General features: G+C 44.4%; 2 protein-coding genes and 1 long non-coding RNA gene across 3 annotated transcripts; 2 read left to right on the top strand and 1 right to left on the bottom strand.

Moving 5' to 3' along the window:
• The first annotated feature begins 9,764 nt into the window (after positions 1-9,764).
• On the top strand, positions 9,765-11,365 carry LOC137422663 (uncharacterized). The gene is made up of 3 exons (XR_010983567.2): positions 9,765-9,900; positions 10,219-10,342; positions 10,504-11,365. It is a non-coding gene; the product is annotated as an uncharacterized LOC137422663 (long non-coding RNA).
• Positions 11,366-35,646: 24,281 nt separating this feature from the next.
• Positions 35,647-79,338, bottom strand: LOC137422006 (ubiquitin-conjugating enzyme E2 R1). The gene is made up of 5 exons (XM_068108665.2): positions 78,880-79,338; positions 49,587-49,673; positions 49,380-49,477; positions 36,981-37,115; positions 35,647-36,789 (listed from the first exon to the last, which is right to left on the bottom strand). Exons 1-5 carry the CDS (start codon positions 79,045-79,047, stop codon positions 36,480-36,482), a joined length of 798 nt encoding a protein of 265 aa, XP_067964766.1. The 5' UTR covers positions 79,048-79,338; the 3' UTR covers positions 35,647-36,479.
• Positions 79,339-80,082: 744 nt separating this feature from the next.
• On the top strand, positions 80,083-131,678 carry NOL6 (nucleolar protein 6). Its single transcript, XM_068108666.2, has 25 exons — positions 80,083-80,795; positions 80,896-81,012; positions 83,979-84,161; positions 84,349-84,517; positions 85,577-85,735; positions 86,132-86,292; positions 95,123-95,243; positions 95,341-95,399; positions 95,689-95,790; positions 95,938-96,053; positions 97,175-97,349; positions 102,264-102,386; positions 102,629-102,780; positions 104,433-104,508; positions 105,497-105,643; positions 105,853-105,970; positions 106,203-106,357; positions 107,035-107,174; positions 107,348-107,500; positions 109,615-109,712; positions 110,975-111,096; positions 111,242-111,331; positions 118,967-119,167; positions 121,757-121,858; positions 131,312-131,678. Exons 1-25 carry the CDS (start codon positions 80,172-80,174, stop codon positions 131,498-131,500), a joined length of 3,852 nt encoding a protein of 1,283 aa, XP_067964767.2. The 5' UTR covers positions 80,083-80,171; the 3' UTR covers positions 131,501-131,678.
• The last annotated feature ends 12,501 nt before the right edge of the window (positions 131,679-144,179 follow it).

Below are 144,179 nucleotides of genomic sequence, written 5' to 3'. Positions count from 1 at the left end.
TATAAACAAATATCCACCATTTTATTAACTCGCATAGCTTTGAGGCCTGTTTTGTAGGCCCGTGGTGTCTTGCTCTCTCTCCCAGTTTTATTTCAAATCAAATTCGATATATCATTTCATTTTTCACAGTCGCTAACATAGTTTTAGACTCGGTTGAAAAAAAACGGGAAGAAAATCCGATGAAAGTTGCCCTTTATAGAATGAAATGAATTCTCAAACGCCTGTAACTTCAAGGCCATTGAGTCTCTCTCACGCCTTTATCTCCAATCTAACTCACCATATGATTTCATTTTTATCGATGGTTTTAGACTCGGTGTCAGCAATAATTGAGAACATTCCACACACGTGGGAAAATGCAGATATATTTTTAAAAATCGCGTCATGGTGTATCATACACCGCCCAACATGACACCGACGGCAACGTGTCGATATATATTAAAAATTCGCTTTTGCTTTTCCGTTAAGATATATTACTTTTCCGTTTGATGACAGTCGTCACAAAAACGTCAACAATGATGCCGACATATATTTCTTCGTTTTTATTTCATTCAACATTATTATCCGGAAGTAAAATATGTTTCAGGAAATTACCGAGAGATATTTCTTCGTTTTTTAAAATTAGTTATGTGCGCATACACTTTAAATAGGTTTCTTTGAAATCTTTAATTTTCCACAATATAATTTACTTGCCATTTATCATTTGATGATTACGAGACAAATTCCTCTTGAGGATCGTGACAATTCATGCGCTGCGTGGAAACTACTATTTCCAAAATGAATGAGACGATCGATGAACGCAGACTTGAACAGGATGCAGCAAGAAAACGAATGAGACGGGCGAACGAGTCCATCGACGAACGTCAATGCAAACTTGCGGGGTCACCCGTGGGAATCCCACGGGCATGGATGTGTGTGACATTTCGACATATTGAGTTAGATGCTGCACATTCATTTTTACAAAATGGTTACTGGCAAGTCATCAGATCCAGAAATGGTGTAATGAACACAATTTATTTACGCGCAAGCACGAAAGCAAGACGGGCCGATTTCCGATTCCGACGGGCCAGACGGGCCGATTTGGAGCAAGAAAAAGAACGAGACGGGAGAAAAACGTGAGAAACGAGACGGGGAAAGCCGATTGGAGAGGCGAGTGAGGAGCGATTGGAGCGGCGAGTGAGGAGCAATTGGAGAGGAGAGTGAGGAGCGATTGGAGAGGAGAGTGAGGAGCGATTGGAGGGGAGTGTGAGGCGTGATTGGAGAGGAGTGTGAGGCGCGATTGGAGAGGAGTGTGAGGCACGATTGGAGAGGAGTGTGAGGCGCGATTGGAGATGTGTGTGAGGCACGATTGGAGAGGAGTGTGAGGCGCGATTGGAGAGGAGTGTGAGGCGCGATTGGAGAGGAGTGTGAGACGCGATTGGAGAGGAGTGTGAGGCGCGATTGGAGAGGCGTGTGAGGGATTGGAGAGGAGAGGAGTGTGACGGATTGGGGAGGTGAGGGATTGGAGAGGAGAGGAATGTGAGGGATTGGAGAGGAGAGGAGTGCTAGGTGGAGAGAGGAGAGTGTCAGGTGGAGAGAGGAGAGTGTCAGGTGGAGAGGAGTGAGGGGTCACATATTATGTGAAATAAATAAATTGTGTTCATTACACCATTTCTGGATCTGATGACTTGCCAGTAACCATTTTGTAAAAATGAATGTGCAGCATCTAACTCAATAGGTCGAAATGTCACACACATCCATGCCCGTGGGATTCCCACGGGTGACCCCGCTAGTATATATATATATATATATATCGACAAGTAGGGGTGTATACTTTATTGACAATATACCCTCTGACGCCGCTGTTAGCGGGGGATACATTCTTGGAAAATCCGCAAATAGCGTAACTGCGTATTTTATCACCCGCGAATATGCGAAAACCTCGGATAGTGGGGTCCGACAGTGTATATATATATATATATATATATATATATATATATATATATATATATATATATATATATATATATATATATACATATATATATATTGTTACGGTCCGCGGTTAAGGATGTTGTTTGCCGAGCGGAGGCGCCGTGGCCGAACAGTTTCCCCGATTCACCCGATTCACCCGCACGTTGGCCGTATCGCGCCACAGCTATTCAATATGGAAAAGACTAAAACGACGTGGATGTGAAGAAGAGGAAGACGGAGGCAAAAGGTTGAAAATACTCCTAAATTTATTTACTATGTACAGGCTCAAAATAACCAAGGAGAAGGAAAGATAAGAAAATAATATACAGAAGCTTTTTAGAGACACAGTGAAAATACTAGCTTATACAGACTTAATTGAATACCCAGGACAGAACAAACAGAACAAACTCACATACACGAATGGGGAACTTGTAGGCAGGAATGGCTGGAAGGAGAGGAAAGTCCAATGGGTCCGGCAGCATGATCGGCGCGTTGGGCAGCCGCTGTTCCTTCGCGGCCCTGCTCAAAACCGCCGTCCAGGCCCCAAGCGGCTGTCGAGTGTTGTTGCTGCTGTGGATGCTGCTGCTGGTGAGCAAGGCGACGAATAGCAGGCTTTGTGCTTCCCTGGATGATCTCTTCTCTTGGACCTCCCAACCCAGCTCTGCCTTGGACCCTTTCAACTCAGCTCTGCCTTGGACCCTTTCAACTCAGCTCTGCCTTGGACCCTTTCAACTCAGCTCTCCTCTGACGACCCAGCTCTTTTCTTTGCACCTCACCACGCAGCTCAGCCCTGGTCACTCTTGCGCGCGCGCTTTTATAACGCCTCCGGCGATTAAGCCGCCGGCCTTTAGGACACGCCCATCGGTGTGCTCACCTCGGCCCTGGTTGGTCGCGCGACCCTCTGGCTCCGCCCTTGATGATGACGGGCGGGCACGCCTTTCTTCCCCAACCCTGCCTCGTGGCCAATGGCGGCAAATGTTGGTTGGCAATGCGAATGGCAATTGACGAAAGGGGAAATGGAGGTTTTTGGGAATGGGAATGAAGGGAATCTATCTTTTTCACTTGGTGCAATGGAGTGTCATGTTAATGGAAGACAAGGCCTTACCCTAAAACACATAATAAAGATATAAACTACTGAACAAGGGTTTTATCGTGTCCTTCAATGTGTGCTTTTATGGAATTAACTACCGGGACGCCCTTTGACCTTTACACAACACTGGAGGCAGGAGGGGCCAGACTCAAGCAATAATTCATAATACACACAATCAAAAAAATACAGTCCTCATATCCGCAACACTGCACCCTCCTCCTCTTAGGCCCCGCCCGGGCCTACAACTTTAATTTAGTGTGACACGTAGGTGTAGTTCCCTCTACTTTTAACCTGACCCTGAGTGCGACAGTTTTAAAACATAGATAAATATGTCCCGCTGCTCCATTGCACCCTACCTAACAGACTCACGCCCACAGTTAACCGAATTGCGGAATGGTCTTCAAACTACACACTGACGGTGGGGAGCATTATTTACAGTGACGCTATTTTATTTACAAAACGCAACCCAGGACCTGTGATTGTTCTTTCTGGGGGGGAGACAGTCTGCTCTGCATCAATGCACCATGAAAGCACCCAAAACACACCAATACACCCTCAAGCACCAATCGGTGCACAGTCATCATTGTTCAATAATAAAAATAAATCAACAACCCCTAACCCTGCAGGTGGTCTCTTGCTCTTCGGCTCCCTCTGCTGGCTATTTGCTCTCTTCCAGATGTTGTCATCTTCCTTTGCTGGCGGCCTATTTGTAATAAAATGCACCTAACGTGTCCGTTTTTTATTTCTTTATTTATGGCCCACAGGGCCGACTACGTGTGGTTCACCTGTGGGGCATCGGTGCCCTGTGGCCAAGGTCCGCCAGCAAGATTTCGGGCCTTCATGGCCGGTTCCAGCAGAGGGGCCATGCCCCAACCCATGGGGTCCATAAGTGGTGCTCGGCCACAGACATGTGGTCCATAATGTGGTGCATCGATGCAGACAGCTGGTTCTGGGAGTTCCGGGCGCACAATGGCGGACTCACGCACGCTCCCCTCGGCACCCAGTGGCGCTCAGGTCCTCATGTGGGAGACAAAGGGGGGAAGACAGATGAGCGAGGGGTAAGGTCACAAGGGTACACATCAAACAAGGCAATGCAAGGCGAAGTGCGTACGGAGAGCGAAGTGAGAAAGCTCGTCCCTACCGTACGTCACCTCCCCTGTCACCTACACTACCCTTGCCCTTACCCCATATTTACAAAAATTTACACATTACAAATCCGTCGCTACCGTCACATCTTCCCCCTATACCAAATTCGTTCCCACAATCCCTCTATCCAAAATTTGCCATCACCCAATTCATCATCAATCCTCATAAGGAGGAAGAGATGGAACATCAAGCACAATGTCACACCCACGTCATGATGCGTCTCACAATCCAAAACATTTGCATCAAAAATAATGAAAAACAACCATGGCATGGTGCGGAGTACCATCGTTACCTCAGGTGAGTGGATGTAGATGGTGCGAGGAGATTTTCATCCTAACTATCCTCTAAATGACATTAACACACTTTACACTACCCGGGGTCTTTCCCTGCCAATCCATTGGCCAACTTACACTATGGGTTCTAAAAACCAATTCCCATTGACCAAACTGTGGTGCTTCTCAATTTGGGGTCTCACTCCCCCGATTCATCTCCCGGTGCCCTTGCACAATTTCAGGACTGGGCCGTGTAGCTCTCCCAGCAGGTCTACCCACCTGCACACCTCCACCACTGCAGTTGCCACCCGAGCTTACCTAGCTCCTCACCCTAACCTATCTACTGGGGAAGGCCCCTCCTGGCTCTGTCACCCCTCGGTGCCCTCTGGCACTGGGCTACCCGGGTCCGTCCTCCGGATCCTCGGGCCCCATCCACAACAACTACCGGCTCCCAGAGCCCACCTGCGGCCTCACCTGGCCGACATCCTCACAGTGGTGGAGTGCCCAAACCAACTACACACACTAACAGGCTACACGCCCAGCCATTTCCACAACACTAATGCACCCATTCACAACACCATTCTGCAACCGCACCACAGATGCCAATATCCAACCACAATTTACCTATACCCTCTACCTAACACTTACACTACCCTCCCCGGGTATTCGTGATGGGGGTCCACTCTTCCCCCATTCACACCTTCGCACCATCCACTCCACTCCATAGTTTCCACCATACTCACTCCACGACCATCCATTCCAATACTCCAGATATTCCACACTACCATTTATTCCACACAACCATTCTCCATACACCTGTTCTTCATACCTGTTGTTGCACACCTGTGCAATCATACCTGGTGCCACCTGCACCCTCCTTCCTTCCTGGACCATTTGGTCAATACAACACTCATCACTATCACTATCACTCTCACTCATACACTGCTCCATCCACCTGTTCAGTTGCACACCTGTGCAATCACACTTGTTCCTTACACACTTTTCACAATACACTTCCAATTCTCAAACACACGGCATCATCTCATCTAACTACTCCCCTCTGAAACTTGCGCTTCCCCGTCGCCCCTTACATTATTGCGCTCCCTCGTCATTATCATCCAAACTAATCTACCTGCGTCCCCACTACAGGTATCCTCGTCACTAACTAATCTTAACGTTACCTAAGGTCATCTTCTAGGTCCCTACACATTATATCCTAACCCTCCCTCGGCGAGCTTACACTGCCATAAACCCCATAAATCTAGTGCTCCTTTGCCCCCCTTTGTGAGGGATGACAGAGTTGCCATCCCACCACATGGGGCATCTCCCACTATCAATTTTGCACACCAAATTTCAACCAATCAAAAATTTGCCAATCACTCTGCCAATTCTATTCACTTTTCTAAATTTCGGATCAAAACCACTATCACTATTATCATCATCACAGTCCGCTATATCCTAGCCTCGGTGCGTCATGACATCATTAAACTTGGCTTCGTAAAGCCGAGCAATGAATTCGGGTGGTTTGGTCGCCTGCAGGTTGAATCCGTCCGACTTTCGGTTCAAGGGAGGTGGTTTGGTCGGGCCGAGATTCCACGCACCATCTCGGCGCGGTACCTTGCGGTCCCGGGCCCGATGACCGAGGCTCGCTCGTTCGGAACCCCGTCCCCGCGAGGGGGCACCGTTCCGCTTCCTCCCTCTCGCCCTTGAACCGGGCCGGTCGCCTCACCCGACAAAGCCCGGACTCGACCGTGCGGGGCGGGGCCAAGCCCGAATCGGCAACGACGCTTCGAAGAGAAGCGACGCAGCTTCGATCCGCGCCTGGCCTCGCATCCAACAAAGCACACCGCGCCCCGAGTGCTCGCATCGGCTATCCGTCGCCCTAAACGCTAACCCGTCCAACGTCGATGCTTTACTCGCATGCCCACACGCACACGCGACCCTTTTGACACTCATAAAACCCGGCGTTCCAACGCCGTCCGTCCATTCCACCAACACACTCCCTGTTACACACCACACCTCTTGCGCACACCTCGGTCCACATCTCTCCTCCGTTACGTCCTCCGTAACACTCAACATGGGCGTGCACCCTTGCATCCACCCGCTAACGCACTCACATGAGCTCTCCCACACCCGCGCCATGACCAACTCAGGTGTGCTTCCTCGCACACCCTCAACCATTCCAAGCGTGCATTCTCGCACCCGCTCCACCACCAACTCACTCCTCGTGTCACACTCCGTACACCCCGACGTGCATTCTCGCTCGCACTCGGTTTCACTCCCACACTTTATAACACACCCACTCGCCGACGCACACTTTTTTTCACACGCGTGCCATTTCCACTCACACAGGACCCTTCACCAATGCCCGGATGCTTCCTCGATCCTAAGGGCGCGAAAATTCTTTTGTCGCTAAACATCCTCTTACAAAATCTCCCCGCACAATACACAGCACGACTCACCTGGGGGATCCTTTTCTCCACGCGCACCTGCAAACTTCCATCCGGGTTAAGCACAGCATCGTGATTTGAGCAGGGACTTTGTACATATTCCATCTTTTCCTCCCGCCGCGAGTGGTTTTCTAAGTCCACGGTCTCTTCAATTTCAATGCCCACTTCCACTTTTTCTTTACTCACCTCGACGACCGTTGGCTTTAATAAAATTCCCTCTACCTCATCGGTCGCCGGCTTTTCCAAACCCCGTGTCGCGATTTCTACCCCCGTCATTGTACCCGCGTTTTTCTCCGCTTCGTTCAACCAGCGCTTCTCGACCCGCGTTACCTCCTCGTGCACCCTTGGGACCCTCTCGCCCACCATGCGATCCATGGTCTCCCCACATTTTTGCATGCGGTCACCCATTCTGTCCCCAATTTTGCCGATTCGCTCCATTTTGCTTTTTAACCCTGCAAATTTACTGTCTATCTTCCCAATTTGGGTACCCCTTGCTTCGTCCCTCATTACCCCCAATTGCTCACTCTGAGCCTTCATCTGGTTCCCCAATTGCTGACTAACAGCCCTCGCTTCGTCCCTTAATTGCTTACCCATTTTGTCCATAAGGGCCCCCATTTGCAGCATAAAAAGGTTCAAATCCACCGGTGGCGCTGCTACGGTCACGGGCGCGGTCGCCGTAGCCATGTGCGAGGCGCAATTTTGCACGCCCGTAACCTCGTGCGCGAGAGCGCCATTTTGCGCACCTGAAACCTCCTCAACCACCTCCTCCATATACATTTCCCCGAGGTCCTGGGTCGATTCTACCCCGTCTATCTCTCCCACCGGCATCCCGTCGCCTTGACCAGCCATGGCGCGATTTCAAAATTCGGGTTTTGTAAAACAAAAGCAATTTCGGTACTTTGTAATTTTGAGCGCGTTAAGCGCTTCAGGTCCGAATCCGACACTCCTGACACCAATTGTTACGGTCCGCGGTTAAGGATGTTGTTTGCCGAGCGGAGGCGCCGAGGCCAAATAGTTTCCCCGATTCACCCGTTGGCCGTATGGCGCCACAGCTATTTAATATGGAAAAGACTAAATCGACGCGGATGTGAAGAAGAGGAAGACGAAGGCAAAAGGTTGAAAATACTACTAAATTTATTTACTATGTACAGGCTCAAAATAACCAAGGAGAAGGAAAGATAAGAAAATAATATACAGAAGCTTTTTAGAGACACAGTGAAAATACTAGCTTATACAGACTTAATTGAATACCCAGGACAGAACAAACAGAACAAACTCACGTACACGAATGGGGAACTTGTAGGCAGGAATGGCTGGAAGGAGAGGAAAGTCCAATGGGTCCGGCAGCACGATCGGCGCGTTGGGCAGCCGCCGTTCCTTCGCGGCCCTGCTCAAAACCGCCGTCCAGGCCCCAAGCGGCTGTCGAGTATTGTTGCTGCTGTGGACGCTGCTGCTGGCGAGCAAGGCGACGAATAGCAGGCTTTGTGCTTCCCTGGATGATCTCTTCTCTTGGACCTCCCAACCCAGCTCTGCCTTGGACCCTTTCAACTCAGCTCTGCCTTGGACCCTTTCAACTCAGCTCTCCTCTGACGACCCAGCTCTTTTCTTTGTACCTCACCACGCAGCTCAGCCCTGGTCACTCTTGCGCGCGCGCTTTTATAGCGCCTCCGGCGATTAAGCCGCCGGCCTTTAGGACACGCCCATCGGTGTGCTCACCTCGGCCCTGGTTGGTCACGCGACCCTCTGGCTCTGCCCTTGATGACGACGGGCGGGCACGCCTTTCTTCCCCAACCCTGCCTCGTGGCCAATGGCGGCAATTGTTGGTTGGCAATGCGAATGGCAATTGACGAAAGGGGAAATGGAGGTTTTTGGGAATGGGAATGAAGGGAATCTATATTTTTCACTTGGTGCAATGGAGTGTCATGTTAATGGAAGACAAGGCCTTACCCTAAAACACATAATAAAGATATAAACTACTGAACAAGGGTTTTATCGTGTCCTTCAATGTGTGCTTTTATGGAATTAACTACCGGGACGCCCTTTGACCTTTACACAACACTGGAGGCAGGAGGGGCCAGACTCAAGCAATAATTCATAATACACACAATCAAAAAAATACAGTCCTCATATCCGCAACAATATATATATATATATATATATATATATATATATATATATATAAGTAGTGTATATATGTTGCTTCTGGGACACTCTCATTTTCACATTGACTTACATGTTAATTTTTCCCCTCCCTCATTGCCCCTAAACACCTCTATTTCTCTCACCCTGTTCTTTACGAACCTTCTAACCTTTTGACATGTTATCCTTATTCATTAGACCACTTAAACAATGGTCCATCTGTGTGAACCTGTGATCCTTCTGACCTTATGGACCTTTTACTCTTAATATCATCTGGTGAATCATCTTTGACCCACTCAAACAACGACCCTACAAATATTTGTTTATGTGTGGGAAATAATTTAATTCTCCTCCAACTTCCATCACCATACTCAAACCTTTAAAAAATTAATTCTTCGCTTTTGAGAAATGACGTTGTTTCACTGACTTGGATAACTTCCCAGAAAGTTTTCATTGTTTAGTTTCCTGTTTTCACACACGCCTTGAGATTCCTCGAAATGCTGTCAGCCAGTTCTCTTCCCTGAATACATTTTACATTATAAAAAGCCGTATTCAGTTCAATTTTAAACATTGTGAATCGACGAAGATGAACGACAACTTGTCTTATTCCAGTGATGAAGAATACTCACCAGGGTAAGTTTCATTCAGAATTGAACTGTTGGTGAGAGCTTTGTATGTGATTAATTTAAATTTATATGACATGATATATATTTTTTTATTACAGCAATTCAGGTTTTGAAAATGACCTGGTCTTGGCAGAAAATGAAGTTTTTCCGAAAGAGATTTACAACGAGGCGAATGAGCATTTAAACCATTTGCCTGTTTCACCGTTCTTGGAAGATTCATATGCAAGGTAAGATACTAAATATAATACATTTGTGTTAAACAACGCTGCCTTAGTGTGTGTGTGTGTGTGTGTGTGTGTGTGTTCGTGTGTGTATGTGTTTGTGTGTGTGTTCGTGTGTGTATGTGTGTGTGTGTGTATGTATCTGTGAATGTGTGTGTGTATGTGTGAATGTGTGTGTGTGTGTGTTCGTGTGAATGTGTTTGTGTGTGTGTTCGTGTGTGTATGTGTGTTTGTGTGTGTGTATGTGTGTGTGTGTGTGTGCGTGTGTGTGATGTTTTGTCAAGCTTACTTCAGCATAGTAATTTCTCCTTATTTTGTTTGCAGCCTCGAAGACCAAAGCTTGGAGTGGGACGATTTTGGACTCCATAGGAATGGTTATTTCCTGTCATCCTGTGATATCCTTAATTTTCATCTCAACGATCTGAACGCTAAGCTTGATTTTTTGGAGGTAAGCATGTGTGTATGTATTGTATTTTGGCCATGTGTGTGTCAATGTGTGGGTACACCGTTTCGAATAGGTACACCATATCCCTGCGCATTGTGGGAGGTGATTCAGGGTATATCATTCATTTATTTCTCTCCTTGTTTTACCCCTCTTGCCTTTGACAGAAAGAGATTCAAAACCTGAAGATATCTGCTGCTGTTGAAACTACCTTTGACTTATGTTGGGAAGAGATTGATGATTTGTGCTGGGAAGAAGTTAAATGTGTAATACCTCAAGAAAAATGTCTTAAAAATATAAAGATTTTGTTTAAAATATTATTTATATATATATGCTTTGTCCAGAATTATTTAATTATTAATTACAAGAAAAGAATAAAGGTTAGAAGGAAGGGAGGATGCGTTCCCCCACCCTTGATTCCCCCCATCCCACCCCTCCCCTTCCCTTGTGTGTGTGGGGAAGGTGGGGGTGGGATGAGGGGGGATCAAGGGCGGGGGAACGCACGGGGGGTGGGGGGTGATGGGTGTGGGCGGGGTCTGTGTGGGCGGGGTCTGTGTGGGCGGGGTCTGTGGGGTGGGGTCGGTGTGGGCGTGGCTTATGATTTTTAATTTATTTGATTTTTTTTTTTTATTACCACGAATTAAATTAGCTAATCTGGGTGGGGTGAATAGAAATGTTGTTTAATGAATTATTAGCTTTGTTTTTTGTAATTCTTGCGAGTAAAATGAACCCAAGATTTCTTCTCGATTTATATCATTTAATTTGTAAGTCCAAGGGTTTGTAGCCATTACATCAACGATTATAAATAATTCATTAGTCCATTTTTGTGTATAACCTTTCTCAAAATGGCTTTTCCATTTGTATATCCTTACAATATCACCAACTTTGAACTTGGGCTTTCTCAAATTAATCTCCTTTTCATATTCTAATTTTGTAAATGTTTCTGATGGTTTTGATTTTGTTGATGAATGAACTGTATTGTTGTAATCATCTACAATATCCTGAATTAAATACACCCATTTTTGAGAACCGAGTTGTGTGAATCTTTTATATAATTTCTCTTTTAAAGTACGATTAAAACGCTCAATAACAACTGCCTTTCCTTCATTAAAGGTGCTGTATAATTTAATACCCTTCCCCTTAAGATATTTCATGAATATTTTGTTATAGAACTCTGTTCCCTCATCAGTCCATAACTTCTTTGGTTTCCTTTTATCCCGATCAAATATTAGCTTAAAGGCTAACATTAAAGTATCACCCCTTTTATTTTTTAAAGGGACAACCCAGGCAAATCTACTCCTCAAATCAATAACGGTTAAAGCATACCTGTATTCCCTGTCATTATTCAATTCAATTAAATCAGCGGACCATATGTGGTCGGTGTATTTAGAATAAACCTTCCTTCTTTTAAACTTTGTGATTATAGGTTTGTGTAATTCTTCAGCCAAAAGCTCCTCAGTCTTGATGACATCATTAGAGCCTAATAGTTTTTTGAGGAATAACCAAGACCAAGTTTCAATTTAGCATTTATCAAATTTCTCACAATAAACCTATCAACTTTCTCTCTCAACGTTGGATTTTGTATCAAAGACAAATTATACAACATTTCGCTGTCGGCTTTATGTTTTTCAGTCAACGTAGTGGTTTTCCCATAAGCAATATCATGCTTCATACACACTTCGTCAACCCTATTTGTAGGTTTAGACCAAGGTTTAGGATTGTCAGCCTCATCTAATCTTTTATCCAGGTTTGTTCCTGGACCACAGAAAGAATACCCTGGAAGGTGTAATTCCCCTGGAATTCCAGTTGTTGTAAATTTACTTCCTGACAGAAACTTTTGTATATCTCCTCCTCTTTTAGGTGAGATGAATTGGCACTTTTTAGAGCCACACACTTGACATATTCCTTTTTGATAAACTCTATTATTTTTAGCTTTAACATAAGAGATATTTTTAGATTTAGTTTTCTTTTTACATTTGAGACAATAACTCATATTTATTTATCAGAAAAATTCCGACAGAGTATCAAAACCTTTTTGGTTTTTAACATATACATTTCTATCTTAATTTTTAAAACATAAAGAATCCTAAGGAATGCCTTCACTCTCTCCTCCATTTATTTACAAATAAAAACTAACTAAAGTCAATGACACCAACATCATCAATCACATAATATTTTCCTTCTTCTTCTTCTTCTTCACCACTTTCACATTTAAATCTCCTCCCTGAAATTGAAGACATTGACGTTGTTATTTTTGAAACCATTATCTTCATAAGAGTTGTTAATTCTTTAATTTCCTCTTCGGTGCGTTGAGATTGATTTATTTGCTGTAATACACTCAATCTTTTACGAATCTCACTGATTTCCATCTTTTTATATTTTTCCTCCCTCTCTCTTTGCTCCCTTTCCTCCCTCTCCTCCTTCTCCTTTTTCTCCCTCTCCTCCTTCTTCTTTTTCTCTCTTTCCTCCTTCTCCCTTTTCTCTCCTTCCTCCTTCTCCTTTTTCTCCCTCTCCTCCTCCTTTTTCTCCCTCTCCTCCCTCTCACTTTCCTTCTTCTCCTTTTTCTTTCTTTCCTCCTTCTCTTCTTCAACTCCTTCCTCATCCCTTGCTACCCTTGAGTTTGAACCCCAAATAATATTATTCATATACTCATCTGGATTTTGAGATATTCTTGTATCTATAATTATTTTTCTCATAATAGGATACCAATAAGATTTGTTGACGATTTCTAAAAGAGTTTTATATTTCATAACTTTGAGAAGTTCATTTTTATTTAATATTTTAAACAAGTCTCTATTTGTGGGTTTAACAATATCAGTATAAGGCCAGTTTTTAATGACAAAATTCCCATGTATATTCTCCAAATCATAAGGTATGTAATACCGAGCACCCTTTTCTTGTAGGTATCCTTGAATACAAAAATTATAATTCTCTTGTAGTCTTCTTCCTGCCATTTATGTATCAGAAATATATGTGAGATTAATATTACTAGGGCATGCCCGTACTATATATATATCTAAAATTATATCCCCCCCCTCTATTTACATGAAATGGTTTGGTCCATTCGCAAAGCCAAAGCGAACGGCTTGCGAGTACGGTGACAATCCCCCCCCTCTATTTACATGAAATGGTTTGGTCCAAAGCGAACGGCTTGTGAGTACGGTGACAATCCCCCCCCTCTATTTACATGAAATGGTTTGGTCCAAAGCGAACGGCTTGCGAGTACGGTGACAATCCCCCCCCCCCCCCCCCTATTTACATGAAATGGTTTGGTCCAAAGCGAACGGCTTGCGGAGTTTGGTAAAGAAATCGCCATAGCGTGCACAAACGCGCAGGAAAGCGAAAGAATCGCAAATTAGTTTTAATTAGTTTTAAAACATAGTTTAACGCCAACATAGTTTGCCAACGTGAAATAAATGAATACGCTCTCAAATGTGCCGTCCGAGGCAGAGTCTGTTCGCCACGTTCGGCACACGTGATAGCTCGCTGCTCTCTGATTGGTTGAATCGTTTTTTGGACATAGCTCGGTAACTACTTGTCCGATTAATATGAAACCTTGAAAAGGCACATCCTCAGGTCCCCAGCAATATACCTGGCAAGTTTCAAGTATATCGGACCCGTGGTTGTCGAGAAACAGCGGTCACAGACAAACACACAGACATACACACATACACACACACACACACACACACACACACAGAGATTACTGGAATTATAGATAGATGACAGGTAATACCACCCCATCTTCCCACTACCAAATTGGTTTGTATTCCTTGGCTTTCTATCCTTATCTCATGACCTTCCTTCTTTGTCATGCTAACCATCGCTATACTATCATATATTTTTCTTTTCTTAAAACCATGTATTTGTTGTTTATTAATTGTACTTCCACATAAATCCTTATCCTCACCAAGTGGATAATATTCTTCTTTACGAGACTGATTAAAATCATGTAGGTCTTCTATGTTTATTGAAAAAGACCAATTATACCCTAAATCAGGCATATCATACCCCCATTTATTAATTCGCATATTAACTATATGTCCTTCTTTATAAAATTCAATTGTAAGCAGGTAGTTAAATTCAATGAGGAAAGGTGTATTGTCAGTATAACCAGGTGTTGTGGTTGTAAATTTTACTTGTTTAACAAAACGTGCTGTTTTCTTTAAAAATATATATTGTGATAAATCACTTAATCTAATTAAGTCATTCGCATCTGTAGGGTTTGGATAATTGATTAATTTATAAGTATTCTTCATATTAATATTTTTACTTACACTATATTTTTGTCGTTCAGCCTGTGCCTTTGTATAATAATTTGATAAATCAATATCCTGAGAGGATTTTCCAAAGATAGAACCATCTTTTCCAACATGTCATTTCTATTAGATTAAAAATGATATCTATCTATAATTCCAGTAATCTCTGTACGTTTGTACGTCTGTACGTTTGTCTGTGACCGCTGTTTCTCGACAACCACGGGTCCGATATACTTTTAACTTGCCAGGTATATTGCTGGGGACCCGAGGATGTGCCTTTTCAAGGTTTCATATTAATCGGACAATTACTTACCGAGCTATGTCCAAAAAACGATTCAACCAATCAGAGAGCAGCGAACTATCGCGTGTGCCGAACGTGGCGGACACACTCTGCCTCGGATGGCACATTTGAGAGCGTATTCATTTATTTCACGTTTGCAAACTATGTTGGCGTTAAACTATGTTTTAAAACTAATAATAAAACTAATAAAAACGAATTTGCGATTCATTCGCTTTCCTGCGCGTTTGTGCACGCGATGGCGATTTCTTTACCAAACTCCGGAAGCCGTTCGCTTTGGACCAAACCATTTCATGTAAATAGAGGGGGGGGATTGTCACCACTCGCAAGCCGTTCGCTTTGGACCAAACCATTTCATGTAAATAGAGGGGGGGGATATAATTTTAGATATATATATAGTACGGGCATGCCCTAGTCATTAAAATTTTCATTATTGTTGAGTTGAAATAATACATATAAACATAATTGACCACAACATTTAGAATTAATTTCTTGAACTTGAAATGTTTGATAAACACCATTCTGTAAGAATTGTATTACTTCAACAGGTGGTGGCATACCATAACTATCAAAATAATATTTATCCTGACTATTATGAATACAAACCCAATGAGAACCATTCTGTGTGTCTAAATTCATAATAATATTCTTTGTATTCTTATTTATATGTATTAATTCATCTCTCATACAAATAACCACATTATCAATTTTTAGTGTTTTACAATACTTAGCTAGTTCTATATTTGACGTTGTATTCTTTCCAAATTGTTTAAACCATTTATCCATTTATTTATGAGAAAGATAAAATCCATTACCCCGTTTAGTTAGTTTAACACCCGCTTGAGCGATAGAGGAAAGCATATCTCCAACCAACAATCTAGCTTTATCAGGTAGACTTTCAAGTTTTTGAGCAAAATCTACAATTACACCACTTCCACTAATTTGTTTCTCCAACTCCTTGTTATGTCTTTCCAATTCTTTTTGAGCTTTTAGTTGTGCCTTCCTTTCGTTAGCAGTTTTTACCGCTGCTGAAATACCACCAGTCAATGCTCCCGCTGCACTTAAACCAGCAAATAAAGGAATTAGAAACGGGAGAAATCCTCCTCTTGACTCGTCTATTGAATATTTCTTTAACATAGGTTTCGTCATTTTAATTTTAAGTGATCCAACATCATTTAGTGTTTTTACTTGTGTGTGTGTGAGTAAAACATCAATTCTTACAGCTCCTTTTCTTTGAATTGTATAATAATACAAGGCTTTTGATTTTGAATACAAGATGTTAATTTATTAAGATTGATTTGATTAACATATACCCCAACCATTTATTTATGAGAAAAAACCTATGTGATATTAATCATAACACCATTATCTATATTATAATAGCCGTAGATGATTCTGTCTGTCTGTCTGTCTGTCTATCTGTTGGGTGTCTGTCCGGGGTGTGGCTTACTCGGTTTGCAGAGTAGCTCCACCCATAGCTCCACCCATTCTGGGAGTGGCTATAAACAAATATCCACCATTTTATTAACTCGCATAGCTTTGAGTCCTGTTTTGTAGGCCCGTGGTGTCTTGCTCTCCCCCAGTTTTATTTCAAATCAAATTCGATAAATCATTTCATTTTTCACAGTCGCTAACATAGTTTTAGACTCGGTTGAAAAAAAACGGGAAGAAAATCCGATGAAAGTTGCCGTTTATAGAACGAAATGAATTCTCAAAGGCCTGTAACTTCAAGGCCATTGAGTCTCTCTCACGCCTTTATCTCCAATCTAACTCACCATATGATTTCATTTTTATCGATGGTTTTACTTTTAGACTCGGTGTCAGCAATAATTGAGAACAATCCACACACGCGGGAAAATGCAGAGATATATTTTTTAAAATCGCGTCATGGTGTATCAGGGAGGTGGTGGGAGAGGAAGGTGGTGAGGGAGGTGGTGGGAGAGGGAGGTGGTGGGAGAGGGAAGTGATGGGAGAGGGAGGTGGTGGGAGAGGCCCACCGCCCAACATGACACCGCCGGCAATGTGTCGATATATATTAAAAATTCGCTTTTGCTTTTCCGTTAAGATATATTACTTTTTCGTTTGATGACAGTCGTCACAAAAACGTCAACAATGATGCCGACATATATTTCTTCGTTTTTATTTAATTCAACATATTAGCCGGAAGTAAAATATGTTTCAGGAAATTACCGAGAGATATTTCTTCGTTTTTTTTATTAGTTATGTGCGCATACACTTTAAATAGGTTTATTTGAAATCTTTAATTTTCCACAATATAATTTACTTGCCATTTATCATTTGATGATTACGAGACAAATTCCTCTTGAGGATCGTGACAATTCATGCGTTGCGTGGAAACTTCCATTTCCAAAATGAATGAGACGATCGATGAAGAACGACTCGGTGTCACCAACGCGGGAAAATGCAGAGATATATTTTTTAAAATACACCATATCACCGCACAACACCGCCCAACAGCCAACAAGTATCATACACCGCCCAACAGCCAACGAGTATCATACACCGCCCAACATGACACAGACAGCAACATGTCGACATTATCGCTTTTTCTTTAAACCGAGTGAACCGAGCCGAACCGAATACACCGCGTGAATTCACCGAGCGAATTTCAGCCAATTCCACCTATTTCTTCGTTTTTATTTTATTCGTTACCAGCAGAAGTACCCAGCGTTGCCGGGCGGGGGAGGGGGGAAGGGCACGTACACTTTAAACATGTATATACATGTGGGATGTGGGATATATACATGTGGGACATGTGTACGTGTGTGTACGTGTGTGTGTGTGTGTGCGCGTGAATATGTGTGTGTGTGTATATATGTGTGTGTATGTGTATGTAGGCTAACCCCCGCTCTAGCAGGGAAAATGGCCTTAAAATGCATGTTGTTGTTGTATGTGTATATACATGTCTGTGTGTGTGTGTTTGTGTGTATATGTGTCTGTGCGTGTGTGTGTCTGTTTTTGTGTGTGTGTCTGTTTTTGTGTGTGTGTGTGTGTGTGTGTGTGTGTGTGTGTGTGTGTGTGTGTGTGTGTGTGTGGAGATGTATATATGTGTATATATGTGTATATGTGGATACATATGTGTATACATATTTGCATATGTGCATATGTGTATATGTGTCTGTACGTGTGTGTGTGTGTGTGTGTGTGTGTGTGTGTGTGTGTGTGTGTGTGCATGTGTGTCGATGTACGTGTGTGTATGTGTATATGTGTGTGGGTGTATATGTGTGTGTGTGTGTATATGTAAACATGGGCCGGTGTGTGTGTAAAGTGTGAGGAGGTATTGGAGAGGAAAATGCAGAGATATATTTTTTTAAATCGCGCCATGATGATAAACGAAAATACACCGCCTAAAATAACAGTCGACATATATTTAAAATTCGCCATACACATCCATGCGGGAATCCCACGGGCATGGATGTGTGTGACATTTCGACATATTGAGTTACATGCTGCGCCTGCACATTCAGTTATATAAGATGGTTACTGGCAATTGATCACATCCACAAATGATGTAATCCACACAATTTATGTACTTTACATAACGTTAATAGGAATACATGCCCGTGTAGATGGGAATGACATATAATTCACCGAAAACGTTGAAGCAACCGCATAATATTACGGTGATGTTTAACTCTGAGAATAGTTCTAAATTTAAAAAACTTTCTTCTGATATTTGTGATTTATTTCAAACAAACTGTATTTCCCAGCTACACGGGCATGTATTCCTATTAACGTTATGTAAAGTACATAAATTGTGTGGATTACATCATTTGTGGATGTGATCAATTACCAGTAACCATTTTATATAACTGAATGTGCAGGTGCAGCATCTAACTCAATATGTCGAAATGTCACACACGTCCATGCCCGTGGGATTCCCACGGGTGACCCCGCTAGTCTGTATTAATCTGTAATTCTGTTTCCTCCAAAAGCAAACAATATGCATTAACCTCTTCACTCTCCCCTCTTTCAATGTATAGAGAAGTATCCACTCGATTAGACTTTATAGTTTCCTTTTGAGAACTCAGGTCAATTGCATAGATTGTATAAAGTTTTTGAAACGCAACCATATCCAAAATAGGATCATTATTACCGTTGCTTTCACACACCTTTTGGTAAGACTTGTAGGCTTCCGCATAATCATTTTTTTCCCAATCAATTTCCAATCTATCTCGCGGATAAAATGTGCCATCAAGAGAAACCCGAAGTTGTTTCACCTTAGCATTATCACTCAGCGCATTATTCTTATTAGTACCGTCCTCTCCATCTGGTTTTTTAAAAATGAGCCAGAGGTATCGTGGCTTTCCTTGAAGAACACCCAAATTCCAAGTGTAGGTAGTGTGTTCCAGTTTAACGTGTTGACATCTTCTTTTAAGGTATGATACATTTAGCGGTTTCTTTGAGTTAAGTCTTCTATTTAACATCTCTTCCGTTTTAAGATTAGGAGTATATTCACTGATATACCAACACAAATCATTAATAACAAATTTATTGTTGTCTCCAAAAGCATTTTCAACCCCAAAAAGCAACCTATTTACATTATCATTCCTTTGTAGTTGAAATCTAATTTTAAGACCATACAAAACTTTGTCATAATCACAAAATCCAAATATACCTTTCAGAGGTACTGCTACAGTAAAACTATTCTCTGGTTTTGTGTCATCATTATACATTGCCTTCCTTTGACTATAACCAGGGTCTGTGTTTGTACCCGTTGACATATCAGGAATAAAACCTTCAACAGCTCCCTTACCCATTCTATCACCAAACGAATATAGTGTAAATTTCATCATTTCAGATGTAGCAGAGACATAATCAACCGCTTCAACCTCTTGTGTTCCAATATACAGGCGAACACTATCAAACATTTTCCAGAAGAAATCATTTACGAGTGTAGCATTAGTATTATTCGCAGCCTTAGTGAATTTAAATTTACACAGCAAGAAACTATCAGCTATATTCAAGTAAGTTTGTTGATTATTTATTTCAAAACTTTTTGTTCCGTTTGAATTCCAGTCTGTTCCTGTTATAGCATTTACCTTAAAATAGTCTTCCTTTTTCGTGGAGTTTGAAATGATAATTGTATCATCCAAATCATAGATACTATCAATCGCTTCCATAATTGTATTTATATAGTATTAAAATCGTTGAAACCCTGACCCAAGTATTTTAATGATTTTTTGTCGTTCTTGTGAAGATAGTTGAGTTTTACCTTTTTTTATTTCTTTGATTGCTTGTAATTTATGAGACTCCTTTTGAGCATCTTTTATACTCTTTGTAGCACCCGCAACGGAGCCCACGGCAGAAGCAGTTGAACCAATTAGGTCTTTATGTTTAAGGATGGTTGAACCAATCCCCATTAGAGTATCAATTATCCCATCTCCTTTATTTCGAAATTGATGACCCACACCCCGTTGTCTCTTTGGTTTATAGTATCCTCTACCCACATACCTTGTATAGTATGGTGAAAGGTACATGCCCTCCCCTGTAATTATTTTATATTTTCCCAACTCGTGTTTTCTCACAATAACCATTATTTATTTATTGAAAAACTTCACGTAGGTGAATTCTGATGGATATAATTTCATCATTAAAGGATATCATACGATTATCTTGGTCGGTTATCCTAAAATTTACTCTGTATATGGTTTTTCCTGACACAGGTAAATAGACAAGATTTTTTGGTTCCATATTAAATTTATAACCAATCGGGGTTGAGTATGCACTGAATGAAAATATTGTATTTGTTCTTATTCCATCGTTATAAGCACCATCAATCAAATCACAATGAATTAATACTGAATTTATACCGGAGGATATTTGGATAACATTATCACTGTAAAACGTCCCGTTATTTTCAATCTTTTTTGAAGAGAAACCCAATAGCTCTCTAAACGAATTTTCAATCGTGAAATCAACTTTATAATTATTTTTAAGTTTAATAGTTGATTTTGAAGTGTGTTTTTGAATATCTATTACAATATTTTTTGGTTCATCACCTTTTTCTTTCATAAGGCGAGAGACTTCTGAAGATATTTGAGAAATCTCGTAAGCTCCAGGTGAAACGGTTATAGTTTTATATCCACTTCCTGGATTATAACTAAACTTGTTGTTTTTCTCTGTGATATTAAACAAGGTATTATAAGTTTCCATCGACAATAAAGATGCCTCATATGAGGTAAGGGGGTCAAGTTGTAGTGGGTAAGGGAATGAAGCTGTGTAATCGCTCGTTGTGAAATTAAAACTAAGAATTGTGCTTCTCATCTTATTTAATATCTAATAAAATATCTTTGTATTGACATTTATTAATTATTTTCATATTCATCAACTGATCTAAAATGGCTGAGGATTCATTAAAACAATTGTTGTTTCCAGCCTTCTTACTACCTAACAACAATAATAGCCTATTAACTAATTGTGATGGGTCATTTGGAAGAAAACTAACACCCGAACCAAGCTTACTTAAAGCATCAATAATATGTTTCTCCTTCTCATTCTTCTTACTTTTACCAGCAACAGAAACTCCATAATCAAGTGCATTTAGCAACTCAATATATACCCTATCTTCCTCTCTTTCCATATCAAGTGGTTCCTCAAAATATTTTGAACCGCTGAATCCGGGGTTTGTTAGAAGAAACATTAATCTTGGAGTTAATTTAACATTTGGTTGAGTAGAACTCAAGAACATCAATTCATCATTAAATATCAATACCTTTTCTTTCACAAGATGGAACACTGCTGGTTCTTCTGTTGGAATGAGACCTGCTCTGGTTTTTGAATCTGCCAAATATTCATTGTTTTGAAGAGCTTCCACTACATAATTAGGGGGTTGATTTACCTCCTCAAGTTTCTGAAATAATTCTTCATCATTATATTCTAATTTTCCAAGTTCTTGTTTTGTTATCTGACTAAAATCTTTGAGCATTTGAAGTTTTTTCGGAGTAAATTCTACCGTGGGAACTGTAGGGTGTTGAGTTTTTAAAAGCGGTTTAAAAAATTTCTCTTGTTTTCTTTCAAAGGCTTCTTCACCAGTTAGTTTCTGTCTCCGTTTCTTCTTTATCTCTTCCTGTTGCTTTACAACTTTTGAAACCAACTCTTGATGTTCTTTAAACTTTCTTGCTCTTTCTTCGGTATTCATTTTCTGTATTTATTTATTGAAAAATATCATTTAATGAATTGTAAAGGTCAATGGGAAAATTTTCCTTTTCTTTGTCATTATAGTAATGTTGAAATAAATCCTTTTCTTTAAATATTTCATCAAATTCTTTATTGGTATTAATACGAGTTGTTATTTCTTCTTCACTAATACTTGTATCTCTGCTTTTCATACGTTTGCGTTGAGTCTCCTCATCGATATCAAAACCGAATGATAAAATCTTAACTCCATCACCACACAATTGTTTAATAATTTGTCTCATTCCTTCAGGATTAGTTTCTAAAATCCCAAGACCATTAGATTTTACTTTATTTAACTCACTCTTACAATGTGAATATTTTGTAGAACCAAGAGAGACCTCCTCAAATATTTGACCTTCGTTCCTCAATCGCATATGTTCCTCCATTGAAATGTAGTAATAATCTTTCCCTTCTACTTCTCCTGGTCGCTTTGCTCTGGTTGTAGTACTCACAAAACGAGTCATAGGGTGTTTTTAAAAAAAACTTACAATCTTTTCATTTTTACTATTCAAGAGTTTAGATTTATGAAAGTTCTTTCCTGAAGCAGATTTACCCACAAGATTAATAATAATAGTTATCATTTATATATGTAATTATGTTTAAAATAAAAATACATCCTTTAATATCTCATCTTGTTTCACAAAAATATATTTATATTTTTCAATCGTGTGTTTCATATAATTTTCAAATTCTTTTTTACTACATAACGTAGAGCAATTATCTCTCCAAAAATTATTTACATCTATTGAATTTAACTTAAATAAAATAAAAGTATTGGCATTGTTTCTTATTGAGCGTCGAGGGAGTTGAAAATATGATTGACTAAGATATATACAATTACAAGAAGAATGTCTCCCTCTTGTATAGTAGCTATCCATTACTGTTTGGTTTCTCTCATTAACACAATCATCAAAGATGACGAGGTTCTTTTTTGATTTATCTAAATCTTGAGGTGAAGGTATATCATCCGTATTATCACTGAGAATACAAGTTATGGGTTTTGGTTTAGGTTTCTGTGTATCACAAAATAGTTGTATTATATCCTCAATGTTATAATCATTTAGTTTGTTTTGAAGTTTAAATAAACCGATAATGTCTTCCTTTTTAAGACCTGCATTAAAACCCTGTGAGAGTAGTTGATACTCGGGTTGAAAACTTGACTTCGTAAAAATTATTAAATTATCATAATCTAAAAAGTTGGGGGTAAGGAGCATCTTTAAAAGCAAACAGGTTTTTCCACATCCGCTTGAACCAACTATTAGACATCTCAATGAATTTGGAATGTTTTTATGGTTATTAAATTTTATCTTATTTTCCCAAACGGGTAAAAAATCATTCATTTATATATTTGGAAAACAAGTCATCCAACTTTTTTTGAGCTATTTTAGAAACTCTATATTTTATCCTGAGTTCGGGTTTAATTTCAAAATAATTCATTATTTTATTTATGTAGTATCTTGTATTAACATTTCCATTAAAATTATTTTGAATAATAAATATCATTAAACCCTTATACATTTCCTCAATACAAAGAGTCTCTTTCCTTGTAAGAAATGGTGTATTATCACCATAATGCTTAACATTCATCTCTCTTATTAATCTTGTAAAGTAATTCATTTTTGGTTCTAATTTAAAAGAGTTATATGTTTTTTTATATTTCTTATTATCATTAATTAGAATATAATCACAGAATAAACATTGTTTATATGAATCCTCATCATTAAGCCCCACTCTATCACAAGCCGGACAATTCTCTAATTTATCATATGGAGAGTCTGGAAATTGTAAATATCCTTCAGAACTTTTCATATTTATATGGTAAATTTTTACTTAAACTAAACGCAAGTTTATTCATTAATAAATACAATGTTTCAAAGCACAAAAGACAAATTTCAATCAATCTCTACTTCGGTGAAAGATATAGAAAAATATGTCAAAGATGTTAAATTGAACAAAGATAAATATGGACATTTTTGGGTAAAACCAGTTATGGAAAATAACATGAGCCCCTCTATTTCATTTAAAGGAAGAGCTCTAACTATACCTGGAAAGACATCCATTAAAGTAAATCTAACAAAAGTTTCTCCTCTACTCCTGGCAATTTATTCAAAGCTTGAAAAAGTGATCGATCGCGATACTTTGAAAAAGAATAATAAGACCATCAACAATACTCGTGGAGAAATTTGTATTTACTTTAATAATCCAAAGGGTGTAGATCTAAGTAAAATGAATGATGTTAATATTTCTGGTGAAATGTCATTTCGTTCTATGATAGTTAGAGATTATTTAAAGATAACTTTTGATATTAAAAATGTAGAGATTGAATCCGTTAATGAAAGAAAGTACATTGGTATAGATGGAAAGGTTTTTTCTGCTAATTAAATACGAGTCATTACAGCAGTGAAGATTTTACTATTTCATTGAACTCGGACGATAGTGATGATAGTATTTCATTGAACTCGGACGATGGTGATGATAGTATTTCATTGAACACAGCTGATAGTTATGATACTAATAGTTTGTGCTCAAATGATAGTTATGAGAGTAGCTTTATTGATGACTCTGAGTATGATTCTGAGTATTCATGTGATAGTTATGACTTAGATGATTCTGAGTGAAAAGTGTTTTAGTTTAAGCACAGCGATATATATAAAACGGAGCTGTAAAGCTCAAAAGTGTTTTATTTTAAGCACAGCGATATATATAAAACGGAGCTGTAAAGCTCAAAAGTGTTTTTTTTAAGCACAGTGATATATATAAAACACCACGTTTTCTCACGCTATAAATATGGTTTATTGTGATACTTGCGAGAAGGAAGTAAAATATTATAAACAACATATTCTCACCGCAAAACATACATACAACATTCTTAACAAACTTTCCCCTCTTCCACCTAAAACAAAACATTGTAAGGTCTGTAAAACAACCATCCTCAAGAAGGGGTTTAAAGCCCATCTTAAAACTAGCAAACACTTGTCAAAATTGTTTACTATTAAAAACTCTGATGGTGCATTCAAAGGACATATTAAAATAAGAGTCTTTAACTTCAAACCTCCTGAACCAGAGTCTATAGGTGATGCTGTAGAAATAGTTAAACCTGCTGTTCAAACGTTGATTGAAAAAACACTAAAAGAAATGAAACCACTTAAATTTTATATGGGAGTAAAATTAGAAATGACAAAGGACGAAGGAGTTATAGATACACCATACATGAGAACTGAGCCACACTTTATATCTTCATATCAAGATTTTAAAACATCAGGAGTCTATGATGAACTTATTAAACAAGAGCAAGATGTGGATAATTCAATCGTAGGAAGTGGATTCAATATAGGAAAAATTATTTACATAGACATTCATATTCTTAAATCAGATCCTCTAAAAGCTTCTTCTTACATTGATTTACCCAGTGTTATCAAAAATAGAAAAGCAGTTATCAATATCAAAAATAAAGACAATAAATGTTTTCTCTGGTCTATTCTAGCACACTTACATCCTCCACATTTTCATGATGAAAGAGTATCTCATTATAAAAAATATGAGAATACATTAAATACGAAAGATCTAAAGTTTCCGATGACTTTAAATGATATTCCTAAATTTGAAAAGTTGAATAATTTATCAGTTAATGTTTATGGTCTAACAGAAACAAACAACATTCAGGTTTTAAAGCTTTCTGACCATTGTAAACAAACTCATATTAATCTTCTATATTTTAATTCAGACGAAAATTCACATTATACATACATCAAAGATATTACAAAATTAATAAAACCACAAGTATGTAAAAGAACAAATAAAATATATATTTGTATGCGTTGTCTTAACTTCTTCCATACACAAGAAAGATTAGATAAACATTCAAATTATTGTGGTGAACATAAATCAACGGTAATCAACATGCCTAAAAAAGGCTCAAAGATCACATTCAAAGATGAAAAGAAAACAATGAAACATCCATTTGTTATATATGCTGATTTTGAAAGTATTTTAGAAAAAATTGATACTGCTTCTCCAGATCCAAAAGAATCATACACAAATAAATATCAAAAACATACTCCTTGTGGTTTTTGTTATTATATCAAATCATCTATTGGTGATAAATATAACAAGTTAGAGGTGTATAGAGGCTCAAATACCCCAGAGGAGTTTGTGAAACGATTAGAAAAAGACTGTGTCCGATTAACCAAGATAATGAGAGAAACCAATAAACCAATGTCCTTAACAAGTAAAGAAAAAAGAGAATTTATAAAAAACAATGTCTGTCATATTTGTGAGGAGAAAATTGGTAAAGGTCTAAAGGTTAGAGACCATTGTCATCTCACTGGTAAATATAGAGGTCCGGCTCATCAAAGTTGTAATATTAATTATCAACTCCCCTCTTTCATTCCTGTCTTTCTTCATAACAACGCTCATTATGATACACATCTATTTATCAAGGAACTCTCAAAGACTTCTGGAAGTATCTCAGCAATTCCAAACACGGATCAGAAATACATTTCATTCACAAAAACAATTCACACATCTCCTATTACTCATATAAGATTTCTTGATACATTTAAATTCATGGCAAGTCCATTGGCTAACTTGGTTCAAAATCTAAGAGTTTCCATGTCTTTCAGAGTATTTTTTAGATAAAGATTTTCTAACACAAAAGGGAATTTACCCCTTTGACTATATGGACTCATTTGAGAGATTCAATGAAACACAACTTCCTTTAAAAGAAAATTTCTATAACAAATTAAATAATAGTCATATATCTGATAAAGATTATGTACACGCACAAAATGTTTGGAAAAAATATAACATTAAGAATCTTGGTGAGTATCACGATTTGTACCTCAAAACTGATGTGCTTTTGTTGGCTGATGTGTTTGAGGCTTTCAGAACAATCTGTCATTCTGGATATGGATTGGATCCTGCTCACTATTACACTGCTCCTGGATTGGCTTGGAGCGCGATGTTAAAAATGACAAAACAAGCTTTGGATTTGATAACCGATGTTGATATGCTTTTGATGATTGAAAAGGCAAAGAGAGGAGGAATTTCACAAGTCTGTTCAAAGAGATATGCTAAAGCAAATAACAAGTACATTCCAAATTATGATCCATCGGTAGAGAGCTCCTACTTGATGTATTATGATGCGAACAACCTGTATGGCTGGGCAATGTCTCAGGCTCTTCCTTATGGAAAACTTAGATGGGTAAAGGAAAAAGATTACAAAAAGGTTTTACAAGATGTATGTATCTCTACACAAAAAGAATTGGATGATTCAAAGGTTGGTTATTATTTTGAGGTCGATTTGAAATATCCAGAGGAACTTCATAACCGACACAAAGATCTCCCATTTGCTTGTGAAAAGGAAAGTCCAAAGAAGGAGTGGTTAAGTGATTATCAACAATCATTTAATATAGGTGAATCAACAGAATTTTTTTTTTTTTTTTTTTTTTTGTATACAAGATCGAGGCTCGTGAAAGAGCGAACATTAATCACACAGAAAGACAAACAGACACACAAAACAAATAACCTCGGGAGCGGTAGACAAGATGGGGAGAGAGGGGGAAGGACACAAACACAACATTTGAGCAGGGACCGAGAGACATGGAGACTTCGAGAGAACTGTGGGAGGGAGAGGGCTTTGGGGGGGAGGCATGGGAAGGGGGGGGGGGGGGGTGGGAGAGGTATAAAACATATGGACACTGCCAAGACTTCCAGGAAAGAAGTTGGAATTTCAAACAAGGTGGATCTGGGGTGAATTAGTGGGGGTAGAAAAGATCAAGGTTTTGGATGGGGGAAGATAAGAGATGGTGGTGAACAGCTGTTTTGAAGACCTAGAGGGAGGAGTGTGATTGAAGTGAGTGTGGGAGTTTGTTCCAGAGGCGGGAGAAAAGAGGAATGAAAGAGTGAAGGTGAGCAGAGAGCCGAGATTTCGGCAGTTTAACCATCAGAGGGTGGCTGGCAGATCTTGTGCGACCTGTAGGAATATTTGGGGGACAGAGCACAGAGAGAGCTGGGGGAGCAAGGCCGGAGAGGAGTCGGTAGAAGACAGAAAGACCACCTACCTGCCTGCGGTGAGTGAGTGAAAGGCCCTCAGAGATAGCTTCATCGCGGGAGATTCCAATGATTCTGAAAGCTTTGGATTCAACAGCGTGAAGCCGAGCCAGGTGTGAGGCAGGAGCACCAGCCCATAGGGGAGAACAGTATTCCATTGAGCTGCGGATGAAAGCCTTGTATGTGGTGAGGAGCTCAGGTGTGCCTAGGAAGGACTTCGCACGACGGAGGATGCCCAGTCGGCGACTGGCTTTGGAGGCCAGCTTGGAAATGTGGTTTTCCCAAGAAAGATCATGGCAGATGGTGAGACCCAAAAGCTTGAGCGACAGAACTTCTTGGAGAGGATTGTTGAGAAAGTAGATGGGAGGGTTGTCCAGTCGATCTTTTCGGAGAGACATAGTAAGAGTGTGAGATTTGTCAGGATTGAAAGACATGTTCCACATGTTTGACCAGTCTGTGATTTTGTCCAGGTCTTCAGAGAGTGAGGAGGCTGCAGACTGCCGATCTGAGGGAAGAGGAATGGAGCGGCAGAGAGTGGAGTCATCAGCAAAGAGATACAGAGGATTTTCCAGAGAGTCGGAGAGATCATTGATAAAGACCAGAAAAAGCACAGGGCCCAGCACACTGCCTTGGGGAACTCCAGCCTGAACGGGAAGGGGAGATGAGAGAAATACATTCAGGGCCACACGTTGACTACGACCAGAGAGGAAGTCCGCAAGCCATGCATGGAGATTTCCATGGATACCATAGGAGGAGAGTTTGGTGAGCAGAGCTGGGTGCCAGACCGTATCGAAGGCACGTGATATGTCAAGGGAGACAGCTCTGATTTCCTGTTTGGCATTGAGGACCTCCATCCATTGTTGAGACAGCAGAAGCAGCATGTCCAGAGTAGAGTGACCTGGTCTGAAACCTAATTGATGATCAGAGATCAAGCCATTGGAGAAGAGGAAAGATTTCATATCCGAAGCAATGATGGATTCCATGACTTTGCTGATAATTGGGAGCAGGCTGATTGGTCTGTAGTTGCAAGGATCTGTTTTTGCACCTTTTTTGTGTAAAGCGGTAATGTTTGCTGATTTCCAGGATGCTGGCAGATGACCTTGAGCAAAAGATAGGGTGAAAAGAACAGAGAGAGGGTGAGATAGAGCGGCAGAGCAGGATTTTAGGACCCGTGGGCTGATGCCATCTGGTCCAGTTGCAGAATCAGAGTCGAGGTTTGACAAAAACTCCTCCACCTTGTCAGGAGAGAAGGTCACAGAGTCCAGGAGCAGTTTGGTTCGACTGGGAAAGGTGGGAACAGAGAGAGATGGGTTTGGGACTAAGGATTTTGAGGCAAACACAGAGTTGAGGCATTCGGCTTTGTCACGTGCGATGTCAACTGTGTGGCCATTTGAGGTAAGGGAGGGGATGGAGGGGGAACAAACACCAGAAACGGATTTGACCAGACGCCACCAGGATTTGGAGGAAGGAGACAGGTTTGAGAGTTCATTCTTGAGTGAGGAGAGATAGTGCTTCCTGGCACTCCTGAGGGTAGACACACACTTGTTCCGAGCTTGGTGGAAGGAACTGAGATTTCCTTCAGTTGGATTAGCCTTCCAAGAGGCAAAGGCAAGTTGTTTCAGGGCAACTACCTCACCACAAGATTCAGTGTACCATGGATGGGAGGAAGGGTAAGACAACTGAAGGCGAGATGGGATAAATCTGTGCATGAGAGAGATCAGTTTGCTTTGGAAGAATTCCCAGGAAGAATTGATGTCAGAGGCAGTGGAGATGGGAGACCAATCCAGACGATTGATGGCTGCTTGAAGACCGTCCCAGTCGGCCTGAGTGAAATGCCAGACTCGTCGACGCTGAGGAGGCTCTCTGAGAATGGCCAGAGAGATGTCCACTTTGACAAGCACATGATCAGAAGAACCGATTGGAGCAGAAGAAGAGCAGCAGACATTAGCAGGGAAGTTAGTCATAACCAAGTCTAGAAGAGAAGATACTCCATTGGCTGAGATCCGGGTCGGGAAATTGACAGATTGTGTCAATCCCAGTGAGTCACAGAAGTCCTTTGCTGAGGTGCCATGACTGGTGAGAGAGGAACCCACACCCAACCAGGTGGCATGATGACAATTGAAGTCACCACATATGAAGAAGAGAGAGTTGGGATGAGTGGATAGAAGTTGGTCCATGTTGTCAGACAGTGAAATGTAGATGGAGTCATCACTGTTTGGGGGACGGTACAGAACACATATGAACAAAAGGTGGGAGCGGAGAGGAAGCCGTAGCCAGAGGTACTCCTGGGGGTGAGGAGGAGAGAGGGCAGTGCAAGGAGAGTGAGGAAGAGAGTTTTTGAAAAAGATAGCCACCCCACCACCAGGCCGAGGCTCAGGTCTATCATACCGGAGGAGGGAGTAACCAGGAAGAGATATTAAGGAATCAGAGACATCTTGAAGGAGGAAAGTCTCTGTTAAGCAGATCAAGTCTGGATTGTCAGAAGCAACCTGTATGGAGAGATCAGTCAGGTTTGAGCGAAGGCCCCGGATGTTTGAGGTCCATACCGTTAATGAAGAGAGAGGGGGAGCATCGGGTACAGGACAGGGGAGGGGAGGAGTAGGGTAAGATGAAGGATGAGAAGGGGAGGTAGGGAGAGCAGTTGTTAGTGTGTCAGCGATTGCAGAAGAGTTCCAAGAAAGGGAAGGATGAGGAGGATGAAAGGTTTGATGGTGAAGGGATGAGGCACAGAGAGGGGTTGTTTGAGGGGGGGGCAGAGGAAAGAAGAAGGTTGGGGGGGGTGGAGGTATGAGATAGAAGGGAGACGAAGTGGGGAGGAGGCAGCTTTGAGGAGGAGGGGGGAGGAGGGAGAATTGGAGAGGAATGGTATGGGGGGAGATTTGAATGGGAGGGGTTGGGGGGGAGTTTTGAAGGGGAGGAGTGAGGGGGGAGTTTAGGAGGGGAAGGGCAAGGGGGGAGTTCAGGAGTGGAGGGGTAGTTTAAGAGTGGCGGGGCAAGGGGGGAGTTTAGGAGTGTAGGTGCAAGGGGAGGGATTTGGATGGGAGGGGCAAGAGGGGAGTTTAGAAAGTGGATGATTAATGAAAGACGAACATTGAAAACAAATTGGGTTTGTTGTGATTTTCAAGTTAGCAATCCGGTTCAGAATGATGGAGGAGGGATGGAATGAATGTGAATTTAGACCATGTAGTGAGGGAGACGTATAAGATATTGAATTTCTTTTTTTTGAGGTGGAATGAGTTGGAGAGGAAATTGAGAAAAGCCTTTTAAATAGGAAGAAAAACATTGTGTTGTAAAATACCACTGAGTAAAACACTGAAGGGGAAAGGTTATACATATTTAAATAATATTTAAACAGAACCGTGAACAATCTTATGTGCACAAAAATACCAACAGGGGGAGAGCCGAGAGGGACCACCACGAGTCACGTGAAGGGCAAACGGTGGATGGCAAGGAGTTAATGGGGGCGGGGCGAACAGCACACCTGGACAGAAAATACAGGATGAGTCAACAGTACACGTGGAGAAAGGAAAATAAATGTTTTTGGTTTTTTTTTTGTTTGTTTGGTTTTTGGGGGTGGGGGGGGGGGGGGAGGTGGGGATTTAGAACGTTAGACAGAGTATTATGTTCGGGGTAGAAGGGAAAAAAACTAAGAGCCAAGCAAGACACGATTAAGATAACAAACACCGACGGGGGTACAACTACAAGGCCGCACACGAGGAGCAGAACACGATTAAATAATTACAAGTTACAGGAAATTCAAACCAAAAGTAACTATAATCAAAACAATAACGCATGGACGATAAAATAACGAGTTGAAATTTGACAATCTATCTGGGGAAATGGGGGAGAAACACATGATCGAAGAACGAACGAACGAACGAATAAGAATGAATAAACGAATGAGAACAGAGAAGGAAATAGTTTTTTTTTGGATTTTTTTGAGTTGTGATTTACACAAGGAAGAGGGCTATGGGGTGAAAAGATTGGGAAAACAGAGAACGAAAGTTATTGGATCACAAAAACACGGACCGCTGAGAGAAAAACAAAGCCTCAAGGTTGTACAGTGTTCACTGTACAACTACAAGGCCTCAAAACACGACCCGAATTAACACGATTTTCAATACAGGTATGAAAGATTTGCACCGAAAATCTTCGTCGGGAGACAATATATACACCATAAAATAAATAGTTATAACGAAAATACAAATGGGAACAATTACTTAACTTCGATTTCGATGGATAGCATGGAGAGCTGAGAATAAACGAACCCTCGCCAGCAAGACCGGAAACGGAAGTACTTACTACATTATATAACAAGAAAAATTATGTTCTACACCAAAGAAATTTGCGACAATATTTATCAAAAGGTCTAAGAATAGAGAAGATCCATAGGGTTCTAAAGTTCAATCAAAGTCATTGGTTAAAGGGGTACATTGATTTTAATACACAAAGAAGAACAGAGTCAAAAACAGATTTTGAGAAAGACTTTTATAAATTGATGAATAATGCGGTCTTTGGTAAGACCATGGAAAATGTGAGGAAAAGACAAAATATCAGACTATCAACATCTTGGAAACAAGCATCAAAATTAATTAATAGACCGAGTTTTACTAGAGCTGAGGTCTTTACTGAGAACTTTTGTGCGATCCATTTGATTAAAGAGAGTATTGAAATGGACAAACCTATTTATATTGGAACATCAATTCTTGATTTATCAAAGCCATTAATGTATGATTACTTTTATAATAACTTGAGGAATAAATATCAAAATGATGTTAATCTACTTTATATGGATACAGATAGTTTTATTTTGCAAATTAATACTGATGATGTTTATTCAGACATGAAAAAGGACATTAATATCTATGACACTAGTAATTACAGTCCAGAGAGTGAGTTGTTCTCTTCTAAAAATAAAAAGGTGATTGGAAAGTTTAAGGATGAATTAGGGGGAAATGTCATGAGTGAATTTGTGGGATTGAGGTCTAAGGCTTATGCTTATAAATACATTGTGAATAACGTTGAAAAGACTGATAAGAAGTTAAAAGGTGTAAAGAAAAATGTTATTAAAGAAACAATAAACTTTAAGGATTATTATAACTGTTTAACAACAAAGAAAGAAGAGTTTAGAAAGATTAATGGAATAAGAAGTTATAAACATAAATTATATTCAGAAGAGATGAATAAGAAAGCATTGGGGGCTTTTGATGATAAGAGGTTTATTTTAGAAAATGGAATTGATAGTCTCCCTTATGGTTATATAAGTATATAAGTGATAAGTTAAAAAGGGGGATTAGGGATTTTAACGGGCTACCGCCGCCTTTTTTACTATTATATAAATGATAGAACCAAGTACCAACCAGACTAAAGAGTGGAGGTGTAATCAACCGTGGTATATAAATGGTAAACATAACGAATGTGAAAAATATCAAATAGGTATAATTGAAAAGACAACTGGTAAAACAATTTACAAAACAAATGAGAATTAATTTAAATACCGGTGAATTGGGTAAAAAAGATGGAAATATTTTTGAGTGGACGGAAAACTTTGATGGTTGTCAGGAAAATATATACTTTAATTTAAAAATGGTATGTGGCACTGGAGGCGCTCAAACAAGAACATTGAGGGAGGTTTATCATTTTATTTTAGCTCAGTTAAAATATCTTGATAAAGAACCAAACTCAAACATATTTTTTGTTAATATATTAGATGGTGAAGAGAGTGGCAAGAGAATTAAATTATTTCCCACGCATAAACAAATATTTGTAGGGTCGTTGTTTGAGTGGGCCAAAGATGATTCACCAGATGATATTAAGAGTAAAAGGTTAAAAGGTCCATAAGGTCAGAAGGATCACAGGTTCACACAGATGGACCATTGTTTAAGTGGTCTAATGAATAAGGATAACATGTCAAAAGGTTAGAAGGTTCGTAAAGAACAGGGTGAGAGAAATAGAGGTGTTATGGGGGCAATGAGGGAGGGGAAAAATTAACATGTAAGTCAATGGGAAAATGAGTGTCCCAGAAGCAACATATATACACTACTTATATATATATATATATATATATATATATATATATATATATATATATATATATATATATATATATATATATATATATATATACACACACACACACACACACGACAGGCTTTGGCTACAGGAAAAATCAAAGGTGATAAGAGACATGACGAGAAGAGAACACAGGAAATGCCTTACTAATTTGGTAAAGGATATCGACGAGGAAGACATGTTGGTATACCTGCATGGATGTGCTAAACAAGGACAGTGGTTGAGATGGGATTCTGCCATACAGACCGATACATCATGGAAGAAACTCCTCCATGTATGGATACCGAAACTGCTGTCATTCCACATAAACACTATCCATGACCAACTCCCTTTTCCAGCCAACCTTTCCCAAGATTGTGGGGAAAAACCAACCTTGGACTGTGTCAACTGTGCCATCATCACCACTGCACAATGTTCCACAACTTAAATGGGTGCAGCTACTCACCCCAAAATGGAAGATACAACTGGCACCATGACCAAACCCTGAGAGTGATTGCATCAGGCCTGGCTCCTTATATCAAAGATGCAAATAAGAAGACCAGTATTGAATCAAAGCCAAACTCCATTCCCACCATTGCATTCCATACAGCTGATGGTATATCCTACACCTCCAGGAACCCAGCCCTGCCACTTCCACAGGTAAAAACACAGGACATCCTGCAAAAGGCTAATGATTGGATGTTTCTGATGGATGAAGACCATAAGCCATTAGTGTTCCCTCCACAAATTACTGAAACTGCCAAACGGCCTGATATCACCATCTATTCGGCAATAACTAAGCATGCCATCATTATTGAATTGACAGTCCCGATGGAGAACTTGTCCAATGCATATGTCAAAAAGAAAGGCAAATACGAAGACCTGTACACTACTTTCCAGTAGAAATAAGTAGTAGAGGATTTTACCAATACATCTTTCAGCAAATGCCTTGCCCTTTTAGGCATTCCAATAGGAAAGAGGAAGATTATTATGGACACTGCACCCAAAACAGCCCTTGGAGTGAGCTATGTCATCTGCTATGCAGAAGCTGAAAATGCCTTCAGAAATATGCTATGTGGGAAAAGGGACGGTTGAGCGCTCCTAAAACCATTTAACCCACCAGTCTGGTCTGAAGTCCAGAAACCTCACAGTATAGTTTTGAGTACAGTATATTTGCAGATTATTGTTCCAGATATTCTGCAATAAGGTGAAGATGTTTTTTCTTAAAGTTATCTTCATTATTTCAAGAGTGCTCATCCTAAAAGGGGTGATTGGAAGGCTCCGAAGTGTGCAGGCTACTTTAATACATAAAACATATGAAAAACTGCTCATTGCATTAACAATTTCATATTATACATGTATTTAAATTAAACGTGAAAAAAGTGTGGAGGTTTGAATTAAGTCAATGTAGTCAGGACATGCGAACACCAAAATGGGGAAATGTCGACAAGTAGGGGTGTATACTTTATTGACAATCCCGAACAGTTTGCTTCTTCTGGGTTTTTTCTGCACACAATGTGCATGACCATTTAAATGCATGAAGTCACCAAAATAAAATAAACCTTAACCAATCCTACCATAGACCTAAGATCCTAAACTCATTTTCATGACAAATATGATTCTCTTAACTTCTCCAGGATAGGACATTACATGACAGATGCATGACGGTTCAATTTCCTTTATTTACAAGCAAGTGAGAGTAGAGATTTAAAGTTGGGTGGAAAGTAAAATTGGAAGAAAAAAAAACAATATGAGGAAACAACAAACAAACAACAAAACAACAGGGACAAATGCCATGTCTAGGACAAGTCGAGACATCTGCATGAAGAAATGGGATGAAGTTACACAGTAACAGATCAGTTAACTGACATTCCAAGTCCCCCTCCTCATCGTCCCCAAAGAAACACAAGTCTGAAAGAGCTGGATGTGATGCGTTAGAAAAAGAAATCGAAAGAGTGGGGGAGAGAGTCAGGGGGGCAAAAGTCAAAAAACAAAAATTGGACACATCCTGGATCACATGGCAAAAAAATGGTGGTAAAATAAACAATGAAAACAAAAACGGGAAATAAAGGCACAGTTGACAGGTTAAATAAGAAATAAGGACACAGTTGATCGGTTAAATATAAAGGCATATGTTAACGACCACACCAGAGGAAGCAAATCAAGAACAAAAGAAGTGAAGTGAGGGAATAGGTATCACTGAATATGTTGGACGAAAGAGGAAAATGTGCGCAAAAACGTTGATCATGTTAAGAGCTACAAAAGGAAGTAGTCCGTGCAGCGATCACAAATCCTCATTTCCCGAGTCGTCATCCGCGGCATCAAGCGCGGCTCGGGACGAATGCGCTCTCATGCCCGCGTCACGCCCGCTCATTCTTCCCCTCTCTCTCATGCCGCTGGCTCCTTCATCCTCATCCTCCTCGTCGTCTTCCTCGTCATCGTCATCCTCCTCATCAATATCATAACAGAAGTCGTCGAAAGGGTCAGGCACGACAGGACGAGGGGCTCGAGGCATTGCACAATACTCTGCCAGTGTTGTGGGTACTGCAACCCCATCCCTGGCAGCCTCTGCTCGTGATGCTGCCACCTGCTTCCTACATGTCGCAGAGACACCATAAAAGCCTCGACTGAAGAAAAATGCAAAATTTACTCCTTATATTATATGCCTGTCATTACTTGTATGTTAAAGATTTATACATGACATTGAATGGGGGTGAGGAAATGGGAGGGGTAGGAGAGATGGAGGGTAGGGGAGTGAGGGAGGGGTAAGTTATAAGTACTTTACCTCACAATCGTCTCGTATTCGCTGTCTCTTCCATCGCTTTCCCGCCAACGGCGATACATCACCGAGGCATCCACATTCGCTGGAGAAAATGTGTTTGGCTCAGAGAGGAGCGAGATCACAGACAGGAGTATGGTGCTAGAAAGCGCAGGGGAGAGACCATATGCAATGAACTTGATGGGCAAACCCAACAAAAATAAACCACAGGTTATGGGCACTGAAAATGGTCCTGCAGGCTGGTCAGCACAAACAAAAAGGTGACGAAGTATGGACATACACACAGAAAATACCTTTTAATACTAGGGAGTTCATAGAACACCGTACCCTGCATAGTGTTGAGAAATAGGATATGAGAAGGGTCTTTTCGACTGTCACTGTGCCTTTTGCACGAAACAAACAGTGCTAGGTACCGCAATATTTGTTTGGATGCTAAATCTCAGTTACTCTGCCCTCAGGGAATGATACGGTGTGAATTCCCACCCCTCCCCATTCCCACCCAAGTCCTGCTAAACGGAAGGTTTTTGAAAGTGCCACAAAGGCAATTTGTGTTCTACAGTGTTCAAGTATTTAACCCAATTGAAATAAAATAAAGGTTTTAACGGCTGCAGGAAAAAGGTCGGATTTACCGCCATTGATGCACCATCTTTTACACCCCCTTATTTAACAAATAACATTGCAACTATCGGGGATGCCTCTTTGTGGTGGTTTTACCCCCCAACGCAAAGCAGGGGCCAAAATTTTCCCCATTCTTCTCTGCTGCCAGGATTTGTCAGGGCAGCGCGATCATGGTTCATAGAGTGCTGATCAGTCCCCATAGACCAGCCCCCTTTCAATCTTTTCTCTTCTCTTTATTTCTTTCTCTCTTTCTCTAACTCCAACTCCAAGTCTAACTCTGTCGTGGCCCTGACTTCATGAAGGTGGGGTACACCATCCTGGAAATGGGGGGGGAGGGGGGGCGGGGGTCTCTGGGTTGCTCCTGTGAGATTATATGGCTGTCTCCGTGCCATGGAGTTGTTAAAGAGAACTGGCCGGGGCTATACAACAACAACAACAACAACAACAACAACAACAAAAACACATTATATTAGTTATGCATGCCTGTTGTTTGTGTCCCTTATGACATCCTTAAAAACAGTAAGTTTCTTGTTTGGAATAATTTTCAATTTTGTTTGACTGCCAGACAGGCAGACAGAGTAAAAACATTAACCTACTCTTCAGAGTGCATGCATGATCAGGACAAGATTCCACATGATTTGCCAAATTCAGAGCCAAAGTACTGCTAAATATAACAAAATACTCAATTGAAGTTAAGTAGTTCCTCGATCATAGACTGACATCTGTAGAGACAGAAAGACAAACAAAGTGAACCAGTTGCTTAACTTTACGCTTCGCGTGTGTGTATTTACAAGGGGAGCAGTTTACGAGAGACAGTTTACCCTGATAATGTTTCAGAACAAAAAACATGACATTGGGGTAAATAAACTCAACCACCACTGGTATGTGTGAAATTGGGTGGAAAACACATAAAAGGCCAAACATCCGTGCAGTTTCACTTCATGGTAAAAATTAAAAGTCGAGTGAAAAACTGAATCTCACTCTTAGCCTGAGATTGCTTATTTGAAGGAGATTTGATGGCAAATGTAGCCTACTCATTGCAGCGTCACCCTCACACAGCAACGTATACACTGATGCAGCACTCCACAAGTTAGGGCAAGAAATTTTGCCAGGTGCATCATGGTTTACTTTCTATTTTTCAAAACTTCAATAACCTTTTGAACCCTGAGCTCCTTGAATTTTCGGCTCCCCCACCCTGGAGAAAACAATCAATGAAAAGTTGAAATGTGTTTTACGTCAGTTTTCTGCCTGTAAAAATGCTTTTCTAGCCATGTCATTACAAATAAATTATATTATAATTTGAATCACAGAGTGTCTTACTTTCTTCTTTTTGAGTTTATGGCCAATACTCTAATTTGTGGTGCCAGTCAAACCAGCAGTTATTGCCCGACTTTCTGATAAACAATAATTCTCCACAAAAACCTTCCTCACACTTTGAGCAATTAGCGGAGGGAGATGCAGACCGAAGATGAGGTGAAATATAACGGAGCCTCTAATTGCTCAGGAAGTTGCTTGTGATGTGTTTGTAAACAAAAGAAAATTTGCTTTCAACCATGTATAAGATCAGCTCCATTACAAGCCTTGCACCATGAATAAATAAATGAAGCATTCCGTGTTTCTTTATTTATTACCCCCGCCACCAAAGGTGGATGGAGGTTATGTTTTCACCCCTGTCTGTTTGTCAGTTTGTTTGTTTGTTTGTAAACACAATATCTCAAAAGGTTGTCGGCGGATTCGGACGAAATTTGGCAGAGATGTAGCGTATGTCACAAGGACGAAATGGTTAGATTTTCGTGAAGATCCGGATTCGGATCCGGCTGGTAGAATTTTTAAAGTGATTCTTCACTATTGGGAGACAGAGCCAAAAACGATACATAGCAGGATATCTCAAAAAGTTGTGGACGGATTTGGACGAAACTTGTTGGACAGGTTGGGTGTCTGACATGGACAAATAGATTTGATTTTGGTGAAGATCCGAATATGGATTCAGATATGAGATTATTTAGTTTTTCAAGTGATTCTTCACCATTGGGAGATGGGTCCAAAAACTATACATTGCGGGGATATCTCAAAAAGTTATGGATGGATTTGGATGAAACTTGGTGGACAGGTTGTGTGTGTGACAAGGAAGAATCGATTCGATTTTGGTGAAGATCTGAATATGGATTCGGATATGAGCATTATTTAATTTTTTCAGTGATTCTACACCATTGAGTGATATGGCCAACCAGGCAGAGGTATGCTCTCTACTGAGTGCCATTCTCGGTTAACAATTGAGTTTCAGTGAGTCTGTCCAGGCGATAATAATTTTTGACCATTTGAGCTTTTTTCTTCAAAGTTTCAACAAACCCTTATTATCAGAACATAGAGAATGAATGCCTCCGCACGTGAAAAAGCTGAATGCCTCAACTCTATGTTTGCCTCTAAATCTTGTGTCCCAAACCCATCCCTCTCTGTACCCACCATACCCAGTTGTACCCAGCTGCTCCTGGACTCTGTGTCCTTTCCTCCTGACAAGGTGGAAAAGTTTCTGTCAACCCTCGACTCTGATTCTGCAACTGGTCCTGACGGCATCAGCCCACGGGTCCTAAAATCATGTGCTTCCGCTCTTTCACTCCCTCTTTCTGTTCTCTTCACCCTCTCTTTTGCTCAAGGTCATCTGCCATCTGCTTGGAAATCAGCCAACATCACCGCTTTGCACAAAAAAGGTGCAAAAACAGATCCCAGCAACTACAGACCAATCAGCCTTCTCCCAATTATCAGCAAAGTCATGGAATCCATCATTGCTTCAGATATGAAATCTTTCCTCTTCTCCAATGGCTTGATCTCTGATCATCAATTTGGTTTCAGACCTGGTCACTCTACTCTGGACATGCTGCTTCTGCTTTCTCAACAATGGATGGAGGTCCTCAACGCCAAACAGGAAATTAGAGCCGTCTCCCTTGACATTTCACGTGCCTTCGATACGGTCTGGCACCCTGCTCTGCTCACCAAACTCTCCTCCTTTGGTATCCATGGAAATCTCCACGCATGGCTGGCGGACTTCCTCGCTGGTCGTAGTCAACGTGTGGCCCTGAATGGGTTTCTCTCATCTCCTCTTCCTGTTCAGGCTGGAGTTCCCCAAGGTAGTGTTCTGGGCCCTGTGCTTTTTCTGGTCTTCATCAATGATCTCTCTGACTCTCTTGAAAATCCTCTCTATCTCTTTGCTGACGACTCTACTCTCTGTCGCTCCATTCCTCATCCCTCAGATCGGCAGTCTGCAGCCTCCTCACTCTCTGCAGACCTGGACAAAATCACAGACTGGGCAAACAAATGGAACATGTCTTTCAATCCTGATAAGTCTCACACTCTTACGATGTCTCTCCGAAATGACCGACTGGAAAAACCTCCCATCCACTTTCTGAATAATCCTCTCCAAGAAGTTCTGTCAATCAAGCTTTTGGGTCTCACTATTTGCCATGATCTTTCCTGGGAAAACCACATTTCAAATCTGGCCTCCAAAGCCAGTCGCCGACTGGGCATCCTCCGTCGTGCGAAGTCCTTCCTTGGCACACCTGAGCTCCTCACCACATACAAGGCTTTCATCCGCAGCTCTATGGAATACTGCTCTCCCCTCTGGTCTGGTGCTCCTGCCTCACACCTAGCCCGCTTTCACGCTGTTGAAACCAAAGCGTTCAGAATCATTGGAATCTCCCGCGATGAAGCTAACTCCAAGGGCCTTTCACTCACTCACCGCAGGCAGGTTGGTGGTCTTTCCGTCTTCTACCGACTCCTCTCTGGCCTTTCCCCCCCAGCCCTCTCTGGGCTCTGTCCCCCAAATATTCCTACAGGTCGCACAAGATCTGCCTGCAACCCTCTTATGGTTAAACTGCCAAAATCAAGACTTTCTGCTCACCTTCACTCCTTCATTCCTCTTTTCTCCCGCCTCTGGAACAAACTCCCTCACTCTCTTCAATCCCACTCCACCCTCCAGGTCTTTAAAACAGCTGTTCACCACCATCTCTTATCCTCCCCCATCCAAAACCTTGATCTTTTCTACCCCCGCTAATTTCGGTCCCCTTGTGTTTTATACTTCTCCCACCCCCCCACCACCCCTTCCCACGCCTCCTGCCCCCAAGCCCTCTCCCTCCCACACTTCTCCCTGCTCTCAAATGTTATGGTTGTGTGCTTCCCGTTCTCTCCCCATCTTGTCTTCCGCTCCCTCTTTTTGTATATTTTGTTTGTCTGGTTGATTTGTTTGTGAAATAAATGTTAGCTCTTTCACGAGCCTCGATTCAGTATACAAAAAAACAAAAAATAAAAATAAAAATGAATGAATGAATGAATGATCGTTTTAAGGCCATTTTCCCTGCTAGAGCGGGGTTAGCCTTGCGGGCCCCATGACAATCATGGTTCCCTGTTTGAGGCAATGTTGTTATGGCCGGATGCCCTTCCTGACGCCAACCCTTGGTCGCCTCTTACGATGGGCAGGGATACGGTGTACCTATTCTAAACCGGGGTACACACCGGGAACTAATTAACACACCGGGATAGAGAGCACTAATTAATAAAATTTACATTTAAAAAAATCTGTTATTTTCATCAAGTTTAGTTCGAGTACAAAGCAGATGTGGACGGTCTTTGCATTTTGGAATTCATTCTAGTTGTAAAAGTTTTCTCATTTTTTCTAACACACAATTTGTCTCTCCCGGGCATCCCACCCCCCACCACCCTCTGCCACTCTGGGAAGGACTTCTCCCTTCAAAATGCACAATACAGGTCGTCCCACATCCCGGCGAGGGTGGTGTGTGTGTGTGTGTGTGTGTGTGTGTGTGTGTGTGTGTGTGTGTGTGTGTGTGTGTGTGTGTGTGTGTAATAAACATTCTACCTCAATTACAGTCTGTGAAAATAGATGGTATTCATAGAATACTTACCCTGCAGAGTCACATTGGTGCAAGCCAACTTGTTTTTGAAGGGATTTTTCTTTGATGCAACATGGCTGCCAGACCACGTGAGCGATTACATCATAAATTTATATTCTCTAATACAATTGTTGCGTAGATCACGTTCAATAAATTTCAAACTGATCAGACTAAGCGTTTCCCTGTCAAATTATGACATCATAATTATGGCAACAATGACGTCATCATTAACAACACCTATTTCCCCATATGGAGTTCTTTACAATGAGCCACGTTGAAATTTTTTCCATGGAGCGGTTTTGGAGATATAAAGGTGCAACGTTTTTCCAAGATGGCACATGTACCACATGACTTATGACATCATAATTATCATTAAAATATTCGACAGGAGGAAGCACTCCTACGGTGAAAATTTCATGTCCATCAGACCAACAGTTGCAGAGGAATTTTTTTTTTTCATACTAATCACATCAAGCGTTGTACCTGTCGAATTATGACGTCATAATTAAGGCACCGATGACCTCATCATCAACACATCTTATTCCCCATGGTGAGTACTTGACAATGAGCCTTGTTTCAACTTTTTCCATTGAGCGGTTTGGGAGATGAAAGAGGTGTAACGTTTTTCCAAGATGGCGTCCGTACTACGTGACATATGGCGTCATAATTATGAATAAAAAACGTATACAGGCGAAAGTGCTCCTAAAGTAAAATTTCATGTCAATTGGACCAATGGTTGCTGAGAAAATGAATTTGAAAAATGCAGACACACGTACGTCACACGTACACATCCGAATGCCAAACACTGCTTTTTGTTTCGCGAGCGCAGGGTAAAAAGAACCGCCCACTGCATAAAGCAGTACCATCTGCAAAACGTATAATGAAACCAGTCCTTAAAAAAATTAAAGCCAGTCGCCGACTGGGCATCCTCCGTCGTGCGAAGTCCTTCCTTGTGTTACGGATTTATGTGAATTACTATTCAGGTCTTTGCTTATTAATGTGTAGTCGATTAAAGGTTGTTGTGATTAAAGGGTCAGGAGCCCTTCTGGGGAAAAGGAGACCGGAAACGGAAGAAAAAAGACACGAGGTCCGGGAGAAGCGGCGATTCTCTTCTTCTTCCTCGCCCAGCGCCGAGGAGAGCGGTATCGATATTGAGCAGCGGGGAACGCTGCGTTTGAAAGCCCGTCTGGCGAGAGGAGTTACCTGGGCGGGGTAATTACCCATTTACACGTCAAGTCGCCGTGGGTTCGTGCACGGAACCCAGCATCCGGCACAGTTCGCCTCACCGTCTACAAGGACGCGTACGGGTCGCACCTTGGGCCTCGCACGCGTTGCAAGCCACGCTTGGTTTTGCCCCGTTGCTTGGCAAGGAGGTGTGCGCTGCAGCAGCTGTCCCCGGTACGAGACGTGCACGTTTGGAGCACATCCGCCCGGGGTTCGTTCAACCGCCCGTGTGCGGAGAAGAGACACATTGTGAGGGACAGTGACCCAAGTGGTCGTGAGTGGGGACAGGGGGAGACACATATGTAAGATGGCCATCTTCGTAATATTGATTGTGGATTGTTGATGGTTGTTGATTGCTCGGGGAATATATTATTGATTACTCCGGATCCTTGGTGTGGGGTTTCTTATTGACTGAAATTCATATTGATTGCGTTACGAAAGCATATAAATCATAGATCTTTCTGGCGGAGTTCCTCTCACGGTCCGGGGGTCACCGAGACCAGGTAGTCACCGGGAGGACCACGTAACAGATTTGGGGGCTCGTCCAAATTACAATTTGCGGATTCGCAATTGGGTCTACGTCCGGGATCTATAAAACTTTCTAAATTTTAGTCCGGGAAAGAATTCCCAAGAGTAGGAACTTTTCCAACGTTCCCAAAATTGTTTTGCTCTGTCGACAAAACACCAACAACAACAAAAAATTAAAAAAAATAACAATAGCAATAATAGTAAGACTGTTGCTTTTCTTTGTTGGTAAAGTCTTGGGTGAAGGTTAACAGGTGTTAACGATAGTCACCATGGCGTTTGTTGCACAGAACTTTGCGGTAACACCTAGTGAAGCACAGTTCCGAGCGTTACTAAAAGCGGACCCCTTGAAATTGGCCAAACATTTTAACTTGGAGGTCCGAACTAATTTGAGGAAGGCAGAGTTGCAGACCACGGTGATACAGTCTATGGTGGGATTAGGAACATGGGACGAGTTAGCCTGGCAGTGGCTACCCGAAGAACCAGAAGACGTTGAGCTCCGGAAACTGGAGTTGCAATTACGGAGCCAGGAACGGATCAAAGAAGAAGAAAGGAAAGCAGAAAAGGAAAGAGCAGAAGAAGAAAGGAAAGCAGAAGAGAGGAGAGAAGAGAAACAAGCAGAGGAAAGGAGAGTGGAACGAGAACTCCAGGAAAGGTTAGAAGGGAGAAAAGCAGAGGAGAGGGGAGCTGCCAGGGAACTCGAAGCAGAGGAGAGAAAAGCCGAAAGGGAGTTGAAGGAACGTGATCTGGCGCTTCAGCAAGAGATTAAATTCAAGGAGCTGGAGGTAATGAGAGAACGGGGAGAGGTACCACCCCTTGCTGACGGGGTCGACACCTAGCCAGAACACCTGGGAGGTGGGCAGACATGTGAGGCTGGTTCCACCCTTCAGTGAAAAGGAAGTCACTCAATTTTTTCCACACTTTGAGAAAGTGGCTCGACAGTTAAACTGGCCGGAGGAGGCCTGGACCATACTAGTGCAAAGTGTGCTGATGGGTAAAGCTCAAGAGATTTATTCGGCGTTACCAATGGACCAATGTGCAGATTATGAGGTATTGAAGAAGCATATCCTCAAAGCCTATGAGTTGGTTCCGGAAGCTTACCGGCAAAAATTCAGGAATGCCAGGAAGAGGGAGAGTGAGACCCATGTGGAGTTTGCTAGAGTGAAAGAAAACATGTTTGATCGGTGGTGTGAGTCAAAAGGAGTCGGGAACGACTTCGAAGCATTGCGTGACCTGATGCTGGTGGAGGAATTTCAACAGTGTGTCCACGAGGACATCAAAGTGTACCTGCAGGAAAAGAAAGTACCGAAGTTGTGGGACGCAGCCACCATGGCAGATGATTATGCCTTAACACACCGGATAGGGGTCCACGAACCTAACTCCTCGCCTAGATCTCCGCAGGGGAGGTGTTGAACAGCAGGTGCGGAGAACGACAATACATGGCGGCGGCCTCGAGATGAATATGGGGACAACGCTGATACCCGAACTGTTCGAAATCAGGGGGCTACGGGCCCAAGACAAACTTATTTTTCGGGGGGCCTGAGGCAGACCACGAGTTTTTCCTCCAGGCCTACTTGCGCTTTTTGCAAGAAACCTGGACACTTGATGTCCAGTTGTTACCTCATGAAAAGGGAAAACCCAGAGCGGGGTCCGACTATTACCACTCCGAATGCGATGGCAAGCGTAAGAAATCGCCCACAGAAGAGTTACCAACCATTTATTTATGAGGGGTTGGTCTCACTCAAGGGAGACTTGACTAACCCAAGACCGGTAAGGGTTTTGAGGGACACAGGAGCCCATCAATCCTTAATGCTTGAAGGCATTTTGCCATTGTCAAAGAGTACCGCAACTGGTGATAGTGTTCGGTTACAAGGGATCGGTGGCTGTGTTAGTGCCCCACTTCATGTCATCCATTTGGAATCCGATTTGGTGTCAGGACCGGTCACCGTCGGTTTACAAGCCACGCTTCCTGTAGAGGGAGTATCTGTGATTATCGGGAATGATTTGGCCGGGGGGGGCAAATTTATGGTAACCCGAGGGTGGATAAAGAGCCCCGCAGGGGAAATAACACCACCCCAGCTCGGGATGGCGACAAAAGTTCCAAGTTATTTGTAGGGGGACTGAACTTCAACACAGAGGAAGAAGTTCTGACCTCTGTTATTCAACAGATATGGGCCGCTGGTGGAAGTGCGGGTGGTAAAAGACAGGGAAACGCAACGGTCAAGAGGGTTCGGCTTTGTCACGTTTGCAAGCACAAGAGACGCCAGAGAGGCAGAGAAGAATTGGAATGGTAAGGCTTTGAAGGGTCGGACCATAACAGTAGGGAAGGCATTTCGTCGGCGTCGAGAGGTCTACAGAAGAGGACAACTTGGCGGTAGTTTTGGGGTTGGCAGCAGCCGATATTACTATGGAGGCTCCCAGAGTTACGGCACCTCCCGAAAGAATGAATGTCAGAGCACTGGCCGAGAAGGAGACCGCCAGTCAAGTAACGGCTGGGACAAGGGGTCCCACCGTAACTGTTAGGAGTCTGGAGAAGTTGAAGCACTAGATACGTGGGAGCCGCCAAGCCGGGGCTCCTACACGGACTAACCCTGAATGCCACGTTCTTAAAGGCGTCCATGTAATGAACTTTCCTCCCCGGACTAACCGTGAACTCCACATTCCTTAAGGCGTCCATGTAGGGAATACTCAGCTGGGCCTCCCGAAAAAGTGCTATCGAGAGGTTTAACTTTTGGGGGCTTTGGTCACCACCTCTTAACCGTCATTCAAGAGAAACTAGAAGTGGTTGACGCTTGGTCCAGAGTGAATTAATCTAGGGGTTTTGGTGAAATTTTGTTGCTTTATTTTTAAGTGATAATTGTGCCCGGGAGGAACTGATGATTTGGGGGTGTGAGTTATCTGGTTTGTTTATCCAAGTTGGCCGGCAAAGAAAGTTTTCGCTGGGGTCAAACTTTCTTTCTTGAAGGGGGGGGGAGTGTTACGGATTTATGTGAATTACTATTCAGGTCTTTGCTTATTAATGTGTAGTCGATTAAAGGTTGTTGTGATTAAAGGGTCAGGAGCCCTTCTGGGGAAAAGGAGACCGGAAACGGAAGAAAAAAGACACGAGGTCCGGGAGAAGCGGCGATTCTCTTCTTCTTCCTCGCCCAGCGCCGAGGAGAGCGGTATCGATATTGAGCAGCGGGGAACGCTGCGTTTGAAAGCCCGTCTGGCGAGAGGAGTTACCTGGGCGGGGTAATTACCCATTTACACGTCAAGTCGCCGTGGGTTCGTGCACGGAACCCAGCGTCCGGCACAGTTCGCCTCACCGTCTACAAGGACGTGTACGGGTCGCACCTTGGGCCTCGCACGCGTTGCATGCCGCGCTTGGTTTTGCCCCGTTGCTTGGCAAGGAGGTGTGCGCTGCAGCAGCTGTCCCCGGTACGAGACGTGCACGTTTGGAGCACGTCCGCCCGGGGTTCGTTCAACCGCCCGTGTGCGGAGAAGAGACACATTGTGAGGGACAGTGACCCAAGTGGTCGTGAGTGGGGACAGGGGGGGACACGTATGTAAGATGGCCATCTTCGTAATATTGATTGTGGATTGTTGATGGTTGTTGATTGCTCGGGGAATATATTTTTGATTACTCCGGATCCTTGGTGTGGGGTTTCTTATTGACTGAAATTCATATCGATTGCGTTACAAAAGCATATAAATCATAGATCTTTCTGGCGGAGTTCCTCTCACGGTCCGGGGGTCACCGAGACCAGGTAGTCACCGGGAGGACCACGTAACACTTGGCACACCTGAGCTCCTCATCACATACAAGGCTTTCATCCGCAGCTCAATGGAATACTGTTCTCCCCTCGGGGCTGGTGCTCCTGCCTCACACCTAGCTCGTCTTCACGCTGTTGAAACCAAAGCTTTCAGAATCATTTGAATCTCCCGCGATGAAGCTAACTCCGAGGGCCTTTCACTTACTCACCACAGGCAGGTTGGTGGTCTTTCTGTCTTCTACCGACTCCTCTCCGGCCTTGCTCCCCGAGCTCTCTCTGGGCTCTGTCCCCCAAATATTCCTGCAGGTCGCACAAGATCTGCCAGCAACCCTCTTATGGTTAAACTGCCAAAATCAACTCTCTGCTCACCTTCACTCTTTCATTCCTCTTTTCTCCCGCCTCTGGAACAAACTCCCTCACTCTCTTCAATCCCACTCCTCCCTCCAGGTCTTTAAAACAGCTGTTCACCACCATCTCTTATCTTCCCCCATCCAAAATCTTGATCTTTTCTACCCCTGCTAATTTCACCCGATACACTTTTTTGAAATACCAACTTCTTTCCTGGAAGTCCTTGCAGTGTCCTTGTGTTTTATACTTCTCCCACCCTCCCTCCCCCCCCCGTGTGTTTTATACTTCTCCCACGCCCCCTCCCCCTTCCCATGCCCCCCCCCCAAGCCCTCTCCCTCCCACAGATCTCCCGATGTCCGTGCTCTCAAATGTTGTGTTTGTGTACTTCCCCTTCTCTCCCCATCTTGTCTACCGCTCCCCTTATTTTATACTTTGTGTGTCTGTTTGATTTTTTTTTGTGTGTGTGATAAATGTTAGCTTTCACAAGCCTCGATTCTGCATTCAAAAAAAACCAAAAAAAAAAACCCAGCAACATCAGTTCGCCACCATGGGTTTTACAAGCATTTTTATTGCCAAATCACAACCTAATGCCTTGGAGAAAGGAATCAATCAACGGACACATTTCTGGCTCTCTAGCTGTAACGAGGAGGGAGTGGGGTGACTAGCCATAGGTTATGAGCTGGCAGGAAATGGGCATTTCCCCAAGGGGAAATTTCCCCTATTTTATTGTAATATTAAAGAAAGCCAGATAAAAGAGGACAATTTATGGAGGCTATAAAAGATTATAATAGCATAATGTGCACAACTCACAAAATAGCAAAATTTCAGCACAAAACACCGTGTAGAATGAGGACATCTGTGGCCTAAACATTCGACTGAGCCCATCATTTTGCCTATCTTGTTTGAGGTAGAGGTTCTATTCTGTACTCCTTGCCTCCTTGTTTCTGCAAATGTGTCAATAATTTAGCAGGTTAAAGTGAAACGTGGTATGTGCAACCACACAACAAATAACAATTCCGTCAGAGACACCGTACCGGACATTTTGAGTCGGGTTCCAACGCTCCGAGGGCAGCTCTCCACTTTGTGGGTCATCCGTAGGTGGATGCAGGATTGAGATACACACATCACCATTCTGCAATCGATGGGCAATGTCAAAAGAAAAAAGTCAAGTAGCTTTTGAAGTATAAACAAAGTGAAATGAGGCAGCACATGATGCAAGACTGCAAGAGGCAAACACTAACCTCATATACATTTGGATGCCACATCTTGGTGAGGAAGCGAAAGGATGGAGGGGAATATGGATAGTCTTGTGGAAATGTCATCTGAGCCTGCAAGCAATGCAAAAAAGACGGAAACGTGAGCGGTAGTCAAAGAGAATGGATACATGGTGTCTGACACAAAACACCAATGCAAGCAAAGTAATGTGAAATAAAGTACCATTAATCATGACATTCTTATTTATAAATTATCGCATTATGGATTCAGAGTGGTTCAGGAATTACGTAGTAGGAAACAGTTAGTCTCTGAATGGCTGAGATTTTGCTATGAAATTGATCACGTGCAGTGTACCACAGAGCAAGGGTCCATTATTCGTCCTTTGGTATTATTTTTTTATTTTACCTGTTACCTCTGACTATTAATTACCTCTGCCACAGAAGGTGGTCGGAGGTTATGTTTTCACCCGCTGTCTGTCTGTCTGTCTGTCTGTGAGTAACATATCTCAAGAAGTTATGACGGATTCGGACGAAACTTGGTGAACAGGTTGGGTGTGTGACGAGGACGAATCGATTCAATTTTGGTGAAGGTCTGAATACGGATCCGGATGCTATAATTTTTGCCGCGCTTTGATACATCCCCGCTTTCATTAGACATGTGACCCATGATGTCCTCTTTATAAAACTTAAATCAGAATAGCTAGACCATCACATATTTACAGTTTTGCATTGATCGGACAAGTGGTTGCAGAGACAAAATAAATAAACGTGAAATAATATCCCACCTCCACAAGGGGGTTGTCTGTCTTGGGTGAAATCTATGCAAGGGTGTGTATCCGTGTTAATATAGCTTTATCATGGCGTGTTTCCAAGGCCACTTTGAATAACAAAAGTAATAAAAGTAATATTAATGTTATTGCAAAACAATATTGTTGCGAATATGGAATTTGGCCTCCATATCCGCTTGTAAATATTCCCCTATTTTCTCCAATACTCCCCAACTTTCCCCAATCCCCCATTCCCTAGTCCCATTGCATGTAAATAACAATCAGTAGAGCCGACCTTCCCCTTATTCCCCCATTAAATGTCGTGCCCAGGTCCACCGCACCACACGTAGACAACTTTCGGACATCTTCCTAGCTATTCTTATTCTATGTCAGTTAAGGCCTCGTCTCCATTAATTATGACTCTTCGTTGCACCAGAATGTGATTATATGGCATCAGTAGTGAGTTTAGGACCTTTCCCATACCTCCTCCCATCTTCTTCCCCAAACAACAACAATAACAACAACTACAACAACAATTACAACTACAACTACGACTACAACAACAGAGGGGCAGGGAGTGTGCGTCCTCACACCGGCTCGGTTACCCGCCATGACCATGCGCTCCACGGCGTTACCCCGAAGGGGCTGGCTGTCAGCTCCTCGTCAGGGGCGGAGCCAGTAACCCCCCCACGCACCCAATGAGAAGCAACGTGCCGATTCCATCTGGGGCGGAGCTAACGAGCCGAGGGCGTGTCACTCCCCGCCGGATATACGCGGCCCCGCGCCGGACGTGACGACAGATGCGCCTCAGCTTGGAGAGAGAAGCCACCGCCACCCCCAGCGCGACGATACCTCCCCGCATCTTTGGACCGGACCGGACCGTACTGTACCCTGCCCCGAGCCCAGGAGGACCTGGAGCCATCGATACCCGCTTTCCTGTCATCAACCCCCGTGTGAGTCAGCCGTTGTCCCATTTGTCTGTCGTCTGTCCGGGGTTAATATAAGAGTGTGTCTAAGTGCCTGTCTTTCTGTGATTATACCTCTAGCCCCTGTAATCTGACCTTTCCGTACGAATATAATCTCCTCCGGAGGTCTTGAGAATTGAAACATTGGTGTCGTATTGTGTTATTGTAATCCAGCCGGGTGTCTTCTTTTTCTTATTGAGCCAGCATCGCGCGACTAGTCAACGTTCGGGCACAATCGGGTAACTGGTGCAGACGTGGTCATACCATAAAACCGCTCGGTAAATAACATCCAAGCCACGTCTGTAACAATTGGTTGTCAGGAGTTGGATTCGAACCTGGGACTAAATTTATTTAGCCCAAATTTTGGACACCAATTGTGTTAGTACGGTAACAATTGGTGTCGGGAGTGAGATTCGAGGCCCGACCAAATTTTGAAAAAAAAAAAAACGAATAGAGGAAAAAAAAAAAATTTGGTCAAAATTTGGAGCGGCCGAAATTTGTTTTGTTTTACAAAACCCGAATTTTGAAAGTCGCGCTATGGCGGATCAAGACGGCTGGGGTCCGGTAGGGGAGAGTGAAGCAGGGTCGGTCCAGGACCAAATTGAGACACGTGAGGAGAGCGAAACAGCGGGGGTAGCAAACGCACAAAATGGCGCCTCGCTGGTCACCGCGCCCGCGACCGTAGCAGCGCCGCCGATGGATTGGGGCCTATTTATGGAACAAATAAAGGCGCTCATGGTCCAGACAAGTGAAGACCTGAGGAATGACTTGGGAAACCAAATGGGGGTAATGGGGAACCGGATGGATGCTCAGAGTGAGCAAATGGGGGTAATGAGGGACGAAGCGAGGGGTACCAGTGAGGGGTTAGACAATAATTTTGAGAAGTTAGACAAGAAATTTGGGAAGTTAGACAATAATTTTGAGGGGTTAGACAACGGGATAAAAGAGGTGAAACATGGGTTAACGGGGGTAGAAAATAGAATGGCTGCCCAGGAGAATCAGATAGAGGGAGTGAAAAATGGGTTAGAGGGGTTAGAAAACAGTATGGAAGGCAAATTGAGGGACATGAGGGACCAAGCGGAAAGGGAAGTTAAACAAATGGAGCAGCAGATAGAGGGGGTCAGAATGGGGGTAGAAACCAAACTGGATGCTCACAGGGAGGAAATGGAGCAGATGAGGGTGGCATCTGGGCAGGAGATGCAAGTGATGGGAGAGGAGATCAGAAGAGGAGTGAGTGAGGAGGTCGGAGGAGTGCGCGAGGAGGTGAGGCACTGTGAGGAGCACATGGAAAAGGAGGTGAGAAAGGGGACTGTAAAGTTACAAGGGGGCATAGAGGACCTGACGCAGGAGGTGGAGCAGCTGACGGTGGGACAGACGGAGTTAGTGGAGCAGGTTCAAAGGAACACTGCGGTATTAGGAGGTTTAAAGGCGACACAGAAAGAACTAAAAGATGACTTGGTAGCGACGAAGAGGGAATGTCAGATGGTACGTGAGGGACTGACAACGAGGTTGGACGAGGTGATAGAGGTAATGGAGACGAAGGACCGGCAGGTGAGGACGCACATGGAAACGGTCAAGGTAGCCTTGGAGGACGAGCTTGAGGAGACGTACCGGGGAATAAAAGAGGTGAGGCACAAATTAGAAGAAGTGGAAGAAGGGGTGAGCGAAATTAAAAAGCGACGGAGAGAGGATAAGAAAGAGATAAAAGAGGAGATAAAAGAATTGGTCCAAAGTCTGTGCTTGGATCGTGATGATGTGCTCATTAACCGGATGAGGGATTCGCAGGTGATGGAGGAGAAGCGAAGAGGAAGAGGACCCGGTGTAAGTGGTGACCAATATGGTCGTGCGTATGATGCGCCAGGGGATTTAATGAGCTTGGGGGTCGAGATGGACCCGGGTGTTCGTGAGAGGCCACTGGTGAAGTGTGCGAAAGGTCTGGTGTGCGAAAAAGGAGGTGTGCGAGAATGTCCGACCATGGGGTGTGTGAGGAAAAAGTGCACGCCGAGGAGTGAGTGTGCCGTCAGGAGTGAGCCGGTCGAAGCGCGTGTGCGAGGGGGTACATGGAAGCGCGGTGTGGTGAGTGTTACGGAGGAAGTAACGAGAGAGTGTACACCTGTGGTGAGTGTTACAGAGGGTGTAACGGGAGAGTGTGCGCGAGAAAGGTGTTTGACGGACAGGTGCATGGGGAAAGAGTGCGCTGTCAAAGGCAAGGAAGAATGCACACCTGTGGTGAGTGTTACAGGGGGTGTAACGGGAGAGTGTGCGCGAGGAAGGTGTTTGACGGACAGGTGCATGGGGAAAGAGTGCGCTGTCAAAGGCAAGGAAGAATGCACACCTGTGGTGAGTGTTACAGAGGGTGTAACGGGAGAGTGTGCGCGAGAAAGGTGTGTGACGGACAGGTGCATGAGGAAAGAGTGTGCTGTCAAGAGTAAGGGTGAGTGCGCTGTCAGGAATGGAGGGGAGAGTAGTGAGAGTGACATGGAGCGTGAGTTAGTTGTGACAGGTGAGCGAGGATGTACACCTGGGATGGAAGGATGCACACCTGGAATGGTAGAGCGTGAGTGGGAATGCACGCTGGAGTTGGTGGTGAGGCACGTGGTTGGGTGTGCGAATGAGAGCACACCTGTGATTGTCACAGAGGAGGTGACCGAGGAGGGGGCGCGAAGCGGTGTATTGGTGAGGTGTGCGAGCAACGAATGTGTGCCAAAGTGTTCGGTGGTCAGGTGTGTGACCAAGGCTGTGAGTGGAATGGGTGTACCTGGGTGTGTAAGGAAGGGTACGAGGAGCATGGGCACAGCTGGATGTGTGAGAAAGGAGCGGGCTTCGGGGTGTAAGCATGCAGGTGAAGCATCGACGTTAGACGGGGTAGAGTTTAGAACGACTTATAGCCGAATCGGGCCCTCGGTGCGTGCCGGGCCTCGCTTTGAACGGCCGCGTCCGTGCTCCACTAGGCGGAGCGGGCGGCTGGATAGGAAGGGTCGTCATGGCGACCACGTTTTGTTGAGACGTGCCGGCAGGTCGAGATCGGGACATTGGATGGCTCCACGCCGAGGTGATGCGTGGGATCTCGGCCCGGGTAAGCCCCCGTCCCTGCACCGAGTGCCGGACGCATCCAGCCGCTGGCACAAAACAACCAGCATCCATTGCTTGGCTTTACGAAGCCGGGCTTTGGACAGGGATTGGCGCACCGAGAGGTATTAGTGAGTCGACTGGGTGATGAGGTTAGTGTTTTGGACCCAAAATTGGAGAAAAACAAAATTTGATGATTGGCAAGGGATTGGCAGTAGTGATTGGCAGATGATGGGCAGTGATTGGCAAATTTTTAATTTGTGGAAATTTGATGTGCAAAATTTATAGTGAGAGACCCCCGATGTGGTGGGATGGCAAATCCACCATCCTTCCCATGTGGGGGCAAAGGAGCAATAGCTTATGGGGTGTATGGCAGTGAAAACTAGCCCGGGTGGGTTAGGATATTGTGTGTAGGGATCTAGAAGATGACATTAGGTAACGTTAAGATTAGTTAGTGACTGATACCTGTAGTGGGGACGCAGGTAGATTAGTATGGATGATAATGACGAGGGAGCGCAATAGTTTAAAGGGACGACTGGGAAGCGCAAGTTTCAGAAGGGAGTAGTTAGCTGAGATGATGCCGTGTTTGTGAGAATTGAACAGGTGTGATTGCACAGGTGTGCAACTGGACAGGTGTGTGGAGCAGTGTATGAGTAGTGAGTGTGTGGATCAGCGCGAATGCGCTTGGGGAGAGAAGGGTGCAGGTGGCACCAGGTGTGAGAGCACAGGTGTGCAGGTACAGGTGTGTGGAGAGAGTTGGAGTGAGTGGTACGGAGTGGTGTGCATGGTGCGAAGGTGTGGATGGGGGAAGAGTGGACCCCTTTCACGAGTACCCGGGGCGGGTAGTGTAAGTGTTAGGTAGAGGGTGCAGGTAAATTGTGGTTGGATATTGGCATTTGTGGTGCGGTTGCAGAATGGTGTTGTGAATGGGTGCATTAGTGTTGTGGAAATGGCTGGGCGTGTAGCCTGTTAGTGTGTGTAGTTGGTTGGGCACTCCACCACTGTGAGGATGTCGGCCAGGTGAGGCCGCAGGTGGGCTCTGGGAGCCGGTAGTTGTGAGTGGGTGCCTGAGGATCCCGGGTGTGGATCGGGCAGCCCAGTGCCAGAGAGGGCACGGAGTGGGGAGAGAGCCAGAGGGCCTTCCCCTGGTAGTTAGGTTAGGGTAAGGAGCAGGTAAGCTCGGAGGCAACTGCAGTGGTGGAGGTGTGCAGGTGGGTAGACCCACTGGGAGAGGTACACGTCGCAGCCCAGAAATTGTACGAGGGCACCGGGAGATGAATCGGGGGAGTGAGACCCCAAATTGAAGAGCACCACAGTTTGGCCAATGGGAATTGGTTTTTAGAACCCATAGTGTAAGAGGGCCAATGGTTTGGCCGGAGAAAGACCCCGGGTAGTGTAAAGTTGTTAAAGTCATTTAGGCGATAGTTAGGATTGATGAACCTGTCGCACCATACGCAGCCACTTACCTGTGGTGATGATGATGACTCCACACCTGTGTTTTCTTTGTTTTGTGCAGGAAATGAGATTGCTGTGAGGATTTGTGAGACGCATCACGACGTGGATGAGACATTGGGGTGATTCCATCTCTCCCTCCCTAGGAGGGACTGATGATGAATTGGTAATGGCAAATTTTGATGTTGAGTTGAAGATGGCAAATTTTGATGAGAGTTGAAAATGGCAAATTTGATTGGTTAGGAGGGAGAGAAGACGAATTTGGTTTATGGGAGGAACGGGGAAGACAGTAGGGATGTTTGTTGATTTGTAAAGTAGATGTTTATGGGTAGTGTTGTGTTGTGTGGATACAGTAAGGGGTAAGGGAGGGGCCATGTAGGTTACCTGGTGGGGGGGGGGGGGCGTACGATAGGAACGTACCTGTCTCACCTGGTTCCCATGTGCCCCCAGTGTGCATCACCTTACATTGCGTGCACTTTTGCGCCCTTACCACCTTACTCACTTGTTTCTTCTTTTGTCTCCCACCTCCGAGGATCTGGCTTTGGGGTAGAGAGAGAGGAGAGAGAGGTGCTGGCTGCGCAGTTGTGGGCCTGCACTTTCGCTGTTTGCTGCCGGGATCGATACACCATATGGACCGCAATGTTTGTGGCCACCCACAATGGACCGCAGTTCGTTTGCGGCCAAGCACCACCCGGGGATGGACCTATGGATCAACGTGGCACCTATGCCATACAGGTGAACCACTAATAGTTAACACCACCAAGTGCACCACAAGAAGAGCAAGAGACACCTGCAGGGTTAGGGGTTGTCGAATTTATTTTTATTCCAATGAACAATGGTGACTGCACCGATTGGTGGTGGGGTGGTGCTGTTGATGCTCGGGAAGGGTGCTCTGCACGTTATTAAAGGCCGTCGGCCACAGAGCACTCGTGGGTTGGTGTATCGATGTTGGCAAGCGCGCTCTCTCTATGCATAACATCTGCATGTGTTCCTCCAAAAACAGGTCCTGGATCGTAGTGTAAATAGCAGCGTAGTCTTGTAAATAATGCTCCCTACCGGCTGTATGTTAGTTTGAGGATTCTTTCCGGATTCGGTTATCCTGTGGGTGTGTTTCTGTGAGGAGAAGGGTGCAACGTCGCAGGGGGACATATTTACTCATTTGTGAATATCTGTAAAACTGTCGCACTCAGGGTAGAGTTAATAGTAGAGGGAACTACATTGCGTGCCACACTAAAGTAGGTAAAAATTTATCGGGTCGGGACGCCACGAGGGTAGAGAAGGGTGCAATGTTGCGAATATGGAATTTGGCCTCCATATCCGCTTGTAAATATTCCCCTATTTTCTCCAATACTCCCCAACTTTCCCCAATCCCCCATTCCCTAGTCCCATTGCATGTAAATAACAATCAGTAGAGCCGACCTTCCCCTTATTCCCCCATTGAATGTCGTGCCCAGGTCCACCGCACCACACGTAGACAACTTTCGGACATCTTCCTAGCTATTCTTATTCTATGTCAGTTAAGGCCTCGTCTCCATTAATTATGACTCTTCGTTGCACCAGAATGTGATTATATGGCATCAGTAGTGAGTTTAGGACCTTTCCCATACCTCCTCCCATCTTCTTCCCCAAACAACAACAATAACAACAACTACAACAACAATTACAACTACAACTACGACTACAACAACAGAGGGGCGGGGAGTGTGCGTCCTCACACCGGCTCGGTTACCCGCCATGACCATGCGCTCCACGGCGTTACCCCGAAGGGGCTGGCTGTCAGCTCCTCGTCAGGGGCGGAGCCAGTAACCCCCCCACGCACCCAATGAGAAGCAACGTGCCGATTCCATCTGGGGCGGAGCTAACGAGCCGAGGGCGTGTCACTCCCCGCCGGATATACGCGGCCCCGCGCCGGACGTGACGACAGATGCGCCTCAGCTTGGAGAGAGAAGCCACCGCCACCCCCAGCGCGACGATACCTCCCCGCATCTTTGGACCGGACCGGACCGTACTGTACCCTGCCCCGAGCCCAGGAGGACCTGGAGCCATCGATACCCGCTTTCCTGTCATCAACCCCCGTGTGAGTCAGCCGTTGTCCCGTTTGTCTGTCGTCTGTCCGGGGTTAATATAAGAGTGTGTCTAAGTGCCTGTCTTTCTGTGATTATACCTCTAGCCCCTGTAATCTGACCTTTCCGTACGAATATAATCTCCTCCGGAGGTCTTGAGAATTGAAACATTGGTGTCGTATTGTGTTATTGTAATCCAGCCGGGTGTCTTCTTTTTCTTATTGAGCCAGCATCGCGCGACTAGTCAACGTTCGGGCACAATCGGGTAACTGGTGCAGACGTGGTCATACCATAAAACCGCTCGGTAAATAACATCCAAGCCACGTCTGTAACAATATTAATACTAATTAAAGGTAAAAGGGGTCTTATGGATCTGGGGGTCATTTGGGACCCTCTAGGTCTTTTGGGTCCTCGGGTCTTTTGGGTCCTCGGGGTCTTTTGGGTCCTCGGGGTCTTTTGGGTCCTCGGGGTCTTTTGGGTCCTCGGGGTATTTTGGTTATTTTGGGTCATCTGGATATTTTGGGTCATCTGGATATTTTGGGTCCTTGGGTCTTTTGGGTCCTCTGGTCTTTTGGGTCCTCTGGTCTTTTGGGTCCTCTGGTCTTTTGGGTCCTCTGGTCTTTTGGGTCCTCTTGGTCTTCTGGGTCCTCAGGATCTTTTGTTTCGTCAGGGTTTTTGGGGTATTTTTGGTCTTTTGAGTCCTCTGGGGACTTTTGGATATTTGTGCCCTTGGAGTCTTCAATGTATTTAAGGTTATTGAGGATATTTAGGGTCTTGTTGGTCTTAAGGGTCTAGGTCTAAGGGGTCTCAGCAGTCCAAAGGGTCAACAGGTACATTCCGATAGCACGCAATTAATAGATTATGTAATTAATAGACAGGGTGTCACCGAGTTCAAACAGTACGTAATTAATAGATATACTGAAAAGTCATATGCCTGGAGAAGATAAACATAGGGCAATACCCCTGGGCACTCACCTGGTAGAATAAATCAGTATATTACACTGACTAAAGGTGTTTTAAACCGTATCATAGCATTTTAACCAATATCAATGGTTGCTAGAAGACAGAGCAGCATGCACAATCATACTAACCAAATCATAAGACTTTAAACAAACAAACAAACAAACAAACAAAAAACAAATTTGGGGCAACCTCCCTTAATCCCACACCCCCATACTACCTAAGACTGTTTTTTTGTTTTTTGTTTTTTTTAACGCCATGAACAAACTATGGTTCAGCACGGGTGGTGAAGGTTGTGGTCAAGTTTCATTGAAATAGTGTGTATAGTTTCAGAGAAAAAGCAAATTCCTATTTTTTTGGGGGGGGGGGGGTCAAACGAGGATTCACTTTGACTCCAGGTAGACCCTCTTAAACCACTAGTTTATTAATGCCGAAAACAAACTTTAGTCACAACACAACAAATATAATTTGTGCCAAGTTTGGTCACAATCCCATCAGCGGTTTCGGAGAAGAAGTTGCAAGTGTTTACGGACTGACGGACGGACAGACTGACTGACTGACTGACTGACTGACGGAAGACGGGCCATCACATAGGCTACCCGGAACTTCGGTCCAGGTGAGTTTAAAATGTACAGTTTCTTCTTCTTCTTCAAACAATAAAAAAAATTCTGGCTACCAGACCGTGCGACCAATCACGTTAAAATTTCAAACAAGTATTCCACTTAAGGATTAGTTCATAGTTTTGAAGTTTCACATCAATGGATGGAGCGGTTCAAGATAAATGTTTTTTTTTTTCATTTATGTTCAATCCAATACAGCTGCCAGAATATGTGACCTATGATTTATTCAAAAACACCCTGGTATTCCCAAGGATTGGGAAACACTTGTGTGAAGTTTCCACTCAACCTGTCCAGCTGTCCTGGAGGAGTTATATTTAAATGATTTAGACTTCAAAAAATCAAAACTGCCAGACCATGTGACCTATGAGGTTAAAACTTACACCCTATACCTCCCAAGGCCAGAGCATCATGTGCATGAAGCTTTGCATCGATATGGTCAGCCGTACTGGAGGAATTGTATTTTAAAGTGTTCAATCCAACCTGGCTGCCAAACCACATGACCAATGACGTCATTGATTTGCATTCTCCTCTTATGTTGTTGTGTAGAAAATGCTCAATAAATTTTAAACTGATTGGATACAGCGTTGTACTTGTCGAATTTTGACGTCATAATGAGGGCACTGATGTCATCATCATCATCAGCATTCCCGATGCGGAGTTCTTTACAATGAGCCATGTTTCAATTTTTTCCATGGAGCGGTTTTGGATATATAGAGGCCAAAAGTTTTTCAGTTTTTCCAAGATGGCACCTGTGGAAGTGTAAAATTTATGAAGCAAGTAATTTCTATGAGCTACAACCTGCTCACCTCGTGTGCAAGTGTTTTTGTGATTTCCATGCAGAAGTTGAGATTTCCTCCAGTAGGCGAATCATCTCCGACACTGACAAAATTCGTTTGCTCAAGAAAATTAAATTCTTAGTAGAGGCAATGGTAGACCACATATTGTCATGGTAAAATGATTTTTATGACTGAGGGTAATATGATTACAAATAGGGTGTTTTTTTGGAAATAATGTAATGTTAGATCGAGTATGTCTTACTGAAGTTCCATAAGCAAATTGAAGCAAAGATATTGTTTTCTTGGTAAATAATAAAATAATACAGCTGGTTCCACGATGTCTGACTAGGCATCTTTGCCCGGTAAACAAGCTTTTTTTTTTTTGCTTTTTTTTTTTTTTTTTTGTATACAGAGTCGAGGCTCGTGAAAGAGCTAACATTTATCAAACAAACAAATCAAACAAACAAGCAAACAAAGTATATAAAAAGGGGAGCGGTCGACAAGATGGGGAGAGAAGGGGAGGAAGCACACAAACACAACATTTGAGAGCAGAGACATCGGGAGATGTGTGGGAGGGAGAGGGCCTGGGGGGAGGCAGGATAGGCATAAAACGCAAGGACACCAAGGACTTCCAGGAAAGAAGTCGGCACCTCAAAAAAGTGGATTTGGGGTGAAATTAGCGGGGGTAGAAAAGATCAAGGTTTTGGAATGGGGAAGATAAGAGATGGTGGTCAACAGCCGTTTTAAAGACCTGGAGGGAGGAGTGGGATTGAAGAGAGTGAGGGAGTTTGTTCCAGAGGCGGGAGAAAAGAGGCATGAAGGAGTGAAGGTGAGCAGAGAGTCTTGATTTTGGCAGTTTAACCATAAGAGGGTTGCAGGCAGATCTTGTGCGACCTGTAGGAATATTTGGGGGACAGAGCCCAGAGAGAGCTGGGGGAGCAAGGCGGGAGAAGAGTCGGTGGAAGAAGTCGGTAGAAGCTTTCATTTTGACTGTGAATAATTGACTCAGTACGAGGTCGAAGCTAACATTGTTTTGATAAGTAAATGCAAAATACATGGTAATTATTTTGCAGAGTTGCACAAAGAGTTCCCGTTGGACAATGGAAGGTGGAGGAGTTACTCTGCGCTGGCCGATGGGGGATGGGCCCAGTGCACTTTTCTCTACTTCCACTTACAAGTTAATCTAATAGATAGTTTTATGGAATTGTCAACGTTCTCAGTAAATCTTTCAAAAGAACGATAATTAAACACTGAATCAAATAAAGCTTATAGCTTATGAGGGTTTGATAAAAGTTAGTCTTAAGTGTAAAATCCTATAAACTTATTCCAAATATCCGCCACGTACATGCAGTCTGGTAGGCTAGCTATCTCTGGCTCTCTGATCCAATATCTTTTCAGTAAAAATCTTTTGTAAGGGTATATACAGTATATAGGCTAACTAGTGGGGTCACCGGTGGGAATCCCACGGGTATGGACGTGTGTGACATTTGGACATCTTGATTTACAAGCTGCACATTAAATTTTACAAAATGGTTAAAATGGTGTAATGAACACAATTTATTTATTTCACATAATATGTGACCCCTCACTCCTCTCCACCCTCACGCCACTCCTCCTCACACTCCTCTCCAATACCTCCTCACACCCCTCTCCAATACCTCCCCACACTCCTCTCCAATACCTCCTTACACTCCTCTCCAATACCTCCTCACAATCCTCTCCAATACCTCCTCACAATCCTCTCCAATACCTCCTCACACTCCTCTCCAATACCTCCTCACACTCCTCTCCAATACCTCCTCACACTCCTCTCCAATACCTCCTCACACTCCTCTCCAATACCTCCTCACACTCCTCTCCAATACCTCCTCACACTCCTCTCCAATACCTCCTCACACTCCTCTCCAATACCTCCTCACACTCCACTCCAATACCTCCTCACACTCCTCTCCAATACCTCCTCACACTCCTCTCCAATACCTCCTCACACTCCTCTCCAATACCTCCTCACACTCCTCTCCAATACCTCCTCACACTCCTCTCCAATACCTCCTCACACTCCTCTCCAATACCTCCTCACACTCCTCTCCAATACCTCCTCACACTCCTCTCCAATACCTCCTCACACTCCTCTCCAGTCCCTCGCACTCCTCTCCAGTCCCTCGCACTCCTCTCCAGTCCCTCGCACTCCTCTCCAGTCCCTCGCACTCCTCTCCAGTCCCTCGCACTCCTCTCCAGTCCCTCGCACTCCTCTCCAGTCCTTCGCACTCCTCTCCAGTCCTTCGCACTCCTCTCCAGTCCTTCGCACTCCTCTCCAGTCCTTCGCACTCCTCTCCAGTCCTTCGCACTCCTCTCCAGTCCTTCGCACTCCTCTCCAGTCCTTCGCACTCCTCTCCAGTCCTTCGCACTCCTCTCCAGTCCTTCGCACTCCTCTCCAGTCCTTCGCACTCCTCTCCAGTCCTTCGCACTCCTCTCCAGTCCTTCGCACTCCTCTCCAGTCCTTCGCAGTCCTCTCCAGTCCTTCGCACTCCTCTCCAGTCCTTCGCACTCCTCTCAAATCCCTCGCACTCCTCTCCAATCCCTCGCACTCCTCTCCAATCCCTCGCACTCCTCTCCAATCCCTCGCACTCCTCTCCAATCCCTCGCACTCCTCTCCAGTCCCTCGCACTCCTCTCCAGTCCTTCGCACTCCTCTCCCGTCCTTCGCACTCCTCTCCCGTCCTTCGCACTCCTCTCCCGTCCTTCGCACTCCTCTCCAGTCCTTTGCACTCCTCTCCAATCCCTCGCACTCCTCTCCAATCCCTCGCACTCCTCTCCAGTCCCTCGCACTCCTCTCCAGTCCCTCGCACTCCTCTCCAGTCCTTCGCACTCCTCTCCAGTCCTTCGCACTCCTCTCCAGTCCTTCGCACTCCTCTCCAGTCCTTCGCACTCCTCTCAAATCCCTCGCACTCCTCTCAAATCCCTCACACTCCTCTCAAATCCCTCACACTCCTCTCAAATCCCTCACACTCCTCTCAAATCCCTCACACTCCTCTCAAATCCCTCACACTCCTCTCAAATCCCTCACACTCCTCTCAAATTCCTCACACTCCCCTCCAATCGCCCCTCACTTGACTCTCCAATCGCGCCTCACTCTCCTCTCCAATCGCGCCTCACTCCTCTCTAATCGCTCCTCACTCTCCAACCCCTCCTCACACTCCTCTCCAACACCTCCTCACACTCCTCTCCAACACCTCCTCACACCCCTCCCCAACACCTCCTCACACTCCTCCCCAACACCTCCTCACACTCCTCTCCAACACCTCCTCACACTCCTCTCCAACACCTCCTCACACTCCTCTCCAATCCCTCCTCACACTCCTCTCCAATCCCTCCTCACACTCCTCTCCAATCCCTCCTCACACTCCTCTCCAATTCCTCCCCACACTCCTCTCCAATCCCTCCCTCCTCTCCAATCCCTCACACTCCTCTCCAATCCCTCACAATCCTCTCCAATCCCTCACACTCCTCTCAAATCCCTCACACTCCTCTCAAATCCCTCACACTCCTCTCAAATCCCTCACACTCGTCTTCAATTCCTCATACTCCCCTCCAATCGCGCCTCACTCTCCTCTCCAATCGCTCCTCACTCTCAAACCCCTAGCTCCTCTCCAACACCTCCTCACACTCCTCTCCAACACCTCCTCACACTCCTCCCCAACACCTCCTCACTCCTCTCCAATGCCTCCTCACACTCCTCTTCAAACTCCTCTCCAATCCCTCCTCACACTCCTCTCCAATCCCTCACACTCCTCTCCAATCCCTCACACTCGTCTTCAATTCCTCATACTCTCATCCAATCGCGCCTCACTCCCCTCTCCAATCGCGCCTCACTCTCCTCTCCAATCGCTCCTCACTCTCCTCTCCAATCGCTCCTCACTCTCCTCTCCAATCGCTCCTCAATCTCCTCTCCAATCGCTCCTCACTCTCCTCTCCAATCGCTCCTCACTCTCCTCTCCAATCGCTCCTCACTCTCCTCTCCAATCGCTCCTCACTCTCCTCTCCAATCGCTCCTCACTCTCCAACCCCTCGCTCCTCTCCAACACCTCCCCTCGCTCCTCTCCAACACCTCCCCTCGCTCCTCTCCAACACCTCCCCTCGCTCCTCTCCAACACCTCCCCTCGCTCCTCTCCAACACCTCCCCTCGCTCCTCTCCAACACCTCCCCTCGCTCCTCTCCAACACCTCCCCTCGCTCCTCTCCAACACCTCCCCTCGCTCCTCTCCAACACCTCCCCTCGCTCCTCTCCAACACCTCCCCTCGCTCCTCTCCAACACCTCCCCTCGCTCCTCTCCAACACCTCCCCTCGCTCCTCTCCAACACCTCCCCTCGCTCCTCTCCAACACCTCCTCGCACTCCTCTCCAACACCTCCTCGCACTCCTCTCCAACACCTCCTCGCACTCCTCTCCAACACCTCCTCGCACTCCTCTCCAACACCTCCTCGCACCCCTCTCCAACACCTCCTCGCACGCCTCTCCAACACCTCCTCGCACCCCTCTCCAACACCTCCTCGCACCCCTCTCCAACACCTCCTCGCACCCCTCTCCAACACCTCCTCGCACCCCTCTCCAACATCACCTCGCACCCCTCTCCAACACCTCCTCGCACTCCTCTCCAACACCTCCTCGCACTCCTCTCCAACACCTCCTCGCACTCCTCTCCAACACCTCCTCGCACGCCTCTCCAACACCTCCTCGCACTCCTCTCCAACACCTCCTCGCACTCCTCTCCAACACCTCCTCGCACTCCTCTCCAACACCTCCTCGCACTCCTCTCCAACACCTCCTCGCACCCCTCTCCAATACCTCCTCGCACTCCTCTCCAATACCTCCTCGCACTCCTCTCCAATACCTCCTCGCACTCCTCTCCAATACCTCCTCGCACTCCTCTCCAATACCTCCTCGCACTCCTCTCCAATACCTCCTCGCACCCCTCTCACTCCTCTCCAATACCTCCTCGCACTCCTCTCCAATACCTCCTCGCACTCCTCTCCAATACCTCCTCGCACTCCTCTCCAATACCTCCTCGCACTCCTCTCCAATACCTCCTCGCACTCCTCTCCAATACCTCCTCGCACTCCTCTCCAATACCTCCTCGCACTCCTCTCCAATACCTCCTCGCACTCCTCTCCAATACCTCCTCGCACTCCTCTCCAATACCTCCTCGCACTCCTCTCCAATACCTCCTCGCACTCCTCTCCAATACCTCCTCGCACACCTCTCCAATACCTCCTCGCACTCCTCTCCAATACCTCCTCGCACTCCTCTCCAATACCTCCTCACACTCCTCTACAACCCCTCACACTCCTCTACAACCCCTCACACTCCTCTACAACCCCTCACACTCCTCTACAACCCCTCACACTCCTCTACAACCCCTCACACTCCTCGCCAACCCCTCACACTCCTCGCCAACCCCTCACACTCCTCGCCAACCCCTCACACTCCTCGCCAACCCCTCACACTCCTCGCCAACGCCTCACACTCCTCACCAACCCCTCACACTACTCTTCAAGCCCTCACACTCCTCTCCAATACGCCCTCACACTCCTCTCCAATACCTCCTCACACTCCTCTCCAATACCTCCTCACACTCCTCTCCAATACCTCCTCACACTCCTCTCCAATACCTCCTCACACTCCTCTCCAATACCTCCTCACACTCCTCTCCAATACAATCGGCTCTCACTCTCCGCTCCAATCGCCCCTCACTCTCCGCTCCAATTGGCCCTCACTCTCCACTCCAATCGGTCCTCACTCTCCACTCCAATCGGTCCTCACTCTCCGCTCCAATCAGCCCTCACTCTCCAACTCCTTGCTCCTCACTGTCCAACCCCTAGCTCCTCGCTCTCCATCCCCTAGCTCCTCGCTCTCCATCCCCTATCTCCTCGCTCTCCAACCCCTCGCTCCTCGCTCTCCAACCCCTCGCTCCTCGCTCTCCAACCCCTCGCTCCTCGCTCTCCAACCCCTCGCTCCTCGCTCTCCAACCCCTCGCTCCTCGTCTCCAACCCCTCGCTCCTCACTCTCCAACCCCTCGCTCCTCACTCTCCAACCCCTCCCTCCTCACTCTCCAACCCCTCACTCCTCTCCAACCCCTCGCTCCTCTCCAACCCTCCTCATCGTTGTTGCAGCAGCATTCTGTGCGGTTCTCCCGTCTCGTGCGGTCTCTGTGCGGTTCTTGCTACATCCTGTTCAAGTCTGCATTGACGTTCGTCGACGGACTCGTTCGCCCGTCTCATTCGTTTTCTTGCTACATCCTGTTCAAGTCTGCGTTCTTCATCGACCGTCGCATTCATTTTGGAAATGGAAGTTTCCACGCAACGCATGAATTGTCACGATCCTCAAGAGGAAGTGTCTCGTAATTATCAAATGACAAATGGCAAGTAAATTACATTGTGAAAATTAAAGATTTCAAATAAACCTATTTAAAGTGTATGCGCACATAACTAATAAAAAAAAAACGAAGAAATATCTCTCGGTAATTTCCTGAAACATATTTTACTTCCGGATAATAATGTTGAATGAAATAAGAAAGAACGAAGATATATATGTCGTTTTTGTGCCGACTCTCATAAAAGGTAAAAGTAATACATCTTAACGGAAAAGAAAAAGCGAATTTTTAATATATGTCGACATTTCCCCCGAATGTTATTTTAGGCGCTGCATTTTCGTGTATCATCGTGGCGCGATTTTTATAAATATATCTCGGCAATTTCCCGTGTGTGCGTGAATGTACTCAATTATTTCTGACACCGAGTCTAAAACCATCGATAAAAATTAAATCAGATGGTGAATTCGAGATAATATCGTGAGGGTGACTCTCAATGAATGGGCTTTAGTTTACAGGCCTTTGAGAATTCATTTCGTTCTATAAACGGAAACTTTTTTGGGATTCTCTTCCCGTTTTTTTTCAACCGAGTCTAACACTATGTTAGCGACTGTTAAAAATGAAATGATATATCGAATTAGAATTGAAATAAACCTGTGTGAGAGAGAAAGACAGCACGGGCCTAACTAAACAGGCCTCAAAGCCATTCGAGGTAATAAAATGGTGGATATTTGTTTTCATGAAGCCTCTCCAAGAATGGGTGGAGCTATGGGTGGAGCTACTCTGCAAACGGAATAAGCCACACCCCCAGACAGACTGACAGAATCACCTTCGCCTATTATAATATAGATACCTCTTATATATGATTTTGACTTATGAGGGAAAAGGTGAGTTTGCAGGTTGACAAAGGATGTGGTTGTCATAGCTACTGAGTGACCTATTGATTAAATAAGGACTTTCTTATTTAATTGCATGCCTGTTTGAAGTTTTAACATGACTTATTAAAACTCATGTTACTATTGTGTTAATTTCCAATATGGTATGATAATGCTTGTTTCTAAGATAATATTTAAAAGTTTAAATTAGTAAATATATATAAAGTTGTTGTAGTTACATTCTTTACATGTGATTGAGAGAACCTTGGCGCCGCAGAGTCTCGAAGAACATATCTTCTTCATTAAGGAGATTTTAATATGCATTCCTCAAACAGCGGGATATCCCTCTGCTCAATATTTCACTCGACCAATCACATTGTATCCCTCGATCCTTGCTCCCTCCCACCTACACTTTGCCTAACCAATCCTACTGCTCTCCTCCCCTCTCTTGCTCCTCCCACTTCAACTTGTATAAAGGTCAGGACTGACGTCAAAATATTAGGATTATCACTGGGTTTGTAATGTTGTAAATGTTGTACTTAGGATGTTTCACTTGGCTGGTCGATTCTGTATGTTTACACTGTATGTTGACTGTATACTGTGCATGCTACTGTATCCTTATGATGTTTCCTTTGATGTACATCTCTATTGTACCAGGATTTTCACTTGGGACTTTCTGTGAATCTTGCAATGTGCTTTTGTGAATTGTAGTATGCTCTTCTTGGTTGATAAAGGTTATTGTTTTGGTGCTGTGTATTTCCTTGTAGACAGAAAGTGTTGTCCTCCTTGGGAATTAAAATTTGTGATTCTTCTTCTGACAAAAGTTATGGACATTGAATTTCTTGATTCATCTATTACATACTGACTAAAAAATATCTCTATCACGCCTGTACCACGTGACCCATGACGTCTCAGTTATCATAAGAAAAAACTAAATGAGAAGGCGCATGCGCATGGCTCAGATAGTGGGTACACTTTACTATAAATAAAATAAAAAAACCACCTTTAGAGGTCATTTTTCCCCGCAAAGCGGGGGTTGGCCTTTTTCGGGAACCGTGGTTGTTGTTGTTTTTCGGTCCCCTTTTTGAAGCCATGTTTTACGGCCGGATGCCCTTCCTGACGCCAACCCTTTTTGCCGCCTTTAACGACAAACAGGGAATTACCAGTGAACTGGTACTCAATTAGCCGACCTCGGAAGGATGACAGGCTGAGTCAACCCCCCCTGGCGTTAATTCAGCAATCTACTGGGATTCGAACCCAGGATCCTAGGATCCTAAGCCGGCACCCTAGCCGCTACACCAACACCAGGGTTAAAATGTTGTGATCGGTACACTTTACTATGCTTGCATGAATTCCCCCAGAAAATAAAAATGAGGTGCCTAGATACAAAACTAATTGTCAGATGTGAAGGCAGACACCTTGGTGGACCTGTAGAATCCAGCAATACAAATGATTTTAATTATGATTTTTATAATATGAATATAAGTACGTCAAAAAATGGCCTTTATAATAAAACGAAATGTTACATTTGTGCTCTTTAAAATGTTTTTCTCATTGCATGTGTCGTTCCTGTTGAATATTTTCAATGTAGTTACTCTTAAAATACAACTGGATGTCACTACTATGTGTTGATCATGTTTTGTGTTCAACAGTCAAGTTTCCAATGCGTTGTAGGTCCGCCAGAAAAACAAGATTCGCACATAACGCTTGGTGTCCGTTGCAACAGAGAAAATGGGGGAGCCAAGGCTGATATTGTTTCCTTAAATTTCCGTCCCAAATATGGCCTTATTTATTGAAAATAAGTGGGAAAACAAGAAGAGAAAAAGAGGAGGTCAATGTTGTGATCGGAAAATAAAAAATCTGGACAAATAAAATTCTTCGCAATTTTTGTGTCAGCCCCGTCACGTGCGTATCACTCTCTCCTCATCCGAACAATAGATCGCCGACTTCGGAAAATCATGCTTGTTTACCAAGTTTCCTGCTCGGTGAAAACAATAAGACCACACATGCGCGCTTGCAAACTATCATTCTCCGGCAAGCTCAGCATTCGTCTGCGTGTCCGTGTCTCCTCACTAGCGTGACGTGCGAATCAGAGTTTACAATTTCGACTTCCGGAGCTCGCCGTCGTCCGATCATTCTTCACTTTAACCAGTAGTTGAATGTTTTCAGTTGAATAAAGACCTGCAAGGTAAGAATTATTAATCTACTTTATTACCGAAAGGAAAGTTTTGTTAAAACTCTAAAGAAATTGCATGAATTTTTACGATATATTGTGCAGTAGTTCATGGCTTTTCTGTTTAATTTTCCTCATGCCTCTCTTGGTTGGCTCGTGCTGACGCATGTTACGCGCCATTGTGAAGATCAACATCGTCCCGATATTGTTCTCGACTGAGTTTCTCTCATGAAGTACTGCTTTTCATTTTGTGAGGCAAAAATAATTTGTCGCCATGAATAAAAATGTGTGTTTCAAGGTAAATTTAAGCTATCATATTCGGCACGTCACGCTGACACCAAAGTTGTATTTCATTTGTACAGATCGATGACGAGGGCCACGAGTTAGAAGTCGTCTTCCTGAGGAACCGTCAAACTTATTTTACTTATCCGGATGTACAGGATGCAGCATGGGTGCCATTTGGATCCATTGTTCAAAAACTTCCGCCACCTACTATTGATGGTCGCGGTCGCCACACATTCTCACACTGACAAACAGATAAAGAGTACAAAGGATATAAAATAGACGATGTTAAAATGTAGTAAGGGAAACATATGAAAATCTGTTAGCTAAATTGTTACCAAAAAATTTCTTCACCAATATGTTTGTAAAGGTGTGTAATAACATGTGTTAAAATGTTGAAGGTCAACTCCCGTGGGAAACCCAGAAAAAAAGCTGTTGAATTCGGGTAACGAAAAATTATTTTCGAGAATTTTTTTTTTTTAAATCGGCCCTTAAGTAACTTATGAGGGGTCAAATAAGGGTTTTTCATGATTCTGAGTTGATTGTTAACATTTATATTTCACCACAGACACTCCTTTGTGGAAAAATAATTTCTAAATATATCTCATTTTCTACTTTGCAGGACATGGAGTCTAGCAATATGGATGAAGACGTTACTCCACCTGTGCTCAATTGCTTCATCTGTGCACGCTCGGATACACCAGCTGAAAGGCTCATACAGGCAACTCCAAAGGGATACTCAACTTTATTGAAACAAGCAGAAACTGTCGAAAATGTTACTGTTGTGGAACATATGAAGGAGGCTCAAAAGGAAGGAAAACTGAGGTACCACCAGAAGTGTAAAAATGATCTGTACAACAACTTTGTTGCAACCACCAAGAAGTCAGCTCAAGCATCAAAGGCAGAGAAAGAGTCATCAAAGTTGAAGAGAAGACGCACTACTTGTGAGTTCAGTTCATCAACTGGCTGCAGTTCTAGAAGATCACAGTCAGTTGACCTCCTGTATAAGGATGTATGCATTCTTTGCAACCAACCAGCCCAGCTCTACAAAAATAATCCAGCACAAGCTAGAAAGAAATACAGAGTGCCAGATAATTTGACTGCAGATACACTGAAGGCAAGCTTGCTGAAGACAGCACGGAGTCGCGGGGATGACTGGGGCACTGAAGTCACTGGACGCCTGGAAGGGATCAACGACTTGGTAGCAGAAGAAACACTGTACCATTTGCGATGCAAACTTATGTTTGCGAGAGGTGACAGTTTGTCCAAGACTGATGAGGAAGGAAAAAGGAAGAGAGGACAGAGGAGTATTGATGAGGAGCGAGAGGCAGTTTTTATTGAATTCTGCGAATGGTTAGACTCAGAATTAGAGCATGGGGTAATGAACATGGACCAAGTCCATGAAAAGCTGCAGGAGTTTGATCAGTCACCAGAGAAGAGCCTTTCTTATTCAAAGCATTGGCTAAAGATAAAACTTCTAGAGAAATACGAAGACACCTTGTATTTCACAACACAGGAAAGAAGGGCAGATGTACTCTGTCTCAAAGATGGCACCGACAATATTCTGCGAGCGCATCATGCTAATCTTGACCATGGAGATGAGAAGACTCAGATCATAAAGACGGCACTCAAGTTCATATCCAATGATATTGCCTTGATTGATTTAGGTCCAAAGTCATACCCCACCACACACAGTATGACTGACATCGATAGTCAGCTGACACTTGTTCCTGCAAGCCTTCAGATGTTCTTGAGACCGATTGTCAAGACAGACGAAAGAGTTGCCGTTTGGGGGCAGAATTTTATTAAGGCCTGTCGACCTCGGTCTGGAGTATTGCCACACCAAATGGGGCTTGCCATACAACTTGATCATAGATTTGGGTCAAAATGGATGCTCAACAAGTTCCACCGGCTGGGATACACTGAGTCTTACCAAGACGGAGACACAAAACTACAAATACTGCTTCCTTAATAGTAGGAGTGGAGATGATGTTCCAGATACTTCTGGCACTCTTGACACCATTGTGGAGGAAACCGATGAACAGATCAATGATGAGGTTGCGGTTGATGCTGCGCTTGAGGATCAATCAGTGATGACAGCCAAAGTGCCAGCCAGTGAAAGTGAATTGTCAAGTAATGATCAGGTGGTCTTTATGGAGGTTGGGGAAACAAACAATGCAGTCACTCAGTTTGTTGGAGACAATATAGATTTAAACATTGTCTCTATTCACGGAAACACTCCCTTTCACTCAATGGGTTGGATCGAAGTCACCTCTCCGGCACCACCTTTGCCAGATCCACAGACAACAGCAGCTTTCCCCCGGGTGAAGTTGAAGGCACTCGACAAAGCTAAGATCCTGAGAGGAACTGAAGTAAAGATTATTCCATTTACGACCAGGAAACAGATAGGAACGAACGCGATCACGTTTCTCCCCCTCGCTGAGCTTTCCTCCTCCCTGGCTCATGATCAGCCATGGACATTTACCATGGACGAGATACTACATTGGGTGAAATTCGGTACAACATGTTCTCAAGGAAGGCAGCGGCAGGAGTGATCAAACCAGAGACTCTACCTCCAACAGAGGGTGCAGCTGCACAACATTCACTCCGTGCCTACCTGCAGACCCGGGACTGGATCCTTCTACAGAGCATGTCTCTGAACCCCAGTGACTATGGATGGACAATAGGTGTGCATGGGTATGAGCCAGTTCCAACACTGGACCCCACGGCTCCTGAGGAGCTATTGCAGTTCACGAGCTGTAATTGTCATGGAGATTGCAGCAACCGGCGATGCAGCTGCAAGAAGAATGGGGTCACGTGCATCTCGGCCTGTGGAGTCTGTAATGGCATTACATGCAGAAACTGCAGTCATGATGTTATTGAGTCTGAAGAAGACATAGACAATGACTGTTGAAACTTCTGACATTGTGAATGAGAAATAACTCTTGAGTATTATATATGTATGTGAAATAAAAGCTACTTTGTGTGTAAATGTAAAAGTGAAAATATAAATGTTAACAATCAACTCAGAATCATGAAAAACCCTTATTTGACCCCTCATAAGTTACTTAAGGGCCGATTTAAAAAAAAAAATTTCTCGAAAATAATTTTTCGGTACCCGAATTCAACAGCTTTTTTTCTGGGTTTCCCACAGGAGTTGAACTTCAACATTTTAACACATGTTATTACACACCTTTACAAACATATTGGTGAAGAAATTTTTTGGTAACAATTTAGTTAACAGATTTGTGAAATATCTCATAAAATGCCCTTACTAATGGTTAAATGCAACAAACTGCAACTTGGTAAAGTTGTTTGGTAGAGTTGTTTGGTAAAGTTGTTTGGTAAAGTTGTTTGGTAAAGTTGTTTGGTAGTGTTGTTTGGTAGAGTTGTTTGGTAGAGTTCTTTTGTAGCGTTGTTTGGTAAAGTTGTTTGGTAAAGTTGTTTGGTAAAGTTGTTTGGTAGAGTTGTTTGGTAAAGTTGTTTGGTAAAGTTGTTTGGTAGAGTTCTTTTGTAGAGTTGTTTGGTAAAGTTGTTTGGTAAAGTTGTTTGGTAAAGTTGTTTGGTAAAGTTGTTTGGTAAAGTTGTTTGGTAGAGTTGTTTCAACACCATATGTGAGGATAAGGTACTGTTATTAATATCTAGCTCATGGTGATGTTGAAATTGGTCATATTAGCCAAAGAATTTCAATTGGGTTAAAGTGTAACATTACAACATCAAGTTTGGTGTCCGAGTTATGTGCACGTCCTCGACACATCTTTTCATGTTTCTGGAAATATATTGACTTTTTCGGGTCCATTAAAATACTTCCAAATGTGTGTGTATTCTCCTATGTCTTTCTAACAATTTTACACTCATTTTGCTGAACACTTTTCTTTTTTTTTTCTAAGTATGCATATTGTGTGTTGTTGGCACATGCTGGTGATATGCACATAACGTTGTCCAAATTTCATTTGCCCAAAATTTTGAGACTGAAGCAAATTTAATGAAATTTTTTTTTGAGCATGATGCCCATAGTGATCAAGATTGAGCTTCATATTACATTAAAAAAAAAAACACACACACACTGCAAATAACCGATTAAAGTGGACACCGAGTTGTGTGCATATCAATATAAGCCTGTATCGAGTGTGTTGTATGTCTTCGCTAATAACTTTTTAACCGAACATGCTGCAGATCTGAATTTCTAGATTTAGATACTTAAATACACTTACATTAACATAATAGGTTGCATTTTACATTCCCTTGAACAACATATTTTGCCCTTAATGTAACAATGGGTGTACCCACTATCTGAGCCATGCTCGCATACTATGGCGAAAACTGTGTCAATAAACCAACAGTTGCCGAGAAATAGAATTTTGAAGGGAAAAAAACCCAAACAATTTAGGCGTAATAATAATAACCATAGGGGAAATACCCCCGGCGCTCACCTGGTAGAAAAAACAGTATACTGCACTGACTAAGGGTATTGTAAACCAATTTCAATGGTTGCTGGAAGACAGGAGGGCATGTAGAATCATACTAACATAATCATAAGACTTTAAACAAACAAAAAAAACTATTTTGGGGGGTAACCCCCCCCCCCCCCCTCCTCAGACCCAAATTTTTCTAATGCCTTGAACATACATTTGGTACATCATGGGTGATAAAGGTTGTGGTGAAGTTTCATCAAAATCGCGTGTGTAGTTTCTGAGAAGAAAGCAAATATATTTTGGGGGGTAACCCCCCCTAGACCCCCAAAGGTGGATTTTTTTAATGCCGTGAACAAACTTTGGTACTTCACTGGTGATGAAGGTTGTGGTCAAGTTTGATCGAAATAATGTGTGTCGTTTCAGAGTAAAAAGCAAATTCCTATCTTGGGGGGTCAAACCTGGACCCACTTTGACCCCTGGTAAACCCCCTTAGACCCTGATTTTTTTAATGCCGTAAACAATCTTTAGTTACAACAAAACAAATATCATTTGTGCCAAATTTGGTCGCAATCACATCAGCGGTTTCGGAGAAGAAGTTTCAAGTGCTTGCTCGAAGGTACAAATGTGGCCATCCAGCAGTTATCGTTCTTCTTCACTCAATCGACATGCATGCATCACTAAACGATGAGTTTCAGGAACGGTAACGATGTAAAAAGGTAATATATGCAACATGTCCGTGTTGATGCTGTTGGTCTTGCTACCCTCACCTTAGGAGAGGGTAAAGCATTTGAGTCCGTTTGTTTATTACTTGGAAAAAAAAAAAAAAATTGCAAGTATGTTGCTCACTCCGGTTTGTGTGTTTGTTTGTTTGTGTGTTTTTGTTTGTTTGTTACTTTGCTTTTGTTACTTGTTTGTTACTGTATTTGTTACTGTGTTTGTTACTTGGCCAAAAAAAATAAAAAATTTGCAAGTATGTTGATCACTCCGGTTTGTGTTTGTTTGTTTGTGTGTTTTTGTTTGTTTGTTACTTTGCTTTTGTTACTTGTTTGTTACTGTGTTTACTGTGTTTGTTACTTGGCCAAAAAAAATAAAAAATTTGCAAGTATGTTGATCACTCCGGTTTGTGTTTGTTTGTTTGTGTGTTTTTGTTTGTTTGTTACTTTGCTTTTGTTACTTTTTTGTTACTGTGTTTACTGTGTTTGTTACTTGGCAAAAAAAAAAATTGCAAGTATGTTGATCACTCCGGTTTGTGTGTTTGTGTGTGTTTGTTTGTCTGTCCGCTCACTTATACTTGCCTACAGGTCACAATTTGAAACCGATCTTCACGAAACTTCACCAAATGGTAGAGTTTGTGGTCCGACAAAATGCTATATATCTTTGAGGTCAAAAGGTCAAAAGCCCAACATAGGCCAAAGGTCAACCACTTTTTTCACATTTCTAAAATCCTCAATTTTCATCCGATTGACCTGAAATTTGAATAGGATTTACAAATTGGCTAACTGAATTCAACCACCAACCATTTTGAGATCAGCTTAGGCCAAAAGGTCAACATAGGACAAAGATCAACCGCTTTTTTTGAACTTTAAAAATCCTCAATTTTCATCAGATTGACTTGGAATTTGAATGTGATTTTCATATCGGCGAACTGAATTCAACCACCAACTATTTTTGAGATCAGCATAGGCCAAAAGGTCAACATAGGCCAAAGGTCAACAACAATTTCAAAGTTATAAAATCCTCAATTTTCATCCGATTGACTTGGAATTTGAATGTGATTTTCATATCGGCGAACTGAATTCAACCACCAACAATTTTGAGATCGGTGTAGGCCAAAAGGTCAACATAGGCCAAAGGTCAACCACTTTTTTCAACTTTCTAAAATCCTCAATTTGAATCCGATTGACTTGAAATTTAAATGTGATTTTCATATCGGCTAACTGAATTCAACCACCAACTATTTGTGAGGTCAAAAGGATGCTCTACTTACTGAGTGCCATTCTGCTTTGTTCTCTTTTGCCAAGTGTCGCTCTATGAGTGTGATTTTTTCATTTGTTAGTGTGTTTGTCTGTCCGCTCACTTATACTTGCCTACAGGACACAATTTTAAAACGATCTTCACGAAACTTCACCAAATGGTAGAGTTCGTGGTCCGACAAAATCCTATATATTTTTGGGGTCAAAAGGTCAACATAGGCCAAAGGTCAACCACTTTTTTTCAAATTTCTCAAATCCTCAATTTTCATCCGATTGACTTGAAATTTGAAAAGGATTGTCATATCAGCTAACTGAATCCAACCACCCACCATTTTTGAGATCAACATACGTCATAAGGTCAACATAGGCCAAAGGTCAACCAATTTTTTCAAATTTCTAAAATCCTGTTTTCATTCGATTGACTTGAAATTTGAAAAGGATTTTCATATCAGGTTAGTGAAACCAACCACCAACTATTTGAGGTCAAAAGGTCAACTATCATAGGCCAAAAGGTCAACATAGACCAAATTTCTAAAATTGTCAAACTTCATCCGATTAACTCAAACTTTGAAGACGATTTGCACATCAGGTCACTGAATTCAATCACTAATTATTTTTGAGGTCAAAAGGATGCTCTACCGAGTGCCATTCTACTTTGTTCTGTTTTGCCAAGTGTTACTCTATGAGTGATTTTTCATCTGTCTGTTTGGCTTTGTCCGCACAGAATAAATATAATTTTCTCTGCAACCATTGGTCCGATTGACAGGAAATTTTCACTATAGGTGCAACTCCACCTGCAGAATTTTACAATGATAATTATGCCGTCATAGGTCACGTGGTTCAGCCGCCATCTTGGAAAAAACGAAAAACGTTGCACCACTATATCTCCGAAAGAGCTGAATAGAAAAAATTGAGACATGGCTCATTGTAAAGAACTCTCCATATATAAAAATGAATGATCGTTTTAAGGCCATCTCCATGGGGAATAAAATATGTTAATGATGTCATAAGTGCCTCCATTATGACATCATAATTCGAGAAGTACAAAACTTCATCCGATCAAGATGAAATTTCTTGAGCATAATATAGGAATAAATTAGTGGAGGAAAAAAAAATGACGTCATCTGTCACGTGGTTCAGCCGCCATATTTGTTTTAACACAAAAGCCTTAAAAACCACTGAAAATACATCCTGGCGAGGGTTTGCAATCTCTTGTTTTATTTGTAGTTTTCTTTTAAAATGCCTTCATGGTGCAATGCCAGATTGGGGTGGTGGAGTGACATGGAAGAGTGCACGTGCTGTGGTTGTCATTATTTGTACAGTACGTACTCACTACTCACCAATATCGTGGATGTGGATGTGGACGTGGACATGGAGACCCCAGAGTGTGTCACATGGATGTGTAGATTCCACAGTGTATGCCACATGGGTGCGGATGTGGACATGGAGATCCCACAGTTTCACATGGATGTGGACATGGAGATCCCACAGTGTATGCCACATGGGTGCGGATGTGGACATGGAGATCCCACAGTGTATGTCACATGGAGGTGGACGTGGAAATGGAAATCCCACAGTTTCACATGGATGTGGATGTGGCGATCCCACAGTGTATGTCGCATGGACGTGGCCATGGAAGTCCCAACGTGTATATCACAATATCACATGGATGTGGACATGGAAATCCCAAAGTGTATGTCACATGGACGACGTGGACATGGAAATCCCACAGTGTAAGTCACATGGATATGGAGATCCCACAGTGAAAGTCCCATGGAAGTGGACATGAAGATCCCAGAGTGTAAGTCACATGGACGTGGATATCCCAGAGTGTGTGTCACAAGGACGTGGATATCCCAGAGTGTAAGTCACAGGGACGTGGATATCCCAGAGTGCAAGTCACAGGGACGTGGATATCCCAGAATGTAAGTCACATGGACGTGGACGTGGACATGGACATGGACATGGAGATCCCAAAGTGTATGTCACATGGACGTGGATATCCCAGAGTGCAAGTCACATGTACGTGGATATCCCAGAGTGTAAGTCACATGGACGTGGATATTCCAGAGGGTAAGTCACATGGACGTGGATATCCCAGAGTGTATGTCACATGGACGTGGATATCCCAGAGTGTATGTCACATGGACGTGGATATCCCAGAGTGTAAGTCACATGGACGTGGATATCCCAGAGTGTAAGTCACAATAGCAAGTCGTTTGACAGCTATGGCGTGTAAATAAACCCGGGGATACAAACCATGTAAACAAATCCGGAGATCCAAAACCATGTAAATAAAGCGAGTGCGCCGGTTTACCGCTCTCGTATAATCCGGGGTGTATTCAGTTACCAAGCGCTCGCCAAACCGGCCGTTCCTTACAACCGTTACCAATGGAGTGCTTGTTTGAGTGCTTAAGCCACATGGCGAGCGCTCTCCAAGAAACTTGCTAAGTGAACACACCCCCGATGGCAGGTGTGTAATCTAATGTGGCGATGAAAATGTGTTTAATAAAGTTGTGTTTGTGTTTAAGCAAGTTTAATAAAGTTGGCGAGCCCTGGGCCTACCTTAAAGTAGCCTCCCTGGTACAGGGTCTCCGGCGGCCCGAATATGGCAACCTCCCAGTTCGCCAGGTCCGATTCGTTGAGCAGAGCGACGCGGAAACCTTCCACGGGCTCCTCCTGCAGTCCTTTCCACTCGAGCCACAGGGCCTTCTGCCATCCTGACATCGCCATGGGTGCAACTGGGCGCGACCAGACACCCTGGGCCACCCGAACCCACCAGCAGCAAAATCAACCGCCACGGCCTAACAAATCCACGGTGCTCGACTTCGCCGATCCCCCTCCCTGATTGATCGCTTTTGTTCTGCGAGACCGACAGACCGTGTCTTCTCCTGCCTCTACATCCCCGCCACCACAAAATGGCGGTTGCATGTTTTTGACGTTCGTTGACGTCAGAGATTTATGACGTCATTTTTGCTTGTCCTGGCTTGCAAAGTGGTCGAGCATTTATTTTTATTTTTATTTACTTTTTATCATTCAACCTTTGAGGTAACAACATAATTTTATTTTATCTTTTTAGTATATTTTGCTCTTATTAATGCAACATTTAGATGCACTAAATAATCGCAATTAATAGATTGAATAATCGTTTTTAATAAAAGTTTATTTTTTCCTAGCTGTAATATTACATAATTATATGATTAAATTACAAACTTACAACCTCAACTTCGTTTACTTACATTTTCTGAGGTAATCGATTTGAAATATTCCAAGTTAAACGTGAACCGGGTTTTACGCCATACACATCCGAGGCTGCACCAGTAACTATAAACGTATAGTTGTCTGTTTCCCAGTTGTTCTATTTCCCTATAGACGTGCAACGAAGCTCGCCATTTGCCACGGTGTATATTGTTCGGAGCGCTACTTTGTCGTGGCGTGTAATATATTATCGCTGTTTTTTTATTTTATCCGATCGCATAGTCAATAATTGCCGTTTGAAATAATGAAATTATATATATATATACATATATATATATATATATATATAAACTATTCACTTGATGCGTTAAATGTCTGAGATTTGTAATGTTATTTTTTATTCATATAATTATTTCCAGAGAAAAACAGAAAAAGCTAATATATTACAGCACTATTCATTGTAAAAACGATAATTATATTTATTTCACTTTCGATAGGCCTAATTATCTTAATTTTCTCTGACTTCAAATTCCAAGCCGAAATCTCGCGAGACTTACTTTACCACTATTTGGATTTCTTAAATACCGTTATAACTGTACTTCTGTATTTACTAATGCAGTTTTAAAGTACTCGGTCTTTTTTGGTTTGGTTAATAACATATGCAATGTTCGACTATGATAACCATTACACTGTCATGGCAAGACGTCACGGGTGACGTCATCGAGCTCCCCTGTGCTGGGCACGTGGGTGACGAGCTTCAGTTTGGTGGTCTGGAAGATTATGATGCTGACACGATGGTGCGTGGTACTGCCGTAACAAACAAAGACGGATTGAATAAGCTTGGAGTTCTGGTTAATAAACCTAAAAGCAAAAGCAAGGGAGGAATCATGACTGTGAGTAGAATGAGAAATGCGCCTGGAAGGAGAGGAGGTGGCATTCACTTTTTACCGAGGAGAAAGGTAAAGGTAATTGAAATTAGAGGTGCTAAAGGTAAATCCGTGGAACTTGTGAAGCAGAAATCAGATGTTAAAAATGGGGAACCTGCGGCGGAAGATGTTCGCTTTGACCAGGTGAAGAATGAGGCTAAGAATAAGATGGAGGGTTCGGAGGTGGTCATGGAGAATATGGAAGTTGAAGCGAACGGCGACGAGTCGGCGGGACGTGTGGGCGAGACCCGAGCCCGGGGTCCTCCGCAGGACGAGGAGCTGCTCGAGGTTCCGGTGGTGGATCCTGAATTCGCGACCGAGGTCGATCCGGGTCGTGAACGACTCCTGCGTCTCCAGGTACGAGACACCTCACCCGCCCAGGTGAATTGTAATACGTTTTGTGCTTGCTTGCTTACCTTTGACTCTAATGGTCACTTTTCCCACGACACTCCGTTAGGTCGAGGAATTGCTGAAGGAGGTGAAGTTGACTGAAAAACGCCGTGCAGGTATCGATGAGTTTGTACAGGTGTTGCGTGGATTGCTTGCGGATCTCCCTACGCTGCCTCCCGTGCAGGTGAGTGAGAACGAACTGGTTTGTTTGGATGTTATTGGTGCACTTCAAAAGGCCATGACAGTTCTTGTTTTCATTATTAAAGCTACCTGTAATGACCCTCTATTCAGGGGCTTGCTCATTACCTAGACTAGGGGCTGGCAGGATGACCGAGAGGTGCACGCACTCACCTCTAAGGCTTCTAGTCTGGGTTTGAATCCCGACCCAGCTATAAACTACCATCCTGGTGGGCATCCTGGTGGGGCTAGCAGGATGACATAGAGGTGTGGGCATCCTGGTGGGGCTAGCAGGATGACATAGAGGTGTGGGCATCCTGGTGGGGCTAGCAGGATGACATAGAGGTGTGGGCATCCTGGTGGGGCTAGCAGGATGACATAGAGGTGCACACACTTGTCTCTAAGCTTTCTGTCTGGGTTTGAATCCTGACCAGGCTATAAACTACCATCCTGGTGGGCATCCTGGTGGGGCTAGCAAGATGACATGGAGGTGCACGCACTTGTCTCTAAGCTGTTTAGCCTGGGTTTGAATCCCGGCCCAGCTAAAAACTACCATCCTGGTGGAACTGGCAGGATGACCTGGAGATGCACGCATTCACTGCGAAGTTGTCCAGCATGATTTTGAATCCCGACCCAGTTATGAACCTCGTGGTGGAGCTCGCAGGATGACCGAGAGGTGCACGCACTCACCTCTAAACTGTTTAGCCTGGGTTTGAATCCCGACCCAGCTATAAACTACCATTCTGGTGGAACTGGCAGGATGACCTGGAGGTGCACGCACTCACCTCTAAGCTATTTAGCCTGGGTTTGAATCCCGACCCAGCTATAAACTACCATTCTGGTGGAACTGGCAGGATGATCTGGAGGTGCACGCACTCACCTCTAAGCTGTCTGTCTGGCCTGGGTTTGAATCCCGACCCAGCTATAAACTACCATTCTGGTGGAACTGGCAGGATGACCTGGAGGTGCACGCACTCACCTCTAAGCTGTCTGTCTGGCCTGGGTTTGAATCCCGACCCAGCTATAAACTACCATTCTGGTGGAACTGGCAGGATGACCTGGAGGTGCACGCACTCACCTCTAAGCTGTTTATCCTGGGTTTGAATCCCGACCCAGCTATAAACTACCATCCTGGTGGAGCTGGCAGGATGACCTGGAGTGCACGCACTCACCTCTAAGCTGTCTGTCTGGCCTGGGTTTGAATCCCGACCCAGCTATAAACTACCATTCTGGTGGAACTGGCAGGATGACCTGGAGGTGCATGCACTCACCTCTAAGCTGTTTAGCCTGGGTTTGAATCCTGACCCAGCTATAAACTACCATCCTGGTGGAGCTGGCAGGATGACCTGGAGGTGCACGCACTCGTCTATAAGCTGTCTAGCCTGGGTTTGAATCCTGACCCAGCTATAAACTACCATCCTGGTGGAGCTGGCAGGATGACCTGGAGGTGCACGCACTCACCTCTAAGCTGTTTAGCCTGGGTTTGAATCCCGACCCAGCTATAAACTACCATCCTGGTGGAACTGGCAGGAAGACCTAGAGGTGCACGCACTCACCTCTAAGCTGTTTAGCCTGGGTTTGAATCCCGACCCAGCTATAAACTACCATCCTGGTGGAGCTGGCAGGATGACCTGGAGGTGCACGCACTCACCTCTAAGCTGTTTAGCCTGGGTTTGAATCCCGACCCAGCTATAAACTACCATCCTGGTGGAACTGGCAGGATGACCTGGAGGTGCACGCACTCACCTCTAAGCTGTTTAGCCTGGGTTTGAATCCCGACCCAGCTATAAACTACCATTCTGGTGGAACTGGCAGGATGATCTGGAGGTGCACGCACTCACCTCTAAGCTGTCTGTCTGGCCTGGGTTTGAATCCCGACCCAGCTATAAACTACCATTCTGGTGGAACTGGCAGGATGACCTGGAGGTGCACGCACTCACCTCTAAGCTGTCTGTCTGGCCTGGGTTTGAATCCCGACCCAGCTATAAACTACCATTCTGGTGGAACTGGCAGGATGACCTGGAGGTGCACGCACTCACCTCTAAGCTGTTTAGCCTGGGTTTGAATCCCGACCCAGGTATAAACTACCATCCTGGTGGAGCTGGCAGGATGACCTGGAGGTGCACGCACTCACCTCTAAGCTGTTTAGCCTGGGTTTGAATCCCGACCCAGCTATAAACTACCATCCTGGTGGAACTGGCAGGATGACCTGGAGGTGCACGCACTCACCTCTAAGCTGTTTAGCCTGGGTTTGAATCCCGACCCAGCTATAAACTACCATCCTGGTGGAACTGGCAGGATGACCTGGAGGTGCACGCACTCACTTCTAAGCTGTCTGTCTGGCCTGGGTTTGAATCCCGACCCAGCTAAAAACTACCATCCTGGTGGAGCTGGCAGGATGACCGAGAGGTGCACGCACTCACCTCTAAGCTGTTTAGCCTGGGTTTGAATCCCGACCCAGCTATAAACTACCATCCTGGTGGAGCTGGCAGGATGACCTGGAGGTGCACGCACTCGTCTATAAGCTGTCTAGCCTCGGTTTGAATGCCGACCCAGTTATAAACATCCTGGTGGAGCTGGCACGGTGAATTTGCTTCTTCAATGTGGACGTTAAGCCGGGCTTCCCGTCTGCCATTAATGTTGGTGGCGGATAAAGATCCCAAGGTGTCATTCGTGGAGTAGGCAAGCTATCGCCGGCACCCTGAACTGATTCCAAATTCCTGCCCTAACTTCCTGAGTCTTACTGACGACATGACCAGGATCGTAGCTTAGTAACTACTTCGGCAGCAAATCTAGTATGGTACATGATGATGATGATGGATGTTGTGAATTTTTCATTCTCTCTCATCAAAACTAGAGTTTGTTTTTATTCTTTTTGCTGATTTATTTGTTGTTGAAGTTCTTCAAAAATGAAGCTGTAAATGACACAGTTGCGTAAGTTTCATTGAGCGATGCATATGCCTATGTGAACAGCTCGACGACACAAGTTGGCTTCCGGCAGGGTTGTGCGTCCCATGGCCTCCGGGTCCAGCACTGCCATCGGGTGTTCGAATGTCGCTTGGCCCGCCAGCAGAAGTGAAAATCGTTGGCAGCTACGCGACCAGTGAGGTCATTCGGCCAGACATCTGCATAGACCTGATGCTCACCATGCCCAAGGTATTTTCATCTTTTTTTTTTTTTTTTCTTGAAACCAAGTCTCATATAAATATTTATAAATGTAACGCCGTGTTGAACAGTGGAAGAAGCAAGTCTGGATTTTCAACTGCTATTAAAACAAAAAAAAAAATGTTTTGTTGCACCCAACTCTGTAATTATGTGCATACATTCCCAATCTGCGATGTAGGGTTCGCTGCAAGAGAGAGATGACCTGAACCAGCGCTATCTGCGAAAGAGAGCTGTTTACTTGGCTTTCTTAGCCGCACACCTCAAAGAGGAGCGCAGACTGGGGAATCTCAAATACACCTGGCTATCTGGAAATTGCTTGAAACCTGCCCTGCTGGTATCTTCCACAGGTGAAGCCATGGCAGCGGATGATCACGCACAACACCTTGCGATGTCTAAAACTGTCATTGATGCCATGTAATCTTCTTCGTTCGTATGTGGCACAAAGCTGTGGGTTAGCCTCATAGGCTGAGGGCACGGCTACTGCTGCTTAGGGCAGGAATTTGTAATTTGTTCACGGTGTCGGCGATAATTCGCCTACCTTCCAATAAGGACACCGTAGGATCTTTAACGTCCACCAATGAATGCTGGCCGACGGGACGCCAGGTTTAACGTCCGTCCGAGAAAGGCACACTGATGAATCGCCCTGCCTCTGAAACACCGTGATGACAGTTTGTAGCCGAGTCTGGATTTGAACACAGGTAAGACAGGTTAGAGGCGAGTGTGCGTACTTCTAAGCCTTCGTGTCAGCCCCGTGCCATGTAATGATGTAGCCCTAACAACCAAAGCCACAAAACGTCTCGTCAGGCCTCATGCTGAACAATAAGTCTATGGATCATTTTCTTTCACCGATTGTGAATTAACCGACATTGACATTACCTTTTTGCCTCCACCACCGAAGGTGGATGGAGGTTATGTTTTCACCACTGTCTGTCTGTGAACAAGATATCTCAAAAATTTGTGTACGAAATTTGGCGGAGAGTTAGCGTATGTGACAAGGACAATGTTGAAATTTTTGGTGAAGATCCGGATACTCAATTTTTTTTTTTGATTTTTTTTAAAAGTGATTCTTCCCCATTGAGTGATACGGCTAAACCGATATATATCACGATATCTTAAAAAGTTATGGACAGATTTGGGCGAAACTTGGTGGACGATTTGGTTAGGTGACAAGAACAAGTCGATTAGATTTTGGTTCAGGTCCGAATCCAGATCCGGCCTATCAGTGGGATCCTAAACATAAAATGTTCAGCCTGGCGGAGGTATGCTCTCTACCGAGTGCTGTTCTAGTTCGTTTTGTTTTTATTCCGTGGATATTTGGAAGCCTCTTCTACAATCTCACTTTCATCATAACGATAACCTTTCTGTCATGATCGGTGTGTCCTGTGTTTCTTCCCTTATGGATACAGGAAAAAACATTCGGAATATCTCGTTCCGTCTGTTGCCACGTGCCGGTTTAGAGCGCTTCAAGCCATCACGGTTCCACCCGATCCGCAACAATGTCCGTCCCAGTTGGTTATCTGTGGCTGCCCAAGACACAGATATTGCTACGGCGACAAGTTCAACTGGTAATGAATTTTAAGTTGTGTTGAAACTTATCATAAGGAGAACCTCTTTTATTCCTCCCATTCATGGCCTTCATTTCTGGTCTCCTACCACAATCCCAAATACCCCAAAACATTCCATTCATTTTTCTTTATATACTTGATGTAGGCTCATGGAGAAGAGAGCTCTTTTGGTCTTTTACTACTCTCTTCTGTATCTGTCTATTATTTGACCTGGTACTTCATTGACGGTTCACATTGCCATTTGACCTTTTTCTATAAGCGATCCAACGGTGTTCATCTCCTCGCCGCGTATGTTCTGAGCAGGAATTTTGACGTTTATTCAGTTGGTGGACTGCAATGGCCGACTCCTCTATAAAGCATCCATAATATTTAATTACCTTGAATCCACTACCCCAGAGCCATTGCCACCAACCCCATGCTACAACGCAGCTGTGCTGAATGATCTTTTCTTGGAGAAACACACGCGCTTAATTTTGGAGACCTTCTCCTCTGCACCGGCCTGCAGAGATGGTCTAATACTCACCCGTATCTGGCTGCACCAAAGGCAACTCCATCAGGTATGAACACTTGTTATCCCCATGCTTTTTTGAAAAAAAAAAACAGGGCATATGGTAATTGGTCAGTCGGTCTGTCCATCTCTGTCTGTCTGCCTGTCTGTCCGTCACCTTACCTCCTCCTAAGCAGTTGTGCAGAAATTCACCAAACTTAGTAGTTATGATCACCATATGGCAAGATGGTGTGAGAGCAGTGTCATTTTTGCTCTGCCCCGTGGGGTTGGGTAAAATAAGAAAAAATGCAATTTTGGGAACATTTCAGAATGAAACTTTGTATATGCAATCACCATTGGGGGATACATGAAATATGTAAACATTTTTGGGATTGAATCCCTGGTTCATGTCCCAGGGGTGAGGACTTAAGGTCACAGGGGTCAAAATAAATATATACAGTCATGGCCAAAAATATTGGTGTTCTTGCACTTTTTCAAATAATGCACCATTTCTTCCAGAAAATTGTTGAAATGAAAAAAATATTTTGGTATCCACATATGTATTTCTGTGGTTTGTAGTGGAACAAATCAAAAAAAGCTGAAGAAATTACTAAATCTTAGGTTATTCCATACAGAAATCCTAAAATGGCCCGGACAATATTGTTGCGGATCTCAAACGTCGGCCTCCCCCTTATCAAGGGGGGATTAATCCCTTTGTCTTTTTACTAGCCGACGCGATCCGGGGCTATCACGTTCCTTCCGGTTGGTGTTAAATAGGGTTGTAAGCCGAATTAGTCTTATTACCTAAGTACTAACACTGGCCATGAAGCAAGGAAATAACCCCACCCGAACCACGGTTGTGGAAGAGTAAGATGTGGAAGAGGAGGAAGAGGTAGGGAGAGCTGTTGAAGGTGTGTCAGAGATTTCAGAATAGCTTGGAGAAAGGGAAGAATGGGGTGGACAAAAGGTTTGATGGAGATTGGGTGAGGAACAGTGAGGTGTTATTTGAGGAGGGGGGAGAGCGAGGCAGAAGGTTGGGGGAGATGAAGGTGAAAGTTGGAAGGGGGAAGAAGCGGGGAGGACGCTTTGAGGAGGAGGGGTGAGAGGGGAGTCTAGGAGGGGAGGAGCGAGGGAGAGTCTCAGAGGGGAGGGGTGTGGGGGGAGTTTGGGAGGGAGGGAAGGGAAGGGGCAAGGGGGGAGATTTGAAAGGGATGGGTGATGGGGAAGATTTGGAGGGGAGGGGGAAGATTTGAAAGAGATGGGTGATGGGGAAGATTTGGAGGGGAGGGGCAAGGGGGTAGATTTGGAGGGGAGGGGTGATGGCGAGGTTTTGGAGGGGAGGGGTGTTGAGGAAGTTTTGGAGGGAAGGGGTGATGGGGAAGATTTGGAGGGGAGGGGGAAGATTTGAAAGGGATGGGTGATGGGGAAGATTTGGAGGGGAGCGGCAAGGGGGAAGATTTGAAAGAGAAGGGTGATGGGGAAGATTTGGAGGGGAGATGGGGAAGTTTTGGAGGGGAGGGGTGTTGGGGAAGTTTTGGAGGGGAGGGGAAAGGGGGAAGATTTGAAAGAGATGGGTGATGGGGAAGATTTTGAGGGGAGGGGCAAGGGGGAATATTTGAAAGAGATGGGTGATGGGGAAGATTTGGAGGGGAGGGGAGGGGTAATGGGGTAGATTTGGAGGGGAGGGGTGATGGGGAAGTTTTGGAGGGGAGGGGTGATGGGGAAGTTTTGGAGGGGAGGGGGGATGGGGAAGTTTTGGAGGGAAGGGGGGATGGGGAAGTTTTGGAGGGAAGGGGGGATGGGGAAGATTTGGAGGGGAGGGGTGAGATTGGATTTTGAAAAATGTACGATTAATGGGAAATGAACATTTCTTGCAAAATGAGTTTGAGACCTTCGAGTCAAAAATACATTTGAGGACGCTGAAGGAGGGGTGGAGTGCTGGAGAGTTTCCGGAATGTAGAAAAAAGGAACTGTAAGAGATGGTATTTTTTTTTTGGAATGAACTGATTTGGTGAGCAAGTCGAAAGCATCCTTTTATAGGAGAAGAAAAAGGTGTTATAATATATGACAGAAAACAGTTCTTCAGGGGAAAGTTGAAACATCTTTAACAACGTGATCACGAACAACGTGAACGAAGAACGAACGAACAAATAAGGACAACAAATAAACGAATAAGAACTGAGAAGGAAATATTTTTTGGGTATTTTTTTTATTTTTATTTTTTAAAGTTGAGATATTAATTAAACAAGGAAGTATGGGGTGAACGACTGGGACAAAACAGAGAACGGAAGTAATTGCAGTGTAATCAACGAACCGCTGAGAGAAAACAAAGCCACAAGGTCGGAGACGATAGCCTAAGCCGACTAGTACTAGGTCTCAGAATATGCGACACGAATTAAACGACGATTTAGTATACATGTATGAAAAATTAACACCGAAAATCTTCCTAAAGACACACTATAGGTACACACACCGAAAGATAGATACAGTCTCGACAAAAACACAATTGTGAAAAATTACTTAACTTCGCAAACGTGAGCGCACGGAGCAGCTTCGAAAAGACGTGACCTCCAATCTTGCGCATGCGCAGAAGCGGTCAAAGCGGTCAATTTGCTTTTTAATCCCCCAAATTTGCCTTCTAATCCCCCAATTTGATTTCCCAATTGCTCCCCCATTCTGTTTTCCAAATTATTTAACCCATCTTTCATTTGGCCACCCATTTCCTTCATTTGGCCCCCCATTTCCTTCATTTGGTTACTTTGCGCATCCATCTCAATTTTCAATTCCCCAATTTGGTTTCCCACATCATTTTTCAATTCCCCAATTTGGTTTCCCACATCATTTCTCAATTTACTGCTCACTGTTCTTTTCCATCGCCATTGGTATGGCTGCCTGGTGTTGGGTGTTGGGCTAGCGGCTAGGGTGCCGGCTTAGGATCCAAGGATCCTGGGTTCGAATCCCGGTCGATCGCTGAATTAACGCCAGGGGGGTTGACTCAGCCTGTCATCCTTCCGAGGTCGGCTAATTGAGTACCAGTTCACTGGTAATTCCCTGTTTGTCGTTAAAGGCGGCAAAAAGGGTTGGCGTCAGGAAGGGCATCCGGCCGTAAAACATTGCTTCAAATAGGGGACCGAAAAACAACAACAACCATGGTTCCCGAAAAAGGCCAACCCCCGCTTTGCGGGGAAAAATGGCCTCTAAAGGTGGTTATTTGTATGGCTGCCTGTATCTGCGCCATGAGGGCCTGCACATCCATCACCCCCATTTGCGCAGCAGGCGCGGCCCTCGTTGCCATGTGCGAGGCGCCGCCATTTCGTTCGCCTGCCACCCCTACTGCTGCACCCTCATCAATGTCCTCTTCCATTTCTCCCAATTGTCCCAATTCTTCCCGGGGGTCCTGGGTTGATTCTACCTCTTCCTCTACCTCCTCATTCACTCCCACCGGCATCCAACCGCCTTGGCTATCCATGGCACGATTCAATTTAGATGTTAATACAATTTCGGCCGCTCGTAATTTTGAGTGCGTTAGGCTCACTTCGGGTCAAATCCCACTCCCCGACACCAATTGTTGCGGATCTCAAACGTCGTCCTCCCCCTTATCAAGGGGGGATTAATCCCCTTGTCTTTTTACTAGCCAACGCGATCCGGGGCTATCATGTTCCTTCCGGTCGGTGTTAAATAGGGTTGTAAGCCGAATTAGTCTTATTACCTAAGTACTAACACCGGCCGTGAAGCAAGGAAATAACCCCACCCGAACCACGGTTTCAGTGGACACGCCGAGCGATTAGCGAGCCGCGATTCGGGCCGTTAACAGGTATTAACCCGATTGGAGCGGTTGTGATCGTGCCACGCTTACCCAATTGAGAAATCACGAAGACGGTCGAATTAAGAGGAAAACAGGAAGAACAGGTAATTTATTATACACTTTGTACAAAGAAGAAGAGGAAGAGAAGCAATGAAGAGGAAGAAGCAGATACACAGGGCAGCTTTATACAGTCTTATACTTATCCCTGGACACGGGCCCGTTCGCACTCAGACCCACTCTCAGACTCACTCACACGGGGTTGTAGATGGTCGGGTTGAGGGTCCACTGATGGTGTCCACAGCTCGCTCCGGTCCCCGACTCGTACCACGAAGCAGCTGGTGATGGTAGACGGCAGGCAAGATCGCCCCGTGTCAGTGGCGCGGATCGGACAATTATGCTGGGGGGGATCGGTAAGCTGGCGATTATACTGGCGTACGTAATAGTTGTACCGGCGCCTTATACGCGCTCCCGGTATAGTTCGGTACAATGCGCCACTTCCAAATCCCCAACGAGCCCTTGCAAACGATGCAATGCGCTCCAACCAAGTCCAAGTCCTTTGCCACTGCCGTATGCACGCGAGTCCTTCTCATATATCGAGTGCCGTTCAGTCCTCTTGGTAAAACGCAATCGTGCAAGTCCTTCAATACCACGTAAGTCCTGGACAGTCCTTGGTAATCGCATCAGTCCTCTCCCTTCTCATAACTGAAGTCCTCTCCCTTCTCATAACTTGTCACAGCACGTCTCTCCTCATAACTCTCTCAAGACTCGAGCGCCTGCCTCTCCCTTCTCATAACTGAGGTGGGGTCCTCGCGCAACGGGTTTTATTGCCACGCCCAGCGAACCCTCTGGAACCTTCAGCCACACCCCGTCAGGCGATGTCGCCTCAGCCCTGATTGGTTGTTGGGGTTTTACCAGCTCCGCCCTTGATGGCTGCCTGACGTGGCCACACCCCCACCCTTGCGCTCCGCCCCCTTTTCGGGCCTTACCTCGTGGCATTTGGGCTGGTTTCAGCATCCTAATGTGAGGGGCAATGGGGTGCAGACAGGATGGGCGCAATAGGGAATGGGGTGCAGACTGGATGGTGTGCAATGGAGTCGATTGGAGGGAGGCTGCAAACTGAACAGGGCCTACTCTTATTTGTTTTACACAACGCAGTTGATAACTATTGGAAATGGCCTTATCTCACATATACTAAGAAATAACTAACGTTCTAAGGTGACCTACATGTTGCATGTGGCCTAACTATGGGGTGCAACCTTTAACCTTTATTCATGTTACCTGTGTGGGTTCTCAAAACCGCAACAATATTATTGGCACCTTTTAGAAGTTGTAAGAAATAATTAAATTTCAAGCAGGTGATTCTCCTTTGCTTTGGAATTGAACTCACCTGTGGTGGGTTGCAGGTGCCTGCAATATAAAAAATCACTCATTCAATCAGTTTGAATAGAGAAAATGAGTCGTTCTGCTGTTTTGTGTCACTGTGTGTACAGCAGGTACAGTTTGAGATGGTTTGGTCATGTGTTGAAGAAGGATGAAAGTGACTGGTTGAGAAGAGTGAATGAAAAAAATGAATGAAAGAAGATGGCTAAAGCTTGGCTAAAGATGGTCGAAGAAGAAATGCGGGCAAGGGTTAACAAGGGGAGATGCAGAAAATCGGGAAAAATGGAGAAGATTGTCATGGGACCGCAAGGCTAACCCCCGCTCTTGCAGGGAAAATGGCCTTAAAATGCCTGTTGTTGTTGTTGTGCACCGCAATGAGCATGGACAAAAGAATGAAAACCAGAGAATTGTCTGAGGAGGTCAGACACAAGATTGTTGCCAAGCATGGACAATCTCAAGGCTACAAGTCCATCTCCAGAGACCTTGATGTTCCTGTGTCCACCATATGAAATGTTATCAGGAAGTTTACGGCCCATGGCACTGCATCCAACCTCCCTGGACGACTGGACGTGGCCGCAAGAGAAAACTTGATCGAAGTTTGCAGTGAAAGATTGTTTGAATGGTGGAGAAAGCACCTTGATCAACTGCCAAACAGATTCAAGCTGACCTTCAGACACAAGGTATGACAGTTTCAACTCGCACCATCCATCGCCAACTCTGTGAAAGGGGATTCTATGGGAGGAGACCGAGGAGGACCCCACTGCTGAGAAAGCCCGATTGGAGTTTGTCAAAACCCACCTGAACAAGCCAAAATCCTTCTGTGGACAGATGAGACCAAATTAGAGCTTCTTTTTTTGTATACAAGATGAAAGCTCGTGTAAAAGCTAACATTAATAAATAAATAAAAAACGGACATATAAAACATAATAAAGGGATCGGGAGACAAGATGGGGAGAGAGAGGGAAGCACACAAGTAAAACATTTGAGAGCAGGGACATCGGGAGATCTGTGGTAGGGAGAGGGCTTGGGAGGGAGGGGGCGTGGGGAGGTGGGGAGGGGTGGGAGAAGTATAAAACACATGGACACTGCTGGGACTTCCAGGAAAGAAGTCGGTATTTCAAAATAGTGGATCTGGGGTGAATTAACGGGGGTAGAAAAGATCAAGGTTTTGGATGGGGGAAGACAAGAGATGGTGGTGAACAGCTGTTTTAAAGACCTGGAGGGAGGAGTGGGATTGAAGAGAGTGAGGGAGTTTGTTCCAGAGGCGGGAGAAAAGAGGAATGAAAGAGTGAAGGTGAGCAGAGAGTCTTGATTTTGGCAGTTTGACCAGAAGAGGGTTGCTGGCAGATCTTGTGTGACATGCAGGAATATTTGGGGGAGAGAGAGCACAGACAGAGCTGGGGGAGCTAGGCCGCAGAGGAGTTGGTAGAAGACAGAACGACCACCAACCTGCCTGCGGTGAGTGAGTGAAAGGCCCTCGGAGTTAGCTTCATCACACGGAATTCCAATGATTCTGAAAGCTTTGGTTTCAACAGCGTGAAGCTGAGCTAGGTGTGAGGCAGGAGCATCAGCCCAGAGGGGAGAACAGTATTCCATTGAGCTGCGGATGTGGTTTTCCCAGGTTTTCCAGGGAAATGGTTTTCCCAGGAAATGTGGTTTTCCCAGGAAAGATCATGGCCAATAGTGAGATACAAAAGCTTGAGTGACAGAACTGCTTGGAGCGGATTGTTGAGAAAGTAGATGGGAGGTTTGTCCAGTGTGGTGAGGAGCTCAGGTGTGTCAAGGAAGGACTTCACACGATGGAGGATGCCCAGTCAATGACTGGCTTTGTTGGCCAGATTGGAAATGTGGTTTTCCCAGGAAAGATAATGGCCAATAGTGAGATACAAAAGCTTGAGTGACAGAACTTCTTGGAGAGGATTGTTGAGAAAGTAGATGAGAGGTTTGTCCAGTCGGTCTTTTCGGAGAGACAAAGTGAGAGTGTGAGGGATGAGGTATGGAGCGGCAGAGAGTGGATTATCAGCAAAGAGATAGACAGGATTTTCCAGAGAGTCGAAGAGATCATTGATGAAGACCAGAAAAAGCACAGGGCCCAGAACACAGCCTTGGGGAACTCCAGCCTGAACAGGAAGGGGAGATGAGAGAAATCCATTCAGTGCCACACCTTGGCTCCGACCAGAGAGGCAGTCCGCAATCCATGCGTGGAGATTTCCATGGATACCACATGAGGAGAGTTTGGTGAGCAGAGCGGGGTGCCAGACCATATCGAAGGCACGTGATATGTCAAGGGAGACAGCTCTGATTTCCTGCTTGGCATTGAGGACCTCCATCCATTGGTGAGATAGCAGAAGCAGCATATCCAGAGTAGAGTGACCTGGTCTGAAACTAAATTGATGATCAGAGATCAAGCCATTGGAGAAGAGGAAGGATTTGATATCCGAAGCAATGATGGAATCCATGACTTTTCTGATAATTGGCAGCAGGCTGATTGGTCTGTGGTTGCAAGGATCTGTTTTGCACATTTTTTGTGCAAAGTGGTATTGTTGGCTGATTTCCATGTTGATGGCAGATTACTCTGAGCAAAAGAGAGGGTGAAGAGAACAAAAAGAGGGTGAAGAGAACAAAGAGAGGGTGAAGAGAACAAAGAGAGGGTGAAGAGAACAAAGAGAGGGTGAAGAGAACAAAGAGAGGGTGAAGAGAACAAAGAGAGGGTGAAGAGAACAAAGAGAGGGTGAAGAGAACAAAGAGAGGGTGAAGAGAACAGAGAGAGGGTGTGAAAGAGCGGCAGAGCAGGATTTTATGACCCGTGGGCGCCGTCTGGCCCATTTGCAGAATCAGAGTCGAGGATTGACAAACTTCTCCACCTTGTCAGAAGAGAAGGGCACAGAGTCCAGGAGCAGCTGGGTCTGACTGGGTACTGTAAAGCACATCATCTCTATGTTTACAGAAAGCAAGATGAAGCCTGGGTCTTGTAGCAGGACAATGACCCCAAACACACTTCAAAAAGCACCCATGAATGGTTCAAGACAAAATGCTGGACTGTTCTGAAGTGGCCAGCAATAAGTCCAGATCAAAATTCCTTTCAACACCTGTGGGGAGATCTTAAAACAGCAGTTGGGAGAAGGCACCCTTCAAATCTGGGAGAACTGGAGCAGTTTGCCCAAGAAAAGTGGTCAAACTGCCAGTAGACAAGTGTAGGAAGCTCATCCATGGCTATAGGAAGCGCTTCACTGTAGTTATTTTGTCCAAAGGCCGTGCTACCAAAAGTCGAGGGTGTCTAATTTTGTCAAATCCATTTATTTTTATTTTCTGATTTAAAAGGGTATATTCAGTTCTGAATTAAAAACAAAGGTTCTGTCATATTAACAGTGAAATAAAGATTTGTGGAGACCAAATACTTTTGTCAATTTGAACTTATTTTTAGAGAAAATTGTGAGTTATTGGAAAAAAGAACAAGGGTGCCAATATTTTTGGCCACGACTGTATACATATTTTATATATATATATATATATATATATATATATATATATATATATATACTGTATATATATATATATATATATATATATATATATATATATATATATATATATATATGTTTACCTCAAAATTTGATATTTGGTGATTCCTGGTGAAACCTTTTGCTATTTTTCAACTTTGCTTCAGGTGGGAAGCATGTGCATGCATTATTTATTTATTTGTTTTGCCTCGCAGGGCCGAGGTGCATTTAGCGGCTTCTTGGCAGCCATGTTGGCCGCATATTTGGTGTCGACGGGACAACTCTCCTTCGGTTTTGACTCTTGGCAGGTCTTCCGCTGTTTGCTATCACATCTCGGTGTGTGTATAGACTTGGGACCAGGAACTTGCAATTTTTATTGTGACTTTTTCTTATCAAACACCGTTACCAAACTCATCTTGTTTTTATCCTCCAGCAACTTCAGATTGGACCAAGCAAGGTATTACGTTTGTGAAGAATTTGACATTGGGCATGGTGAGGACATTTTGCACTAGTTTTGATCTTCGCTTGGTCAGAATGGGATATCAAGCAGATAGGTGGCAATAGTATCTGCAGGAAAACTGCTCCTTGTTTTGGTTTCATTCTTTATTTTTAAATAACTTACTCTGGATGTTGTTCCCTAACGATATTGATTGATTTCTAACATTTGGAGTTGAGCGATGTTTGTGTGATGCATTTCGTTTTGATGTTCTTGTACAAAAACTACAGAACAAATATTTTTCTGACTTTCCAAGTGTTGACTGAGATGCACATTGTTTTCCAGCCCATCCTTCAGGATTTTCACACTGTTTATGACGTTGTGTTTGTGGATCCCACTGGCTATGTCAACTTGTGTGCGGATATGACTGCAGCTACTTACCAAAGGGTAAAGTTCCTCCTCATGTTTTCCTTTGGTCTCCAATATATCTTCTTGGCTTAAATTTTCCTTGTGTTATTTTTACGTGGAACACACAGTTTGTTCGTCTTCCCTGACTTGAAATAACCCACTCATGCGGATCCTTCGCCCATCAAGGTATCACGAGAAGCCCAACATGCCTTGTCGGTTATTAAAGACTCGTTAGTCAATCCTCTACAAACCCTTCTTCTATCATCCTGCCCATTTGTTCTCTCCTTTGACCACATCTTCAGGTATGTACTCATTCTGTCTTCGTCACGGTACATCGGAGAAATGTTTGCCAGAGGAAAATGCAGTGATTACTCCAATCTTGATCAACACATTTTATACAGTCTTGGCTCGCAAATGTTGATTTCTTATCCATTTTTGCCTCCGCCATCAAAGGTGGATGGAGATTATGTTTCCACCCCTGTCTGTCTATTTGCTTGTCTGTGTGTCTGTGAACAAGATATCTCAAAAATGTGACAAGGACGAAATGATTAGATTTTGGTGAAGATCTGGATTCGGATCCGGCTAGTAGAATTTTAAAGTGATTCTTCACCATTGTGAAATAGGGCCAAAAACGATACATAGCAGGATACCTCAAAAAGTTATGGATGGATTTGGACGAAACTTGGTGGACAGGTTGTGTGTGTGACAAGGACTAATTGATTCGATTTTGGTGGATATATGAATATGGATTCGGATAAGATAATTATTTAATTTCTCAAGTGATTATTCACCATTGAGTGATAGGACTAAAACCGATACCTAGCATGATATCTCAAAACGTTATGGACGGATTTGGACGAAACTTGGTGGACAGGTTGTGTGTGTGTGACAAGTATGAATCTATTCAATTTCGGTGAAGATCTGAATATGGATTCGGAAACGAAAATTATTTAATTTGTAAGTGATTCTTCACCATTGAGAGATTGGGCGAAAAGCGATATATGACATGATATTTAAAAAAAATTATGGACGAGTTATGACTAAACTTGGTGGACGATTTGGTTAGGTGACGAGAACAAGCCGATTAGATTTTGGTTCAGGTCCGAATCCAGATCCGGCCTAACAATGGGATACAAAACATAAAATGTTCAGCCTGGCGGAGGTATGCGCTCTACCGAGTACCGGTCTAGTTTAACATGCGAGTACAAACAGACATTCTTGGGATCTTGTTTTCTTTTCTCCATCTGATAAAATGTGAACACCTATTTTCAGAGTGAACCTTTGATTGCTGGCCAATTCCAAAGGCATTGTTGTTTCTGCATTGAGTAGCTTCTGATTTCCAGCACCTGCAATGGTCGATTTAATTACCATTACTTGGTCAGATGCATGAAGGCCTAACCACTGCACAATCGACCGTTCTCAGTGTGAAGGCAGGACACATGCCCGCGGCAAGCGAGCGGCTCGCGCCGAACAAGGCCCGGCTGGATTACGGCGGCGACTTTGTGGCTGCATCGCTGTCTCCACTGTGCAAACTGCTTTCCCGAGGTTTTGGTTCTCGGGTGCACATTCTCGACCACATGTTGATTCCCCCACCGCAGGTTTGTTTTTACTAATCTCGTTGCATGTTCTTGGTGGTGGATACATATTTGTATAATCATGTTATTTTATTTTCCTGTAAAGAATAGGATAGCCATCGTAGCAGAATATATGTTGTGGGTGAATAGAATTGCTATGGTGGTGGTCGATGGGTTTTTATCCTTTGGTTTCAATGGTATTCTTTGTAAACCCATGCTAAGGAATGTGAAGAGTAATTTATCAACGATGTTTTAAAGGAATAATGACCCAATATCTTCTTTTTTTAGGAATGTTGAATTAAGGATCTTTATCATGTATTCACGGAAATAATAATTTTCAAAAATCACCTTAAAGGCCGATAAATGGAGAAAACAATTGTTTGTCAACTATTATGCATATTCTTTGGAAACACTCGGCTTCCATTGCTGTGAATGAAGAGCATTCTAGATGTCGTACAGCTTGTGCACGATACGACATAGGAAGAAGAGATCAGAGCTTCCCAAAGGATTATGGGATGACAAAGGTTTGAAGACATGATATGAAACAAGATTTTCGCAAATGGAGGAGCAGAGCAGCGATCGCTCCGGAAGAAATGTTGAAAATATGTCAAGAATTTGCTAAAATGGAGGAATAACAGACTGTAACCGGAATCCCTCCCAACAACGTTCCACGTAGGTGATAAAATCAAAGCAGACATTGCGACGAAAATGATGTGGAATACAGAATGGCCTACAAGGTCATTGTTGACAGATCTAATGGTGTGCTCAAAACGACGACGCTGTGGTCTGCATTTATTCCCTTTTTCCTTTAAATAAGGCGTGTTTTGGCCTGGTGGTGAACGATCAAAAGCAGTCCAGTTGGATTTTGTATCATGTGTCATAGATGTCAATAGGAATTTAACAGTCAAATGTTGTACTGTTGAAACAAGGTGTCGTTTTTGTCTCTCGGGATTATCTCTACTTTGAGAGATGCTCGTCTGTATGGGTCTTTGTGGGTGTGTTGCATCGCTCTTTATTATCCAAGTCTTTGTAGCTTTGTGAAAGGTAATATTAAATGATCCCTGACTCCATTCCTTAGTAGGTGTGTAGGGAAGTGTTTTAGGCCCCCACAAAATATAGAAAAAAAACAATTGGATTTCTCCGAAATGTCAACAGGATTAGAACAACAACAGGCAATGCCGAAGTACCCATGCTCATCATCTTCATCATCTGTTCGAGCGAACTCGGGTATTTATGATGAATTTCTTCCAATCCTCCTGATCTTCCAGAAGACTTGGTAGCTGGTTCCTAGTCAGCCTTGTACCCTTCTCGAGCTGGTCCGCATAGTTGAGGACAGGGCGGCCATGAGAGCTCTTGCCTTGCTATGATTCCCATTGCAGAAGTTGCGATACAATTTCCTACTTGCTTCTTCAACAATGGCTGGCAACTCTTCGTCTTCGTTTTTTTAAAGTACGTACTAGATACAAAGGGCAATCTGCCATATAGCTCCTCATTTGTTTGATACTCTCTGAGCTTATATTCAGTGCTGCCTTCAACAACCTGGCTCGTATTACATAAATTATCGAGTCCCAAATGGAGTACATACAATCGCATACAAAGTGTGACTTTCCTCTCATGCGATGCGATGTTCCGCCACCACTCAGCGATTCCTCTAGCCTGTCGATGTTATCGAATGCTAATACAGTCGGGACCGAAGGGTGCACATATGACGGAAGTGGTACTGTATCTTTCTCCACACTTGCTAATTTGTCTATGCATAGCGCTGTCTCGATTTCTTCCAGAACTGTGTACGAACATCCGTGCCCGAGTCGATTCAATATTCTGATGACCTCTGTATTACCGGTGAGCGTTTTCATGACCCACGGAAGTAGGACATGCTTCGATGTTCTGATGGTACCCCGGTGTACAGCATTGATGATATCTTGAGCCATCGACCATACCAGTGTGTCGGCACGCGCAGAGCTACCCCCACTCCCGCAAATCAAAGTATGCAGAAATACACGAAGAGAATCTGGTATCTTCACGTAATCTGAAGTGAGTTCTGCTGGCTGAGGCGGCCAACGTTCATTGTAATGAGCATCTTTGATCTGGTGTCGCAGTGAAGTAGCTGCACGCACAATGTTACTTTCACCGTCCGTTCGTTCAAATGCTTTCACTTCTGCTTTCAGGTTTACGCACTCTGCAGCAATCTCTCGCTTTGTCAGATTATCGGGCATCAAGTATACACGGTGTTTCACATTGAAGAAGATGAGCGATTCTCCAAACTCTCTTTGTAATGTGCGCTGCAGATTCTTCTTGATGGAGTCACGAACATCAACTGAAAATGTATCTGAAGACAGGATATCTGTTGCAACATCAACTATTGGAACAATCCTCGGGTTCAAGAACAAGTCAGTGCGAATGAAATTGAATATACATCGTATCATTTCTTTTTTCTCGATATTATCTTCAATGTCAGTTTCTACTTGAGGTTTTTGGGGCCGTGTGTAGTTTCTATAGCAGGAGAAGTGGTAGTGAGCCTCAGCTGCAACCATATCTCGTGTAGTCAATGCCAAAACTCTCTCATCATTGCGAGCTGTCGCAGCATCTCTTATTGTCTTATCTGCTCGAAGTTCAACAGCCAAGACAACTGTTTCACGGGTACGACTGCCTTTTATGAATTTTGAAGCACGCTGGCAAAAAATGCATTTATCATCGTAGACCGTTGAAGTGGTCCTGTCTCTTCCCGTGATGATCGCCGTCGCACCGCATCGCCAGTATCAACTGAAGAACTTCTAGCTGCATTGGTCAAAGTAGCTAGGTGGTTTTTGTGAGTGAAGTCTGATCTACAAGCCCTATGGTATAATATTGGAATATTAGGAAGTTCAACTGCGCCTTCTTGGACTAGCTTTAGAATTGGATAAAAGTTTCTAACTGCGGCTGCGTCACACAATGTCTTCCAAGAACTGTTGCCCGCTGCCTTGCTTAGTTCAGAGAGTGGCGACTTCTTGCTGCACAGGATGCACGTTCCGGACTCAGGTTCAATCTTCGCCCGTTTCGCCTCGACACCGGCCATCTCAGCTGAAAGAACAAAAAGACTGACGTTAGATTACTCCGATATCCGAAAAGCTCGCCAGCTTACATAGACATACTCATCCAAGTCAGTGAACATGTTAGATGGCGCCACAATACAACTCTATAATAGAGTTGTATGTGGCGCCATCTAACATGTTCACTTTTAGTTCTTAAGCCACCCACCCCTCAGAAATTAATCAGGTCACCGCAACAAATCTCAGACTGAGATATAGATATAGAATAGACTGACGTCACTTTCGGCACTGGGTTCTGTGGGTTGATTATCGGCGGGAAATTCCAACTGACATAGTTTCGGTTTGTGGAAAGTGCATGCCTTTTCATATATTTTTTGTGTAAACTCGTGGTGGATGATATGTTTTAGTTTTTGAGTTATTTTTATAGACAGATAAACGGTGTAGCACAATGCATAATTTGGAAAATCATACCAGTGTTGTTTCACTAAAAAAAGTACAAGTCTAATAATAAAATATTGAAAAATATATGATTTTTTTTCGATAATTGATTTTTATAATAATTAATCTAAAACAAAATGCTTCATATTATTTTTTATTTAGACGGTACACATCGGACGTATATTTAGTCGTCAACCGCACATCGATAGCTAGTATAGAAGTCCAGATACACGTGCAACAATGTACCCCACCAAATGGGCATTTTCGAGCTGGGTGGTTTCAAAGATGGCGTCCATCCGGGCACTAAGCTACCGTTCTCAGATGTCCATCACACCTTTTCTGACACTTGAGACATTGGTCTAATGGAAAATCATAATGAGAATTACTCCCCCCGCCGGAGCATTCACTTCAAAATATGGCCGGTTGGCTCAAGGACTACAGTGTGAATGTGATGTCATTCCTACTGTCGACTTCCGCATCTTAGAGGGGTGCAACGTTCGTGATGACAACCGTAAGGATCTACCCACTTGGCCGCTCAAGCGCTACAGCTATTGTCAAGATCACCGAAGTTCATCCGGACACTCCTTACAACATCCTCCTTGTTCAACTATTCACATTCTGAGCCATTTTCAGAGCTGTCATTTGGTGATCGTTCACGAGAAGCTCCTTCCTGGGCCTTCACGAGAAGCTCCTTCCTGGGCCTTCCTGGGCCTTCCTGAAGCGGTTCTATTTCAAGTTCAAAATTCTCTGCATTTTCTAATTCCAGCGAAATGTTAGCGCACTTCATCCTGAGTGCTGTATCCAAGGCTTTGTCGCTGGTCATGTCACCTCGTCACGTGACATGTTATCAAATTAACTTTCCACCTGAAGCTGAGAATCAATCATTGCTCCATATTTATCAACTTCTTGGGTACTTTTTTGAAAAAAAAAGTATTTTGTGACTATTTGAAGTAATAAACTCATCGCTCTATATTTCAGGAAAAATCACAAATATCCTTTAAGATAGTCAGTAAAAGTTTATAAATGCAAAAGCTGGACTGGCAAGTCGGGAGAGCTGACGTTTCGCAAAGAATCCACTCGCCTTGTTCATGGCAGTTGTAGTGAAGAAGAAGCTTGAAAATCTTCACGTGACACCAACAATTTTCAAGCTTCTTCTTGTATAATATGTAGATTGCTTGTTCATGCGCATATTGTACTCTACGATTCCGACTTCCTGAAACAGCAGCTTGCATTTTATTCGGATGTTGCCTCAAAATGTTCCCTATTTCTGTGATTACTCTTCGTTGATAAACTATTGTTGCATTTTATCAAGTATTTTCTGGTTACAGGATGTATTGATTAAGTGTGATGGGGAGAAGGGATAGGGGGAAGAATGGAGGCTGAGGTATTGGTTATTAGAGTCACCATCATTCACTAATATTAAGCTTTTGTTTTGTCATGTCAAACTTGCTTTTGCTGCTCTTTTTTTCAGTGGGAGCTCAACGACCTGCCCCCTTCGCCTGATCATATGGGCATTGTCACCTTTGGCCTGACCTTTGACACAGCCTGTGCATTTTCTGTTCTAGAACGTGGTCCTGAGGCAGATATGCCAGAGGTCTGTTTGACAGTATCAGATTAACAGAGCAAAGTTTATGATAGTGGGTTTCAAGAAATATGATCTTTTGGCTAAGGGAGGGTAAAGGGTGTGAACCTTAGGGTTGTGGGCATTTCTACAGAAGCAATGCGATATTTTTTGAAAGGGCTGCTACGTATTTCCCCTCACACCCCCTTTCCCCTCACACCCCCGTAACATCTCCCCCTATTGAATTCCCCACATTCCCTCCCCCACCTTCTCAGGTCAAGCCATTCAGAGAGTTATGGGGGCCACGTGCAGAACTACGCCGATTTCCAGATGGTGGCGTGTGTGAGGCGGTCCTTTGGTCTCCAGGAGTAACAGTTGCTCAGCGTCGCCTGGTACCCAAACTCATCGTGGAGCACCTGCTTTGCTTGTACGTCTTTCAGCAGCTATCACTGAACCACAACAACCTCTAATACTCTCTAATACAATTAACAACAGCAATGCTCAAACCAGCTTTTCAAAACTTCTCTCCTGAATATGTTATTTTATCAATGGTGTCATTATCATGACAAAATAGCTGGCTGGATGGCCTAGAGGTATGCACACTCACCTATAAGCTGTCTAGCCTGGGTTTGATTCCCGACCCAGCGATACACTGTCATCCTGGTGTTTCACGGGCAGGGTTATTCATCAATGTGTGTTTGTCGTCCCTCGGATGGTCGTTAAACTGGGCGTCCTGTCTGCCACCATTTGTTGGTGGATGTGAAAGGTCCGACGGTGTCCTTGGAGGGTAGGCAAGCTATCGCCGACAACCTGAGCAAATTCCAAATCACTAACCTAACTGCTTGGAGAGGGATGGCAAACTGCTCAACATGACACTTGCCAAGAAATTGCTTCAGCAGAACAAACGCTCTGTAACACGGTGTATGGGATAATGGATACTACAAATGCAAGATTGCTGAATACAAAAATCTAAATGCTAAATCCCAAAGAATAGATCAACACCAGCTCAAAAACTGATTTTAAAACCAAAGGTCTAATGACTCTCAAAGTTACTTTCGGTGCACTTAGCTCAATGTGGCCTGGATGTGGGATAGCTTGGTTTAATTCTCATGGGCTCATTTCTGTCACGGAATTTAAACGTGTTATTTCATAAGAAAAATGACAACAAAAAGGGGAAATTAAATGTGCCTCACCTGTGCTGCGGATCGATTACAGCAATAATCCACTCGTCTTGCCTCAACTTGAGGGGGAAATGTGGCATTTACAGCTTGCCAACCCCAAAGAGAGAGCAGGTTTGTGGATCTTCACCACCGTGCCATGTTCAACCACCGCACCATGTTCAACCACCGCGCCCCATGTTCGACCACCACCGCACCCCATGTTCAACCACCACCGCACCCCATGTTCAACCACCACCACGCCCCATGTTCAACCATTGCCGCACCCCATGTTCAACCACCGCCGCGCCCCATGTTCAACCACCGCTGCGCACCATGTTCAACCACCACCGTGCACCATGTTCAACCACCATGCCATGTTCAACCACCGCGCCATGTTCAACCACCGCGCCATGTTCAACCACCGCGCCATGTTCAACCACCGCGCCATGTTCAACCATCGCCCCATGTTCAACCACCGCGCCATGTTCAACCACCGCAACATTGCACTGCCATGGCCCGTACATGTGCATGAGGTTGTAGAATGGCGCAAGTGCTAGAGTCCAATGGCATCATGGGCTTTGTGTTCTTCAAAATGTGTCTTCCTCACAGAAAAACAAAATCGACAAAAATACAATTCATTATTAATTTACGGGTGTAATTTTATAATTCTGTTATCTTGTAAAACTCATTTTGGATTGTATTTGACAACTCCATCCCAGAGTTTCGTGAAGTTTGTTGGCTTGACCACGGTTTTGGAGAAATACTAAAATAATTGCTTTGTTAATTAATTGATTTGATCGGGAACTGTGTTTGTAAATGTATTGATCATGGGCTTCCTTGATCTGATTTAACTCTTTCAACCTTTATTACATTCCAGTCAGCTGATTATACCTGTTTATTCCTGACTTCCCAATCACAGGCACGGGGGCATTCCTGCATCAGCCATCACGTATATGGGAGGCTTTCTTGATCCTATCTTGCAATCTCGCATCAAGGTGGAGATTCTTTTTTATCATCGTTCCATTGTTAACCAGGTTGAAGGGTTTCCGTTTTGTATCCTACTGATGGGCCAAATCGGGATCCGGACCTGAACCAAAATCTAATCGGCTTGTTCTCGTCACTGAAACAACTCGTCCACCAAGTTTTGTCATAAATAGTCCACAAAATTTGAGATATCGTATTGTATAACGATTTTGGGTCCATCTCTCAATGGTTAAGAATTACTTGGAAAATTATAAAAAATATATTTGTATCCAGATTCGGATCTTCAACAAAATTGAATCAGTTCGACCTTGTCTCCCACCTAACCTGTCCACCTGGTTTCGTCCGAATCCATCCATAACATTGTGAAATGTCCTGCTCACAGACACACAGGGGTGAAAACATAACCTCCGCCCACCTTTTGGTGGCGGAGGTAACTAAAGTAGCACTCGGTATAGTGCATAAACCTGCCAGGCTGATCAGTTTACATTTTGTATCCACCGATAGGCTGGATCTGGATCTGGGCCTGAACCAACATCTAATCGACTTGTTCTTGTTACCTAACCAACTCATCCACCAAGTTTTGTCATAATTTGTCCACATCTTTTTGAAATATCCTGCCATATGTCATTGATGCCTCATCCCTCAAAGGTGAAAAACCTAAAAAAATTATGGGATCCGCATCCGGATCTTCACCAAAATCGAAAAAATTTGGTTTTGCCACACACACCCAATCCACCAAATTTTATCTGAATCCGTGCATAACATTTTGAGACGTCTTGCTCACACGCAAACAGGGGTGCATACATATCCTCCGTGCACCTTTTAATTTTACCTTCGGTGATGGAGGAAACGATCCATTGATGCTTATGTTTGTTAAAGTTGTGTTGTGGTTGGGACTATGGACAACTTATTTGTTCTGCCATCATGGATTTTATTATATTGCTCTTGGTTTCACTGTTTGACACCATTTTTTCTGTAAACCCCAAATTTTATCTTTAGGGCATCGAAGAAGGCACGGGTGAGGAACAGCTGACTTCCATCATCCAATCATTTGATGAACTTTGTCGCCAGCTTCGGGGCTTGGAGGGTCTTCCTCTGGTTGTCACGGCAACAGTGGGAACACACCCAGCACTGAGGCATACTGAGGCAAGTTTGGAAGTGAATGGATTTTGAGAATCTGAATCTTTTGTGGATAAATTAATTGATCTGAGCTCTTGTTTAAACTATGAGCAACTCCATTGTGTTGTTTGATTTATTTTACTCATCCGAGCACGCATCATTATTTAGAGGACCAAATATATTCGTAAGGCCGAATTACTTGCATCGTTCCACTTTCCGATGCATTCTTTCATCAGGTTTTTCCACCTCACCCGACCTGGCTGAATCCAAAGAGCTGCTGTACCTCTGGCACCTGTGACTCACTCGCTCCAGACCCCAACAAACCTTGCCCGGCCTATGTTCCAGCCATCACAGGTAATATAATGTGCATGTTAATGCTGAGTTACCTGTCAAAGCAGACCTTTTGAATGAGGACATTTTTTTGGATATCATTATCAGGATGGGGTAGTTTAGTTGTAGTTGCTTCACATTCCCAGGTGGTGGCTCTGTTGGGTAAGTAGACAACTCAGCAATTCACAGCACACTGATGAATCTTTCTCACACCCATTGTGTTGTGACTTTAATGCTGGCAATTCTGGACTTCCAGCCCAGCTAAGATTGGAGGGAAGTGGACGCTGGCCCACCTGTCTATCAGCCATTGCTCGCATTCGTGCTGCATTCCACATCCGATTGGCTACCTTGCTCCGGCAATCACATGCACTTGTCTGCCAAGTCAGCCAATCACACGTGGATGTTTACAAGGTAAGAGATGAGTGCATGAAACTTGCAACCTTGATGCTTTTCAAGATGTGAATACCAGTACAGGTTTAAAATTAAAAGGTGTATGGTTACTTCTTGTTCAGTTTAACCAATTTTAACGTAATGCTCTTAAAATAATATTCCAATGTTTTAACCATACAATCAGCCATCTCCATGTCGGATATTCAAACTAGAACATCACTTGGTAGAGAGCATACTTCCGCAAGGCTGAAGTTTCCATTTTGTATCCACTGATAGGCCGGATCTGGATCCGGACTTGAACCAAAATCTAATCGGCTTGTTCTTGTCACCTAACCAACGAATCCACCAAGTTTTGTCATAACCCGTCCACAACCTTTTGAAACATCGTGCTATATATGGCCCTGTCTCTCCATGGTGGAGAATCACTTAAAAATTTAATCTCAGATCCGGATCTTCACCACAATCTCATAATTTTGTCCAAATCCGTCCATATGTTTTGAGATATGTTCACAGACAAACATACAGCATTACGTAACCTCCATCCATCTTCGGTGAAAAAGTAACCTCCATCCATCTTCGGTGGTGGAGGTAATGACGCCTGAGGAATTGTGAATTGGCATTTAAATTCCTTTTTTTGCTTCCTCCTCATCTTCCTCCTCCCCTCCTCCTCCACTTCCTCCTCCCCTCCTTTTACATAGGCAGGATTAGTGTTCCGGCTTTCGGTAGTGGCTTCACGTGAACTCACCGTGCAGCGAGGGGATGGTGGAGATGCCGAACGAGCAGCTGAGTTGGTGAAGGACACGTGTTACACACCTCTACATGGTAGCCACATTTGTGGGTAAGGACATATTTCCTCTGTTCTCATGGTTTTCCTGCTCGGCTGGTATTGCTAATCCTCTGCCTTTGCCCAAACACATTGTACATTTTTTTTCACTTTGACTGTCATCATCGTTCCTCTTTGTGGTGTATTCATTTCCAACTCCTGCCTGACTGTCCCTCCTCTCCCGACAGCTTGCAAGGAGAATTCCCCGCATTCAGCAGTGGCTGTCGACTCGCACGGCGCTGGTTGGCAGCCCACTTGCTTTCAGACCATGTTCCCGTGGAAGCCATTGAGCTGGTTGCCGCCCGCGTTTGCTTACACAGCATAGGACACCAGCCGCCTGGGTCAGAATAACATGCCACACACCTCATGATCTCTTTAAAATAGATTTCTATGTTCAGGAAAGTTCCTTTGGAAAAGAAAAAAAGGGGAAAAAAACTACACTCAATACCCCATAATGACAGAGAAAACAGGACTTTAGAAAGTTTTGCAAATTTATTAAAAAGAAAAAACTGAAATATCACATTGACATAAGTATTCAGACCCTTTGCTATGACAGTTGAAATTTAGCTCAGGTGCCTCCCATTTCTCTTGATCATCTTTGAGATGTTTCTACACCTTGATTGGAGTCCACCTGTTGTTGTTGTTGTTGTTGTTGTTGGCATTTTAAAAGGCCATTTTCCCTGCAAGAGTGGGGGTTAGCCTTGCGGTCCCCATGACAATGTTCTCCATTTTGCCCTATCTTCTGCATCTCCCCTTGTTAACCCCCTGGCCTGCATTTCTTCTTCGACCATCTTTAGCCAAGTCTTTCTCGGTCTTCCCCGTCCTCTACTTCCTTCCACATTCATTTCCATCACTCTTCTCAACCAGTCACTTTCATCCTTCCCTCAACACATGACCAAACCATCTCAACCTGTTCCTCTTCACAGCATCAATCACAGGCTCTATTCCCATCATCTTTCGCAATTCATCATTTGGCTTCCTCTCTCTCAACGATACTCCACACATCCACCGAACCATTCGCATTTCCACCCTTTCCAGCCTTCGTTGCTGCTCTACGTTCATTACCCATGTCTCGCTCCCATAAATCATAACACTTCTCACACATGCAGCATACACCTTTCCCTTCAGCTTCAACGACACTCTCCTCCTCTTCAGCACGCCACTCAGTTCCCAAAACTTCTTCCATGCACATCTCACTCTTGCAACCGTTGCCGAGTCTGATCCACCTTCTCCATTCAGCATGTCTCCGAGGTAGCAAAATGTTTTCACACCTTCCAGCTTCACGCCGTCTCCAAGATCCAACTCAACATTTCCTCCATCTGCAGCTACCTCTGTGCACACCTTACACTTGAATGTAGCTGCCACACTGGTTAATGACCCTCTCAAACCACTACATTTTTGATGAACCTACTCAGCGCACATTGTACATTGAATGGAGTTCACTCCGACACCCTTCGTGCACACAGCACATGGCCACTTCCCAGTTCTTTCCACCTCACCACGTGCTTTACCACTTGCCATCACCTTTGTTTTTCCGATATTCACCTTCAGACCTTTTGTCTCCATACGTTCCTTCCACTTGTTCATCTTCTCCTTCAGTCCATCCATACTTTCTGCAATCAACACCAGATCATCTGCATACAACAACTCCCACGGTAAACCCTCCTTTACGTTCCGAGCCAGCATCTCCATCACAGCTACAAATAGTAGTGGACTTAGCACCGACCCCTGATGCACTCCCACCTTCACCTCAAACTCACCACTGTTCCCGTCCTTTGTCCTTACAGCTGTGCGCGCTCTTTTGTACATTGCCATCACTACTCTGATCAACCATTCCTCCACTCCTAACTTCCTCAATGCCCATGTCAATACTTCACGTGGAACCCTATCGAATGCTTTCTCCAGATCAACAAACCCAAACCCACCTGTGGTAAATTCAATTATTGATTGGATATGATTTGGAAAGGCACACACCTGTCTATGTAAGGTCTCACAGCTGACAATGCATATCAGAGCAAAAACCAAGCCATGAGGTCGAAGGAACTGCCTGCAGAGCTCAGAGACAGGATTGTGTCGAGGCACAGATCTGGGGAAGCCGACAAAAAAATTTCTGCTGCATTGAAGGTAACAACTCGGCTAACCCCCGCTCTAGCGGGGAAAATGGCCTTAAAACGATCATTCATTCATTCATTCATTCATTTGGATTGGGATGTCAAAGATCTTGTGGCATCTCTCAAAGTAGACCATTGCGTTCCAGATATCCTGGGCAAATTCTCTGCTCTGTAGATGTCAAAAGAATGTTGATGTTATGTAGTTTGATTAAATTAATGGGATGCGGATAAAGCACAGGCCTAACGACGGGGCAAATGTCTAATTTTGTCTAATTCATTGTCTAATCCTCCATTGTCTAATTTTCCTGGTATAATCACCTGCCCTTGGTTTTCATTCACCCCAGGTCTCCAGAAGCAGTTTTTCTCCAGATCCTCTTTCTTCTCGCGAACTTTGACTGGCAGAGCGCACCTCTCCTCATCAACCTCGGCAGACCATTCAAACGTGTGTGCCAAACACTATCATTGCTCATGTTTTCCTGGATAACAGGTTTTGTTTAACAACATGATGCTTTTATTACAGGAGTTGCTCAATTCTTCCTAAACTCGGTGCAAGCAATGCCCGTCGGGACGTGTTTTATCACCCATTGTGTTTACCCTTTACATAAGTGATTTTGAATGTGCAGTAATGATGCATTGTCATCATTACCTCCGCCACCAAAGATTCTTCACCATTGGGAGATATGGCCAAAACCGACATCTAGCACGATATCTCAAAAAGTTATGGACGGATTTGGCCGAAACTTGGTGGACCGGTTGAGTGTGTGACAAGGATGGATCGATTCGACTTTGGTGAAGATCTGAATGTGGATTCGGATATGAGATTTATTTAATTTTATAAGTGATTCTTCACCTGTTTAGCCTGAGTTCGAATCTCGACGCAGCTATAAGCTGTCATCCTGGTGTTTCACAAGCAAAATGATTCATCAACGTGTGTGCCGACCCACGGATGCATGTTAAACGGGCGTCCCATCTGCCTGCATTAGTTGGTAGCCATTAAAGATCCTATGCTGTCCTTCGTGAAGAGAGGGGCGAGCTATCGCTGGCACCCTGAACAAATTACAAATTCCTGCCGTAACCAGCAGGGGGCACTGCATCAGCGGCACAGCCGCTAATAAAATGTCTTGGAAACAAAGAAGCTCTGGTTTTTCTTTGGACAAATGTCGATCAAAAATAAAACAATGTATATGTACTGTCCAACAGAATTGATCCTCGACATTTAAATTAAATAAGTTATTGTCTTGGAATCCCTGGTGTTGGGCTAGCGGCTAGGGTGCCGGCTTAGGATCCTAGGATCCTGGGTTCGAATCCCAGTAGATCGCTGAATTAACGCCAGGGGGGTTGACTCAGCCTGTCATCCTTCCGAGGTCGGCTAATTGAGTACCAGTTCACTGGTAATTCCCTGTTTGTCGTTAAAGGCGGCAAAAAGGGTTGGCGTCAGGAAGGGCATCCGGCCGTAAAACATTGCTTCAAAAAGGGGACCGAAAAACAACAACAACCACGGTTCCCGAAAAAGGCCAACCCCCGCTTTGCGGGGAAAAATGGCCTCTAAAGGTGGTTTTTTTATTGTCTTGGAATTAAATAAACAGCTTTCATAAGTAACATTTTTGTTGCTGATTGTAAATGATCAACAGCTCCATTGGTAAAGTTTTGTTCTGTCATCGTTGTTATGCCTTCACACACACACGATGCTTCGTTTCATCCTAGAGAACGAAGTCCATTCTATTGAATCCTCCTTTTTGGAATCGCGGGAATCTCTTCCCGCTATGTTCATTGGAACACCATTCATTCCTCGCTCATCCTGGACTACGAAACATCCAACGCCTCAGGTAATTAATCATCCTGTCCCTTGGAGAGTGTGCCAATGGGTGGGAGATTTTCTTTCGTCGTCAGTTTGGGAACTGAAAATGCCATTGAGGATAACGTTTATTCTTCTGTTTGTTATTACAACCTTTGCCCTATCTATGGTTGAAGATTCTGCGCAGGTTGGTGTTGCTGGCACGAGAATCCTTGCGAATTATTCAGGAAGCCATGATACAGCCATTGCCCGACACAGACATCTGGGTAAATTGGAAACCCCTCCTCCCCTCCTTCCTCTCTCTCCCCCTCCTATTTCCTCCCCTTGCTCTCTCTCCTTCTCTCTCTCCCACCCCCCCCTCCTACTGAAGAAGAGCTGAAGGGAAACAAGTCAAACTTGGTACAAGCATGTATAATGATGTAAAGATAAACAGATTCAATTATGGGGACAAGAGGTCAAAGGTCCCGTTCAGTAAAAATTCTGTTACTGCATTAACTTGTGAACCAGTGATGGGATTTTGACCAAACTTGGTAAAAGTATATATTATGATGCAAAGACGAACTGTTTAGATTTTGGCGTCAAAGGTCAGAGGTCATGTCAGGTAAAAATGTGATGCTTGAGAACAGCTGAAGGGATTTAAATCGAGCTCGGTGCAAGTATGTATATTGTATAATGATGTAATAATGTGAGCAGAGGCGTATCGGTCGATATCGCAACATCGAAGAGTGACATCTAGTTTTTGTATACATAGTTGAGGTTCGTGGAATAGCTAGAATTAGTACACTAAATGGATAAAGACACAACAGGACAAAAGGAACAATTTTCAGAGGAGGAAACACCAACAGTAGAGTTGAAGGCCAAGATAGAGGAAGACTTGGACAAACAATGGTGTGGGGAGAAATGAGGGGCAGGAGAGGATGCCTTGGGTGGACAAGATGGATACATAACGAACTCTCAGAAGGGAAAGCTGGAAATTTGGAACGAGGTGGGGTTGTGGTTGTGGGGGAGAGAGTAACAAGGGTAATAAAATTTCATGGTTTTGGATTGAGGACAATCTGAGATGGTGGTGAACAGCTGTCTTGAAGACTTGGAAACAAGAATGAGATGGAAGAGAATGTGGAAGTTTGTTCCACGGATGTGAGAGAAGAAGTGCGAATAAGTGGAGGTGGGCAATGATTTTGGATGTACGTAGTTTAATCAGAAAGGGGTTAATGGTGGACCATGTGTACCCTGTGGAAACCTGGAGGGGACAAAGCACAGAAAGAGCAGAGGATGCAAGACCAAAAGGAGGTGGTAGAGGACAGAGAGACCACCGACCTGTCTGCGATGGCATAGTGATAGGACCCATAAACCCAGTTTCCTCGTGGGAGATTCCAATGATCTTGAAGGGTTTGGTTTCCATGGCGTCAAGCTGCAGATGAAAGCCTTTTAGGTGGATAGGAGTTCAGGTGTACCAAGGAAGGACTTTGTACGACAGAAGATGCCCAGGCTGTCTTTGGAAGCCAATTTTGTATGTCGTTTGCCCAAGAAAGAGCAGTGTTGATCGAGAGACCCAGGAGTTTGAATAACTGAACTTCTTCCTCAACTGAACCTAACGTCCTCAAGAGCATTGTTTAAAAAGTAGATGGAGTGGGAGGAGGGGGTTGCCTGATTATCCTTACGGAGAGATTGGTGAGATTTGTCAGGATGTCGCCGCAGAGGATGGAGAAATCAGTATATAGAGGATTTTCCAGAGTCGGAGGGATCATTTATGAAGATCGGGAATAGGACTGGGCACAGAACATTGCCTTGTGGCACTCACTCCAGCGTTGATGGGGAGAAGAGATGAAAGGATTCCGTTGAGAGCCAAACGTTGGCCACAAGAGATGGGGAAGTCAGTAAGCCATGTGTGGAGTTGGCCTTGGATAACATCGGCAGAGAGTTTGGAGAGCCAGGCAGGATGCCAGACCGTATCAAAAGCACGAGATACATCCAGAGAGACGGCCTCCGTCCATTGTTAGAGTAGAAGCAGCATGTCCACAGTAGCGTGACCTGGTCTGAAACCAAAGTGATGATCTGAGATGAGGTTGTTGGACAGAAGGAATGATTTCATATCAACTGTGATGATGGATTCCATGACCTTGCTGATGATTGGAAGTAAGCTGAAAGGTCTGTAGTTAAGTGGATCCGTTTTTTCACCTTTTTAGCTCACCTGGAACATAGTTTCAGGGAGCTTGTGGGATGGCGCATCGTCAGTCCATCCATCCGTAAACGCTTGCAACTTCTCCGAAACTGCTGATGGGATTATGACCAAACTTGGCTAAAATGATATTTGATATATTGCAACTCAAGTTTGTTCATGGCATTCAAAAAAAAATCGAGGTTTAAGGGGGTATACCAGGGGTCAAAGTAGGTCCAGGTTTGACCCCCTAAAATTGGTATTTGCTTTCTCCTCTGAAACTACACACACTATTTTGATGAAACTTGACCACAACCTTCATCACCTGTGATGTACCAAAGTTTATTCACACTTGTTGCGGACTTCTTGGAATGCACCGAGATTGCCTTTGGCCGGATGAGCCCTCCATTAAGAGAAGGCAAGTTGTTTCATAGTAATTGTCGCACCACAGGATTCAGTGTACCATGGGTGGGAAGGAGGGGAGGTAATTGAAGATGAAATGGGATGAATGTGTGCATGAGAGCGCAGGTTTCTGTGGTAGAATTCCCAGGCTGAATTAATGTCAGGGGCGGTAGATATGGGAGACCAGTCCAGAAGAGAGAAGGCTGCTCACATTCCTTGCTTATCTACTCGAGTTGAATGCCAGATTCGCCGGCATTGAGGCAGCTCCCTGACAATAGCCAGAGATGTTGACTTTCACAGGATGTTTTTGTCATATTTCACAAATTAGGAAAATGATGATGACCACAAATGGTGTTTACCATTTGGTCATTAACACCATTTTATCACAATTAAATTATCTACTTTAAATCTTATTTGTATGTGATTTCCATCATGCCTCATACCTTCTACAATAACGAATCGGATCACTACAACAATCAGCAAGTGATTGATCAGATGTCACATCATGACTGTCATTGTTACAATAGGTGTTACCTTCCACTGAAGTTCGTTGTATTGAATCAGAGGTCAACTTTCGGTCATGTTCGCAATCCCTCCTTGAAATGTTCCCTCCTTTAAATCCGTGTCTTGTGTAGAAAAGAAAAATAATCTCAGAAAGACGCGTCACGACTCGGCGCTCAAAAAAAATCTGCAAAAGTGAATATCTGAGACTTTTACCCTAAAAGCTGGAAATTTACATCCGATTGCGTGTCGGCGTCCTGCTGGCTGATGTTGCTGAGAAAAATAAACGGGACTTTACCTTTTATTTGGAAAACTATGAACTGTGAAGAATTGATTAATTAACTCTGTCAGACCCTCCTGAGCTGCCCCATGATGCAAATAATGATCCTCTTCTGGTTAAACTCCCAAATTCCAGGCTGACTGCACATTCATCACTTCTCCAGTTTGTGGAACTGCCTTCCTGAGGCTTTTCTGTGTCACTCTTCCGGACAGGGCTTCCAGGAGCTGCACTTCCATCTCATCCCATGTCATCACTCATATCTTCCCATGCCATTAACCCTTCGTAATCCAACTCATTTACTTGCAAGTTGCTGTTTCCTCACCTCTCTCTCTCTCTCTCTCTCTCTCTCTCTCTCTCTCTCTCTCTCTCTCTCTCTCTCGCTCGCCCCCCCACCTCCCCCATCTTTTTCTTGTTCGTCGATTCCCTTGCTTAATGTGGCCCCACTCTCATTTTGATGCCATTGTACCCGAGCTGTCATCTCCCCCTTTCATAAGCCTCATTCTAATATGGGAAGAAAAATATCAATATGTCTGAGTTTTGTTATTTTCTGTTGAAACATTTATCTCTGATCAAACAAATATTTGGAATTTTTCCGCTTGAAAAACGAGTCTCCTGCCTTTCTTTGGATCAGGTGCGGCTTGCATACCAACACATTGAAAGCATCCCCCGATTGGACAATTGTAGCAAGCAGCATAACCTTGCTCGATGCACAGCTTGATAAGACAAAGATAATATTATTGATAATTCTCACTAACCTCACATAACCTCACATATATTCATAACTTCACAAAGATAAAGATAATAAGCCTCACTGCAAAATATATTAATACTGGCTGAATGCACCCGGCGTTGCCCGGGTTCTTTTTGAATGAATTTAATCTTCTGTACATAGGTCTGACGCGAGCCCAGTATCAGTTCGTGCTCAACGATTCCTTGTTCTTTCTTCTGTCGGGCCCCGCGAAAGAGAATTTTGAAAGCATGTCTTGCAATCAGTCAGATATTCCTATTAAGTGCATAAGTTGTACTTCAAGATAAATTTTTAAAAAGAAGAAGATTTATTGCGAAATGGGCCCAGCCCGGCCGAGGCGGCCTCGACCGGCCTCACCACCTACCCTATAACCTTCCCGGGGCCGTCCCGACATTTTTTGTTTTAGAGGTTTCCTCCTGTCTTTCACCGTTCAGGAGATTAGCACGTGCAGACAAACAAACAAACAAAAACTTTCTTATATATATATATATATATATATATATATATACATATGTATATATATATATGTATATATATATATATATATATATATATATATGTATATATATATATATATATATATATATATATACATACATACATACATACACACACACACACACACACACACACACACACACACACACACACACACACACACACACACACAACCGTAGTGGTCAACCGTTTCAAAGAGCCCTCTCCCCCACTCCCATCCACACTTCCTGCCAAATCTCGCGTCCAAATGCCGCACGACCTGTCAAACCTCGACTCTGATTCTGCAACTGGACCAGACGGCATCAGCCCACGGGTCCTAAAATCCTGCTCTGCCGCTCCATCTCACCCTCTCTCTGTTCTCTTCACCCTCTCTTTTGCTCAAGGTCATCTGCCATCTGCTTGGAAATCAGCCAACATTACCGCTTTACACAAAGATGCCAAAACAGATCCTTGCAACTACAGATCAATCAGCCTGCTCCGAATCATCAGCAAAGTCATGGAATCCATCATTGCTTCGCATATCAAATCCTTCCTCTTCTCCAATGGTTTGATCTCTGATCATCAATTTGATTTCAGACCAGGTCACTCTACTCTGGACATGCTGCCTCTGCTGTCTCAATGGATGGAGGTCCTCGATGTCCCACCTTTAGAGGCCATTTTTCCCCGCAGAGCAAGGGTTGGCCTTGTTCGGGCACCGTGGTCCCCTTTTTGAAGCAATGTTTTATGGCCGGATGCCCTTCCTGCTGCCAACCCTCTTAGTCACCTCTTGCGACACACAGGAAATTACCAGTGAGCTGGTACTCATTTTGCCGACCTCGGAAGGATGACAGGCTGAGTCAACCCCCCTGGAGTTAATTCAGCAATCGACCAGGATTCGAACCCAGGATCCTAGGATCCCAAGCCGGCACCCTAACCGATAAGCCAACACCAGGCTTCAGAGGTCCTCAATGCCAAACAGGAAATCAGAGCTGTCTCCCTTGACGTATCACGTGCTTTCGATACTGTCTTGCACCCCGCCCTGCTCACCAAACTCGCCTATGCTATCCATGGAAACCTCCGCGCATGTCTTGCGGACTTCCTCACCGGTCGCAGTCAACGTGTGGCCCTGAATGGATTTCTCTCATCTCCCCTTCCTGTTCAGGCTTGAATTCCTCAAGGCAGTGTTCTGGGCCCTGTGCTTTTTCTGGTCTTCATTAATGATCTCTCCGACTCTCTGGAAAATCCTCTTTCTCTTTGCTGATGACTCCACTCTCTGTCGCTCCATACTTCATCCCTCAGATCGGCAGGCATCAGCCTCTTCACTCTCTGCAGACCTGGACAATATCACAAACTGGTCAAGCAAGTGGAACATGTCTTTCAATCCTGACAAATCTCACACTCTTACTATGTCTCTCCGAAAAGACCGACTGGAAAACCCTCCCATCTACTTTCTCAACAATCCTCTCCAAGAAGTTCTGTCACTCAAGCTTTTGGGTCTCTCTATCTGCCATGATCTTTCCTGGGAAAACCAGATTTCCAAGCTGGCCTCCAAAGCCAGTCACCGACTGGACATCCTCCGTCATGCGAAGTCCTTCCTTGGCACACCTGATCTCCTCACCACATACAAGGCTTTAATCCACAGCTTGATGGAATACTGTTCTCTCCTCTGGGCTGGTGCTCCTGCCTCACACCGAGCTTGGCTTCACGCTCTAGAAACCAAAACTTTTTTCTTCTTTTTTTTGTATTCAAGATCGAGGCTCGTATGAGAGCTAACATTAATCACAAAAAAAAAAAACCGGACACATAAAACATGCAATGAAGGGAGCGGGAGACAAGAAGGGGAGAGAGGGAAGCACACAAGCACAACAACAGAAGAGAACAGGGACGTCGGTAGATCTGTGGAAGGGGGAGGGCTGGGTGGAGGAGGGAGGGGTACACGGTATAAAGCAAATGAACACTACTCGGAATTTCAGGAAAGAAGTTGGGGATTGAAAGGTGGATTTGGGGTGTTTTAACGGGGGTAGAAGAGATTAAGGTTTTGGATGGGGGAAGATAAAAGAATGTGGTGAACAGCTGTTTTAAAGACCCGGGGAGGAGTGGGATTGAAGAGAGTGAGGGAGTTTGGTCCAGAGGTGGGAGAAAAGAGGAATGAAGGAGTGAAGGTGAGCAGAGAGTCTTGGTTTTGGCAGTTTAACCATAAGAGGGTTGCTGGCAGATCTTGTGCATCCTGCAGGAATATTTGGGGGACAGAGCACAGACAGAACAGGGGGAGCAAGGCCGGAGAGGAGTCTGTAGAAGACAGAAAGACCATCAGTCTGCCTGGAGAGAGACAGAGACAGAGACTTCTTTCCTGGAAGTCCAAGCAGTGTCCATGTGTTTTATACCTCTCCCATGCCTCCCCCAAGCCCTCTCCCTCCCACAGATCTCCCGATGTCCCTGTTCCCTTCTGTTGTTGTGCTTGTGTGCTTCCCTGTCTCTCTCCATCTGGTCTCCCGCTCCCTTTATTATATGTTTTATGTGTCCGTTTTTGTTTTTTTGTCATTAATGTTAGCTCTTACACGAGCCTCGATGTTGTATACAAAAAAAATAAATTTGCGCCACCGAATTCGTTGAGCGTTACACTAATTAGCACCACCGTCTCATATTCAATTCGACCGATTGAGCCTGAGACGCATAGCGCGCACTGTCTTTATGTGTGGGTGGTTTCTACCGGCGCAACCAATTAATACCCCAACCGGGCTACCGGGCTTTTCCTTGTCACCAATGAAGACCACAGCAACCAGAATTCACCTCAACACCGCTTGTGTTTAATTATCAGAACAATTGTCACGGGGAAGGAAACGGGGAAGCAATCGATAGCAATTATGTTCACCACCATCTCAGATCATCCCCAATCCAAAACTTCAATCTTTTTCTCCCCGTATGAACCCACCTCAAGCCCCACATCTTTCCAAATTTCCAGTCTTTCCTTCTTGAGAGTTTGCTTCTTTATCCTTCTTGTCCGCCCCGTGTGTCCTCCACTACTCCCCTTCGCCTCTTTCATCCCCACATCTCTTATTTGTCCAAGTCTCCTTATATATTTGTCCCTCATTCCTGCTGTTGGTGTGTTCCTCATCCCTACCTCTTCCCCCCACACCTCCCTTTCTTCTGACCAAAATGAACGAATTATATTTTTCTTTTTTCTGGAGTGGGACGGGGTGGGGATAGCCCGAGTTAGGTTTTATGTAATTGCATTCATTACATCATCTAGTTCTAACAATAACCATCTCGTACCATTGTTCACTAAACCCATTATCACTGTTTGATACAATATCAATAACCCTGTATTTTCACAGCAAGCCTTCCGCCCACCACTTTCTCTGTACGACGCTTTGATATACTTGCTGCCCTGGCACCTGCCTCGTCATGCTGAGGCTTTGGATAAGCCTGCTGTTTTGTTGCCCCGAGGAGTCCAGCCCGCACCATCTGGCCTCAGCCTTCCACAGCTCCCTCCTGTGCAGTATGATCCTGTGGAACAGTTCTTGAAAGAGCTCCGGGTTGTTATTTCATGGCACATTTTAAATGTCTTTAATTTATCACAATAATTGAATTGTTGTACACCGCTCCTTTCCTATGCCATCTCCAGGCACTGCATGACGTCATTGCCGGGCACCGAAGGGGGCCCTGCAATGACGTGCGCTGAAAGGAAATACTCAGTTTTCACTCCGGTTTCTTTCTTGTTTGTTACTTGCAAAAATCGAAGATTTTTCAAGTATATTGGTTGGTCTTGTGTGTTATTCTGTCTGTCTGCCTGTATGTCAGTGGCTTACAGGTCACAATTTTCAACCGATCTTCACAAAACTTCACCAAATGGTGGAGTTGGTCATAAGCAAGAAGCCTGTTGTTTTTGGAGTCAAAAGGTCAATAGGTGAACATAGGCCAAAGGTCACCAACTTTATCAAATTTCTAAAATGCTCAATTTTCATCCTATTGACTTGAAGTTTGAAGAGGATTTGCATGTCTGGTCACTGAATTCAACCACCAAGCATTTTTTAAGTCAACATCGGCCAACAACTTATTTTAGGGACTTCGCAAGTATCGTGCTATGCATGACATATTTCTTGTTTTTTTTTTTTGTTTGTCCGGGCGATATCTCAGCCATCATTTGAGCTACGAAGCTGAAATTTGGGCACAATAGTGAGCAAGTACTTTGTCAAAAACAGTATTTTTTGTTTTTTTATTAATCAATTAATTGATGAGTTTCTTAATTATTATCGATTAATTAAGTACTTGTATATTGGTTCACGAGTTATGAAACAGTGACCACTATATTCGTCATGGGGTGTGTCTGTCTGTCTGTCTGTCCGCAGCATAACTACCCGATGATGTCATCCGATCTTGATGAAACTTGGGTGGGAAGTTGATATCATGATCTAGTTGTGTCCTGCCTAGAGTGAGCGTATTGCGCCCATTGTGGGTGGAGCCACGCCCGAAAAAGATTTCTTTTTAGGGGGTAATCGATTTCAAGCTACATCTTATCCGAGGGGTTTTGTGGAATCTGACAGGGGTTTCGGTATTTGGTTCGGCCAATGTCATGTGTCTAGCCACACTGAGCTCGATTTTTCATTTTCGCCCCAAGGTCAAGATCACAAGGTCACGGAATTTAGAAAAGTCAATTTTTGATGGTTTTATTACATTGTTCGCTTCCTGATAGGGTGAAATGTCGTACATGATCTTATATTATCACATACATCATGAAATACAAGTTTTCCAACAAATTTCAGAATCTTTGACCTTTGAAGGTCACAAAGGTCAAATTTTCAAAGTTGTCGGAATCGAACCAAATTTTCGGTATTGTGTAGCTAACTAACCTCATAACTGATTATACATTATTTTCTATCTCATTTCAAGGTCAGTAACCTTCGTTTTGACATTTCAAGGTCACAAAGGTCAAATTTTCAAAGTTGTCGGAATTGAACCGAATTTTCGGTATTGTGTAGCTAACTAGTCTCATAACAGATAATACATTCCTATTTATATATTTTCAATGTCGGTTTTGACCTTTGTCATTGAATACCGCTCGCTCGTGAACCATCATCGTCTCCTGACTTGTTTCTTTTCTCTTCTGGGCAATATCTCAGGCACATTTTGAGCTAGGAAGCTATTTGGACATGCCAATGAGCAAGTGATTTGGCTGTAAAGGCTATTTTTGATTTATTAATTAATCAATTAATTATTTAATTGTTCGATAAATTATTAAATTAATTTTTTTATATATTACAGATTCAGATGAAATGGTGGTGCTTTATGTGTTCTATTAGCCAATTGATTCATTATTTGATTTTTTTAATGATTATTATTTATTTATTTTCATTATTAATCATTTCTTTATTTTCTTTCTCATCTGGGCAATATCTCAGGCACGTTTTGAGTGAGGAAGCTGATATTTGGACTATACAATGACCAAATGATTTTGGCTGTAAAGGGTATTTTTGATTTATTGATTAATTAATTAATCGATCAATTATTATTTGATTAATTAATTATTAATTTTTATTATTATTAATGGCTCATTTAATTTAATTTCTCAAAGTTACATCTTCGGATGAAGCACCAGTGGTTTAGGAATGCTATTAGCCAATTGATTAAGAAAATATTTTGTGATCATTATTTATTTATTTTAATTACACAATTAATCAATCAGTTATATTTATTGTACAACTCTCCCTCCCAATACCTTTTCTATGTGCTGCACAGCGGCATCGCCGTGCCCGAAGGCTCCCCGGCAATGTAGTGCTGGAGGATATTTATTTATTTGACATGGAGGCGGTGTACTTTGAATGAATCTGTAGTTGTTCTTTCTTTTATTGAAGTATCTGAGGCTCAAAGTGGAGCTGCCACACACACACACACACACACACACACACCTCACACACATGGACATGCAGACGAATATGCGAGACACAACACAGGTCTTTTATATGAGACAAACAGCCACTGAGCCTGGGGGAAGAGCGTCGCTTCCCCGGGCACTCTTGGCACCAGCGACATCACAACAATGGCACAGCTTTTTTCACCGCATTTTGCATTTTACCGCATTTTGTTTGATTCTTGTTCAATCAGAACTTCTCTCTGTCTTTCCCTAGGCGGCCTACGATGACTTTGCCTTGTTCTTCCACGATCGCCATGGTGGTGATGTCATCGGTGTCCTCTGGAAACCACAAGCTTTCCTGGGCTACCCTTTCAAGGTGCAAATAGACTTCACATTTACTTATCATTTTGCATTACTCGTGTGCCCATTGGTCCCGTTGTACCAAATTTTCATTGGACTTCACCACCTTGTAGCATACCTGCCTGGCGGAATTGGTGGGGAGGGGGTCTTTTGGGTCTTTGGGGACTTTTTCGTATTCTGGGTCTTTTGGGTTGTCGGACTTTTTGGTCTTCTGCCTCTTTTTGGTTATCTGGGTATTTTGGGCCCGTGGGGACTTTTTTTTCTTCTTTTTTTCTTTTTTTGTAGACAACATTGAGGCTTGTGTAAGAGCGAACATTAAATCACATAGAAACAAACTGACACATAAAACATATGATAAAGGGAGCGGGAGACTAGATGGGGGAGAGAGAGGGAAGCACACAAGTATAACAGTAGAGAACAGGGACATCTGGAGATCTGTGGGAGGGAGAGAGCTTGGGGGGGAGGGGGCATGGGAAGAGGTGGGAGGGGGTGGGAGAGGTACAAAACACATGGACATTGCCAGGACTTCCAGGAGAGAAGTTGGTATTTCAAAAAAGTGGATCTGGGGTGAATTAATGGGGGTGGAAAAGATTGAGGTCTTGGATTGGGGAAGATAAGAGATGGTGGTGAACAGCTGTTTTAAAGACCTGGAGAGAGGAGTGGGATTGAAGAGAGTGAGGGAGTTTGTTCTAGAGGTGGGACAAAAGAGGAATAAAAGAGTGAAGGTGAGCAGAGAGCCTTGATTTTGGCAGTTTCACCATAAGAGGGTTGCTGGCAGATCTTGTGCCACCTGTAGGAATATTTGGGGGACAGAGCACAGACTCTGCAGAGCAAAGACAGACCACCAACCTGCCTGCGGTGAGTGAGTAAGTGAAAGGCCCTCGGAGTTGGCTTCATCGCGGGAGATTCCAATGATTCTGAAAGCTTTGGTTTCAACAGCGTGAAGCCGAACTTGGTGTGAGGGAGGAACACCAGCCCAGAGGAGTGAACAATATTCCATTGAGCTGCGGATGGAAGCCTTGCATGTGGTGAGTTCAGGTGTGCCAAGGAAGGAATTCGCACGACGGAGGATGCCCAGTCGGTGACTGGCTTTGGAGGCCAACTTGGAAATGTGGTTTTCCCAGGAAAGATCATGGCAGATAGTGAGACCCAAAAGCTTGACTGACAGAACTTCTTGAAGAGGATTGTTCAGAAAGTAGATATGAGGGTTGTCCAGATGGTCTTTTCGGAGAGTGAGAGTGTGAGATTTGTCAGGATTGAAAGACAAGTTCCACTTGTTTGACCAGTCTGTGATTTTGTCCAGGTCTGCATAGAGTGAGGAGTCTGCAGACTGTCGATCTGAGGGATGAGGTATGGAGCGACAGAGAGTGGAGTCATTAGCAAAAAGATAGAGATGATTTTCCAGAGAGTTTGAGAGACCATTGATGAAGACAAGAGAAAGCACAGGGCCCAGAACACTGCCTGGGGGAACTCCAGCCTGAACAGGAAGGGGAGATGAGAGAAATCCATTCAGGGCCACACGTTGACCATGACCAGAGAGGAATTCCGCAAGCCATGCATGGAGATTCCCATGTATACCAGAGGAGGAGAGTTTGGTGAGCAGAGCGGGGTGCCAGACCGTATCGAAGGCACGTGATATGTCGAGGGAGACAGCTCTAACTTCCTGTTTGACATTGAGGACCTCCATCCATTGTTGAGACGGCAGAAGCAGCATGTCCAGAGTAGAGTGACCTGGTCTGAAACCAAATTGATGATCAGAGATGAAGCCATTGGAGAAGAGGAAAGAGGAAGTATTTGATATCCAAAGCAATTATATATTCCATGACTTTGCTGATAATTGGGAGAAGGCTGATTGGTCTGTAGTTGCAAGGATCTGTTTTTGCACCTTTTATGTGTGAAGCAGGAATGTTGGCTGAGTTCCCAGCTGATGACAGTTGACCATGAGCAAAAGAGAGGGTGAAGAGAACAGAGAGAGGGTGTGAAAGAGCGGCAGAGCAGGATTTTGGGACCCGTGGGCTGATGCCGTCTGGTCCAGTTGCAGAATCAGAGTCTCAGATTGACAGAAACTTCTCCAAATTGTCAGGAGAGGAGGACACAAGAGTCCAGGAGTAGCTAGGTACAGTGGGTACAGAGAGAGAAGGGTTTGGGACACAAGATTTTGAGGCAAACATTGAGTTGAGGCATTCAGCTTTTTCACGTGTGGAGTCAGCTGTGTAGACATTTGAGGTAAGCGAGGGGATGGAGGGGGAACAAACACCAAAAACAGATTTGACCAGACGCCACCAGGATTTGGAAGAGGGAGACAGGTTTGAGAGTTCTGTCTTGATAGTGCAGAGATATTGTTTCCTGGCTCTCCTGAGGGTGGACACACACTTGTTTCGGGCTTTGCTAAAGGAAATGAGATTGCCTTCCGTTGGATTTGCTTTCCAGGAGGCGAAGGCAAGTTGTTTCAGGGCAACTGCCTCACCACAAGATTCCGTTTACCATGGACGGGAGGAAGGGTATCACAACTGAAGACGAGATGGGATAAATCTGTGCGTGAGAGAGAGCAATTTACTTTGGAATAATTCCCAGGACGAGTTCATGTTGGAGGCAGTAGAGATGGGAGACCAGTTCAGATGATTGATGGCTGCTTGAAGACCGTGCCAGTCAGCCTGAGTGAAATGCCAGACTCGTCAACGCTGAGGAGGCTGTCTGAGAATGGTCAGAGAGATGTCCACTTTAACAAGCATATGGTCAGATTAACCGATTGGAGCAGAAGAAGAGCACCAGACATTTGCAGGGAAGTTTGTCATAACCAAGTGTGGGAGAGAAGATGCTCCGTTGAGTGAGATCCGGGTTGGGAAATTGACAGATTGTGTCAGTCCCAGTTGGTCACATAAGTCCTTTGCTGAGGTGTCATGGCTGGTGAGAGAGGTACCCACACCCAGCCAGCTGGCATTATGACAGTTGAAATCACCACATATGAGGAAGAGAGAGTTGGGATGAGTAGATCGAAGTTGGTCCATGTTATCAGACAGCGAGATGTAGATGGAGTCATCACTGATTGGTGGATGGTTCAACACACATATGAACAAAAGGTGGGAGCGAAGGGGAAGCCATAGCCAGAGGTACTCCTGGGGTGAGGTGGAGAGAGGGAAGTGCAGGGAGAGTGAGGAAGAGAGTTTTTGATAAAGATAGCAACTCTCCCTCCAGGACAAGGCGCAGGTCTGTCATACCTGAGCAGGGAGTAACCAGGGAGAGATATTAAGGACTCGGAGACATCTTGAAGGAGGAAAGTTTCTGTTTAGCAGATTACGTCTGGTTTGTCAGAAGCAACCTGCATGGAGAGATCAATCGGGTTTGAGGTCCATACCGTTAAGGAAAAGGAAGGGAGAGCATCGGAGGGAGGGGAGGGGGGGAGGGGTACGGTAAGATGAGTAAGAGGAGGAGGTTGGGAGAGCTGTTGAAAGTGTGTCAGAGATTTCAGAAGAGCTCGGAGAAAGGGAAGGATGAGAAGGACAAAAGGTTTGATGATGATTGGGTGAGGCACAGTGAGGTGTTGTTTGAAGGGGGGGGGGGAGGACAGAGCGAGGAAGAGGGTTGGAGGAGATTGAGGTAAGAGTTGGAAGGGAGAGGAAGTGGGGAGGATGCTTTGATGAGGAGGGGTGAGAGGGGAGAATTGGAGAAAAAAGGGGGGAGGGGAGAGGGGGGAGTTTTTAAGGGCAGGGGTGAGGAGGGAATTTGGGAGGGGTGAGGGGTGAGTTGGGGGGGAGGGGTGAGTTGGGAGGGGAGGGGTGAGTTGGGAGGGGAGGGGTGAGTTGGGAGGGGAGGGGTGAGTTGGGAGGGGAGGGGTGAGTTGGGAGGGGAGGGGTGAGTTGGGAGGGGAGGGGTGAGTTGGGAGGGGAGGGAGGGGAGGGGTGGGGTGGGAGGTGTGGGGTGAGTTTTTTTTTTGTTTTTTTTGTATACTGAATCGAGGCTCGTGAAAGAGCTGACATTTACTTCACAAACAAATCAACCAGACAAACAAAATATATAAAAAGAGGGAGCGGAAGACAAGAGAATGGGAAGCACACAAACACTTGAGAGCACACAACATTTGAGAGCAGGGAGATGTGTGGGAGGGAGAGGGCTCGGGGGGAGGAGGCGTGGGAAGGGGTGGGGGGGTGGGGGGTGGGAGAAGTATAAAACACAAGGACACCAAGGACTTCCAGGTCAGAAGTTGGTATTTCAAAAAGTGGAATTGGGGTGAAATTATCGGGGATAGAAAAGATCAAGGTTTTGGATGGGGGAAGATAAGAGATGGTGGTGAACAGCTGTTTTAAAGACCTGGAGGGTGGAGTGGGATTGAAGAGAGTGAGGGAGTTTGTTCCAGAGGCGGGAGAAAAGAGGAATGAAGGAGCGAAGGTGAGCAGAGAGTCTTGATTTTGGCAGTTTAACCATAAGAGGGTTGCAGGCAGATCTTGTGCGACCTGTAGGAATATTTGTGGGACAGAGCCCAGAGAGAGCTGGGGGGGCAAGGCCAGAGAGGAGTCGGTAGAAGACGGAAAGACCACCAACCTGCCTGCGGTGAGTGAGTGAAAGGCCCTTGGAGTTAGCTTCATCGCGGGAGATTCCAATGATTCTGAATGCTTTGCTTTCAACAGCGTGAAGACGAGCTAGGTGTGAGGCAGGAGCACCAGCCCAGAGGGGAGAGCAGTATTCCATTGAGCTGCGGATGAAAGCCTTGTACGTGGTGAGGAGCTCAGGTGTGCCAAGGAAGGACTTCGCACGACGGAGGATGCCCAGTCGGCGACTGGCTTTGGAGGCCAGATTTGAAATGTGGTTTTCCCAGGAAAGATCATGGCAGATAGTGAGACCCAAAAGTTTGAGTGACAGAACTTCTTGGAGAGGATTATTCAGAAAGTTGATGGGAGGGTTGTCCAGTCGGTCTTTTCGGAGAGACATTGTAAGAGTGTGAGATTTGTCAGGATTGAAAGACATGTTCCACTTGTTTGCCCAGTCTGTGATTTTGTCCAGGTCTGCAGAGAGTGAGGAGGCTGCAGACTGTCGATCTGAGGGATGAAGAATGGAGCGACAGAGAGTAGAGTCATCAGCAAAGAGATAGAGAGGATTTTCAAGAGAGTCGGGGAGATCATTGATGAAGACCAGAAAAAGCACAGGGCCCAGAACACTGCCTTGGGGAACTCCAGCCTGAACAGGAAGAGGAGATGAGAGAAACCCATTCAGCGCCACACGTTGACTACGACTAGAGAGGAAGTCCGCCAGCCATGCGTGGAGATTTCCATGGATACCAACAGAGGAGAGTTTGGTGAGCAGGGCGGGGTGCCAGACCGTATCGAAGGCACGTGATATGTCAAGGGAGACAGCTCGAATTTCCTGTTTGGCATTGAGGACCTCCATCCATTGCTGAGAAAGCAGAAGCAGCATGTCCAGAGTAGAGTGACCAGGTCTGAAACCAAATTGATGATCAGAGATCAAGCCATTGGAGAAGAGGAAAGATTTCATATCTGAAGCAATGATGGATTCCATGACTTTACTGATAATTGAGAGAAGGCTGATTGGTCTGTAGTTGCTAGGATCTGTTTTTGCACCTTTTTTGTGCAAAGCGGTGATGTTGGCAGATTTCCAAGCAGATGGCAGATGACCTTGAGCAAAAGAGAGTGTGAAGAGAACAGAGAGAGGGAGTGAAAGAGCGGAAGAACAAGATTTTAGGACCCGTGGGCTGATGCCGTCAGGTCCAGTTGCAGAATCAGAGTCGAGGGTTGACAGAAACCTTTCCACCTTGTCAGGAGGAAAGGACACAGAGTCCAGGAGCAGCTGGGTACGACTGGGTACGGTGGGTACAGAGAGGGATGGGTTTGGGACACAAGATTTAGAGGCAAACACAGAGTTGAGGCATTCAGCCTTTTCACGCGCGGAGTCAGCCGTGTGGCCGTTTGAGGTGAGGGAGGGGATGGAGGGGGAACAAACACCAGAAACAGATTTGACCAGACGCCACCAGGATTTGGAAGAGGGAGACAGATAAGAGAGTTCTGTCCTGAGAACGGATAGATATTGTTTCCTGGCTCTCCTGAGGGTGGACACACACTTGTTTCGGGCTTTGTGAAAGGAAATGAGATTTCCTTCCGTTGGATTTGCTTTCCAGGAGACGAAAGCAAGTTGTTTCTGGGCAATAGCCTCACCACAAGATTCCGTGTACCATGGACGGGAGGAAGGGTATGACAACTGAAGACGAGATGGGATAAATCTGTGCATGAGAGAGAGCAGTTTACTTTGGAAGAATTCCCAGGATGAGTTGATGTCAGAGGCGGTAGAGATGGGAGACCAGTCCAGATGATTGATGGCTGCTTGAAGACCATGCCAGTTGGCCTGAGTGAAATGCCACACTCGTCGACGCTGAGGAGGCTCTCTGAGAATGGTCAGAGAGATGTCCACTTTAACAAGCACATGATCAGATGAGCCGATTGGAGCAGAAGAAGAGCAGCAGACATTTTCAGGGAAAGCCAGCAGAGTTGGGAGGGGAGGGGGGAGTTGGGAGGGGAGGGGGGAGTTGGGAGGGGATAGGGGAGTTGGGAGGGGAGGGGGGAGGGGGGAGTTGGGAGGGGAGGGGGGAGGGGGGAGTTGGGAGGGGATGGGTGAGGGGTGAGTTTAGGAGGGGAAGGATGAGTTTGGATTTTAGAAAGTGTTGGACGATTTATGGAAAATGAACATTTATTGCAAAATGAGTTTCTTGTGATTTTCAAGTCAGAGATCCATTTGAAAACGTTGGAGGAGGGGTGGAAGGCAGATGAGTTTAGGGAATGTAGGAAGGAAGAACTGTGAGAGATTGAATTTTTATTTGAAATTAAGAGATTTGGTGAGCAAATTGAAAGCAACCTTTTAAAGAAGAAGAAGAAGAAGAAAAGTTATAATATACAACACAATACAACACTTCAGAGGAAAGTTTCAACATTTTAAAACTAAACCGTGAAAAATATCTAGGGAAATTCCCTAAATGAGGGCATGAAGGATTCCTCAGAGGGGATTAATGATTCCAGGACAGGTTCAGAAGCAGGAACAGAAGAATAGGAGATTGACAGCCAGGAGAGCAGAGAATGAAGGAACAGGGGGGTGTATCAGCAAATGTGTTGGTACGGGAGGAGAGGCCGACTTATTAAATTCTTCGTTAATGTTTTTTTTGAAGGTAAGGTGAAAGTGGATCAGAGGAAGAAGGAGAACGTTGAAGGAGTGTGGTGAAAAATAGAATTGGAAAGGTGTCTTTTGGCTGGAGAGGATTGAGTTATGAAGGAAGGAGAGAAACGCGTGGGGCGAAACACATGCTCGAAGAACGAACGAACATGAACAAAGAAGGAAATTAGATTTTTTTGGAGTTTTTTATTTTAATTAAGACTAAACAAAAGGTAAGATGTTCGGGGAAGTATAGGGTGAAAAGAAAGACTGGAAAAAACAGTGAGAGAATGAAAGTAAATGGACCACAAATAACCGCCGAGAGGAAACGACAGAGCCTCGAGGACCAGGCCTGATAAGGCAGGAAACAACCGATGATTATATACAGGTTTGCAAGATTTACACCGAGATCTTCCCAGAAGCACACAGTAGGCACACACACTGTAAAATAAAAATACAGTTTTGACAAAAATACAAACGGTAAAAATACTTAACTTTGATAGCGTGGAGAGCTTGGAAAAAACACAACCTCGTCGGCAAAACCGGAAGCGGAAACCAAACTTTTGGGTCTTTTGCGTCCTCGGAGACATTTGAGTCCTCTGGGTGTTTGAATGGAAACTGCTTTGTGCTTTCAGAAAATGTTATTAACCCCACACTTTTTATGATCCCCGCAATTAAAAAAAAAAAGGGGCGATATTGTAGTCTGCTCTGTCTGTCAGTCCGTCATGCTATCTCCTCCTAAACGTTTATGTGGAAACTCACCAAATTTGGTGGTTATGATCCCCACATGGCAAGAAGCTGTGAGAGCAGTTTTTTTCCCCACCCCCCTGGGGTCCTGGTGTGGGGTGGGGTCAACAGGTGAAATACCAAAAAATACAATTATGAGCACATTTGTAAATGTAAATCGGCTCTCCATCCTCGTGGGAGAGGGGGTAGTTGTGTCTCTGGGCACCCACCTCAATTTGGTGGAGATTGGCCCAGCTGTTTTTACGGTGTAGCCCATAGGGCAAAGCCATCTGGAACAGTTTGTATGTGTGTATGCATGTATGTTTGTATGTATGTCCCTCACAAACGTACACCAATCAGAGCTGAGGATCTGGTCACATGACAGGGGTGATGTAATGTGATTACTTCTGAGATGTCATTACTGCGTATGACGGCTGACTCCACACACCGCCATTTTGATTTCTATGTCGTTCAGGCTGAGCATATCGTCGAACCTGGCATATATCACAATCGCCATGCTCTACCTTTACGTTTTTCATTCAGTGTGAAACACAAACAAACCGATTGTTAAAGTGACCATAAAATATCGAAAGCATTAGTGTTACGGGTCTTACACCGTGCATATAGGCCTTAGGCTTCATGCTTTAATGCCTCACCTTCAGTATGCCACAATCAAAGAAAGCTTGCCATGTGGATGCGTTAGACAAGCCACAAGAAGATGGCCTGGAGCAGAGTGCCATGGCGTCCATGTGCCGCTCGTATCACCTGCCAGTCGTAGGGCTACTCCATTGGCACCTTGTGACGCCACCGAATGGATCAGGGTTTATTTGCCCACTTGCTGCCATCAGATATACTTGCATCAGTCAATGCTGCTGCTATATTCGGTGTCTTGTCATTTCACACACCATGGCTTCCGAATTTCATAATTTCCAGAGAAACAACAAGAAAAAAACAAAACATCTGGGCCCAGAAATGGACGTTTTACATCTGCAGCACAAATATACTCGGCAGTGAAACACTGCAATGATGGGCCGAATGGCCTCATTCCCTTGTTCGATGTTCTGCAGTATCATTCGACCACGCATTAGGCTCAGTCTCGTCCTGTTGAGACTGGACCCTTTGTACATGTTTGATCAGCCAAAACACCATTATTTCATATTTTACCTCATTTGATTAAGAATTGAATTTTTGTTCTAGTGGCGTTCACTTTCCGCACATGGAAATAACGCAACACAGCAAATTTCGGGAAAATTGTCCCAGAGTTTGGAAAAACGTACAAGGAACAAACAAAGTTGGATGCAGTTGTGCTTCCTTCATTTTGTGTTTAAGGATGCTAACATTTTACAGTACCAGAATAAGTAAACATGTGATTTTTAACATAGTTATGCTTTAATATACATCCAAATAAGTTCAGAATAATGATTATATGGGTCAATTGGGTACCTTAATCCTGGAATAATGTTGTTGTTTTTTTCCCCACAGATGAGCATCTCGGACATTTCCACTAGTGCCTGCATTTCTGCCAATATAGCCGCCATATTACGCCTGTGTAGTCATTTTTTTTCTGATCTTTTCCCCCATTCTGCCCTTGCAGCCTACTCATGCCGCAGCTCGGAACTCTGTTGATTCCACAGCGACGAGCACCTCGGGCATTTCCACTAGTGCCTGCATTTCTGCCAATATGGCCACCATCTTGGCAGACGTTGAACTGCTGGGTCATGGACTTGTCCGTTGCGTGGAGTCACCTAAAAATGGCAGTTGTATTGGTGACGGTGAACAGTGAGCTTCCTACTGGAGAAACATACGGACTGGGAATTGGACACTGCACACATGTTGCAGTTTGATTCCTGCTTTTTAATCAAATGGATTGTATTTTTTTTTTTTTACTTGTTTGCTTTCCTCTTTGCATGAAAGCCTTTACCAAAAATACATGAATACAGGATTTGAGTACTAATGCCAAATATATTTTTTGATTCTCCTTCCTTCAAAAAAAAAACATTGGGCCTGAACTGTGGTAGCTATATATATATATATATATATATATATATATATATATACACATACATACACACACACACACACACACACACACACACACACACACACACACACACACACACACACACACACACACACACACAGTGCATTCTCGGGCATTTGGCTTAGTGGTTAGGGTGCCGGCTTGGAATCCTAGTATCCTGGGTTCGAATCCTGGTCGATCGCTGAATTAACGCCAGGGGGGTTGACTCAGCCTGTCATCCTTCCGAGGTCGGCAAATTGAGTACCAGCTTGCTGGGATGAATGATCACGGTGTGTATCCCGATTTAGAATAGGTACACCGTATCCCTGCGCATCGTAAGAGCGTGACCAAGGGATGGCGTCAGGAAGGGCATCCGGCCATAAAAAAAACATTTGCCTCAAAACAGGGAACCATGATTGTCATGGGGCCCGCAAGGCTAAACCCCGCTTTAGCGGGGAAAATGGCCTTAAAACGATCATTCATTCAGAAAGTATTCAGACCCCTTCACTTTTTTCACATTTTGTTATGTTGTAACCTTATGCTGAAATCGTTTATATTCATTTTTTCCCTCATCAATCTACACTCAATACCCCATAATGACAAAGAGAAAACAGGATTTTAGAAAGTTTTGCAAGTTTATTAAAAATAAAAAACTGAAATATCACATTTACAGAAGTATTCATACCCTTTGCTATGACACTTGAAATTTAGCTCAGGTGCCTCCCATTTCTCTTGATCATCTTTGAGATGTTTCTACACCTTGATTAGAGTCCACCTGTGGTAAATTCAATTGATTGGACATGATTTGGAAAGGCACACACCTGTCTATATAAGGTCTCACAGCTCACAATGCATATCAGAGCAAAAACCAAGCCATGAGGTCAAAGGAACTGCCTGCAGAGCTGAGAGACAGGATTGTGTCGAGGCACAGATATGGGGAAGCCTACAAAAAAAAATTCTGCTGCATTGAAGGTTCCCTGGTGTTGTGGGTCTAGTGGCTAGGGTGCCAGCTTAGGATCCTGGGTTCGAATCCCGGTCGATCGCTGAATTAACGCCAGGGGGGTTGACTCAGCCTGTCATCCTTCCGAGGTCGGCAAATTGAGTACCAGTTCACTGTTAATTCCCTGTTTGTCGAAAAAAGGCGACAAAAAGGGTGGGCGGCAGGAAGGGCTTCCGGCCGTAAAACATTGCTTCAAAAAGGGGACCAAAAAAACAACAACAACCACGGTCCCCGAAAAAGGCCAACCCCCGCTTGTGGGGAAAAATGGCCTCTAAAGGTGGTTTTATTGAAGGTTCCCAAGAGCACAGTGGCCTCCATAATTCTTAAATGGAAGAAGTTTGGAACAACCAGGACTCTTGCTCGAGCTGGCCGCCCGGCCAAACTTAGCAATCGGGGGAGAAGGGCCTTGGTAAGAGAGGTGACCAAGAACCCGATGGTCACTCTGGCTGAGCTCCAGAGATCCTGTGTGGAGATGGGAGAAACTTCCAGAAGGACAACCATCACTGCAACACTCCACCGATCTGGGCTTTATGGCAGAGTGGCCAGACAGGAGCCAAACAGTTCAATCTTGGTTTCATCAGACCACAGAATCTTGTTTCTCATAGTCTGAGAGTCCTTTAGGTGCTTTTTTTGCAAACTCCAAGCGGGCTTTCATGTGTCTTTCACTGAGGAGAGGCTTCCGTCTGGCCACTCTGCCATAAAGCCCAGATCGGTGGAGTGTTGCAGTGATGGTTGTCCTTCTGGAAGTTTCTCCCATCTCCACACAGGATCTCTGGAGCTCAGCCAGAGTGACCATCGGGTTCTTGGTCACCTCTCTTACCAAGGCCCTTCTCCCCCGGTTGCTCAGTTTGGCCGGGCGGCCATCTCTAGGAAGAGTCCTGGTTGTTCCAAACTTCTTCCATTTAAGAATTATGGAGGCCACTGTGCTCTTGGGAACCTTCAATGCAGCAGAATTTTTTGGTGGGCTTCCCCAGATCTGTGCCTCGACACAATCCTGTCTCTCAGCTCTGCAGGCAGTTCCTTCAACCTCATGGCTTGGTTTTTGCTCCGATATGCATTGTCAGCTGTGAGACCTTATATAGACAGGTGTGTGCCTTTCCAAATCATGTCCAATGAATTGAATTTACCACAGGTGGACTCCAATCAAGGTGTAGAAACATCTCAAAGATGATCACGAGAAATGGGAGGCACCTGAGCTACATTTCAAGTGTCATAGCAAAGGGTATGAATACTTATGTCAATGTGATATTTCCGTTTTTTCTTTTTAATAAATTTGCAAAACTTTCTAAAATCCTGTTTTCTCTTTGTCATTATGGGGTATTGAGTGTAGATTGATGAGGGAAAAAATGAATTTAAACGATTTCAGCATAAGGCTGCAACATCACAAAATGTGAAAAAAGTGAAGGGGTCTGAATACTTTCTGAATGCACTGTGTATGCATATATATTCAGGTTATTTTATTCGCCAAAATGGTGGTTTTAGGAAGAGAATACTTGAGCTTGATTGCTGGCTTCTTCATCAATGAACTTTTACTTTTCTCTCATACTCTATTGATTAACATTGATGAACAAACAGGAAATGAATGAAAAGGTTTTTTTTCCATCATAAAGCAAGTATATACTTTTGTATCACATATTTAATTCATAAACCTTCCTCAAAACACATATTTTGTGTCATGAACTGGAAATATAGAACTGAATATTGCTGACAACACATCCCCCCCGCAGAGAACTAACCGATTGGAGATTGAAAGCATATTTATTTTTTTTAGAACAAAGCGAATGGGGATTGAAAGAAAGGAATAGTTGAAAATGGGGGAGACATCACACCAGGAATACATAAATTATTCAAATTACAACATGCTCTCATTCCTGAACCCTGAGACAAGGGGCAAAGGTCTACCTTACACAGATTAAGGAATAACTGTGTGGGGGTTCCTCAGATGTACGTCAATGCGCTTCCATAGCCTCCCCCTCCAGGTGTCCATTTTCCAAAGTCACTAGTGTGTGTGTGTGTGTGTGTGTGTGTGTGTGTGTGTGTGTGTGTGTGTGTGTGTGTGTGTGTGTGTGTGTGTGTGTGTGTGTGTGTGTGTGTGTGTGTGTGTGTGTGTGTGTGTGTGTGTGTGTGTGTGTCAATCTTTTTGACACAAACCTGGCTGTGTTTGGACCAATTCCCAATAATTTACAGTGCCTCCAAAATGTATTCACACCCCTTAACTTTTTTCACTTTAAAAAAAAAAATACTTGGGCTAAGGCTCGCAATAAGTTTTCAAAATAAAATCATTTTGCAATAAATGTTCGTTTCCCATTAATCGTACACTTTCTAAAATCCAATCTCACCCCTCCCCTCCAAATCTTCCCCATCACCCCTCTCCTCCAAAACTTCCCCATCACCCCTCCCCTCCAAATCTTCCCCATCACCCATCCCTTTCAAATCTTCCCCCTTGCCCCTCCCCTACAAATCCTTCCCATCACCCATCCCTTTCAAATCTCCCCCTTGCCCCTTCCCTCCTAAACTCCCCCCACACCCCTCCCCTCCGAGACTCTCCCTCGCTCCTCCCCTCCTAGACTCCCCTCTCACCCCTCCTCCTCAAAGCGTCCTCCCCGCTTCTTCCCCCTTCCAACCTTCACCTTTATCTCCCCCAATCTTCTGCCTCGCTCTTCCTCCTCCTCAAATAACACCTCACTGTGCCTCACCCAATCACCATCAAACCTTTTGTCCGCCCCATCCTTCCCTTTCTCCAAGCTATTCTGAAATCTCTGACACACCTTCAACAGCTCTCCCTACCACTTCCTCCTCTTCCACATCTTACCCTACCCTTCCCCCTCCCCCTGTTCTGTATCCGATGCTCCCCCTTCCTCTTCATTAACGGTATGGACCTCAAGCATCCGGGGCCTTTGCTCAAACTTGACTGATCTCTCCATACAGGTTGCTTCTGACAAACCAGATGTGATCTGCTTAACAGAAACTTTCCTCCTTCATGATGTCTCTGATTCCTTGGTATCTCTCCCAGGTTACTCCCTCCTCCGGTATGATCGACCTGAGCCTCGTCCTGGAGGTGGGGTTGCTATCTTTATTTAAAAAACTCTCTTCCTCACTCGCCCTGCACTGCCCTCTCTCCACCTCACCCCCAGGAATACCTCTGGCTACGGCTTCCCCTTCGCTCCCACCTTTTGTTCATATGTGTGCTGTACCGTCCACCAAACAGTGATGACTCCATCGACATCTCGCTGTCTGATAATATGGACCAACTTCTATCGACCCATCCCAACTCTCTCTTCCTCATATGTGGTGATTTCAATTGTCACCATGCCAGTTGGCTGGGTGTGGGTACCTCTCTCACCAGCCATGGCTCCTCAGCAAAGGACTTCTGCGACTCACTGGGACTGACACAATCTGTCAATTTCCCAATCCGGATCTCAGTCAACGGAGCATCTTCTCTTCTGGACTTGGCTGTGACTAACTTCCCTGAAAATGTCTGCTGCTCTTCTTCTGCTCCAATCGCCTCATCTGATCATGTGCTTGTTAAAGTGGACATCTCTCTGACCATTCTCAGAGAGCCTCCTCAGCGTCGACGAGTCTGGCATTTCACTCAGGCCAACTGGCACGGTCTTCAAGCAGCCATCAATCATCTGGACTGGTCTCCCATCTCTACCTCCTCTGACATCAACTCATCCTGGGAATTCTTCCAAAGTAAATAGCTCTCTATCTCATGCACAGATTTATCCAATCTCGTCTTCAGTTGTCATACCCTTCCTCCCATCCATGGTACACGGAATCTTGTGGTGAGGCTGTTGCCCAGAAACAACTTGCCTTCATCTCCTGGAAAGCAAATCCAACGGAAGGAAATCTCATTTCCTTTCACAAAGCCCGAAACAAGTGCGTGTCCACCCTCAGGAGAGCCAGGAAACAATATCTCTCCGGTCTCAAGACCGAACTCTCTTATCTGTCTCCCTCTTCCAAATCCTGGTGGCGTCTGGTCAAATCTATTTCTGGTGTTTTTTCCCCCTCCATCCCCTCCCTTACCTCAAACGGCTACACAGCTGACTCCGCACATGAAAAAGCTGAATGCCTCAAGTCTGTGTTTGCCTCTAAATATTGTGTCCCAAACCCATCCCTCTCTGTACCCAGTCATACCCAGCTGCTCCTGAACTCTGTGTCCTTTCCTCCTGACAAGGTGGAAAAGTTTCTGTCAACGCTCGACTCTGATTCTGCCACTGGACCTGACGGCATCAGCCCACGGGTCCTAAAATCCTGTTCTTCCGCTCTTTCACTCCCTCTCTCTGTTCTCGTCACCCGATCTTTTGCTCAAGGTCATCTGCCATCTGCTTGGAAATCAGCCAACATCACCGCTTTGCACAAAAAATGTGCAAAAACAGATCCTAGCAACTACAGACCAATCAGCCTTCTCCCAATTATCAGCAAAGTCATGGAATCCATCATTGCTTCGGATATGAAATCTTTCCTCTTCTCCAATGGCTTGATCTCTGATCATCAATTTGGTTTCAGACCTGGTCACTCTACTCTGGACATGCTGCTTCTTATCTGCTTTCTCAACAATGGATGGAGGTCCTCAATGCCAAACAGGAAATTAGAGCCGTCTCCCTTGACATATCACGTGCCTTCGATACGGTCTGGCACCCCGCTCTGCTCACCAAACTCTCCTCCTTTGGTATCCATGGAAATCTCCACGCATGGCTGGCAGACTTCCTCTCTCGTCGCAGTCAACGTGTGGCCCTGAATGGGTTTCTCTCATCTCCTCTTCCTGTTCAGGCTGGAGTTCCCCAAGGCAGTGTTCTGGGCCCTGTGCTTTTGCTGGTCTTCATCAATGATCTCTCTGACTCTCTTGAAAATCCTCTCTATTTCTTTGCTGATGACTCCACTCTCTGTCGCTCCATTCCTCATCCCTCAGATCGGCAGTCTGCAGCCTCCTCACTCTGCAGACCTGGACAAAATCAGACTGGGCAAACAAGTGGAACATGTCTTTCAATCCTGACAAATCTCACACTCTTACGGTCTCTCTGAAAAGACCGACTGGACAACCCTCCCATCCACTTTCTGAATAATCCTCTCCAAGAAGTTCCGTCACTCAAGCTTTTGGGTCTCACTATCTACCATGATCTTTCCTGGAAAAACCACATTTCCAAGCTGGCCTCCAAAGGCAGTCACCGACTGGGCATCCTCCGTCGTGCGAAGTCCTTCCTTGGCACACCTGAGCTCCTCACCACATACAAGGCTTTCATCCGCAGCTCAATGGAATACTGCTCTCCCCTCTGGGCTGGTGCTCCTGCCTCACACCTAGCTCGTCTTCACGCTGTTGAAACCAAAGCGTTCAGAATCATTGGAATCTCCCACGATGAAGCTAACTCCAAGGGCCTTTCACTCACTCACCGCAGGCAGGTTGGTGGTTTTCCGTCTTCTACCGACTCCTCTCCGGCCTTGCCCCCCCCCCCCCCCCAGATCTCCCTGGGCTCTGTCCCCCAAATATTCCTACAGGTGGCACAAGATCTGCCTGCAACCCCTCTTATGGCTAAACTGCCAAAATCAAGACTCTCTGCTCACCTTCACTCCTTCATTCCTCTTTTCTCCCGCCTCTGGAACAAACTCCCTCACTCTCTTCTATCCCACTCCTCCCTCCAGGTCTTTAAAACAGCTGTTCACCACCATCTCTTATCTTCCCCCATCCAAAACCTTGATCTTTTCTACCCCCGCTAATTTTACCCCAAACCACTTTTTTGAAATACCAACTTCTTTCCTGGAAGTCCCTGGTGTCCTTGTGTTTTATACTTCACCCCCCCCCCCCCCCACCCTTTCCACGCCTCCTCCCCCCAAGCCCTCTCCCTCCCACACATCTCCCGATGTCCCTGCTCTCAAATGTTGTGTTTGTGTGCTTCCCCATCTTGTCTACCGCTCCCTCTTTTTATATATTTTGTTTGTCTGTTTGATTTGTTTGTGTGATAAATGTTAGCTCTTTCACGAGCCTCGATTCTGTATACCAAAAAAAAAAAAAAAAAAAAAAAAGAGCTCACACACAAACACACAAGGACATACTGACTAGACAAACACTGAATATGTGTGTTTGTGTGTGTGTACCCACTAGTTCTATGGACAGTTCCTTGGACTACACGGTAAAGTTTCTCCTCTGACATGCACTGTCAACTGTGAGACCTTATAAAGAAAGGTGTGTTTCTTTCTAAATAATGTCCAATCATTTGAGTTGGTCACAGGTGGTCTCCAATCAAATTGTAGAGACATGTCAAGGATTATCAAAGGAAATTGGATGCATCTGAGCTCAATTTGGAGTTTCATTGCAAAGGTGTTGAATACTTATTGACTAAAGACATTTCCTCTTTTCATTTTTAATTAATTTGTAAAAATTTCCAGAAACATTTTCCACTTTGACATTAATGGGGTATGAGGTGTATATCGGTGCCAAAAAAAAAATCTCAATTGAATCCATTTTAAATTCAGGCTGTAACAACAAAATGTTAAAAAGTCAAGCGGTGTGAATACTTTCTGAAGACACTGTATTGCCAACTCTGAACCGACAATCCTTTAAAGTTGTAACCTTCTCATAACTTGGAATATTTGCACCAATTTGCACCTGTCTGGCAGGTGACATGAAAGAAAATCTGGAAAGTGTTTTGGCCTGCAGTTAGTTGCACGCAAAGATGGACTTTGATCTGCGTATTCATCCAGCATGTTATTCCTTGCAGAGAGTATCTTCTGATTAAAGAAGAATAGAGTGGCAGGAACCTGTTTGTTGATCCGTTATTTCATGCTCTGCAATGTGTCTAACCACAGCCGTCTTCTGTTACACCAGGGAGGTGAACCTTACCTTGCACCCCTTACGTGTAGGAGGGTGTGGCCCCACAGAGTAAAATGGTGATTGGCTGGATTTGAAATTGTGCTTGGGAAATGAAATACCATGCTTTCCCAACTGATTCATGCTCTTCTCATAGCCCAATGGTCAAACGAGAAACATCTCCATGTGAGCAATTGAATAAACAGTTTCAATAACAAAACAATGGGGATAACTCGCATGGATTGGTGAATGTGCGCCTCACCACATGTTGCTGCAGAGGCATAGTCATCTTTGACCATGCCTGCTTTCTCTGGAAGTGAGGGAAGGGGGGATGTTGTGTGAGGGGAAGTGGTGGTGATGGTGGACCGAGTGTTGTGGGAGGATGGGGTAATGGTGGAGGGTGGATGGTGCTGGGGAGGTCGGCCAAATGTATTTTGTGCTCTGACTGAATATATATACTGTAAATCAGAAATCAGAACCCAACACATAGATAAAAAGGAATTGAGCACAAATTTATATTTATTTTAAATTATCAGCTTGAGCTGGAAGGGAAGGTCAATACAAATTTATCAAAATCAAGTCAGTCACAAAAAATTGGCGTTTATAAATACAGGTAAGTCACAAATGTGTTTCTTTGGTTTGATATATATATATATATATATATATATATATATATATATATATATATATATATATATATTGTTACGGACACGACTTAGATGTTGCTTGACCGAGCGGAATGGCCGCCGTGTTCGCACAAGTTACCCGATTACACTCGAACGTTGGCCGAATCGTGCTACGCTAGATCAATGAAGGAAAGGACACAACGGCTGGGTTAAATGACGCGACACCAGGGGTACAGTTCTCAAGACCTCCGGAGGAGGATATAATATGGTTATGCAGAACGTTTAGATTACACGGCACAGAGGTACAGCACAGAAAGATGGGCACTTATACACGGTCTTATCTTAGCCCCGACAAACCACAGACAAACGGGACAAGACTGACTCACACAGGGATTGCTGGCAAGGAAGGGCAGGCAGTCGATAGCTCAAGGTGCACCTTGAGCTCAGGGGCAGAATCGACCCGGTCCGGTCTAGAGATGCGGGGAGGTATCGTCGCGCTGGAGGTGGCGTCCTTTTCTCTCCAAGCTGAGGCGCATCTGACGTCACCTCCGTCTTCCTGCGCATGTCCCGCGGGGAGTGACACGCCCTCGGCTCGTTAGCTCCGCCCCAGATGGAATCGGTCCGCCGCTTCTTATTGGGTGCGGGGGGTTACCGGGCTCCGCCCTTGACGAGGAGCTGACAGTGAGCCCCTGCGTGGTAACCCCGTCGGAGCACATGGTCAATGGCGGCTAACCAAGCCGGAGTGAGGACGCACACTCCCCGCGCCGCCGCCGCCGCCGCTGTTGTTGTTGTGGTTGTAGCATGAGGAAGAGCTGCGGGGAGGTATTGGGAGGTCCTAAACTTTCTAACGGTGCCATACAATCACATTCTGGTGCAACGAAGAGTCAGAATTAATGGAAACGAGTCCTTAACTGACATAGACTAAGAATAACTAGCAAGATGTCCTATAGTTGTCTACGTGAGATGCGGTGAACCTGGGCACGACATTTAATGGGGGAAAAAGGGGAAGGTCGGGGCTACAGAGTGTTGTTTACAGACAATGGGACTAGGGAATGGGGGATTGGGGATAGTTGGGGAGTATTGGGGAAATAGGGGAATATTTACAAGCGGATATGGATGGAGGCCAAATCCCATATCCGCAACAATATATATATATATATATATATATATATATATATATATATATATATATATATATATATATATATATATATATATATATACAGTATATATATATATATATATATATATATATATATATATATATATATATATATATATATATATACACATATATATATTGTTGTGGTTTTGAGAACCCACACTTGTAAATATGACATCATTAAAGGTTAAAGGTAGCACCCCATAGATAGGCCACAAGCAACACGTAGGTCACCATAGGACTTCAGTTATTTCATTGGTATGTGTATAGATAAGGCCATGTTTCCAATAGTTGAATCTGCGTTGTGTCAATCAAATAAGGAGTAGGCCCCATTCCATCCATTTTGCCAGCCTCCCTCTCCAAGCGACACCATTACGCGCCCTCCTGTCTGTGCCCCATGGCCCTTTCCAATTTGGTGCGCTCCTCGGTCAGCAGCAGCAGCCTTCGCTGCCCGTGAGCTTGCTCAACGCCGCCATAAGCCACGAGGTGAGGCCCGGAAAAAGGGGGCGGAGCGCCAGGAAAAAGGTGTGGCCACGATAACCAGCCAACCAGGGCTGAAGTGACATCGCCGACAGGCGTGGCTTTGGGGCTCGCGGAGCGATCGCTTGCTTGAGATATAAAAGCGAGCACACAAAGCCCTTTTACAGGGACTGGTTGGAAACGCGCTTTGCAAGAGGACTTACCAGAGGACTTATGCAGCGGCACTCATTAAAGAGGACTCGTGGGTACATGCGCTTGATCAGAGAGGGCTCGTTGGCATTGGGAGCTCAAAGCAGGACCTTGGAGGGGGGGCGTTTGACGCGAGTGTGCAACCATTACGTACGCTAGTACCAGCCTTCCCCCCCCCCCCGTCGTTATAACTGTCCGTTCGTGTCATGCTACAATCCACGTAGCTGACTGCTGGGTTTCGTCCGCTGGACCGGAGCCTGGACCGGAACCGGATTGGAGCCTGGACATGCTGCTGACCATCAACCTGTTCCACCCTACCATCTACAATCCCCGTGTGAGTGTCTGTATGTGAGACGGGCCCGTTTGTCCAGGGAATAAGATAAGACTGTTTAAGGCTGCCCTGTGTGCTGCTTCTTCCTCTTCCTATCCTGCACATTTCTTTTGTTTCCTCTTCTTTCTGTAAATTGTTAATAAATTGCCCTGTTCTTTCTGCTTTCTCCTTAATCCGATCGTCCTAGTCTTTTCTCCATTGGGTAAACGTGGCACGATCGGAACCGCCATAATCGGGTCTAGTCCTTGTTAACGGCCCGAATCGCGGCTCGCTTCGCTCGGCGTGTCCACTAACGCCGTGGTTCGGGCAAGAGTTATTTCCTTGCTTCACGGTCGGTGTTAGTAATTAGGTATTAGGACTAAGTCGACCAATAACCCTATTTAATACCGACCGGAAGGAACGTTGTAACTTCCAGGACTCGCGTCGGCCAGATAAAAGGACAAGGGGATTAACCCCCCCTTGATAAGGGGAGAGCCGATGTTCGAGATCCGCAACAATTGGTGTCAGGAGTGGGATTTGGAACCTGGGACTAAAAAATTTTTAGACAATTTTGGACACCAATTGTGCTATTGGCCGCAACAATTGGTGTCGGGGAGTGAGATTTGAAACCGAACCAAATTTTTATATTTTGGACAAAATTACGAGCGGCCGAAATTTTATTATTCGTGTCGTGCCATTGATAGCCAAAGCGATCGGATGCCGGTGGAAGAAATAGAAGAAGAATTAGAGTTAACCCAGGACCCCCGGGAAGAAGTGGAACAATTGGGAGAAATGGAAGAGGAAATTGAAGAAGGTGCGGTAGTGGGGGTTGCAGGCGCACAAAATGGCGGCGCCTCGCCCATGGCGACGAGGGCCGCGCCCGCTGCGCAAATGGGAGGGATGAATATGCAGGACCTCATTACGCAGCTGCAGGCAGCCATACAAATGTGGTTGGGAAACCAAATTGAGGGATTGAGTAAGGAGATGGAAAAGAACAGGGAGCAATTGGGAAGCCAAATTGGAGGATTGAGGAAGGAGATGGGAGAAATAAGGGCCGATAGTGAGGGAATGGAAAATAGAATGGGGGAGCAATTGGGAAGTCAAATTGGGGGGTTAGAAAGTAAATTGGGGGGATTAGAATGCAAATTAGGGGGCCAATTGGAGGGCATGGGTGGCCTAGCCAGAGAAATGAACGAGGGGATAACGGGATTGGAAAACAGGATGGCCACCCGAGAGAACCAAATGAAAGGCATGAAGGACGTGTTAACAGGATTTAGAAGCAGAGTGGGTGGCCAGATTTAAAAAATGGGGAGAGACATTGACTGCAGGTCAAGCGGGAAAGGCACACGGGTATGCGACGGGGTAGCGCGGGTTAAGCGAGCTGGAGCCAAGCACAGCCGGGTGGACCGGGATAGAAATCGCGACACGGGAGATAGAAAAGCCGACGACGGCTGAATTAGAGAATTTTATTTTATTAGCACCAGTGGTCGTCGAGCGTAACAAGGAAAAAAAAATTAAAGAAAAAGAAATAGTTGAAATTGGGTTTGAAAAGACGACAGACTTAGAAAATCAATCGCGGGAGGAAGAAATGGAGTATGCACAAAGTCTGTGTTCGCATCATGATGCCGTACTTGCTAATCCTAATAAAGATTTGCAGGTGCGTGTGGAGAAGAGGATCCCGAAGGTAAGCCGGGCTGTATATGGCGCGAAAAGGTTTGGTGCAAGAGGATTTTTCACGCGCTTGGGTCCCCGGCGTCACCCAGGCGCTTATGGAAGGTCCGTGGTGGGGTGTATGAAAGGAGGTGGCGCACGTGTAAGAAAAAAATGTGCACCGAAGCGCGAGTATGAGAGCGAGGGAGAATGCACAATG

The sequence above is a fragment of the Myxine glutinosa genome, chromosome 2 (assembly GCF_964187855.1).
Source record: "Myxine glutinosa chromosome 2, kmMyxGlut1.1, whole genome shotgun sequence".
Classification (NCBI taxonomy): domain Eukaryota; kingdom Metazoa; phylum Chordata; class Myxini; order Myxiniformes; family Myxinidae; genus Myxine; species Myxine glutinosa.
This window is presented reverse-complemented; position numbering and strand designations above follow the sequence as displayed.

Bases quoted from the DNA above. Each gene is read 5' to 3' on its own strand.
- LOC137422006 (XM_068108665.2), bottom strand. From the start codon at position 79,047: ATGGCGATGTCAGGATGGCAGAAGGCCCTGTGGCTCGAGTGGAAAGGA. The intron at 49,674-78,879 runs GTAGGCCCAGGG...CATTGCTTGCAG, and splicing joins ACCAGGGAGGCTACTTTAAG to GCTCAGATGACATTTCCACA. The intron at 36,790-36,980 runs GTAAAGTACTTA...TGCGACATGTAG, and splicing joins GAATACGAGACGATTGTGAG to GAAGCAGGTGGCAGCATCAC.
- NOL6 (XM_068108666.2), top strand. From the start codon at position 80,172: ATGCAATGTTCGACTATGATAACCATTACACTGTCATGGCAAGACGTC. The intron at 95,244-95,340 runs GTGTGTGTATAG...TTTATCCTCCAG, and splicing joins CTGTTTGCTATCACATCTCG to CAACTTCAGATTGGACCAAG. The intron at 102,781-104,432 runs GTACGTCTTTCA...TCCCAATCACAG, and splicing joins GTGGAGCACCTGCTTTGCTT to GCACGGGGGCATTCCTGCAT.